Raw genomic sequence first — 141,042 nt, 5'->3', positions numbered from 1 at the left:
AGGAAGGTAATAGCTATGGGTTGAAGGTAGAATTAGAGTTTCTAACTTAGATCTACTCATAGGAAAATAAACGGCTTTGGTTAACTTATTTCTATTTGTTAGGTTTTTTAATTGTTGGCAATTGTGTACAAAATATTCTAAGTGTATTTTTTACATGTATATGAGCTTTACATAAGTCTAGAAAATCTCTGATTTGAAGAATTGCAAAATTATTGAAGCAAAGTTGATGAGATCAAATCATACCAACAAAGTTTGAAAATCTTGGACTTTCGTGAGTACAGATAAGACTCGGATCTGACGCTATCTTGAATATCATATATAAGGATTGTGAAACCCTAACTCTTGGGTGGTTGAAGAACATTATTGAAATAGACTTCTTAAGGCTACATATGTTATTCAACGAACAAGGTTCTTCTCATCTACAAATCTTAATCTTTCGTCTTAAGGGCTATCTAGACGAAAGATCAATCTCAAGGGCTACTGAGATTGGACTTCAATCACGAGAAGCAGTGAATCGTGGGTTCTAGCGATCAAGACTGAGAGGAACAAAGTCGTTTGGATCGACGGGTTGTTTTGTGAGTCAGTTTTGTAACTGCTACTATCATAGTGATTGGTTTTGATCCGGGTTTGGATCCGTGGTTTTTTTTTCCCGTTTGTGTTTTCTTCATTTCTACTTTCGTTTTTAATATTTCCTCCGACTTTTACTTAAGCGAACGAACGATATCATTGCCTAAAAGTTAGATACATACGTGTGTTTAAAGGTTTTTTCACTATTCATAGATTATCTTACTCTTACTCCTAAGATAAACTCAAGACTAAAATAATTTTTTAATGCTTGGATACTTGAATTCTTTGATGCATAAAGCCTAGCTCTTCTATATATAGAAGTGGGATACAATGAGTTTTACTTAGACTTAACCCTAAAGATTTATACGATTGAAACTAAGACTTATCTTAGAAACTTATATGACTTAATTAAATTTGTCTTAATAGCTTACATAACTTAATTAAACTTGTCTTAGTAACTTACATAACTTAATTAGACTTATCTTAAAGGTTTACATAAGCATGAATCAATTAAAAGATAAATAAGCTTAATTTATAGAGCCCAATATCCTCATAATATGATTCAATTTGACCCAATTTGCATAAGTTTAGCTCAGCTTATTTTAATGTTTATCAGGATATTTAACGAGGACTAGAAAAAAAAAATGAAACCTGCCCATTCTAGCACTCTTTTAGAGCATCTGCAAATGATGAAATCATGAAGATTTAAGCATGGTTAGCTTTGATCTCTTCAACCGGAAAGCATATCCAGACCTTCTACCATCAAAAGGAAGTGGGAGCAATGTTCATTTATAAGCAATTAAGTGGTCTCATTACATATCTCATGCTTGATAAAGTGTTACAAATGGCATGATCTCTCTTAGTTAATCAGAATATTGGTCAACGCCTCATAAAAGCTTTCATGATAAGTAGTGATCGAGTGCACAAACTTTGTGAAAAGGTGCTTATAGAATTGCTTTTTTACATTAGATTATGAACAGATTATAACATATACAAAACAAACTTCTTGGAAATGTTCTACAGCCACAAAATTTGTGAGAGAAAACATGCAAGAACTTCAACTGTCAATGGTGAAGTCGCCATCATGGCTTTGCCGCATATCAGTCAGTATCAATCACAAAGTAACGTTTCCTTTGTTGCATTTCCAGTAGTTGGGTTCACCCTGGTAATAAAGCATCATCATTTCAAGTTCAGTGAATTTATCGAATTTCTTTCAGCAATGAACTATATCGAGGAAATATATGCCATACCCATCTGCAACTTTGCATAGATACTCCCGTTGATCATCTCTCAGTGGAACATCAGTAAAATCTGATGAGAACATAAAGATAATAATTAGGCTTCCCTGAGTTCAAATTACAGTACAAATCTTACAAGCCATCAAGAGCGTTCTTTTGTTCATTCAATCTAAAGATAGAAGTATTAGAAGCAAGTAGCTCAGAGAAAAGGTTTCCCTCCATCTACTAAAAAGTGAAATCACACATCAACATAGGACAAGAGTTAGCATCAATAGCAAAGATGAATACCACACAAAAATGAAGGTGAATGGCATTCTTTTAAATATGGACAAGCGGTTTTGGTCTCTCATATCAATTCCCGTAGTTGATAAAATTGTTGTTGCAGATGCAACTAGAAGTTGAATTAATAGCATAGTAAAATAAGTTGGCAGAGATATACATTATTGGTGTACCATGGGATCCACATTATGTATCAAAAGCTGTTAAGCAACCTTAAGATCATAATACGCTAGTTCTCTGGTTAATAGACAATTGGAAACTTAGTGCTTCTCTTGTGAAGAGGAAATTAAGAATTGGTTATAGTGGTTGAGGCCTTAAAGAAAAGACGTAATGGCTATAAGATACTCTGAAGATTTACAGTCAGCAAAACCAACTCAGAATTGGTTTATAAGCAGGTTTCATATGTGAACTAAATAAAATTTAAAAGATCAGATCTGTGGTCCAGGTTAAACTAGTAACATTCATAAATCATAATTCTTTCGGTGGATAACTTATTCTAAACAGAGATAATACACTCCAAGAAATGCCTTCCATGGGCATATTATTGTTTATGATGACACAAACAGTTTTACCAACTAAGATCATGCTGAAAGGATGTTCTTCAGCATCTAGTTAGGATTTAAGACTTAAGGAGATGTTTTGACCTTAATAGACGCAAAGAAGAGACAGGGTGTCCTCTCTTGCACTCCTTAATAGTCAACATAGAAAAACAAGAATCATTTACAAGGCATTTCTAGAGTACTCTAGTTTCAGCTTTACCAAGTTATTCAAGCAAACTGTGCACCTTATGGAAGTAGATGATATCTCTACTATATACGAAGATAAATCACGGCACATGAGAACATCAATATTGCATTAAGATGCCTCAAAATAGCACATTACCAAATACCAATTCTTCAAATTAATGGATGGATTAGTGGAGGACAGTAAGATTCAATAGCATGATAGTTTAGCTAAAGAAATCTAGAATGTTTATGATATTTAGCATTATCTGGATCCTCATCATTAATGTTAAACCGTGTAGTAATGCAAGGACAAGTTCAACCTCAATGAGGCTTCAGACAGGCAAGCCAATTTTCATGAAAAAACTCAGTTATCTAGTTTGTTACATCTTTAGTTAAATTAGCCTTATAATTCGCTTAGATTGGTGGACTAAAATGATTCAATTGGACTCCAGGAAGCAGAAAGTATCTTTTCAATTATTTGCTGATGTGCCAACAGGTCGTATCTTCCATTTTGGTTTCAAGATAAATAAGCACCTACCTAAGCTAAAACAAAGAGAAAAACAATGAGTCGTTGAGTGCTGTTATCTATCACATGAACGACAATCATATTATCCACAGGTTCTCTTCTCCCTCTTTACTCTCTTCATCTTCTACTCACCCTACTTCTTCCTCTTACTCCCTGTAGTTTACTACTTTACTGCACACCTATCATTATTTCTCCTAAGTTTGACATCTCTATATTTTGTTTGGCTTTCTATGTTCAGATGACCTGTCGTTCCCTGATGGCTTTCTGTCACAATTAAACCTTTTGAAATTTCTCCTTTGTGCTTCTGATACTTTTCCAACAAAATACCAACTTCAAAAAGTTTTTTCAGCAGTAAACAATAAATGTCTACTCTTTGAAGACTTTTACCTCAACGATTCAAATCTTTAACTAAATGATCATTTCAAATATATATAGGTTAACCCATTAAATGCTTGATACTGTTTAACAAGACAACTCTTTATGAAATTTAACACTACCAAAATAATATCTAAACAATGTCAAATCTAGAAATGGGTAGCACAAGATTACAAATTCGGTCTGACATTGCAAGCAGTATAAGTAACAGAGCAATTTTGTACATGCGGTCGACATGTGCAGTACAACTCCAATTGCATACTGAAACGGCCAGTAAAAATGCATTTAATATGCTTATTCCATCATGAGAAACTCCAGAAATAGTAAATTACCTGCACCATATATGACTGAACCCCTGAAAGATGTGTTGCCTGTAGCAAGTGCACCTTCCAGGTTTGCATTTTGCAAATTTGCCTGAACAAAAAAAAGAGGCAAGAACAAACAAAAATAAATAAATTGAAGACTTCTCTATTGCCAGAAGTTCCTACCTATAGCAAAATCTACTAAACATTTCTGACATTTGAACATGATTGCTCTCATGTAGAGGAAAGAACTACACAAAGAATTCAGACTTTCATCAGCTCTCTGAGACATCAATGGTATTAAAGGTTAAAAAGAAGAAAATGTGTGACTCAAGGTCTCAGATTCCATTTTCATTTTGGTCAATTTCGGCCAACCCTGGAGAAAATGAAAAGTTCCAGCTGAGAGCTGTCTGAAACCAAAGTAGAAACCACAAATCTTGCTGGTTTTGGCATTGAACAATGAGTTTGGAGTTTTGATTTGGTTTGGAACCTCTCTCAACCAAAATTGAGCCACTTTGGTCGAAATTTGAAATCATTGATAATTGAAAAACAAAAAGAAAAATTATAAGAAGGCAAAAACAAGAAACAACATTTAATATGTATCGAGATTAGAAAAACCATTTAGAAATTACCTTTGTCACGTTTGCCAAAGAAAAGTCTGCAGCTCTAAGATCAGCATCAGAGAGATCCGCACCTGAAAATTTGCTGTCAAAATGAGCTCTGAGCTGCAATAGAGTCCCTAGACAGTTCATCTAGTGGCCATCTCTACACAAATTCTGCTTCACTTTATTCCTTAATACAGTTTCCAGATGATGGTTTATATTGTATTCTCAATTAATTCAGCCTTAATCCTGCATATTCTTCATTAATGTATCAATATACCTAATCAAATAATTGTTAACCTAATTGCATATCTATCAAATACCTGAATGGCATTCCCTAGAGCTTGACTGTTTACTGTACTAAGTTGCTTCTGTTAGCTGAGAAAAAGACGGATTTTTCTTTATCGACTTATTATGCCTTGAACCTTAGACTTTTTTGCTATTTTTATATTGAGCCTTGCATTTTCAGAAAAAAAAAAAGGCATCAAATCATGCATTGTATCGGTTGTAAACCAAGTTAACTGAGGCTCAAGGTTAAAGTCTGTAGCCAGAGTAACGCCTAAGTATTATGTCAATATCTTTAGGCAAATGCAGGGCATGACATAGGAATAGAAAACAGGAAAGGTACGAACCAGAGTAAGTCACTATTGCAAGCTATACTAGAAAGAGATTGATTTTATAATGTGGAAAAAAAAAATGGTTTGCGTGCTGAAATGAAGTCAATAATGCAAGATGTCAAATGATTTTTAAAAAAGAAAAAAGAGAAGCAGAACCTGTTAAGTCTGCATCAAAGAAGCTGGCACCGAGCAATTTTGCACCTTTGAAATTAGCTTGCCTTAGTATACTCTGCAATTAAGAAGGGCAACAAAAACCATCAACCACAGAATTTTGTCAAGTAAATCAAACTACCAATATTAGATAATGAAAAAGAAAAGAAAAAATATAGAACATGATTATATTTTTATCGCTTGCCTACCGTCTTGAAGTCTTGCTTGATGAGTGTCTTGCCACTGAAATCCTTTCCAGAGAGGTCCTGGCCCCGGGTAACTCCGGCTCCATATGGGCCTCCTCCCTATAAGACAACCAATAATCCTAAAATCGTGAGGTGCTAGATAATGGAGTAATCATGCAGTGTCCACCTTTGTATCAAATATTAAAACACAATTCACCTTGAAATTCAACCAATGTAGATGTTGCTCGATTTATGGATTCTAATGCATTGCTATGACCCTTAGTAAATGTATCAATCGTATCTATCAACTTGAACTAATTTCTTTAACTCAGCATTTCATTTCATATAATTGTTTTTTTTTTTCTTGAACCACCTCTATTCCTGGGTCTGCAAAAGCTTAACTTTATAATTCTAGTAAATTAATCAACAATGTATATCAAGGCATGCCCTCAATAGAAATCCAATAGGCCGAGAAGAGAGTAAAGAACCTTAAATGCGATAGCGGGGTCGACGAAGAAAATAGAGGCGGCGATGAAGGCAGCAGCGCCGGCCTTGCCCAAGCCTTCTCCCAGCATCGGAAGTGAAAGAAGCGAAGACAAAGGAGGCTTATCCGTGCCCTGGAAGGCCGAAAATTTCAACCTGTGAGAGGATTAAACGCAAGATAACGAGATAAAGAAATGATGCTTCCTACTTACGGGAGAAAGGAGATTGCAAGTGATGGTGAGAGGTAGAGAGGAGCGCCGCGATCTAGTAGTAGTGGTTGGACGAAGAAGGGAAGGAGGAGGGAAGTTTAAACTACTGAGAACGGCCATTGGAGCTCGATCCCGGATCGATGATGCGATGATGCTACGCTAATCTCTCTCTCTCTCTCTCTCTGATGGAGTCTTTCTCTTCTCTTGCCTTCTCTTGTCGGCCTTATCCGGTCTCAGGCCACGAGCTAATCCGCATCAACAAGGATGCCGATGGTAGCCACGTCAGCATTAGTGAACCATACAGCCACGTAGACCACAGTCAAAATTGGTATTATTATATAAATAGTTAGGAAAATTAACTTTAATTAACTTAAATTTAATAAATAAAAATATGAGTTAATTATTAATTTGCTCGAATTCGAGTGACACAATAAGACTCATGTAACCCTGTTGGTGAAATACGATAGCATGACTTGTGCAATATAACCAACACTATTAATTTTCCACACTAATATTACCTTAGATAAATATCTCAGCTACTTCAATCATATACAAACATATACAGTATGCTAGCAGTAACAAATAAAATAGTCACTTGTCAACCTTTCACTTTATACAACATGGGAATAGTATATTTCAAGTATTTAACCATAGATTCAATTTAATAGAAAAATAATACTTTATACACCAATTCAATCACTACTATTAAGTTTTCAAATCTAATGATAAATACAACATAGTTTTAAATTCACAATCTTATTACGAACTTCAAATAGTTTGAAAAAAGAAAGCAAACATCGAGTCCAAAAATAATGACTACCAAAAGAAAAAGAAAAAAAATTAAAAGGAATATAAATAACTAAGACAGAAATTTATAAAGTTTATCTAGAAGCACCCTGTAAATACACCTTGAATTAAACTTATAATTTACATTTCAGGTACAAATAGATAAATGAAGTATCTATTGTGCATGACAAATCAAGTGGAATAGATAGATAGATAGATAGATAGATAGTTGGATAGGTATATATATATATATATGAATAGAAGATTTATGAAAAACTAGGATATCTCCCTAGTATGGCATATATACATGTGGCTTTCTTTGCATAGAAAATAGCTCGATAAATTTAGAAAATATTTGGATTGTCTGAAACCTAAAAATTCAGGAAACTGGAATATTTCCTTAAAATAGCATCTAAATGTAAGAATAATTCTCCCTAGATATTAATATCTATTCAAGTACCTTATTGAGTGAAACAACCTCAACTCACACTTGCCTCTCATGTGAGGTTGCCCTCACGCGAGGTTCACATAAAAGCTTGGAAGGCTAGTAACATATAATCAATATCAAATACACCAAAATAGAGAAAATGAAAAGATAGGCTCATGGGCCGCAACAAATTCATCCATAATATAACAATACTAGTGGAGTTCCCGAGTATAAGAGCATATTCTGAATGAAGATACAATAAGGCAAAAATATAAACCCTTTAGATAAACTTACTAGACCACCACGAGCCTTGAGTGCCAACCCAACTTAGGTCTTTTTATTGCTTTATTTATTTTATTGCAATTGGTGCCGGTTCAGGTTAGCCGACTTGCTTTATTAATTGGGGTCGCTTTGTATTTGGTGTGTCGCTTTATATTCAACCCAAAGTGGTAGCATAAGAGTCAAGTTGATTTGTCTAGGTAGCCACCTATTTAAAGGTGTGGTGCATAACCGTTTGAATTATTGAGTAATTGGACTAAAACTTGAGCTTTTTCTTCTCCCAAACCCTACTCATCTCCTTCTTGCGTCAACTCTTTCCAGGCTACTAGTCTTGCCGAAACCCCTTTTGTCTGGCCACACCACTCTTGTCTCTAAGGGTCAGCTTCCACTCCCTCGTCTTATCTTCCTTTTCTCTTATGTACCCATTCACATAACTCTCCAAAACCACATCTCTAACCTTTGGCTACTTTTTGGTCAATATCTCAAGATTTATCTAGCCAAACCTTAGAACTTGGTTTCATTGAAAAAATCTCTTCAAGAGTGACAACATATCTAAATTTTAAGAGATTCCAACGAGTATATCTCTAAAAATTTTCCTCACAAGAGCTACCCTCGAATTTGTCCAGAGACCATTGTGGATCGAATCAAGCCGATTCATGTCAATACATCAAAAGAAGATAAAATAAACCTAATGCTCTACTAAGTGAAATTGCTATTAGGCTCCTATCGTGATGGCAGTTAATTGGCAATATATATTAAATATAGATGAGCTTAACACTCAGCAAGGGGCACTATTATTAGCATAATAACATAGATATAATACACCAAATATAAAAAGTGTGTGAATATTTAAATAAGTGGTCACCATCATGATAGAAAATAAGCATGGATATAAATGATTGGTTAGCATGGTCTGTCCTAATATATGCTAACTCACTCTACCCCCACCATCATGGTTTGGCCATCACTACTTGGTTGACATAAATGCTCTCAAGAAAAGTAAATCCTAGTAGTAGAATCTAACTGATTATTTGCTGCCGCAAATTACGAATCTTAATCGTAGGCTCATCACCATAAGTCAACACTGTACCTCGACGCTATCCACCTAAGCCCTCAACTTAATATCATCGCATCACTTGTGCAGAAATTATGAGTCGTCGCTTCAGGACGTTGTCATCCTATGCCATTAGGTCTACGTCATTAAATACTCTAAAGAATTTGACTCTCATTAATCAATAATATAATCGTCGTTGTTTGGCGAACGACATTCATGATTTTGGGATCCATAAAGTGAAATCTCAAGCATGGGCCCTACTATATAATAAAATAATATATTTGTAACATCTCTTTTTCTAGCTGGGAAAATGTCAAGTATTATCGAGACATAGAGATCACTGATTTATAGTAGTGCATATGTGCTAATGATATGATATTATATAACAGAAATAAGTATAATGAATATATCATCATCATGAAATAACATATGCCATTATACAAAACATACCAATAGATGATACGATTCGGACTTCACCGACATCGTCTCAAGTTTGGATTTACCTTAGGATAAGATTGAGTTTTAGGATAAGATTGAGTTTTAGGATAAGATTGAGTTTTAGGATAAGATTGAGTTTTAGGATAAGATTGTGTTTTAGGATAAGATTGAGTTTTAGGATAAGATTGTGTTTTAGGATAAGATTGAGTTGTTGGTTAGCCTATAAAAGTATGTGTAGGGCAACCAAAATTATTATTGAATATTGAGAATTGAGTTTGCCTTGCCTCCTTCATCTTCTTCGCTCCCGTTCCCTCAATCTCCCCGGCAACGCCGCTTCTAATCTCCCTCGACAGGCCAATCACCCTAGTCCCTTAGGAGTGGCCCTCTTCTCCCCCTTCTTCCAATTTATCCATCGCTATCCCTAACCTTTCCATCATCCATAACCCTTCCACCATCACTTTTACACCGGTGCCACCCCATCAACACCGGCCCTCCACAATCCACCATTACCTAGGATTTCGTGCCTTCATCCACGGAATCCAAAACAGAGTATCCTGATGTTCGTCCACTAAACGAACGATATTTCGAGATCCCCATCTCCGATTCGCCTGAAACTAGATCCGTTGGAAAGCTCTTTTCCGGGCCTACAACATATCAAAATTTCACAGCGATCCAACGGCGGGATATTTCGGGATCTGATCTCAAAGTTCCGTGCAAGATCGTATAAATCTTGAATCAAAGCCATAGCACCAAAAGAGGGTTCGTATCAATCTGGTATCAGAGCCTATAGCCGAGGAAGGATCGTAACAATAGATATGCATAAATCATGATAAAAGCAATCCTATCAACTGTCAGGTTAAGTTTAAATGTGTAACTGTAATGTTTAAGCTACTATGTCATATGTAATCATTCTCATGTATAGCCTAACAAATCATATCAAGCAATAATAGTAAAGAAAAATAGTCCACTTTTTTGGACATGCTAAATCTTCCCTAGTAACAAGTTATTATACTCTAATGTTGGTCCATTCCAAAATAGCACTAGTTTTGAGGAGCTTAACGATAAAAATACCAAGTCAAAACCTATATCCCAATATGTAAAATAAAAAAGAATAAAAAATAAAAAAAAGCCTACAAGGGACATGATCATAGGTCTAGCCCGAAGTGGGCTTGGGCCTAGCCAAGCCAGCCTAGTCCAACCTGGCCCGCTCACCTAGCTTAGCTTGATCGGGCTCAACCCAGCCAACCCGATCCATCTAATCCTGACTTGAACCCACCCTAAAGGGGGGTCACTCCTTCTCTCTCTCACACACACCATCGCGAGAGGAAAAAGGGAACTCATCGAGTGCCAAAATGTTGTCAAACCACCATTCGGGAGAAAGGAAGGTTCGAGGTGGTCGCCCAAAATGCATCTAGGCCCTTTGATGAGCACTAGTCGATGAACAACAAAGCAAGAAAGAAAAAGGGTAAGACCGATGTGACCTTGACAATGGAGAAAGGTTAAATGCCACAATTAAATGTCGAATATGTGAGACAAAGGCTAGGAAAGATGCCCAGTGAGTTGCCATGATCCGTAAGACCCATGATAGGATCTCATGTAGTCCAACAATGCAAAACAAGACACCTATTGTCGAGGCCAATCGAGTCTCACCAAAGGTGATGGAGGGGTCCTTACCTTAAGCCACATCATGGGACTCTCATTGACCCCAAGGATCGTTAGTTGGGTCATTATCAACTGAGAAAAAAGCCCTCACAGCTTGTTGGCGATAGGATGACCACCAACCACTCATGATGAGCATATACCACATAATGAGAGGAAAATGGAAGGGGGATCTCACCAAGAGGCGAATCGTGGATTCACTAGTAAGGGAAGGAATGAAATGGCGAAGGCAAAACGGAGGTTTAGGGTAGTAGAGTGGAAAGCTCGGTGAAAGTTTCTTATCAGGGAAGTGGAGAAGAGAAGTTAATAGGGAAAAGGGTGGGTGACGGCCCTCTGCCCAAGGCCAGCCACCCTACACGCACACCGTCGATGGCATGTGTAGGGAGGTCATCAGGCTGCCACCTACAAAGGATAAAATCCTTTATTAGACAAGTGGGGAGGATCTACACGTGCAAACCTCTCTATTTTTTTTTAAATGTTACATCAAGTATGAAGATTTATGTATATGAGCATTCACCAAATTCTACATCCTCACTCACATTCATCATTTAGTCCAAATCTTTGATACCTTTTGCTAGCTACTCTAATGTTGTAACATCCCATAAAAATAAAATAATTAAATTAAATTAAAGGGCATGCGCACATGTCCGATGCGTGTTGAATACTAAGGGTGTGCATGTTTGGCACATGTGCTCTTTTTTTTATAGGAAAGATTCCTTATGAACCCCTGATCCTTAACTTGAACTAAAAGGGTGAGACTCATCGGCCCCCTTTCCTCTTTCTCCCCCCTCCCTCTCTTCTTCTCTCTTTTCTCTTTTTTCTCTCCCCCTCAGTAGTCATCTTCCCGTTTTGGTTTTTGCTGCACTAAAGCACATTAAAGCTCGCCATCACCACGAAAATGTTCGTCAGTGAGTCTTCTTTTAACTAATGAAATTAATTGTGGTATAATAAGCCCTCTAGTATGTTTTCACCTTTCTCTTTTTATTTCAGTCTTGTCGAGCAATCGATCGAGCGACGACCTTATGTCGCCACTGTGCCAATTCAAGAGCTACCCCTCATTATCCTCTCTCGTTGGGTTCCCTTCATATGTACTCTAGGCTCTTAGGAGAGGGTACACCTCGTAGTCTCCCACTGTCGACTGCTTAGTCTTTTTCTGATCATTGTGGTTGATGTGTTCATTCTTTCTTGGGTCAGTCGCCTTCCTATCCTTCCACAGGAGTTTTAGCAATCGGCTAGCGAGGTCTCAAGGCCAATTAAAGATTTTGTCAACTTTCATGGTTATCGACCATGGAGAGGTTTTACTGGTCGCCACCGACCACCCTAGCTGGTTAAGCCTTGGGCTTGTGCACTTCTTTTAACCTCCTCATTCTTTTAGCTTAGTTTTTTGTTTGTCTCCCCAATGGTTCATCAACATGTTCTCCCCTTAATTGTTGGGCCTTTTCTCCATTGAGATGGATGCGTTGCTCCATTTCTAGCCAGCTCTACACCTTGTGTGCCTTCCTCAACTTGCCTTCCTTGACTTGTGGGTGCCGACAGCGTGTCAACCTCGACTATTAGCAAAGGTGTTCACTGGTAACCACTACTTATCTCTCGGCAATCCTTGGTCGAATGAAAGAAAGGGGTTAGTGTTGGTGCTGGTGCTAGGCTGGGTTGAGCCTACCTCAAGAATGATTTGGGCTAGTTGTGGCTCAACCCAAGTGGTGAGCCCAACTCAAGTTTGGCTTAAGCTAAGTGCAGCCCAATCTAAGGTCTAACAAGTTGGGTTGTTGTCAACCAAACCTAAGTTGGTTTGGATTGCCCATGTTAGTTGTGAGTTGGGTTGCAGCTCAACTGTAATAACCCAAGGTTAAAAAAAAAAAAAAAAAAAAAAAAAATTCTGCACTGCATGGCACGAGCTGTCGTGCCATGCAGTGGCAACGGAGATGGGTGCCACGCGCCCCAAGCGCTGGCCCGGCCAACCTGGCCGAGCCAGCTAGCGCGGTGGGCCCCGCCGCCGCCGCCGCAGCCTTCCTCCCCACCGCCTCTCTCTCCCTTTTCTTCCTCTCTCTCTCTCTCTCTCTTTTTCTCTTTCGAGCTCTCTTTGACCCTTCTCTACTTCTCTCTCTCTCAAACACTCTCTCTCTACCCACTGCCGCCGCCACCTCCCCTAGCTCCGGTGAGCCTCCCTTCCTCTCTCTCTCTCTCTCCCTCTCTCTCTCTCCACCTCTCTCTCTCTATTTCTCTTTTCCTCCTTGTCGGCTTCCTCTCGGAACCGCCGGAGGATTGAGCCATCGGCGAGAGGCCGGCCGCTGAGTGGCCACCAGCGGCCGCACCCCTCCCCCATGGCCCAACCCTCTTCTTCCTTTTTCTTTCTTCTTCTTCTTCTTCTTCTTCTTCTTCTTCTTCTTCTTCTTCTTCTCTTTCTTCTTCCTCTCCTCCTCCTCCTTCTTCCCTTCTCTCCTCTGGCTGCACCCTGCAAGTGGTGCTGGGCTCGGCCCAGCGCCCTTGCAGCGCTAGGCGCTGGGCTTGGCCCAGCGCCCTTGCAGCGCCAGGCGCTGGGCTTGGCCCAGCGCCTTGCTGTGCATGGTGCTGGACTGAGCCCAGCACTATATAAATATATATATATATATATATATGTGTGTGTGTGTGTGTGTGCTCAATTAGTTTAGCTTAGTGATTTAATGTATTTAAGTTGTACAAATTAAATACAATCATATCATAGTTAGTATATCATTCTAATTATATCATGTTTAGTAAAATACCTGCAATATAAATTATTATTTTAAACCTAAGTAGGTAATAGTAATTATTAGGGTTATATACGTATATTCTTACGTAATTATTTGCAGTAACTTAATTCTTATTTTCTTAATTATCAAAGAGAATAATAGACAGATAAAATATATTTGAAATACACTATTAAATAATATAATTATGGTTAATAAATAATGAACCAAATATAGAAATGAAGAGTACATACTTACAACAAGATACTGTCTTTTGTCGGGTTAATTTTAATTAATAAAAAGACTGACATATTTGTTACAACTAATTTCAGATCCCGACCCCCCTGTTCAAGACCCTGTGGACTTAGCTATCGAGGCTTGATCGTTATCGTAACAGCGTGAACGAGTGGTGGTTTGGTATTTGCTGTGGGGTGAGTAGTCTTATCCCCTAGATCCCTTTCTCAAATTAGGATATATTGTATATTATGTACATGCATGTTTTGGCCTCCAGCATGATTATATGATTTTATATAGAGATGATTTCAGTCAAGCATATTTTATCATGCATTTAATTAGACTGATCTGGGATATGAGTACATTGGTGATATATAGAGATGATTGGAGATGATTATGCTGTTATGATTTTATGTCGGGATGATTTCTATCATGAGTATGCATGTGGTAGATTAGCATGAGTATGCATGTGTTAGATACATGGTTGGAGTTTGCATTACATCATTTTGCTCTTGATTCCTATTCCACCTAAATTCCGATTATGCATTGACTTGTTATTGTACTGGATATATGCATATGATTTGTCATTTAAAAAGGAAAGCATGAAATGTGATTGATAGGATAGTTGATAGAAAGTGTGAGGATACCCGAGTGGGCGCGAGGGTTAGGACGCGCTTGGTGGATGATTGATCGCTCGACATAGTCGCGATCCTGTTGGCCTTACGTCCGAGGTCGTTAGTCTGTGTGCGCAGCAGACATTCGGACACATGCCGTTCGCCAGGGCATATGTGGCGAGTTATCCTCACGAGATTTCTATCAGCTAGAAGGGTGCCCGGTCTGGATGGATGTTGATACCCTAGCAGATGGCAGGGTATGGTTATATTTGAGATACTCCTTGCGGATGGCAGAGTATACTCTAAGCCTTCGGGTATGATATTGAGACCGGATACCGAGTGTTGACTGTGCACAGTGGTCTAGTATGATGATATTATATCGAGATGTCGGTGATAATTATGATGTTGAGAAATGCATATGATTTCATTATCATTCGGTTACCTGATTATCGAGTAGTCAATATTAATCATATATGATTGTATCTGATATCATAGCATTATCATAGTAGGCATGCATCATGTGTCATATTTGATAAAGAGTTATGATGATCATATGACGTGATGATCTATTTATTCATTGTCGAGGATTATGTATTTTATCAATTATGACATGACATGTTATCTATATTTCATTTATGTAGTATTGAGGACACATTCATTTACTCATTCATAACATGATACTCTTTCTGATTCATATTATCCAGTACTTGATTTACTCTCTGTTTGGTTTCACTGATTCGGGGTAAGGTCTATTCACTGAGCCTTTTGCTCATGACTCTCTTGTTTTCTCCCTTCCAAAAACCCAGGTGAACGAGAAGAGCAGGATACTCCCTTAGAGGTTTTGCCGGTGAGTGAGGAGTAGAGGGTGGTTAGTGTTTTCTGCTAGATGAGTTATCTTATCCAATGTACTAGTGGACATCCTCCAAAGTGTATCTGTATCCTTGTCTTATATTTTAGCAGGTGACATTGTACTTGTATATTTCTGTATAATCTACTGTTGTGGATATATAGTTGTGAAAAGCTCTTGATGATGTGTTGTGACCTGTGTAGGGCCCATGTAGAGTTACTTGTATGCTGTTGACAGTTAGACTTGAGTTATTCTTAATTTAGAGGTTGTGGATAAAATTATGATGTTGCTACAGGTTTATCTTAATTGTTGGTATCTAACCAAATGGTCAGGTGCTATGCACGTGCCGTGTGGGCTCGTGTCATGCACGTGTTTAGAGTTGGGTGTCACATTTTAGAGTGGTATCAGAGCCAGGTTTGTTAAGTATCCGGCATATCATCAAGAGCTTTTGTACATTGTCACCTTGAGTCTAGGAAAATACTGCGGTCTTAGGGTTACGCAAGAGATAAATTTTAGAATTTTACTTGATCACTAATCAGTTGATGAATTTGATCATTTCTACAGAAAGATGCCACCCCGTCGCAGAGGTTCACAGTCTAGGGTGACCTCCACAGCTGAGGCCCCTACTGAGACCCCAGAAGTTCCTCCATCTGTGGAGGAGCGTGATCCTATTTCACGCCTCTTGGACAGCCAAGAAAGACTTATTGAGGAAATCCTTCGGGGTAGAGGAGCTGGCATATCAGCAGAGAGTTCTGAGCCGCCTCCTACAGCGGGCGTCACCTTAAATAAGTTTATGCAGTTGAACCCCCCCGATTTACAGTGGAGGTGTTGATCCACTGGAGGCTAGTGGATGGTTATCGGACATAGAGAAAATGTTGGATACTTTAGGATGTAATGATCAGCAGAAGGTAGCCTTTGCTACTTTTATGCTCAGAGGTGAGGCAGAACAATGGTGGAAAGCTACAGAAAGACTGATAAAATCAAGGATAGGGAACGCTGTCATCACTTGGGAGTTATTTCTAGATGCCTTTGATCAAAAGCATTTTCCAGCCTGGAGGAAAGAAAAGATGGAAGAAGAATTTCTACATTTACGTCAGGGTCCTATGACGGTGGCAGAGTACGAGGTCAAATTTAATGCTTTAGCCCGTTTTGTACCCCATCAAGTTCCAAATGAAGCAGCCAGAACTCGACGCTTCAAGCATGGGCTGAATTATGCTATACGTCAGAATTTGGAGGCAGCAGGCCTCATCCCTTATGCTGATATAGTAGAGAGGGCTATGGCACTGGAGGGGGTGATTCAGGAGAAGAGGGCTATGGAAGCTCGGCGATCTGGGACACAGTCTGGGCGAGGTGGGAGTTCTAGAGTTCCTTCTACTAGCCAGAGCCTACCGCCTTCGCAGTCACAGCGTCGCCTTTCTTACCATCCTTATCGGGGAAGTTCCAGTGCTGGTTCAGCTACTCACAAATCTGATTCACGGGGATCTGGAGGACTTAGCCAAGCAGTATCTCAGGTTAGTGTGACTGGACCACTCTCCGGGGGCAGAGGAAGTGGATTTGTTGGTGGATCACCAGTGAGGAGTCGTAGCTGTTTCGGGTGTGGGAAGTTTGGTCATCATCTTCGAGATTGCCCTAACCCACGTTTATGCTATGAGTGTGGGCAGCCTGGTCATATCCGTCGTGACTGTCCGCGTGCTGCCACCGCCCCCACTTCTGCTGCTGCAGCATCTTCTAGAACTGCATCTATTGGGGTTTCTGCTACAGCTGGCCGAGGCAGAGGAGTTAGTGGGGCAGGTTCCTTTCAGCCTGGGCGAAAGTCTAGAGGTGGCCGGATCTTCGCGATGACGGAGCACGATGCTTTGGCATCCAATGATGTGGCCACAGGTACTCTGAAGTTATTTTCTCATACAGCAAGAGTTTTATTTGATCCGGGTGCCACGCATTCCTTTATTTCAAATTCTTTTGCTTGCCATGCCGATATACTCATGGAACCTTTAGAGGATATTCTGTTGATTGCCACACCAGTAGGGGAGACAGTTGTTATTGATTCTGCTTATAAATCTTGCACAGTTAGTTTTGGTGATAGAGAGTTCAAAGTAGATCTTTTGCCACTAGAACTGACAGATTTTGATGTTATCTTGGGGATGGATTGGCTAGCTGCATATCATGCCAACATAGATTGCTATAGAAAGGAAATTGTAATGAATTTAGCTGATGGAGCAGAATATAGAATTAAGGGCAATAAATCCAGCAATCCTATGAAGATAATCTCTGCATTTGAAGCCTGTAGGTTACTAAAGAAAGGATGTACAGGTGTCTTAGCTAGTCTGTCAAGGGATACTGATAAACAGATTAAATTAGAAGATGTCCGAGTTGTTAGAGATTTTCCTGATGTCTTCCCAGATGATCTCCCTGGATTACCCCCGGACAGGGAAGTAAACTTTTCAATTGATCTAGCTCCTGATACTTCACCTATTTCTAAAGCTCCCTATAGAATGGCACCAATAGAATTGAAGGAACTTAAGGTGCAGTTGGAAGAACTTCTACTGAAAGGCTTCATAAGACCTAGTGTCTCACCTTGGGGAGCGCCTGTTCTTTTTGTTAAGAAGAAGGATGGGACACTCAGGCTGTGTATAGACTATAGACAACTGAATCAAGTGACAATAAAGAATAAATATCCTCTACCTCGCATTGATGATTTGTTTGATCAGTTAAAGGGAGCTAGAGTATTCTCTAAAATAGACTTGAGGACTGGTTACCATCAGTTAAAAGTCCGTGAGGAGGATATTTCTAAAACTGCTTTTCGTACTAGGTATGGACATTATGAGTTTTTAGTCATGCCATTTGGATTGACAAATGCTCCAACTGTTTTCATGGACCTGATGAATAGAGTTTTCCAACCTTATTTGGATCAGTTTGTAATAGTTTTCATTGATGATATACTAATATATTCAACTAGTGAGGAAGAACATGAGTATCACTTGAGGTTAATTCTCCAGATCTTGAGAGAAAAGAAGTTATTTGCCAAATTTTCAAAATGTGAGTTCTGGCTAGATCAGGTGGTCTTCCTAGGACATGTAGTATCACAAGAAGGGATCAGTGTGGATCAGTCCAAAATAGATGCTGTGTTGAAATGGAGTCAACCAACTAATATCACGGAAGTGCGTAGTTTTCTTGGTCTGGCTGGATATTATAGGAGGTTTGTGGAAGGATATGCAAAGATAGCCATGCCTCTTACCAGGTTGACTCGGAAGAATCAAAAGTTTGAGTGGAATGGAGAGTGTGAAAATAGTTTTCAAGAATTAAAAAGAAGATTGACTTGTGCACCAATTCTGATTATTCCTTCCAGTGGAATAGGATTTCAAGTGTATTGTGATGCCTCACATAAAGGATTAGGTTGTGTTTTAATGCAGAATGGTAATGTAGTGGCTTATGCATCTAGGCAGTTAAAAGATTATGAACAGAATTATCCTACTCATGATTTGGAGTTGGCTGCTGTAGTGTTTGCTTTAAAGATTTGGCGACACTATCTATATGGAGAAAAATGTGAAATTTTTACAGATCATAAAAGTCTTAAATATTTGTTTACTCAGAAAGAACTTAATTTGCGGCAAAGGAGATGGTTGGAATTAGTGAAGGATTATGATTGTACCATAAATTATCATCCCGGTAAAGCAAATGTTGTTGCAGATGCTTTAAGTAGGAAGTCAGCTGGGAGTCTAGCATTTTTAATTACTCAACAAACTATGATACTTAAGGATCTGCAAAGGCTAGAAGTTCCAATTGTGGCCATGGGTGGTGGAGTTGGTTTACTTGCACAATTTACTGTCAAACCTACATTGATAGATAGAATTAGTGCATCTCAGAAGACTGATATTAAGGCTATGCAAATTGTGAAACAAGTACAGAATTCCAATAAACCAGATTTCTCTATAGACTCTACTGGGATACTGCGTTTTAGAGGCAGATTATATGTTCCTAATTGTGAAGGACTTAGAACTGAAATTCTAAATGAAGCTCATAGTTCTGCTTATGCTATGCACCCCGGGGGAACAAAAATGTATCATGAGTTGAAGAAGAAATTCTGGTGGGAAGGAATGAAAAGAGATATTGGAGAATTTGTGGCTAAGTGTTTGACTTGTCAGCAAGTCAAGATTGAACATCAAAGGCCCGCAGGCGTATTACAACCTTTGCAGATTCCTGAATGGAAATGGGAACATATTAATATGGATTTTGTGACAGGATTACCAAAGACACAGAAAGGGAAGAATGCAATTTGGGTGATTATTGATAGATTAACCAAATCAGCACATTTTTTACCTGTTAGTACTACGGATTCAATGGAAAAGTTAGCTATCTTGTTTAGAGATGAAATTTTTGCTCACCATGGAATTCCTGTTAGTATCACTTCAGATAGAGATCCTCGTTTTGTGTCTAGATTTTGGAAGCAGTTTCATCAGTCTTTTGGAACAAAACTACAGTTTAGTACAGCTTATCATCCTCAGACAGATGGTCAATCTGAGCGTACTATTCAATCATTAGAGGATATGTTGAGAGCATGTGTAATTGATTTTGGTTTGGGCTGGGACAAATACTTACCCTTGATAGAGTTTGCTTATAATAACAGCTATCATGCAAGTATTGGTATGCCTCCCTATGAAGCATTATATGGCAGGAAATGCAGATCACCAATCGATTGGGAAGAAGTTGGAGAAAAGAAGGTTGAAAACTCAATACTAGTGCAAGCTACAGTTGAGAAGATAAAGATAATTAGAGAACATATGAAGGTGGCACAAAGTAGACAGAAAAGTTACGCTGATAATAGGAGGCGTGATTTGGAGTTTCAGGTTGGAGAAAAAGTGTTCTTAAGAGTTTCACCTTGGAAGGGTGTGTTTCGCTTTGGAAAGAAAGGAAAGTTAAGCCCTAGGTATATAGGACCTTATGAGATTCTTGGACGAGTGGGGCCTGTAGCTTATAGAGTAGCTTTACCCCCTGATTTAGCACAAATTCATAATGTATTCCACGTATCAGTACTAAGGAAATATATATCAGATCCTTCACATGTGATTCATTATGAACCAGTTCAGCTGCAGCAAAATTTATCATATGAAGAGCAGCCTGTGAAGGTCCTTGCTAGAAGAGATAAAGTACTAAGAACAAAAGTTATACCCTTAGTAAAAATCCTGTGGAGGAACCATGCAGTAGAAGAGGCTTCTTGGGAACGTGAAGATGAGATACGATCCAAATATCCAGAATTGTTTAGAGGTATGTAAATTTCGAGGTCGAAATTTTTATAAGGGGGGAAGGAAAATGTAATAACCCAAGGTTAAAAAAAAAAAAAAAAATTCTGCACTGCATGGCACGAGCTGTCGTGCCATGCAGTGGCAACGGAGATGGGTGCCACGCGCCCCAAGCGCTGGCCCGGCCAACCTGGCCGAGCCAGCTAGCGCGGTGGGCCCCGCCGCCGCCGCCGCAGCCTTCCTCCCCACCGCCTCTCTCTCCCTTTTCTTCCTCTCTCTCTCTCTCTCTTTTTCTCTTTCGAGCTCTCTTTGACCCTTCTCTACTTCTCTCTCTCTCAAACACTCTCTCTCTACCCACTGCCGCCGCCACCTCCCCTAGCTCCGGTGAGCCTCCCTTCCTCTCTCTCTCTCTCCCTCTCTCTCTCTCCACCTCTCTCTCTCTATTTCTCTTTTCCTCCTTGTCGGCTTCCTCTCGGAACCGCCGGAGGATTGAGCCATCGGCGAGAGGCCGGCCGCTGAGTGGCCACCAGCGGCCGCACCCCTCCCCCATGGCCCAACCCTCTTCTTCCTTTTTCTTTCTTCTTCTTCTTCTTCTTCTTCTTCTTCTTCTTCTTCTTCTTCTTCTTCTTCTCTTTCTTCTTCCTCTCCTCCTCCTCCTTCTTCCCTTCTCTCCTCTGGCTGCACCCTGCAAGTGGTGCTGGGCTCGGCCCAGCGCCCTTGCAGCGCCAGGCGCTGGGCTTGGCCCAGCGCCTTGCTGTGCATGGTGCTGGACTGAGCCCAGCACTATATAAATATATATATATATATATATATATATATATATATATATATATGTGTGTGTGTGTGTGCTCAATTAGTTTAGCTTAGTGATTTAATGTATTTAAGTTGTACAAATTAAATACAATCATATCATAGTTAGTATATCATTCTAATTATATCATGTTTAGTAAAATACCTGCAATATAAATTATTATTTTAAACCTAAGTAGGTAATAGTAATTATTAGGGTTATATACGTATATTCTTACGTAATTATTTGCAGTAACTTAATTCTTATTTTCTTAATTATCAAAGAGAATAATAGACAGATAAAATATATTTGAAATACACTATTAAATAATATAATTATGGTTAATAAATAATGAACCAAATATAGAAATGAAGAGTACATACTTACAACAAGATACTGTCTTTTGTCGGGTTAATTTTAATTAATAAAAAGACTGACATATTTGTTACAACTAATTTCAGATCCCGACCCCCCTGTTCAAGACCCTGTGGACTTAGCTATCGAGGCTTGATCGTTATCGTAACAGCGTGAACGAGTGGTGGTTTGGTATTTGCCGTGGGGTGAGTAGTCTTATCCCCTAGATCCCTTTCTCAAATTAGGATATATTGTATATTATGTACATGCATGTTTTGGCCTCCAGCATGATTATATGATTTTATATAGAGATGATTTCAGTCAAGCATATTTTATCATGCATTTAATTAGACTGATCTGGGATATGAGTACATTGGTGATATATAGAGATGATTGGAGATGATTATGCTGTTATGATTTTATGTCGGGATGATTTCTATCATGAGTATGCATGTGGTAGATTAGCATGAGTATGCATGTGTTAGATACATAGTTGGAGTTTGCATTACATCATTTTGCTCTTGATTCCTATTCCACCTAAATTCCGATTATGCATTGACTTGTTATTGTACTGGATATATGCATATGATTTGTCATTTAAAAAGGAAAGCATGAAATGTGATTGATAGGATAGTTGATAGAAAGCGTGAGGATACCCGAGTGGGCGCGAGGGTTAGGACGCGCTTGGTGGATGATTGATCGCTCGACATAGTCGCGATCCTGTTGGCCTTACGTTCGAGGTCGTTAGTCTGTGTGCGCAGCAGACATTCGGACACATGCCGTTCGCCAGGGCATATGTGGCGAGTTATCCTCACGAGATTTCTATCAGCTAGAAGGGTGCCCGGTCTGGATGGATGTTGATACCCTAGCGGATGGCAGGGTATGGTTATATTTGAGATACTCCTTGCGGATGGCAGAGTATACTCTGAGCCTTCGGGTATGATATTGAGACCGGATACCGGGTGTTGATTGTGCACAGTGGTCTAGTATGATGATATTATATCGAGATGTCGGTGATAATTATGATGTTGAGAAATGCATATGATTTCATTATCATTCGGTTACCTGATTATCGAGTAGTCAATATTAATCATATATGATTGTATCTGATATCATAGCATTATCATAGTAGGCATGCATCATGTGTCATATTTGATAAAGAGTTATGATGATCATATGACGTGGTGATCTATTTATTCATTGTCGAGGATTATGTATTTTATCAATTATGACATGACATGTTATCTATATTTCATTTATGTAGTATTGAGGACACATTCATTTACTCATTCATAACATGATACTCTTTCTGATTCATATTATCCAGTACTTGATTTACTCTCTGTTTGGTTTCACTGATTCGGGGTAAGGTCTATTCACTGAGCCTTTTGCTCATGACTCTCTTGTTTTCTCCCTTCCAAAAACCCAGGTGAACGAGAGGAGCAGGATACTCCCTTAGAGGTTTTGCCGGTGAGTGAGGAGTAGAGGGTGGTTAGTGTTTTCTGCTAGATGAGTTATCTTATCCAATATACTAGTGGACATCCTCCAAAGTGTATCTGTATCCTTGTCTTATATTTTAGCAGGTGACATTGTACTTGTATATTTCTGTATAATCTACTGTTGTGGATATATAGTTGTGAAAAGCTCTTGATGATGTGTTGTGGCCTGTGTAGGGCCCATGTAGAGTTACTTGTATGCTGTTGACAGTTAGACTTGAGTTATTCTTAATTTAGAGGTTGTGGATAAAATTATGATGTTGCTACAGGTTTATCTTAATTGTTGGTATCTAACCAAATGGTCAGGTGCTATGCACGTGCCGTGTGGGCTCGTGTCATGCACGTGTTTAGAGTTGGGTGTCACATCAACCCTTGTTGATAGTCTTGTTTCGTGGACTTCAGGTCCGTACTTATCTAGTATGGTGGCAGTGAGTTGGTAGTAGCCCATTTGTTTGATGGCTTTGGGTTATGCTTGGTAAGTTGCTTTGGATTTTTGGCTTAGTGATAGCCTAACTTTTTTTCTTTAGGTCTTGAGCTGGCCCAGTTGGTTTTATGGACAGTTATTTGCTCACCAATTATGTAATTTTTTGGTTTAGTTAAACTTATCAAGTGAGCCCCTAATTTATGACCCGTCATTAGAGTTTAGCGTGATTATTTATAATAATAATTGAATCAATTTTAACTAAATATTGCCTATTTATTTTACTTTAAATTGATAATAAATAGTTGAATGATAATTTGGGATAAATTGTTTTAATTACTTCAATAATATGCCAGACCTTGGTACAGCTACGCCAGCTCTACCTGATTAATAAATATAAAAATTCTTAGATGGATCTACCCAATTTATAGTGAATGTCAGTAGGATTATTTATTTAATTAATTAATTAATGTTAGGAATGTTGTGCTTAAATCTTTATTACTTTATTATTGAGGTGGGCTCCATTACCTTATGAGGATGATCCTATAGCGCAGTTGTTGCCAACCATCTCTGTAATCGATGTCAGGTAAGTGAAACTTTCATAATTTAGGAGTAGTGTAGAGAATGAGATGTCTTATTTTATGATATCATCATAATTATATCATATATATATAAATATTTATTTATATTATTAAAGCAAGTGGTACAACTTAGTTTTACTTATTATGACATAATTACACTTATTATGATTACTATGTATATTTATGTGCTGGTTATATATGATGGCATGTAATACATGATAATAATGCGTGTTCTATTATGCTTATTTATGATGTATAATATTATGCTACTATCACACGTATACTACTATGAAAGGAGTGACTTTTGCGTCTCGATAGTACTCGACATCTCTTCAGCCATAGTAAAAAACAGTGAATATATTATTATTCTTATATAGTATGGCTCACGTTTAAGATCTCAGTCAGTTGATCATAAATTAACAAATGGATCAACGAGAGTGAAACCCTTTAGGTATTTAAGTTAAAGAAAAGAATAGAATGAACTCGACAATTCTTACATTTGTGTTCTCGTGACTGGGAAAATAATGCATGGATTGGTTTGACAAGCACTACTGCACTAGAAGACAAAATTACGCACAAATACAATGCAGATTCTGCACCAGCGCAAAGGCTCTTTCAAACGCATTCCACTCATAACAATTTAATCATCTTATTAGTAACACCCAGCCATTGCACTAGTAATAACAAAACTCCTCATTTTATGTGGTGAAAAGATCACCGAGTGCAATTGGTGGTGAAGAATAATCCTGGAATCCAGGCAGGCCCATATCATCAAATTTTCCATCCTCTAGAACACTCTCTAGAACACTCCACATTTTGGACGTTACCCCCATCATGCCACCACGATGCAGCCACGTGTCATTCGCTTCCAATGCCAAGATCTATGGCTGCTATGAACTCGTCAACCAATCCACAATCAACTGGAAGAGAGACTTAAATAAGACTCTCTTGATGGTATAAATAACTCTACCCGTTTCCAAACTATTCGGCCAATAAGCAGCAACGTAGTGGCAGTGTGGTTTCAGTGCCAACTTCCTCATTCCGCCGCCCTCCAGATGGCAACCGCCGTCCCCACCGTTGGATCCGCTACGAGAGTACCGGTAAATGCCACCTCTGGTTTTCCCGCCGTCCTTCTCCTTTGATTTAATCGCCATCCCGCTAGGACTGGCTTTTGTTCACTTCGATATGGGGTTTTTAATGCATCGTCCTGGGATTCGGGGTACCATAATTGTAGTCGCTTTGAATTCTTTTTAAGACCATTACCATTTGTTTGATCCTTTTGGCTCTGAAGCTGGTGCAGTTGAGCTTGCATGGATCCAATCCAGGAGCTCAGGTTACAAGCTCATCTTTCTTTGGGAGTACCCTGAAGAAGGTGAAGTGCTCTGGACTGAGACGTGGGAAGGTCTCCAGGAAGAGTTTTTCGGTTTTCGCCGCCGATCTCGACGAGATGAAGCAGACCGACAAGGACAGGTGGGCCGGGCTGGCCTACGACATATCGGACGATCAGCAGGACATCACCAGAGGGAAGGGGTTGGTAGATTCACTCTTCCAAGCGCCGACCGGCGCCGGGACTCATGTTCCTATCATGACTTCTTATGAGTATATCAGCCAGGGTCTTAGACAGTAAGTGATCAAATGACTTCGGAATATATTTTTGTTTGGATCTTTCTCGTTTCATATTTTTGTAGATAATTTGTGCTTATTGATGAATTTTAGGTACAATTTTGATAACACCATGGATGGGTATTACATAGCTCCAGCTTTCATGGATAAGCTTGTTGTTCACATCACCAAGAACTTCATGACCTTGCCTAACATTAAGGTTATGAAAGTTTCAGTCTTCTTTTCTCTACTTAATTTGTACACTCCTTTTTAGAAGTACCAACTAAATATTCTGGTGGATTTTGCCAGGTTCCTCTTATTTTGGGCATTTGGGGAGGCAAAGGCCAAGGGAAATCTTTCCAATGTGAACTTGTTTTTGCCAAGATGGGCATCAAGTGAGTTCTTCCAGCTTTCTTCCTCCTCTGTTATAATGTGACTATATATTCAGATCCATAATCGTTTTTTTGATTATTTACTGCAAAAGTTTAGCATCTTATTTCGTTTTCATCTAAGATTCTAGAGAAGATCTAAATCCACTAGCCATCCCTGTTCACATTTATATAGAATTGGATCTTGTACAAGTTTCTTGCTTGCATATTTACATTACTTCTTTTACTATGCACATAATTCGCATAACCACATTCTCATGGGGCGGCTTACTTATATATGTTTGGAACTTTCAGTCCTATCATGATGAGCGCAGGAGAGCTGGAGAGCGGGAACGCCGGCGAACCTGCAAAGTTGATCAGGCAACGGTACCGCGAGGCGGCGGACATCATCCAGAAAGGAAAGATGTGCGTCCTCTTCATCAACGATCTCGATGCAGGAGCAGGAAGAATGGGTGGAACCACGCAGTACACCGTCAACAACCAGATGGTGAACGCCACTCTGATGAACATCGCCGATAACCCGACGAACGTGCAGCTCCCTGGGATGTACAACAAGCAGGAGAACCCTCGCGTCCCGATCATCGTCACAGGAAACGACTTCTCCACTCTCTATGCCCCTCTCATTCGCGACGGCCGTATGGAGAAGTTCTACTGGTCTCCGACGAGAGAGGACCGCATCGGCGTCTGCACCGGTATCTTCAGAACTGACAACGTTCCTAAGGATGATATTGTCAAGCTTGTTGATGCCTTCCCCGGCCAGTCAATTGGTATCACTCTAAAAAACTTTCAAATGATTAATTTATTAGTTACGTAGATCAAGTAACGTGATCAAATATAAACTCGTGCAGATTTCTTTGGTGCTCTCAGAGCCAGGGTGTATGATGATGAAGTGAGGAAGTGGATTGCAGAGGTTGGAGTTGAGAAGGTTGGGAAGAAGCTTGTGAACTCAATCGAAGGGCCACCTACATTTGAGCAGCCAGAAATGAAACTGGATAAGCTTATGGAGTATGGCACTATGCTTGTAAAGGAGCAGGAGAATGTGAAGAGGGTGCAGTTGGCTGACAAGTATTTAAGTGAGGCTGCACTTGGAGAAGCCAATGATGATGCCATTAAGACTGGATCTTTCTTCGGTTAGGTATGCAATCTAACTTCTGGCATACGAAGTACTGGGCTAACCTAATTATGCTTGCAGCTCACAAAATTTATACTGAATGCAGGAAAGGCAGCAAGGGAACTCGATTCTTTCTTTCTTTCTTCTTTCAGAAGGCTGCAATGATCCATAAAACAACTGCTAGATACTAAGATGGAAGATAATCTATCTTCATTATAGAGATGTTGTTAGTCTTTGTAGTTTGATGTAAAATTAGTGTTAATCTTTTTGATCTTTGAGAAGAATATGATGTTAACAAGCACTGGGCTTCTTTCAGTCTCACCAATTGATCTCATGGGATAAGGATCTTTAATTTGGATTTCAACCACTTGCCTAAAAAGATCATGTAAAGTAATTGGGGGTGAAATGCTGCAACAAAGAAAGCTATAAAATCGAAACAAAAGTATGTTTTTGATAAGCACTAGTTAAGAACAAAGAGAGCCTCTTGCTTTGCTTAGCTAAGGAGATGGGGAGTCCAACTACACCAACACCAGAATATGTCATATATATTAGAATTTAGAAAAAAAAAATCCACTTTATCGCTCTATGATTTGGCTTAATTTTATAAAACCATAGTATACCTTTTAACTTGAGCATTTAACTTTCATGTGGTCTAGATTAAAATCCATTTTTTCTTGGTAGGAATGATAGGCTTTCTGATATATTTAAAATAATATCAATAAAATTTTAAATACTATATATATATATATATAATATTTATTATATTTTTGTTATGTAAAATTCGATTGTATTATTTTAAATGTGTTAAGAAAATTTATTCAATCATCCACAACTTTATCATTAATAAGTATTATAAAATTAACAGGTATCTTCAAATTAATACGCATCAAATCTCTAACAAGTATTGTCAAATTCAATCTTTAGTATTATCAAGTAAGATGAAAAAAAAGATAATAATTACAATTTAGTCAAGATTATATGATAATTACATGCTTAAGTTAAAAGTACATAAATTATTTTAAAATTAAGTCAAACTACATGGTATAAAATGCAATCCTATAAATATTTTTAACTCAAAAGCTTAAACCGTTAAATTTTTATTATAAAATAGAGGCATCATTCGGATCAAAAGAAAACACTTAGTATTATTTGACCTAGCTTAAAAGTTGAATATATTGAAATGTCATCATAATATCATATGCTATAAAATCGCTCTATGGACCTTGTTCTCAAAATTGAAAAAGAGATGCCATCGTATCTTTTCCCACTCTCATGAACTTAAATCAATCGAACTCCATTGATAATGGCTTCAATCACTCCGAGTGTTCCCCAATTACTTTATGAGCATACTTGTTTGCCCAAGAAAATTTTCCATGCTAGGATTTATCTTTTATTTCATCTCGACATGTTAGTAGACATGTTAGCATTTGAAAACATTCACACAGCCAAATAGGATACCATTACAAAAAACCTATGAACGATCATCTGTTTTAATCTTAAAGAAGTATGGAGGATAACTTTATTTTGAAAATCTCAAAATGAGAAGAAATTCCGCGGTAAATCGGCCATTGTCTATAGAGCTATCAAAATAATCAAGCTGACTTGAGCTCGGCTCGGTAAGACTTAATCAAGTATGGCTTAAGTATGAGTTTGAACCAAGCTTGCTAGTCAAAATAGGTTTGAAAATTATTTCACGCCAAGTTCGATCATGAGATAATGCTCGAAGTGTATTATATATATAATGTGAGTAATTTTTTTCATTCTATATTATAGAGTTTAGTTTTAAATTTTAATCTTATTAATTTATATTTTTAAATTAGACTCTATTTAAAGCTTAATATAAGCTTAAATCAAGCTTAATTTAATTCAAATTTGATTGGGCTCGGAATTTGACTTAAATTAATTAAAATTTGAAATTGTTTAGGAGTGGCTTAGTTAGGATTGAGCTTGATATTAGCTCAAAATTAATTTAAATTAAAATAATTTTAATTCAAATGTAATCACAAATATAAGTTCCAAATTAATTTTAATTCAGTCATGGTCCATTTAGGCTCGACTACACTCTAACTCTGATGTGACAAACTCGATTGAATTTTATTTGATTATAACAGGGGTAATGGATTTAATTTCTTTATAAATATTAAAATTAATATTTAATTATTTTTTTATTTTTTATTAAATAATATATGCATTATAGTTTAGATTTATATAGCCCGCTTGGGCCGCTTATTGGGCGAGAGCCGGAGAGTTATCTTCTTCGTTAGATTATCTCATAATCTTTAAAAAAAGATAATAATAAATAATAAAATGACTCTTTTATTCCGTCTCTCGAGAAAAAGACAATCTTTTTTTGAATATAAAGGACAAGTAATTCGTTGAGGTCGGCGTTGGCTTCTTCCTCTCCTTCTCCGATTCTTCTCTTCGAATTCGTCGCCGGCAATGCCTGTGAGAGTAATCGAGAGCTCCGCGCCCTCACAAACCTCAGGTTGTGGCTTTCTCCTGATCTCTCTCTCTCTTCTTTCTCCGCTCTTAGGGTTTATTTGTCCATTGAATTCTTCGTGTTATAAGATTGATCCATCGAGTGAGATTAGATCAGCGTTTACCCTCTTCTCTAGTTCTGATTTGAGATTCTTTTTTTTATATTAATCAATATTGAATTGGAGCAAGATAATCTCTGAAATGCTTTTGTTTGTGCTCCATATTGATGTGATTAGGGTTTGCATTAATATAAGTGAGCCTTTTTTTGTTTGTTATCTTCCCCTGTATAGGATTTCATATTCCTGTGTTTGTGGAAGTTTGCTGGTAGGAAGAAAATTGAACTTCTGAAAATAATTGTTCTTCGTATAACTGTGTTCTTTGTGGAGAGTTGTTTTCCTTTTAAATCTGAATAGCGAATGTGTGTTACAGTCAGAGTTCTGAATATGTATTTGGGATCAACTAAAAGGGCGTGGTGAGGGTGAAATGGGTTTGGGTTTCTTCTTTGGACTACCAATGGTGGAAGAGAAGAAGATAATAGGATTGTTAAAGGGATCCAGTCCCTGCTGTAGATTGCTATTTGGAGATAAAAGTTTATGATGTATTTGCATTCATTTCTTCTCCATTTTATAGACTCTTTTACAACTAATGACTTACACCCATCTTGCCCACCAAGCGGGCATGGGGAGCATTCCGAGAAAGACTAGGACTCTAACAAGGAAAGTACCTATGACTCATGCATAAAAATGGAATGGATACAACTGGCTACCATGCAAGTGCATGCAGGCATTACATGCACTATTTGCATGTATTACATGCACTGTTTCTTTGAATCTTTTGGCAGTTCAAGCTTATAAGCAATAGTATTGATCCTCTCAATTACCTTGAGTACCCCATAATACTTGGGAGCAAGTTTCATATTTCGCTTGAGAGCAAGGGAAACTTGTTTGTAGGGTTGGAGTTTAAGATAGACCGAATCCCCTACAAACAATTCTTGTTCTCTGTGGGATCTATCATAAATATGTTTCATACAAAACTAGGTCTTCTTCAAGGTTGCATGTAGCTCCTTCGGTGCCATGTCACGATGCAACAACTCATCTTCCACACTTGTACCTTTGCAATGTCGAGAACATAAGATAACAGAGTTGGAGGGGCATGACCATACACCACCTCAAACGGAGTTTTTGATTGTCGAATGCCAACTTGTATTATAGCAATACTCTGCCCATGTCAGCCAAATGCACCCATTCTTTTGGTTTGGTTCCACTGAAGCAATGAAGATACATTTCCATGGTGTGATTAGTTATCTCTGTTTGCCCATCAGTTTGCGGGTGGTAGGAGGGCTCGTCATTAAATTGAGTTTCATGCAGTTGGAACAATTCTTTCCAAAATGCACTAGTGAAAGTTGTGTCTCTGTCACAAAGTATAGATTCAGGCATACCACGAAGCTTAAAATTTTGATCAAAGAACACATGAGCAACCGCTACAACCGTATATGGATGCTTCAATGGAATACAATAAATGAATTTAGAATGACGATCGATTACCACCAGAATCAATGTCTTGCCTTGAGAAGGTGGAAGCCCTTCCACAAAGTTCATGCTGATGCGCGCCCAAATTTGTGTGGGAATGGGAAGAGGTTGGAGAAATCCAATCGACTATTTGTGCTCAGCTTTGTTGCACTGACAAACATCACATTTTTTGATAAATTTCTTGACATGTTTGAGACCAGTCCAATAAAACATTGCCTTCAAGCGTTGGAGTGTCTTGACCAGTCCTTCATGTGTGCTGTTAGGGAATTGAGACAAAATATCCTACAAGAGTGGTGAGTCATCTACAAGATAAATACGATCTTTGAAGAAAAGTACACCTTCATGAAACCTCTAGGGCCCGATTGTATTGTCTGCTAAACAAATCTGGAGTAGTCGTTGGAGCTTGGAGTTACTTGCAACCTCTTCTTTAATAGCCGAGATCTACTGTGGAACAGGGTAAGAGACGACTGCAATTTCACCTTCATAATTACTTTGATATAGTGCGTCAGTAACTACATTTTCACCCCTTGTTTATATTCAATGGTAAAGTCAAACCTCATCAATTTGTAGAGCCATTTTTGTTGTGCAAGGGTGGTGATCTTCTGCTCCCACAGGTATTTAAGGCTTTGCTGATCAAATTATACAATAAGTTTCTTCCTAGCAGGTAAAGCCTCCACCTTTGAACTGTAGAGACCAAAGCCAACATCTCCTTGTCATAGGTCAATATGAGCAGATTTTTTCCGTTGAGAGTTAGATTGAAGAATGCAATTGGCCTCTTTTCTTGTAGAAGAACAGCACCAATACCTGAACTTTATGCGTCACATTCTACCTCCAATTTCTTTAAGAAATTAGGTAATGCGGGTACTGGCGCCTTTGTCTTTGCTTGAGGAGAGCTTCCTCAGCAATTTGAGACCAAGTGAACCCATCTTTCTTCAGCATCTTTGTGAGCGACCCAACTATTTTCTCGTAGTTCTAAATGAACTTACAGTAATAACTAGTGATGCCAAGGAACCCTCTAAGCGCTTTGGTGGTATTTGGCTTGGGCCAATTAGTCATGGCTATGATCTTCTCGAGGTCAACCGTCAATGATGTGTCCCAAGTAGGATACCTGGGTGTCACCAAAATGACACTTTGTCTTCTTCACAAATAACTTGTTACTTCGTAAGATATCAAAGATCACCTTTGAATGTTGTAAATGTTCATCCCATATCTTACTATAAATTAGTATATCATCAGAAAAAAAGGACGAATTTACTATGATGATCGCGAAAGATGTCATTTATAAGGGCTTGAAAAGTGGAGGGTATATTAGTCAGGCCAAATGGCATGACCAAAAATTCATAGTGCCCACTATGTGTTCGAAAGGCTGTTTTTTGAAGGTCTTGGGCATGGACTCGAATGCTTGGATCCCGACTTTAGTAGTCAAGGAGCTATTAATAAAATTACGTGTGCTTCTTGAATCCACCAAAAATTTCACTGATATTGAAAACAGTGTGCCTTTCAATCTCATAGCTTTGGGAGTATGAGCCCCTGAGATTGCATTGAAGGAGATATCAGGCGTGCTCTCATTAGCTCCTTTGGCTTCTTGAGACAATTCTCCTCTATTGTCTTCCTCCTCCTCGGGCCAGCAACCTTCAATGATGAATAGGTGTTTGCTTTAGTGATTGAGGGAGTATTTTTCATTGCAATGGAAGCAAAAGCCCTTATTTCTCCTTTCTTTTATCTTCTTCTGTTGCATGCGCTTGATTGTAGAAGTCTGACAAGTGCGCGTTGGAGCTATAAGCCAGTTGAATTTATTGTTCTCCAACATCAGTGATTCGCAGAGAGTCTGGTTTTGAGCTGCAAACAAGCGAGCAAGGCCAATTGCTGCTTCTAGCTTGGCTAGATTTCTAGCTATCACGTCGACTCGCAAGATGTCACGAAGTCCACTTATGAAGCAATTAACTTGTTGTATTGGAGTTACATGACCCGCTCGTGACATAAGGCATTCAAATTATAGAGGATTAACATAAGTAGATAAGCCTTAAGAAATAAGTCATCTTGAATGAATGTTAATGTTCTATGCAAAACTTGAAATGTATTACTTCTAGGGCTCCTCATTCTTTATAAGGAGAAATTGACTCTCTATATTATATGCAAGTTATATTTTCCCTAGGATGTGGTTAACCTCATGGATTCCAAAATCAGTCAATTTTGAATCAAATCGGCCGATCCAGACTCAAAACTAGTGTAGTCGAATTGGCCAGTTTCGATCGGAACTTGGTTGGAACAAAAAAATTTTAAATTCAATTCAAATTTAAAATTTATATAACCTATAACTGATGTCCTCAACTGTCTTATATTCATATTTTCAATTTTTAAATTCTATCTCTTATACACACTCATCCTACTCATTACTTTACCGAGTTCATCCAATGAGCCTCTTTGGCTTCGTACTCTAAACTTGGATGATTGATTTTTTTTCATTTCTCTCTTCTCACCCATTCTTTTAACTTCTATTTTCTTACTGTTATAGCTCTCTTCACTGTTATTCAACAGTAGTAATTTTACAAGTATAAAAATTTGTCAAATTCAAGTCAGAATTCATCATAATTTCTTAATGAGTTTTTTTCTTTAGATTTTAGGCTTTATATGTGACTAATTTCTATTTTCTTATTTTTCTATTATTTTTTCTAAATTTAAAAAAATTCTTATATTTTAAAATAATTTCTAAAACTTTATATAATTAAAAATAGTCTGATTCGATTCATGCAGCCAATATGACTGATACAGTCAATGCGTATCTTTTTTTCTAACGCCAATCTTGATCCTAATAACGGGTTTCGGAAACTTGGTTAACCTGCTCAAAGTATCAAGTTTGTCATACCTGGCTCTTTAGATTATCTATACTCCAAGAGAGAATACAACATTCACAATAACAGTATTTTTCTCTTTCTATTGAGAGAAAATTTTTGGTCATCCGTTTCTTCATTCCATGATTCTAAACTCTAATTCTTAAGGTAGAACAGTTGACTTAACATCCATAGTATGCATCTTTCTGATTTTGTTTGCTGAATTTCTTGACTTCATTTTATAGAGGATTAACATAGATTCAAACTTATTAAATAAACTGATCACTTCTTTCAGATGCCTTCAAAAATTTCCATAGTAGTGAGGAAAGACTTGAAGTTGGTCAATGATGATGACTGCTACAATAATGATAAGATTATATAGCTAAAATTACAAACTTCATCATGCAATATACATATCCTAAATATTAAATTAATAACCTGCATTCCACTTTCTTGAGATTCCCTAATGACATTTGACAATACATGATTAACTTTTTTATACACAGCGAGCACTTTTCTACAAAATAAGAATAGACTCCTTAAGCAATTTGACTTTAGTAGTTTAGTAGCATTAGTGGATGATAGTTGATGTAACGGTGTGGGACTTGCAACAACAATGAGAGAAACTTGTTCCTTTGACTAGGTAAGGAAAAGAAAAGTCTCATCTTCCGGGTGTTAAAAAGGAATGAGGGCACATGCAATAGGCACATATGTTTGTATATAATCATATTTCCGTGATTCTAGCTATTTGCTATATTTGGTGTTCTCTGTCTTATAATAAGTATTACTTTTTGAAAGAAATCATTGTCATTAAACTTGGTTTGTTCCTGTCTATTTCCTAATCACCTGCATATAAAGTTTTTAACTCTGTCTACTTTCCCAGTAACTAGCTTTTGCTTTTAGTTATGGTTTTCTGTTTTCCAACAATTTTTCTCGCTACATGTAATGCCATATTGAAGAAAAACTTTTGTTCCAGGACAAGATGCTAATCTAGGGCACCCTCCTCCTCCTAGTTGTTCTCTTTTGAGCGTTGGACGGGTGAGTTTGGTCTAAGTTTTTAAAGCTTGACATGGACATGAAGTTTCCTGCAGCTGTTGGATGATTATCAACAAGTTATTGTCCAAATGAAAGCTCATTATGTATTTAACGCTATTATCACCTTCAGCTGTACTTTCATTTCTTAGTCATGAAAAATGGCATTCTTATGACATTAATTTGCATTTCTGAAAGTATGATGGCATGAACACTAATAACTTCATTTGTCCCTTAAAGATGCATTATTTAAACTAAATTGTTGATCAGTTAAACCTTCTTAATCCTACCACTCACCGATTTTTATTTTTCATTCCTTAGTCATGAAAAATGGCATTCTTATGACATTAATTTGCATTTCTGAAAGTATGATGGCATGAACACAAATAACTTCATTTGTCCCTTAAAGATGCATTATTCAAACTAAATTGTTGATCAGTTGAAACCTTCTTAATCCTACCACTCACCGATTTTTATTATGATCTGGATTGGCTAGAGATTTCTGGCTTCTAGGATTGTACAATCCTACAATATTGGTAGTCATTTCAACAACCATGCTAAGGGCCAAGCAGGAATCCATCTAGAGGGTCTCAGAAACTTTGACAAAACCATGGGAAAGAGAAAACAGAAGGGGGAGGAGGAGGGAGGGGGGTACTCAACTTTTGGTGTTTGGCTTCGAGGACTTTCGCCTGGTTTTTGATGGATTTAATCATTTTTCTTGTCTCTTACTTTTTATCCCTTCATTGGCATATTGTTACTGTAAATATTGGAGTTCTTTCCACCATAAGAAGATTATATCCCCCCCACCCTGAGTTACTCTCATAAACTTATTTACCTCTCAAAAAACATTATCTGCCAGATTTTCCTATTATTACATATTTTCATCCATTACAATGACTCTTTTACATTCCAATAATGTGGCAAGTTTCATCATTCAGTGTTTCTATACAAACTATTTTATCTCTGGAAACTATTTTTCTTCTTTTAGTCTTTTGCTGGAACTCAGAATGTTTCAAGTTTACAAAAAGATGAAGCATGGAAGGTTAATGTACGGATACATGGATGTGATCTTGAGCATGGCTATTTGTGTGGTACAATGGAAGCGCTTAATGTCCCCTTAGCAGAAACACCTGTAAATATTTCTGTCTTTCTATTTTTTAACTTTTCTTATACTTGTTTAAACTTGTCATTTCGGTATGGCAGCTTGCAGCTGTGTTTATCTAATAATATGCAGATCCTCACTAACTGCTATCTTCTTTTGTACATATTACAGGTAGTGACATTCTGGGAGGGAGAAATAGTAGATGCAAAGAACTACACATTTTTCACTGGCAAGTGGGAAGCAACGTATGGCCTCAAAAGCTACATTATGCCTGGATAATGTTGCGATAGGATATTCTTGTATTCCTTGACAAACAAAAAAAGTTGCTTGTCTTTACAGGCCAGAAGATGACATAAGGCACTGGTCTAAGTTCCCATCTTTTACTCCACTTCTGGTAAAAGAGTAGCTAAATTTAATGCTTGACATTTTCAGAAAAGAACACTGTTTTATTTATCTTCTTACGGCAGAGTCAGATTGAGCCAGATGGTGGTAAATCTTTGGACTTGAGTAACTATCCTTACATATTCATGGTATTCTATAACTTGGTACTTTTTTGCTACATTCTCTATATATTACCCTCGTCTCATTGGGAAAAATAACGAAACCTTTTCATGCTTTGTTGCAGAGATGGAAGGAGCAGTACTTTGTTAATGTTGGAATTGACTGTGGCTTGACTATTGCTGGCTTCTACTATGTTTGCTTTTCTTGTAGCGATGGCTCCATCAGTGGCTTCTACTATGACCCAAACAGCAGGTGTATAGAACATTATCTAGATATCTATATTTGCTTCTTCATCCTGTTTTGACCACATAGTCATATATAGTTCTTTGTTTTAAGTTTCTTGCATGAACCTGCAGTATTTGTATTAGTATACGTCCTACTAAAGCAGAGAGATGCATTGACATTGGTCTCATTTGTTTTGTCAATATCATGCTTTGCAGTCCATTTCAAAAGCTTGAATTGAAGTGCACAAATGAGAAACAGTCAGGCTTCACATTTTCTTCGTATCAGCTACAGTGACTGCCAAAACATACAGAAGATTGAGAGTTGCGCATCATGATCGCTTTGGAATTTGCTAATAGACCCAATTACTGAACACTGGGCAGATATTATTGTTAAGCTTTTGTATAGTTGGTGTGTTGTGCATGTATCAGGATGATTATTGTAATGAAGGATAATCTCTTAACTTAATAATCCGAAAATCCAGCAACTTCATCTTGTTTAACAGTTAGCCAGATTGATACTATAATTGTTACTTTTAGTTCATGCATGCATAAATACCTGTATGAGGATTTGTAGAGAGTGGAATAAGTGGCCCTTGTGTCTCTTCCTGATCAGGCAAAGAAGATGCTGCTCCCTTCGCCATCTCCGCTGCGCCCATTGCATCAGCTTGCTCTCTGTTGGCCTGGCTTACAGCTTCAGAGATGACCTGGCAGAGTAGCACATCATCTTCTCCAGTCTCCAACTTATCCATCACGTACTATTTCTAAGACTTTTTTTTTGGGTTACAACTACTTTGACCATTAGTTGTTACTCATGATTCTTGATTTTTCCTTGGTCAGATTTTCTTGTCGTTTGGCAATATTTTCTTATATTTCACTTTGCAAGAGAGATCAAATCTAAAAACTTGCTACTTTGGAGGTTTGCATATATTAGAATATAATCGTTATTTTTCTTTTTTAATCGGATATAGTCAAATTCGATATCGATTTTAGAGATCCCTATAATATTAATAGAATTTTAGATAACAAAAATATGATAAATATATTGACGATATTATTTTAAATATACTAGAAAGTTTATCAAATTCTCTAAAACTTTTCTCTAACAAATATTTTTAAATTCAATATATAATTTATTTTAATATGACAGAAAAAATAACAGTTATACTTTAGTTTAGACTACGAGGAGTTACATGCTTAAGTTAAAAAGTAGAATTGGATGAGTCAAAGTGCAATTAACTCAAAAATATATCTAGAGATCGTAACTCAAACCACCTTATTGTTTAGTTCATAATTAAGCCTTTTAAGTGAGACCATGATGAGCTATCTAACCTCATGAGCTCTAAATTGTATATATTCTTATTCCTCCGCCATATTCTTGAGATAATAAACTGCACACTATTTGCATTCCAAACTATTGAGGCATGGTATCCTTTTAATCCGGAAATGAATGAAACTAGAAACGTGATGTCCAAAAGAAACCTCAGCCGCTGGATCACTCTGATCGCTCGCTCTTCCCGCCAAGGTCTTTACAAAGATACCCTCCATTTCTTCCACCAAATGCAAAGAGAAGGCTTTGGGCAACAGCGCTATGTCCTTCCCAGTGTTCTCCGAGCTTGTGCTAACCTCTCCGATCTGAGAACTGGAAAGGTTTTACACAGTTTGATCGCTCGCTGTTGTCTCGATTCGGATCCCTTCATCAGTAGTGCCCTCATCGATATGTACTCCAAATGTGGCCTTCTCGGCGTTGCCCGACTATTGTTCGATAAAATGGCTGATAGGGATTTAGTTGTTTGGAATTCCATGATTTCGGGCTATGCCCATCGGGGATTAGCGGAGACTGCGGTGGTTTTATTCGTCAAGATGAGATCTTTTGGACTAGAAGCGGATATTGTAACTTGGAATGCACTGATTTCTGGGTTCTTTCGTCAGGGTAATGATCAGATGGCGATTGATCTGTTTGTAATGATGCGGATCGAAGGGATTGAGCCTGATGTGTTCACTTGGACTTCAATTATATCTGGGTTTGTGCTGAATTTTCACTATGAGAAGGCTCTTGGGATGTTCCGGGAGATGGTGGTCAGTGCGGGAATTCCTCCAAGCTCTGTGACAATTGCTAGTCTCTTGCCAGCTTGCGCTAATGTCGCTGATGTGAGACATGGGAAGGAGATCCATGGTTATGCTGTCGTACTAGGTGTTGAAGATGACTTGCTTGTGAGTAGCTCTCTTGTTGATATGTATGCCAAGTGCGGGCTTATATCTGAAGCGAAAAAAATCTTTGATAACATGAGAGAAAGGAGTACCGTTTCATGGAATGCCATGATCTTTGGGTTGGCAAATTCTGGATACTGCGACGATGCAATCAAGCTTTTCAATCAGATGGAGAACAACAGCATGAAACCAGACCACCTAACATTTACAGCAATTTTTACAGCATGTAGTCACGCAGGAATGGTTGAAACAGGAAAGAGCTTATTCCAGTCCATGCAAGAAGAACATGGAATTGAACCAAGGTTAGAGCACTATGCTTGCATGGTGGATTTACTCGGCCGAGCAGGGAAGCTTGTTGAGGCTTATGATCTGATCAAGGATATGCCCATAGAGCCAGATTCTTTTGTCTGGGGAGCACTGCTAGGGGCTTGCCGAGATCATGGTCATATTGAGCTTGCGACGATTGCCGCTTCGAGTTTATCTAAGCTTGAGCCAGAGAGTGCAGCGAGCCGTGTGCTGCTATCAAATTTGCTTGTGGGTGCAGGAAGAAGACTAGATGCTGTCAAGATGAAGAAGCTGATCAAGAAAAGGAGACATAAGAAGTTTATGGGGTGCACTTGGATGCAAATTACTTGACGATATGCTTTTGAATGAAGACACACTAATTCAAATACCATCTGGGAACATAGTCAGAAGAACCTTTGTACAGAGATGCACTTCTTTTGAATTTGTTTGGTTATCTGTATACCCATGAAGTTTAGCTGATCCAAAATAGGTGTAGAGGATCTGCATCCCATTTTCATACTCCTGTAATTGTTTCAAAATGGACATTTAGAAGGCATTTGATTCCTTTTGACAAAAAAGTTGTTAAATTGGAAATTTGTTTATATGTTAACTCTTGCCACATTCTTTTCCTTCATGATTCTACCTTTTTTTTTTCTAATTGTTTTATTTTAGGCATATGGGCTCAAATTTCACATTACATTAGAGCTTTCTTTCATATCCTCCTTTAGTTATGGTAATAACAAGATTAGGCTTTTGTACATACCTCCAATATAAATTAGGGACACTTCCTTATAAAAAAATTTATGTAGTATAGAAAATGAGTGTAATTAGTTCGAGCTCAATCTTACTATTATCAAAACTTTGAAGAATTTTTGGTGTAAATAGCCTCTCCTTTTTATGTATGTCTTCAGTATGAAACACAGATCTAGCCATTGATAGACTTAAAGGGTATAAAGGAGATCTCTCTCCTAAACCAGTTAGAGAGAGCGACTAAAGAAACATGGTTTTTATTCGATTTGATTATTTTGACAGCAGAGAGAGAGAGGTTTGAAGTGGTAGCTTATCATTTTGAATCAAATAAGATAAATTTAAATTTAATTTGAATCTAATCTCTTAAATTGTTAGCTTTTATACTCAAATGGTGAAAGAAGTGGAGAATAATAAAGCTTGCCGACCTAACTATTTCTCGATAATTTTCTAATCCTTAGATTTGTAATTAAAGAGAGGAAATCGAGATTATTGTATTAATGTTAGGAATTGGAATAGGGTTATTATAAGTATATGCCTAATTATTATATTGGAGGATTGTGCTTGTGGTTATCAACTCAAAATTTGGAAATTTTGCGGGGCCTTAGTGTAAATTTTGTAAGAGATAAAGAATCTAATCCACCAAGGGGGCCCACCGTTTCTCCGGTTAGCTCTCCTCCCACCCTCTTCCTCGTCCCAAGGAGCTCCAGATGAGAGGATGGCATTGGCAACAGTAGCATCGATGCCTCCGTCCCTATTTCTCATCACTGCTCCTAAATCCATCTCCTTTTCCATCTCCAACCTCGCGAATCCAACTCTCCCAGAGACCTCGTCTGCGCTCTTACGGCGGAGAAGAGTAGTAGGCAAAGTTCAAGGGCAAAGGTCTCAGGTTTGGAGGATTTGCGCTGGCACAGGAGATGCCTTGCCTTCTGAGGCCGCGATAGAGAAAGCCCAACAGTTGATTCCGCCCTCCACCGAGGATGGCGCCGTCTCCTCTATCGTCGGGGCTCTTCTCGCCATTGCGTTCGTTAGTCTCTCCATTCTCACAATTGGGGTAACTTTCTTATTTCCATGACTCTAATGCTATGTGGGTTGGTTGGTGGCCTTTTAGCTTTTCAAGGGCTACTATTTGAATTTAATTTATTTCTTATTCCAGTTGTTTTGATGGTGGACTCTACTGTTATTGTGTTAAAGGAGAGTTTTTGTGGCTTGAGTCGTCGCTAATTTTGCAACTGGGGCAGGTGATCTACTTGGCAGTGCAAGATTTTCTGCAGAAAAGGGAGAGAGATAAGTTTGAGAAAGAAGAGTCTGAAAACAAAAAGAAAGGTGGGAAGAAGAAAAAGGTCAAGGCAAGGGCTGGGCCGAGAGGTTTTGGCCAAAAAATTGAGGAAGAGGATGATTAGCTCCATGCTACCAATGTGAGCGAATATTTGTTTCTCTTTTTCTTTCAGTTTTTTTAGTCCCTTGATTAATTGATTTATGTGTGTTTTACTGCATTTGAGACAGTAAAAAATGGTATTCTTGTCATGATAAGAAATTCAGATGCATGTTGAGTCATTGAATTACATAAAACCAACTATTCCTTTCTGTCTTTGTTGGATCCTAGACAGCTACAAACCAAGAGGTTTTTCACATTATAGAAGAATATGGAAAGAGGAAGAGAAAAACTTAGATGAATGGAAATATCTGTTTAAATTCACCAAGTATACTTAGACACAATCATTTTCTTTTGCTTATCTTGTATGCCTTATCAAACTTATTTTGTAGGTATCTAGAACGAAGAAAAAAGACTTTTAGTAGGATCAATGCCCAACCGAGTATGCGAAAGCCCTAACTGTTCTGGCCAATTTACTTCCTCAGCCTGCATGTACATCAGAATGTCTATCCTTTAAATTCTCCGGGGGATCAACTTTCATATAATGCAAACACTTAAGCTATAATCTTGATCCCTGTTAGCTCTTTTAAGTTTTAACAAGGTTGTAACTGTTTCAGACCTTAATATCTATGATTATTGAAACTTTATAACAATATAATATAGAATAGACCGGATTGTATATATACTTGTGAGCATGATTCCTGTTATGAGGTGGATTTCTGATCAGTTCTTAAAAATTTCATAGTTATAGAGAGAAAGATGATGAGTATGAGAGAAATAGTAAGGCATGATTAGGAAAAGAGTGATGAGAAATCATTATTAAGATGGGTTACCCCAAATTACATAGCGAAGGGAGGATAATTTGTTAAATGTTTTTTTTTTCTGTACCAGAGCAGATTAGCAGGGGCTGTTATTTGAACCAAGAAACTTTATTTGTTGTGGGTTTATAGTACAGTAGTTGCCTCAAGAGGTGATCATAAGCAAATATGCATATGAAACTAGATATCTTATTTCATTATATAAATATGACTTTTTTGCCGAATTTCAAGGATTTTCATACTGGTGGAACAAGGTGTTTGCTCGTTGGTTATCAGTATATGTTGACTAGCATGGAGTGGCAAATTTCCGTGCCAAATAATCTGTGCACATTCGGTATAGAGAAGCATGAGGTTGGCACATGGTTGATATATGACGGAAGAAGGTCGGCAGTTGGCACATGGAGTCACAGGGGCAGTAAAGACATGCTAACCAGTATTAAGCAAAATTCCTTTCAGCACATTATGTATCTAATGGCACACTACATACTGCTCGATATGGGGAACATTGACTTATTCAGTTATTCTTCTAGACCTTTTATAAGTGTTCTTATTCTTCAACAATAATCACAATTAAAATATCAGGGGTGGTCACCTTGTGCAACTTGGTAATCATTGTCAAACATTTTCAAGAAGATAAAAACATGGATCCTTGAGGCCTACAACCTTCTATGCTCTTTCTGCGTCTGCATTATTTCCACAGCACTTCAGTGTTTCTTGAAATAGTATTTACAAGGAACCATAGCACCAGGTAACTTGTAATAAGTAAGAAGAATCATTTTTGTGAGTAAAAAAACTAGGACTCCAAGCATCATTCAATTTTAATCCGGCAACCTAGCATTTGTCACAATAGTGTGTAGTATGCAGAATCAGTAGAAACTTTTTCGGCAGGTTATTATAATGAAACAAGGGAGACTTCCTTTAATTAGTGGCAGCATGTGATTTCATCTTCAGCTAGATAAATTGAAATTGAAACCCCTTCCCTATTTAATTTTTTTTCTGGGGACATTTTATTGTTTCTGTAACTTCCTGATACTATGATGCATTACTCTATTACATAGATTGCTTCACTTTGTTGTCAGAACTCTTCAATCTGCAGTCATTTTTCCCTTACGGACTGATTGCTAACTAAAACAATAAGCATTACCTTCCCCTGCTCCTTATAAAGCCCTAAAAGAATAACTGATGGCACAAGAGAATGAATGGGCTGCTAGCAGATTTGTTGAATTGCTTGTCTTCATATGGTAGCTAACATTTACATCATTTCTTTAGAGTCAGTAAGACTTCTTAACGAGCACTATTACCCTCAGGTAGCTGCAGACTAATATCAACTTATCGGCATGCCGGACAGTACAAGGATGGGGAGCTGCATTTGTATTCGCAGTTCGTATGATGAGAGTTCGAAGTTCTGCCTCATTTCGTTTGGCTGGCAGCATTTCTGTATCACCTGCTTTTCTTGCATGAGAATGATCTGTGATTATTTGAACATGGGTTTTTTCCAGGCCAAGTAATACATAAAGTTTGTTGCAATATCTGGTACTCTTGTGTGATTAAGGTGAGTAATGGAAGCATATATCTTATAGTTCTCACTGTACTCTAATTCTCCATTCTGCATGTGAAAAAGAACAAAAAAAATCACTGGAGCTTCAGCAATACATCAGAAGCAAGAGACAAACTGAAAGCCCAGCTAGTTAAGCAATTATCATTATTTCAACACCAATCTTTGCAAGGAAATGATAAAAGTAACAAGTTTCTAATACATTCTGAGTTACATAATTTGCAAGCTGATCTTTTGTAATTGCCTATATAGAAATGAGCAGTCATGTTGCTCGACAATATGCCAAGGAGAATAAAATTGACAAACATCATATGTATAAAATGAGTTGAATCCACAAGTAAACTAGATAGGGAAGAATCTGAAGTTTAGAAAACCAAAAAACTATCAACTTAGGATAATTAATAAACTGTCAAGAATGGGATTCGAACCCATGCCCTTTCGGACCAGTACCTGAAACTGGCGCCTTAGACCAACTCGGCCATCTTGACTTATGCACAAGTATTCATATCTCTAATATATGGAGAATGGTCTTTACCACAATTGCAACCATCTCTTTTAGGCATATTAGTATATTTCAAAACTTAAATTCAAAATTAAGTATAACGGCTTCCAAATATAAGTTAGCGACTTGTATAAAAATTTAAAAAGCAGTAAAAAAACTATTAAGTTCTAGGGAGCAATTTGTATTTCAAAATTGTTGAATTGGAAATTCTAGTGACTTATATAAAAATTTCTCTAAAAATTAATAACTTTTTTAATATACGTCGTTAACAGGTCAGCAACTATTATTTTAAAAATCGTCGTCTTAGTTAACAGTTTTATAATTTACCTAATCACATAATTAAATTTTAAGATGAATTAAACACATTATAAAAATATTTTAAAAAAATGGCAGACTTAAAATAGTCAGAAACTCCTGCCATGGAGCTTTCTATCATCTAGGTCTTAATAAATATTATTTCTTTAATATTAAAGAAATAATTATGGCAGAGAAGCCCTATGTTTGAGACTTGACTCTCATATAGCTAGCCATGTCTCTTCTATAAAGATTCTTTTTTCTTCTTCTTCTTATTATGTTTTGGCCTGATAACTCTTCTACAAAGTTGAAGAGAAGACATCATAGATTTCATAGTAGTATTTTTCTCAAGAACTCATGTGGTTCCTGGCACTAGCTAAGGTGGAAATAATATATCTTAAATCTAGATACTTTTTTTTTAATGCAATAGACTGGATGATTTATAAAATAATTCAACTCTATGATCATACTAGTAAGCACTGACTAAAACCCAAACAAAGCCACTTTTGTCTCTATGATGCCCACCTTTTATATGTATAAATGCATTATAAGCAGTGCATAACTTCTATGCACATTATTTTTTATAAGAAAATTAAAATTTATATATTTTCTCTTACCAGGTTAGACTTAAAATCACTTCACTATTTTATAATTAGTGTTACTTCACTCCTTGTGGTATAGACTAAAGTACAACTATTACTTTTTTTTTATTATATTTAACTAAATTATGAGTCAAATAAAAGATCTTCATTAGATATAAAGTTATAGATGATTGAATAAATTTTCAATGCATTTAAAATATGATATCAATCTGATTTTAGATGACAAAGATATAATAAAAATATATAAGTTTTTGTCAATTGAAATTCAATCAATATTTTTTAAATACGATAGAAAGTTTATCTAAACTTATACAACTTTGTTTCTAACGAGAATCTTTAAATTCGACATCTAATTTGATCAAATATAACAGAAAAAGTAACGGTTTTAAATAAGATATAAACTGGGATAAAGTGAGACAAATAAAATTATAGAAGGTGAAATAAATTTAGGGCTAAGCAGAATGGCGGTAAAGTATAATTTTCCTTATTATAAAAAATGATCACATTTTACTTATTCATTAATATACCTTTTATGTACATATTTAATATATGATTGCAGCAAAGTAAATCCTATTTGCAAGCAACATAAAATGTGAGCATGGTTATAATTTAAACATCAAATTTCTATTAAAGTTGAGGTCTTATATGTAACTTTCGCATAGGAGTTATCCATCGTCGGTGAGGCACTTCGGCGTCGTCGGCGTCGCGGTAAGAAATTCCCAGCCGATCTGCCGTTCATCTTCACCTCGAGATTCGCGCTAGACATTGCGATATTTGCTCGCACGAATCAAGGGTCGCCCAAACAGTAAGAAAGCCACAAATTTAGCATCCGAATCCCAAATTCGAGTTCAATCCTTGCTCCTCCTCCTCTGATTTCTTGCATGGATGAAGACTTGGAGAAGAAGACTACGTTCAATAGGTTGGAAAATTCTTTCTTTTTATCCCATTTAATCTCCTTCCTTTTATTGCTGCCTCAAAGTCCCTTTGCCAAGCTTTAATTTTTCACATCGGATCTAATTTGGTCCAAAAATTTCAGACACTCTATGTCAGTGCTTAAAGAGTTTGTCAATTTAGTGTCTTATGATCACTATAGTCTTTAATGAATCCACACGCCCTTTTAGTTGTTTCGCACCCAGTTGTAGACTTTGATTTCTTCTTCTTGATCTTCTACGGGGTTGGTTTAGCCTTCACCGTATCTATTAGTATAGCACGATGAGAAGGAATATATCGTCCTTTGAACATTTTACATACTGAATCTTTTGTTTCATCTAGTTCCCTCATTTCATACGAGTAATGAGATGGCTTTGATAAGTTTATTTGCATTTATTGGTGTCAGATTAGTATTCTGAGATATATTGCTTTGCAGTTTTGTGATCTTTAAGAAGTTTGTTGAATACTGCCATTGTTGGTCACTGATTCCTGCTGTCATTTTCATGTTGTATTATTTGAATTCTATGATTTATTTAGGTTCCAGTTCTTGCTTTTAGTCTTTTGAGCTTTTGATGCATTGAGTTTATTTTGACCTCATGGAGGGAAAGATCAGTTGTGAAAAGTTTGATATAATATAATGTATCCATAATCTATAGGCTTTAGCTTTTGCTTCTTTCCTGCCATGATAAGCTGCACTGTTGTGCATCTATGTGAGTTGTTGTTGCTCATTCTTTTCCAGTACACTTAATAATGGAAATTTATCATTGTTAACATGAGAAAGGGATGTCACCTCCCTAAAGAAAAAAGAAAAGGCTGATTAGCATTTAAATACACAACTTACTGTTTGAGACTTTGGTTATTCTGCAAACTTGGCAGCTGCACTCCACTAAGAAAAGAAACCCACATTAAGGTTGTATGGTTTCAGATTCTGAAATTATCAAGTATTACTGTACTTTTCTTGTTTCTATTTCGTTTGGCCGAGTTTAGGATAGTATTGTAGCAATGAGTCAGGGAGTCTTCATTTACTGCATCTTGTTGTCGCACCGAATACGATGTTGTGACCTACTTTTGCAGCTCCGATTCTGTTGAAGAACTTTCACCTATTGGAATCGAACTGAGCAAGAAAAGGAAGTTGAGTCATTTGATCATGCCAGTGCCGAAACACAAATTTCGAGACCGATCAAGTAGCTATCGTGATCAGTTACTGACTCCAGAAAGCTTGGAGTCCGATGAGAATTCCCCTAACGAAGTAAATGACACAGAAACAACAACTGCACCAGAAGAAGAATCAGACATTGATCGCATGGATGAAGAAAGCAACAAGCAAATTTCAGGGGATGATTTGCAATTTGATCCACAATGCAAGGACATGAATGCATTATATCCTGGAATTGAAGCATACGATGATCACACTATCGCAGAATTTGCAAAACTTGGGCTGATGATTTCAGATGCAGTGAGTGAGGATGCCATGCATTGTTCCAATGATATATCATCAAATATGCCTAAAATTTCATCTGCACAGGCTGTTGGACATGGTATAGATTTGAGTACTTGTTGTCATAACTCATTTCATATGCTTCCTTACACTTTGGTGCCTAAATGTTAATGATACTGCCCCATTTACAGATGCTCGATTGGGTGCGTCAAAAACAACTATTGATCAAGAATTCGAGCAATACTTTTCCATGCTCATGCTTTAGCTGCTGTTCTATAAATATGTAAATGTTCAGTATTATGCAGTCATGTAATGTTCATCAAAGAAGGCTTATCTCTGTCACTATATCACTTCTGTACATAAGTTACTGTCTTTTTTGCCATGATGTGAATATATATATGAGTCAAATATGCTAGCTGAAAGCACCAAAACGAATTGCTCTTGGATGTTTTTCTATTTTGCAGCTGCTGTGCTTCAGTGCAATTTGCAGGCAAGCATCATCATACTGCTAATTTCCTCCAAATGAGCAAATGAACTTCCTCTAATCTTTATGGTGGAATGCAACATGCAAGTTTTCTGCATTAACACAATGTTTTTTGAAACATGTCCTGCTTTCTAAATTAGATTCCAGTCTGCAATCCTTTGACCAAATTCTAGAACTTAACTCAGGTTTAAAAACTTGGAAAATATATTTATTCTGATATAAATTTTTGTATACTAGTACAGTAAGTAAGCAACTATTTAGGTCTATATTAGTATAGTAATACCTACTTATCTCCTCTCCTCTTCCAATTTAATATATTTATGTATACTAATTATTAGTTTACTTTTGAAAATAACTTTAATCAACTATCATTTCAATCACTTTTTTTTTCCTTCATATAGACTAGCCCTCGGGGTATATTTGTAGTGATGATGGTGCGCAGTTTAGTGATGGCGGCGCTAGGTCTAAATGACAACAATGGTGTGGATAGCAAAGTAGATGATGTGGATAATAAATGGATATAAGATTAGAGAGGAAGAGGAGGGAAAAGTGTGGTAGATGAAAAGGGAAGAGGATGTTGGCCTTGGTGGTGGGTGACGGCCAGAATAAAGGACGTGAGTGAGAGAGAGGGGAGAAGATAGAGATAAACTTCGATATTCCTTTCATTCATTCTTAAGATACAAACTATAATACCCTATTTATAAAGAATAAAATAAAGAGATGTAAGTAAAACAAATCCAGAATTAATCTTATCCATCCATCTTCATCTCTCCATTAAGTTTGATCTTCGTTTCATCCTAGATAGAATCCAAATGTTGAATAAGAATAGGAAAATTGAAGGTAATAATTTCACCGATCTAATCCATCTAGTTTCATAATATTATTATATCATATGAATATATTATTACTTTTTTGAAACTTTGTAAGTTATAAATTCATGCAATTCGAGGCGAACTAATTTCATAGATAGATTCAATTCAAATTATTTTAATATACAACTAAATACTAAAATAGTTCATATCGATAAAAGCTCTTTTATGCTATTATAGAAAAGGTAAAATAACTATACTAGTATTGGCCTTATTACACAAGCCAACTAAGTAAATTCTTTCGCGTAAAGCTAAACCGTCGTGTGATAGTGGTTTTGAAATTAACAAAAGTATAGTTAAATGCATATAACATAGCTTAGCATACAAAGCAGGGAGTTTTATCGAGTAATGGAGTTGATATCACATTAAATAACTAACTGAATCAAAAGCTTAAGTTGTTAACTAATAGACAACTTCTGCATATCACACTTCTAACACTATAATTAGATATATTAGAGGAATCTACTATTTGGGATCATATCAAAGCAAGATAATTTCCAATTGGAGGGAGACAAAAGTCACTTGAATTGGTTAAAATTTATTGTGTCATTAACGTATTCCAGAGGAATAATAAGCTATTGACTCGGATACTCATTCAACTTCACTATCACCTCTATTCTAACACAAACTAGTTCAATTTAACTCGACTTAATTAGCTATCTAAGCTTATGTTCACTTGTGGAATAAGAGTGAAATAGACATAACTATTCTAATTTTTAATATAAAAAAGGAGAACTAATACTAGTATAAGTTATTCTAATATTTAGTTTAATACTTAAAGAGTAATTATTACATTTAATGTAGCATAAAATTAATATTAAAGTATTCAAGAATAATAAAATTGTTCTTCACAATCACGATGAAGTGTTGATTTTCCCTCGTTCTCCTTATCTCTCAATCTTTCAATTTAGACCACCGCCTTATTGAAAGACGTCAGTCCTCTCTCCCTCATCTTCCCTTCTTATTTTTCCAAATCTACCGATACCACTCTCATCACCGCCCGCCATCCACCACCTAATCCACCTTAGCTAGGAAAATACTAAATTTCAATTCATAAATCATCACGTAAAAATCACGTGCATATCTATATAACATGTTTACCCTAATGTTTTGTAAGGAAGAATGAGAGAAAATAGTCTACAGCCTCCCATGAAATATTTCTAATAGTTCAAGCGGTCTAGAAGCGGTGATAAATGAGGAATTCAAATATAATTATCCCTAATAAATAATGGCAAGAAACAAAAATCTTCTTTTATATATTCTGCCATTTATTTTTCATGGAAAAAAAGAGAAGAGATAGGAGGAAAGTATAAATGGTCAAAATCCACCCACCTCCACGTGATCCCAACGTCTCGCTGTCAACCACCTATCGACGTGTTCCGGGGCCCACGCCCACGTGGCCCTGCATCTGTTGCTCCCATCCAAGATTCCCGCCGTACGAGTCCAACGTGTCCTCTCGACGTGGACCAATGGGTTTGCCTTACAGGACCAGTAATCGACAGCGCCCCGGGCCCAGCTGCCCCAACAACGACTGACCGTTGACCGGATTCGGCCTCCCCCACCCGCCCCTACAGCGCTCCGATAAGCATAAGACGGCCTTAGCGGGTCCCACCCGTTAGTGGCACCGGGTGCGGTCATATCGCAATTATGGATCCGGGTCCCGTTATGGCATTAGTGCGTCGTTTTCACTACATGCTGCACGTGGGAGCAAAGCTGTCAAGTTCGCTAACCCACTATTGCCTATTAGTCAATTTTCTATTATTTTAATAAGTTTGATTAAGGCTCGTAGTTTGAATCTGAGCCAATTCAAACTTGACAAGTCATACTTGGCAGCACTTGATTGGAAGCTGCGGATTCCGTGGGCTCCTTTGGCTGCACAATTAACAAATTCTAATTTTTAATTGATAGTTTGCTGGAATAAAAATATATAGTGGTTAGAATAAGATTTAAACATAATTAAATTAATGGTTTCTAGTTTGCTGTAAATGAATATTTGTTTTTCTTTTCTCCCAAAAAGATAGAAAATAGGGTTTAAAATTGAATATAAATTAACAGCAATTATATTATTATTATTATTATTATTTTATAGTTGTGTTTACAATTCTTGGCCAAAAATAATTTAATTTTATTTATCATAATTTAAACAATATAAATAATATCACAAATAGGCATTCTATATGAAAATACTTTTTATTATAAACATATTCTAAAGTGGTGGATTTATTATTATTTTATTTTTTCTATTCTAAAATCTTATTCCACCATTGACACTAGTGTTTTTAGAATAGAAAGGGTTTATTTTGGATAAGCACACTTATTCTATCTTACTAAATGATCACTGTAAGATATTAATAAAATAGAAATAAGAAAATAAGCTTCACCAGGAATTGAATTTATGACACCTCATTCTATTTTAGGGTTCTGTTCTTTTTAAGTGCAACTCTAATATTAATTATATTTTGACCCCACTAATTATTATTATGTATCACTTTTGCTCTTTTAAGAGAACATAAAGTAGACACAAACAACTCCTGAATTATCTTATTGTGTCACTAAAACTTTTTGTTAAAAATTCTGTTATAAAAATGTTAAAAAATTAGCTAAATAAATTAGATGGATAAAAATGCCCCCACTTTATCTTTCTCTATCTTATTAGAAGTGGATTTTGAAGTAATTAGAAAAGATTAAGTTATAGTAGGATATTTGAATAAATTGTCATACAAGATGTAAAAGAAGAAGATAAAAGGATATAGAAGGAAGACACGAATATTTTTATTCATCTATTAAGTCAATCAAATTTTTAAGATCAATGTTCTCTATGTCGTCCCCTCCTCTCTCAGGCCTTTTTTCAATTCGGACATAGTGTTTTGCACAACTTCGAATTCTCATTTAACTTCTCTCAGTTCTCTTTTGCTCATTGACTTCTCCAAACTGGAATTGACATAAAGTCTTTAGAAGTCGTCTCTATCTACCAAAGGCAAGACATTTTTTTAGATAGTTGTTCTTAATTGAATCGTCAACGAGATAGGACCTTGTGGCCAAGAAAATGTTTTCCAAACCCTTTCCTTGCCCTTTTTGCGAGAGGCTTTAATATTCCTCTGTCACCTATTACGAAGCATCGAGATAATTATGCCCTTTTGGTACTCATTCTTTCCGCGCCTAAACATTTCCTTTCTTCCTCTATGTCTCTTAGCTTACAAGTCTCTCTAGAATCAACACTTTGTTTTAACTTGTCTTCGATAGACTGCTGACCATCTTTTGGGTATGTAGTGGTACGCATTGTGAAAAAAAAGGAATTATAGAATTTTAGGGAGAGATGCTCCCACCGCCTCGGGGCTTCAGCTCTCCCTCTTAGATATCTGGAGACAACAGAGACTTACTTTCCCACCTTCATCTTCGGTGAGCTTTGATAACTCTTAGTGCTAGTTGTCTTATAATTCTATCTCTTTCTCGACCCTCCCACAATCTCTATCTTCTCCATAATTAAACAAATATAACAAGATCCAATCCTACTTTTCTCAACCAAAAAAAAAACAATTAATAAAAATTTTAAAATATTAAATATGTTCGAATTAAATCTAATCAAATCCCATATTCAAGTTTTTGCTGCATATGAATTGAGATCTTTTTTTATCTATCTTGCCATCTTATATTCATATCTATATCCAAATCAATCTATACAGATACTATTATAAATATTATAATATAAAAGGTTCTTCTCTATACTTTTATATAAATCTCTAATCTAATATGTGCATATTTTTACTAGGTGAAAATTGTAGTTTCCCCCAGGTCGTTAATAAAGGAGCCAAACTTGAAAAGGAGAGATTGGATTATTAGCAGCTTAATATTAAGAGAGAAAATAAAAAATGGAGGTGGGAAATAGGCTACAACCGCCTACTAATCGGTGGGACCAATCTCCCCACGTGCGGTCCAATTCAACGCGGCTCCCGAGACAACGAAGCAAGTGTGCCGTGTGCGTCCCCACCGAGGGATCGGTGTGGAGTCCCCATCACGACCGTCCGACTTCGCACCGCAATCACCACCGATGGTCCCCCCCACCCCCACCCTTTCTTCCCGGAGACAACTGTCTTGATGCCATCCGACGGCCGAGATTAGTATGTGGGAATAAGAAAGAGATGAGTTCCAATGGACGATGGATGGGCATCTGGGATAAAAGTAAGGTTATCCGAAATAGAAATCGGAATAATTCGTACGACGGTAACGTGTTTGGCTTGCCTGCATGAATCGCAACGAGGAAGGGCAGGATTGGGTGTCCAAATAATATATAAAAAAGCTTTTTTACGGGATCCAATTCTATTTCTCTCCTCGGACTCTGATGGCTTTGACTGGATTCCTCTTTTCTCTATTCGCTTTTTAGGGCTTTGGGGGACCTTTTTGGTCACTAGTCGTCTTCCACGTGCGCTGGGCTAATGTTGTCTAATTCGCATACCCACTCTCAGTCCAAGTCCCGATCCCACTCCCATTCACACTCCTCCCACTAACTTTTTGAGTCGTATTATCAACCAAATCCCTATTAGAGCTTGTAGATATTTTCCCTGTAACTAAAATAAGTCATAGGTTCAACTCCAACCCTAAATAATATTATAGAGAAATTATTTAGTAATTTGGTAGTGCAACGGTTTGAAAGATATTTAGACAGTTAAAAATTTGGTGAGACCTAAATGCTTCTGTATCTAGAAAGAATTGTCCATTTGTCTAACCCATATCTAGCATTCGAATTCATGAATGATAAAAAAAAAAAACAAAACTTTTGAGCCATATTATTTGGATTCAAAGCATATTTTCTCTAATTTCTTCAAAGTTTATCGGATTCTTTTTAGTTTGTAACGAAACTTTTAATTGTAGAATGTTTAATAATATTATAGGCAAATTGAATGAGTTCTTCACCAATTCACTATCATTGATTAAAAATAATTACCCTTTTGCTATAGTTTTTGTACAATTTATCAAAGTATTATAGTAATTGCCATGTAAGCACTACATTAGTGAGGCAAATCGCTGTCTCATAGTAATATGTCTCTTTTATGGAAGCGTATTATTGTCCTGAAAAAAAAAGTAGTTGTCACAAATTATTTGAAGTCCTTGATTGAGAGAGCATAGTTTAGAAAACGATTTATTTAACATAATTTATATGCCCTCTTATTTGGATAAAAAAAAAAAACCTATAGTAGTTTGACAAATAGTTAAACTTTAATAACTTTGAAAAAGAATAAGAGATTGGTTAGAATCTCCAAATTATTTTCACTTACATTGATGTATTTTAATCTTAAATGCTTAATCCCTAAGTAGTTCGTATCTAATTATAGCCGTTAGATTTTTCATCCAAACTGAAGTTTGACTAAACTATGCTCATATTTTTCGTCATAAGTTAATTACTAAATAACCATACTAGCTACTGTCTTTAAATCATATAGTAATTCAATGGTCCTAATTAAGATTTTTTATATTCTCATTAATGGTTGACCACTTAGAGTTATATACTTAATATTAAAATATATGGGAATAAGTAAAAAATTGAACTAAACCATATTTTATTTTGAGAAAACCCATAGGCGAGATACTTCACTCATGCAATCAGATGTTTATAAGCTAGATGCAAATGAAAAGGTGAGATAAATTGAACAAACCCTCATTTCTCGGTGAAAACCCGAAAAACATACAGAATATAATAAAATAAAACTGCCCAAGTCACTGTAACATCCCAAAGATTAAGATCCGACGATCCTGCTCTAATCACTATGAATTCAAGCTAGCCAATGAGTATATATGCACAAACATAGGAAATAAAGAAAATAGTCATCTGAGTTCGATGAGCTGGATTCCTAAGACTTCGCAATGGTGACAGAAAATAGGCGAATAGTTGTAGCTAAGAGGCGAGCTGAGACAGAAGGGGATATGCAACGAAAAGGGAAATATCGGGTTTGTGGTAAATATTTTTCCTATATTCTTAGGGTAATCTATAATTTACCCTATTTTCTTTATCATCATTTAAAAATTAAGTAAGAACTAAATCTCTAGGGTTTGTGCTTAGGATTGAATAATCTGAACAATATAAAATGAATTCTTCCAAGGACTAAGATACAAGACCAAAAGTTGGCCCCATCATCTATATATATTTATATATTTATTTATTTATTTGTGCCGTACAATGGGCCCACTATGAGCATCCATAATCTATGTAAATGTTTTCACTATATTCTTTATATCAAAGTATGAGACTCTAAAGATCTCACAACAAAATGGAATATGTCTCTTTCATAGCTACATAATTTAAATTCAGACCTCATATATATATATATATATATATATATATATATATATATATAATTTTATTTCTCCTTCTCAAAGTTGTGGTTGTCGCCTACCATGCAAACCCTATTTTGGCGTACGTGCAGGTGGCTTCAAATGCGCTTGTCATGGTCCCAGTTTAGACCGTGGCATTTTAATGTGCATGCTTCTAAGATTACCAAACATGCACTTCTCTCACCTTATATGCTGGATAGCTAGCAGTAGAAATAATTAAACATTTAGTTCCACTTCACTTTAGAATTCTTTTAATAAAAAAATTCTGAAATATATTTTTTATTTTTAGAACTATTTAACTAAATATTATAGTAATGCTATTCATTAAAATTAGACTAATCTAATTACTAATTTACTATTAATATATGTTCTGTGAATCTATTTTATATAAATTAAAAAAATAAAAAATTTAATTTTTTTTTGTTTATTTATTTCACATCAAACATAATTATTACACCGTTATTTTTATAATAAATATATTAAGTAGATGAGGCCTTGTTAGTATAGTTAAAATTGATAATTAGTTCTGCTCCATTTATGACGAACTAAGGTTTTTTTCTTTTAAGCCCAAAGGCTAGATATGGATCGGACAAAGTGTCAACCCTCCCTAGATACAAAGACACTTAGGTCCCACTGAGTTTTTAAGCTGCTTAGTATAGGTTTCAAGCCATATGCGTCGTCGAATAATTGCTCCAAATCAAATGCCACTGAGACTTGCTCCAAGTCGTTGCGTTGTCGAGCTATTTCTCCAAGCTGGTATTATTGAGCCATCAACTGTATCGAATCAAATCACTAAATAATTTTTTCATAAAATTGTTTAGGATTAGACATGAACCATAACTTCCTTAGTCATGGGGAAGTAACCACCAACTGTATTAAAATCAGTTGGTAATGAACTAAGGTTTAATTTCTTCACATATAAATAAATAAATAAAACTGCATGTACTTTTTTTTTAATATCCATTCGTCTTCTTCTTGAACAGCCTAATTAAAATTTACTATTGAAAACAGAGAAAAGGAAAAGTAGGATATTTTTATCCATCTAATTAAGTAGTTAATTTTTAAATACTTTTTCTAACTATATTTTAGTGATACATTTTGATAATTCAGGAGTACAGGTCCCTAAAATAATACGAGGTAATAGTTGAGTGGGTTAAAAATATAGTTAACCAAAAATTTAATTGGTCCTAAAAATTTACAAGTTGATTTAAAAATAATGTAATTATCATTTGCATTATTAATCTGTAAGTTGATTTGAACCAAAGAGAATTAAGTACTTAAGTATTCTGACGGTAACCTGTAATCTGTACTAAAATATCATCCGGATTCAGACGTTTTCTAGTAATTACTCTGCTCAAATAATTTTTTTTCAGCACAAATTATTTATTTCCATTGAAGAAGGTCATCAAATTTGGGAAGAATAGTCAATCAAGTAAAAGGAAGCAGCCAATTAAGGCTGCAGCCTCCTTTTCTCCTGTCTCCTTTTCACAAGATTTAGCATAAATTTCTTGGCATTATGTTTAACATCACACTCAGTGCTTAAAAAATCACACTGCAAATGCCTGCAGCTGCATCAGTTTGCCACCCCAGTCTTTTGGCAGCGTGCAGCAGGCATTAACAGTGATTCCATACCCATCACCCATCACCCATCAGGCCATCACCCATCACTTCCTTTCAATTCAATTAATTCACAAAACTCTCTCTCTCTCTCTCTCTCTCTCTCTCCATTGTTCTTCCAAGCCATCAGTCAGAATGGATAACCAGAAACAGGAGCTGAAGAGGTGGCAGCAAACTTTGTGCCAAAAGACCCCAAAAATGAAGAAAGAGAGAAGAAAGTAGAAGAATGAATCTTTTCGCAAGATGGGTATTGAGAATAGTAATATAGGCTCTCTTACAAGGTACAAGTATTAGCTAGCTCTCATCAAGCCGCAGTGAGTGACATATACTAACAAAACTAAAGAAGAGATTCCCTCAGATCTAACAAGACCAAAAACTATATACAAAAAAGTATGGAGATGGAGCAAATCTAATCCTAGATCTCTTCTCCTCTCTATCGACGTACGTCACGGGTAATCTCGCCAGCAAATGAGCATGGTGACGCAGCGTCGCATGATGTAGAACCGAGCCCTTTGCTCCTTCACTAGACTCGCACACCTACTCGAGAAAGACGTACTCCTACTTCTCCTCATCTCCCTCGCACTGCTCGATGAACTCCTCAAGCTCCCCTTCTTTGATAGCTTCCACTTCTCGTCCATGTACATCTCCATATCCCCGGATGCGTTTGGGTTTATTAGAGAGGCGAGAAGAAAGATGAGATGGGGGGCTGGCTGAGTGCTCGGGGAGGAGTGGGTATTTATGAAGGGAAAAGGGGGAGGAGGGAGGAGAGCAGTGGAATTGCCAGTGGCGTGGGGTATAGATGACACTTGGTGACTTGGGTCCTCGTGCCTCCAGTCCAAACTCCTTTCTCTCTCTAGATTTGATCCTCTTTTCTTTTTTTACTTCTATATATATATATATGTGTGTGTGTGAAAGTAGTACTAATAAGAGATTGGCTTCCCGAGGCTCATGATGTAAGAGAGAGAGAGAGAGAGTGGATTATCTATTTGGAGATACGTAAAAGAAAAGAAAGACTGGTGGATCGCTGCTTTGGGATTGGATTTTTAGATTAGAATGGACGAAATGGTGAAAAGGACCTGAACAGGCAACAGCTATAGTTTTCAGTCCTTGGTTAATTAGTTACTCGCTTAAGTGATGCGTGTTGCTCTATCGACCAAAAAAAATAAAAGAAAAAAAGAGAGAGAGATGCGTGATGGGGATTCACATCTTCTGATTTGGGGAAGGAGATTGCTTTTAAGGTTAAACTAATCTAAATCAAGGTTCCAACTGGCATAATTAGACTTCCTAACACTTGGTTACGTGCAATTAATGTAACTTTATAGTACTGCTATAGCCATTTCATTTACTTTTTGAAGCTACGCAATGTAAAAGCCTGGCTGCCAGACGAACGAGTGGCCAAACTACCATTGCCACAGAGAGAGCACCCGACGACTATGCGGTCATCCTTGCAAGCCCCCCTCCTTATCGCAATCTAGACAGCCAAATTTGTCGACCCACGCCACGCCATTGGGGGCCCGAGATAGTCTGGCCCAAGAAAATCGGTCTCTTGCCAGCTGCCATTGGTTGTTGGGAGCCGGCGCTGAGTAGTTTCCGTTTCTCACGGTTACTACCACGCGAGCGAACAGCCGTAACGTGCTCGAGTTTTGCTTCCATCTCCACACGCGTTGCTTTTGCTTTTATTCCCTCTTTTTAATCTTTTCCACGTGTGGAAAAAGGATTAGTTTGAGTTCAACAACTGCTGTGTCTTTCTTTAAGGACTAATGTAAGAGGAACATGAGAAAAGGGAGTTTTTCTTCTCTTTTCTTTTTTATTTTTTGACCAAAGAAGGCATCCTTGGAAAATTAAATACCTAAATAGTGTAAGGTCTACCTTTCATTTTAGATGTGAAATGATACCACAGTTAGGGTTTTTCTTATGTTAGATATATTATGATAACATTGTTAGTATTTCAATCTAAATATGAATAGGCTTCTCCACTCTTTTTTTTCCTAAGAAAAGTCTGTAGACCACCGATCATATTATTAATTCAATTCAACCATTACAATTTGATACAAGAGAATATGAGAGAGATAGGATAAAGACCTTAGAACAAGCCCCTTACTTGATTGGATTACGAGTCTTACAACAATAAAATTAGAGTTTCAAGCACGGACAAACACTCAAACACAATAAGAAAATAGGAGATAGAGCAATACTCTTAAAATAAGCCTCTCGTTTGGCCAACCGTGACTGCACTGTAGATTTAATAGCATGAGTCTTGAAGGCGAAGCTCTCAACAAAAGACAACCCCTAGATGGAGAATCCATGTGATTTATCAAAATCCACATGAGGACTTCATTTGAGCTACTTGTGAAACCAAGAAAAAGAAAACAACAAAAAAAGAGATAGCAAGAAGGAGGATGAGCATGCTAGATTTGCCGGTTACTAAAGACGAAAATCTAAAGGACTAGGATGAAGACGACAGAACGAGAGTGAGGTGGGGGTGGATGCGATTCAGACTCAAGTGATTGCAGCTTATTTCGATGGGCTGTGACCAAGGCTGACAAGATCCACAACAATCAGCAGCCAACGCAGATGCAGCGATGCAAAAATATGACAAGCAAGATCCTATCCTCTAGCATAGACGACTGTAGGAGGATATGGCGGCAATATGGACAACGACGACACCAATTATAGTGGAGAGGTGACAGTGGACGGTGATAAGGGGAAAGAGGGACGGAAGAGAGGGAGGAAACGAGAGGAGAGATGCTAATACAAACTACTGAAGGCGACGGGAAAACCTTTATAGGAAGGGGAAGAATTCCAAACCATAGCAGAGCACTGTTAGGGCTGGCAAGAAAGTCTCTTTCCTCCGCCTAGCTGAAGGGATAGAGGAGGGGGAAGGACAAACAAATATCGATAACGACCAGCAAAGGAAAAACTTCCCCCCTCTACCTAATCTTAAAGCTAAGGGGAGGGGAGGGAGAAAATGCTAGTGACTACCGAAGGAGAAGGAGTTTGACTAAAGAGATGAAATACAGAAGAAAATTGCCAAACCTTAGCAGAGAGCTGCTAGGGCCCCTATATTTGACACTTAATATATAATAATTAGATAAATTAATAAACTAGAGAGATATTGTGTTGCAATAGAATAACTTAGAAATAGATATTTGATTGGAGTCAAATAAATTAAGGAGACGTTAATAAATTAGTTCAATAATTCTTTATGATTGGTATTGACCCTTTTAGTATTAAGTTTGGTAAGCGAATCAGATCGATAAATATTTAAGGAGGCCTAGTTTGGTCAAAAACTCCCAAACTAGTATTATCTACACAAATTTGCAACATCCAAAATACTCGACAAATCTTGATTAGCTTCTAAATCTCAAATAGATCTAAACTCCTTAGCTTGTCTTTTTCTCAAGGAAAGCTCATAGGCAATATATAGTAACTAAGTATAACTGAAGTGATGTGTAATAACTGTTATCTAACATAGGAGTAAAATAGTAATTATGAATTATTATTAAATTATTTTTTAAAGGTTGTATGGATTAAGATGAGAGGAAATGATGAATTACTATACCAAAATAATATAAATTATTATTTAGTTACTATATCAGAATAATAAAACTCATTCTAGAATTAGACTATTCCTATTCTAAATAAGTGAAGGGGCTAAGAGATGAGTAAAATGCCTAATAAGGCAGGACAATGACTTTCATAATGACCTCCACATACATAGGCCTCTTTGGGTGAGTTTTTGGCCAAACTAGCCAGTTCTAATTTATTTTTATCAAAATAGACTACTCCTCAAACTTATTATCAAATATGGCATAATTTACTGTAGTCCTAATAAAACCACTGAACTAATCAGCATTTTATCTTGAAGCAAAAACATTGATCAGTTTTGTATTTTTGTTTCATCCTAAAATACTGAACTGATCAATATTTTGTATGTATAAATTCTTTTAAGTTAATATTTCAGCGGTTACAAAAAAAAATTACCTAGCGATAAAAATGCTGAATTAAAAATGCTAATCAGTTTAACATTTTTGTTAGAGCTACGGTGAATTAGATCCTATTTGATAACAAGCTTGAGAGAGAGTCTATTTCGATAAAAATAAATAAAAAAAAGGTCTAATTTAAGTAAAAACTCTCTTTGGGTTGTGTTGCTGGTTTAGAAAAAGGCTTAATCCGGCCCGAGTTTGGGTTGCATTGCGTCCGGATCCGGAATCGAATTAGCTCTCGAGTCTCTTCCTCAACCCAAGCAAGCGGGAGAAGAGGAGAATAGCTGAATAGGGGAATAGACTCCTCGAGAGAGGTAAAGAAGAGGGAGGTGGTGGAAGAAAACCCGTTTGTTATCCCTCCCGGCGAGAGCAGTGGAGATGCCCTCGATGCAACGACGCCCGACTAGGCAATCGGATTACAACCGCTTCCCTCCGTCCACCCCAATCGTCATCGACAATGGCGGCTCTACCTTCCGTATCGGGTAAGCCTCGAAACCCTAACCCTAGTTCTTAAACCCTATTACTTCCAACATTGCTCATCTCGATGGTCTTCTTGCTTCCCTTTCTCGCCTCTCGCAGGTGGGCGGGTGAGTCCGAACCCCGCGTCACCTTCCGCAACGTTGTGCAAAGGCCTCGTCATAGAGCTACGGGTACTGCTTTTTCCTTATTTTCTATCTTTTTCCGCGAATTCAGATCTTTTGTGTTGTTTAGAAGTAGATTGTTTTCGTTCATGTGTCAGGCTTGCGGTATTCGCCGTGATTAATGAAGCGAGCTTTGATGGAGCTCGAAATTATACTTGTTTTTTGGTGTATATTAGCAAGAGACATATAGAATTGGATAAATTTTAAATTTTAGGATAAGAATGATATGAGAGTGTAGACAAGTTCAAGGCGACTCTTCTTAACTGATTGTTGTACCTCAACCAATTTAAGTGTGTAATGCTGGTTTATGCAACTGACTAGTACAATCTGAGTCACACATTGAGGCAGGTATATATCAAGTTACTGTAGTCCTTAGCTTTGTTTGATTCTGCCTAATCAAAGTTTGCATCTTTCCACCTCGGTTAAATTGCATATCAGCCAGGAAGACAAGTACCTATCCAAAAGTTTGTTAATTTTCATCTTCATTTAGATTATGGTCATGTCTATATGATTTTTTGATGATTACTACTAGGTTTCTTGGTTTCAAACTGCCAAAACAAGGTGGATAAGTCTGCCCATTAACTAGCTTTATAGCTTTGCTGATAAGTCTCTCTCTTGTCTGGATATTTATTTGGTTAGGAACTCTTCGCAAAACTTTTGGAGGGTTGAATTAAGTCGACATTCAGTTAAAGCATATTTGTTAATTCCTTGGTGCCTTCTTATATTTGGGTTTGGCTTCAATAGACTCCATGTTGTTTGGAGAAGTCTTGGATGATGATAATTGCATGCTTCAGTAGTTTTGTATTGGCATGTACATATGCATATGCTATTTGATATGGAGCAAGAAATAATAATGACACTACTGATTTGCTCTCATTATCTTGTTTTTTTTTTTTTTGTATGAAGTGATGTTCATGTTCTTTATAATAAAAATTAATGATTTAGTGTACTATTTCTTTTTAAGGTGAAACATTGATAATAACTACTTATTAAAGATGGTCATAGTTTTTTTATTTGATAGACATGATTTTACTTTCTTGGATGACAGGGGAAGTTGTTACTATTGTTGGGGATCATGATCCTGCTTTGATGAAATATTTTGATTGCACACGCTCATCTCCCCGTTCAGCATTTGATAATGATGTTGTCTATCAGTTTGAAATCATGGAATACGTATGTTTACTTACCTTACCAGCTAACTTGCTTGCAGCAATTGCTGAAATTTATATTTTGAGTATTTTGGTTGCACACATTCATCTTCCCCTTCAGTCCATGATAACAAATCCGTCTATATTTTGAGATCATGTTATATCTAAGCTTGCTTACCTTATAGCTATATTTCTTGCATCAACAAGCGTTTCTATTAGATATTTTGCTTTGAGATTAATGAAAAGATGAATGCTATTGCTAGACTTTTCTAAATTTAGGTCCATGCGATTCACTATAATCTACACCACAAAACTATATAAAATGTGAAACTTCTTTATCTGAGATCCTCAGCTTGTCACAAGAACTTAAACTAATTGAAATTTATCTGAGAGGTGGCCCTCACTTGAGTTAGAAAAGAACGCTATTTTTCTTCCCGCTCGTCTTCTTCCTTTAGTCGAGAACAATATTTTTTTCTATGGAGCCCTCCTCTTTTCTTCCCATCAAGCTCTTATATTTCCTCCTGCAAGCTCCTCCTACCTTTCTCCTCCATATTCCTCAACCCCAAGCCACCTTAAAAGATAAACTACCAAGGTCCTCTAGCCCAACCTTAAGGGGATGATGACGGCACGAAAAAGGTCAATAGTGGTGAGGAGAGAGTGGGGATAGGGGGTAGTGCTCCCTCACTCCCACTCTAATTCCGTAGTCCTCTTGTGAAACCAAAATGTAAGTGAATAGTAGTTCATGCAATACTTCAAGATTGACTTCCATTCTTTTAGTGAAAGGTAATAAGACTTCCATAAAATAAATGAAAAATAAGTATTCTTCCTTGAGCAAGGATGAATCTTCTTTAGTCTACTTAAAAAGGTAAATGAGAGATGCAAAGGGAGTGAGAGAGAAAAAGTTTAGTGAGTCTTCATGAAAGTAACCAAAGCCTGTCAATATAACTGATGGCAGACTAACGGAAAGGGGCCAATTAAATTGAATCGAAAGTTTATGGGGTACACTATAACGAAAAAAGGTTTAGTGAGTCTTCATGAAAGTAGGGTATAGTTCGAAGGATATAAATATAATTAACAATATTTTAAAAGATTGTCGTGGGTGGCGGGCGGTCACCCTGCTGCCTAGCACCAAGACTGAAGGCGAGCGATAGGGCAACAAGGCGGTCTAGCATTTTTTAAAAATTCAAAAAATTATATAATATATATTTTATTTTTTAAATACTAATATAGTATATATAAATTTTTTAATGATGCATTAATTAGTAAAAAGTAAAATCAACAATCAGTTAATCAGTAATCAGTAATCAGTGATTAACTATTTAACTAATTGGTGGAAAGTAGGGAAAAAATGCAAGATAGTGGAAAAAAATTTGGTAATCTTAATTCACAATCTAACTAGCATTAAGCAATTAATTAATTCCTTTAGCTACCTAAATGAGACTAAGAGAGAGTGAGAAGTGGGGCCGTCAATGGAATGAAGTAGGACTGTGGGAGAGACAAAGACAGTGAAAGAGAGTGGGAGATAGAGAGAAGAAAACTAGTGGCCATATCGTTGCTTGCCACTGTCGATCGTCATTGGTCGTCCACAATAACCGGCCGCTGCTGTCCACAATAACTGGCCGCCGCTAACCATCGCCTTAGCCTGCTAGTTGTTGGTTGCCGCTCGCTACCACCGGAGAGGACGATCGAAATTCAAAAGAGTTGTTTGGGTTCATGGTTTTGCTGGTTTGATTGAGTGGTGATGCGTTTAGGTAAGGGTTTTAATGTTTTTTGTTTAGTTATTGGTTAGTCGGTCAATTTGATCCATTAAATTGAATCTGACCCATTTCTAACCTGATAACATATATTAAGCAGGCCGAACCGCCAACTCACATTGGTGGCCCACTCGGCCTGCTAGACTGCATTTTAGTGCCCAGCTAGTATTTTAGCGCTTAGGCGGCCCTCCAATGCGGTATGCTGCCTTCTCACAGCGCCAAACATGATGGCGGGGCGGGCGGTGTGCAGCCAGGAACGCCTTTAAAAGTATTGGTAACTAACCCTTTATAATTTTCTATTTTTTTAATTTTTAAGAATTTTCCTTTTTTTTTCATTTTTCCAAGCGGCTAATCCTAATTTTGGTATTTGGAATCTTGGTTAAGTTTCTACATATTTGAAAGACCTTCAAACTAAGTAAGTTTTGTTTAACAGAACTTTAAAGGGTGTTGCTACATTGTAATACTTGATGTTGTTTATGCGAACTTCAATTTGAGACATTTTTAAAATTATAACAATTGCTCTTTTCATTGTTTTAAAATGTTCATTAAGATGTCAAAGATTTAACACAAAACGTGTAGTTCATCTCTTTTAAAATGTCTACTAGAAGGGACTTTAGAATTTGTCATGTTCAAAGACAACTGGGTGGTAATTCTTTTAAGGTGGACTTTTATGTGATTTGCCTAGGGAAAAGTGCTAGTATTTACAGACAATAATTGCATAGTTGTTTTTACTTTATAGGAACAAAACAGAGCTCAATTTGAACATATTCTCCTTCCTAAGATAAGGAGAGTATGCTTATTGGTTGTGTTTTACTTACATAGCATGCAGTTCAGATCATGGAAATGGAAAAAGCTGCATTACCTTTATTAGACCTATCATTTTTGTTTTTTGAAATTAAAACTTATTTAAATGTCTTAATTCTTAAAAGGTTGTAGGTGCTAGATAGGCCAACATGGGGCTACCTTAATGTCTAGGTGCTGGACGGGTGACTAGGTAGACCACTAGAAATCAAGGAGGTTAAAAGATGAACAAATAAAAGTAATAGATAAAGCAAAAGGTTTAGTGAATAATATCAATAGAGCATTTCTCCTAAGAACCAAGTAAGCCATCATAATCCATGAATCAAGAATAGCTGTAATGTATTTGAATTTCAAAGACAACTTATATAGTCTATACTATAATATGATAATAGAGCTTGCGACGGTACCTAGGTAGGACCTAAGAGAGCCAAGGCATACTCAATCTAATGAGGGACCTTGGGAGCTTGTCCTATAAGGTAGTCATTTTTTGAAAGTATGACTTGTGTAAAAAGAGGATGATACTGACAACAAGGAATCTTTTGATATGGATCTATATTATTTTTATCATTCTTAAAAGTATGATATGCATTGTTAGGTCGCTACATAACAACTTAATCTTTGGTTCAATTGGTTTCTTGCATATTATGTGAGCATGGAGGTTTTAAGTTGAACCTTTATCTAACCCAATTTAATATTTATTTTCTACGATTTATTTTTGTGCGGTGTGGAAGGCCACACACTTTACTATTTTTCATCTATTTTTATGCTAGTAAATCAGGGCAACATGTGAGAGTCGTCATAAAAGTATGATATACATTGTTGAACATTACCTAACATCTTAAGCCTTTTGGTCAACTAGTCATTTAACAATTAATTTTACTATTATCATTAGTTAACTCACTAATTATTCTAAAAGTTTAAGTTGTTAGAGAACGATGGTTTTTATATTTTATATTCTAACACTCCCCCTCACTTTTGTGTTCATATTTTGATGAGCATAAAAAGTGAATTAATGGGTGAAATTTATATTTTTGAGCAAAGATGGGTATGACCGGATTTAAACCCACGACCTTTGACTTTGATATCAAGTCAACTCATCAACTATTTTAAATGCATAAGCTATTAGAGAATGATGGTTTTATATTTTGTATTCTAACATCATTATAACCTTTCCTTAAGAGCTAGAGCTTAATAGAATGGTAAGGTTTGAGAAAAATTAACATATTATAATATTATATTGACTTGTGACTTTGATCCTATAGGAACCTTCCCTATAGTAAATGATTTTGGATTTCCGATTAAGGGACTTAGTCATAAAAGCTACAAAACTAGTTTACGTGTTTGAGAAATTTTTTATGTACCTTCTCCATTGCCGCTTTGACTGGTAGAATTAAAAGTCACTCCTCCAAAAGGTCCTAGATGTGGGTGTAGTCTAAATGAGCGAGAGACATAATAGAGAGAATGAAACTTAATCCTGCTTGGAATTATAATATTTCTCACCAAAAATAATTAATTTACTGTTTGTCATGAATAGTTTGATTCCAATCATCACATAATTTTGTATACACTAGCTAACCGTTGCTCCACATTACGAAGATTTAGATCTAAGAGTGTTCTGTTAGAATCACTCAACCTTGTGGTGGTTTTTTGATGAATAAAGACCCAGCACAATTTTATGTTAATTAATACTCATTCTTAATGTGATTCACTACATTAGTGGCAAACTGGCAACTATTCTTATCATTTCTCTTCTGAATTTTGTTATTGTATTTTCTTGTCCAACTTTCCTCTGTTATTATTCTACTTCTGAGCTCTGAACTGTATCCAGCTTATCTTTTAGGTTCTTGACTATGCTTTTGATCTTCTGGGTGCTGGTTCTTCAAAGGTAATTTGTTGTTTCTATTACATCCGTTAATTCTGTTAAAACTGGTTTCACTTTTGATTTCTATTATTCAGATTTACGTGTTCAATAGCTGTATGTACTTGTATATTTTGTTTGCTGTATTTGTGGTTATAATTGGACAAATTACTGTTTTGGGTTCATAAACTTATATGATACCTTATGTAGTGTATGCTGTTACTGAAATAAGGAATATCTTGTTTCAGGTCACTTCTGAAATCCATAACATTTCCTATGTGGTTTTGTTTCTGCCACAGATGAGTACTATATTTGCTCAATCACATATGGAATCTTAGATTTCTATAGGAACAATATGAAACTAAAGAATTTTGCATTCCTACTTGACATGCTACCATGTTGACCTTTTCCACCTCTAATTTATATTGTGAAAACCTGATTTTCCTGCAAAATCCATGTTTTGGATCCTTTTACTTCTCCATCAGTTGAGAAATAAAGGTTGGATCCTTTTACTTCACCAGCGGTTGAGAATCTGGGATGCTTCTACTTTAAATCATCAGATCTTGATGTCAAAATCATTGCATGCCTACTTTTCGTCTTCCATGTTCGGGATTTAGTTTCAACTAAAAATGAAATTAGATTGTTGATTGTAAAAATGAGGTGTTTATTCAGTTCTGATATTACATATCTGTATATATGAACCAATATTATTATTCGGGGATAGACTACAAACTCTTTTTTAAACTTTTGTAACACATTTGTAGCCATTGAGTCACATTGGAATTTGAAAGACCCAATCCCGAGGGGGGAAAAAGCTTAAGAGTAAAGAGTGCTTTCCCTCCACCATGGAATTAGCATTTCTACAACCCAAGGCACGACTAATGGCTCAAAATAGGTTAAAACTTTTTTCCAAAGTTTTAATGTAAAGTTTGTAGTCCAAATTTTTTTGTATGTATATATATAGAATATCCATAGGTTCTACCCAAGAAAAATAATCTGTAGGCTGAAAGTCCAAATATTTAATGTTGGCATGTTGGATTCTCCTCAAATCTTGACAATTCAGATCTATTATACATGTCTATGTAAGTCAAACATTTCATTTTTCTTTTCTTATGATGTGCTAGACTGTTGGAGATTATAAATTACTTGTATATCAATATACATCTCTTTTTGCTAGACTTGATGTCACCAAGATTTTTGATGTTTCTTCAAGATTCAAAAATGTAGTTCACCTTAATTTATTATTGATTCCACTGCAATAACTCATCATTTTTTGCTCTGAAATCTATTAGTTATAAATATCCTTAGACGACATTCCCTAATCTAACAAACTTGTGGTTGTACTTTTTTTTAAAGTCGAGCAATACTATTCATGTATTAAGGAGCCTTCCGCATATCGGTTGTGCTAAAAGATCAATGCAGTTTTATGACTACATAGAAATGTAAATGTTTTAAATCCTAAATACTATGAAAGTCCACTAGGTAATATAATTTTATTAAATATATTTTGTCATCATGTATTTATGCCCAAAATTACTTTATCTCATTGTATTTTAAAAAGTCTCAAACCGGTCTCTATACTTAAGACTAAAGTGAAATATTTAGTTTTTCTATCAAATTTACTTGAGTGCCATGGTTATTTTGATCATTTAACAGTATTATCTCAAAAACCTGCATGTCTTGTCTAACAAACACGATAAGATATTTTAGTCATCTTAGTGCTATTTAATTAAATTTAACAAAAAAATTAACGATTTCACTTTAATTATAAGTAAATGGACTGGTTTGAAACTTTTTAAAGTACATAAAGATAAAATAATTTTGAGCATAAGTTAGAGTGGTAAAATATATGTAACCCTATAATTTTTCATTCCCACATTCAAGTTGGTGTTTTAGGTATTATATTATCGACATGTCTAAAGTCATATATTTTATATTTTATACCTAAATATATTTTATAAAATATACCTAACTATATTTTATATATATTTAGGTATCATATGTTTTAGGTAACTGTGAAAATCATTCATATGCTGAATTTGATTTTTTGATAAAAGCCCATAGGGTTGAACATATCATATATTTCTTTTTTCCTCATTTAATGGCTTTGTTTATTTGGGTGAAATTATATCTTTTTGTATGTGAATATTGAGGCAGAACAGGTGGATCATCCTATTCTTATGACAGAGAGCATATGCAACCCAGTTTCCTCTCGTGCTAAAATGGCAGAACTTCTTTTCGAGACCTATGGTGTACCCTCTATAGGTAAATCAAGTTATTGTAATCTTTTTTGTGTTTTTATACTGTGTCATCTATGTCTATCCTTGGTAATAGCTTGCCACTTTCCCTTTTCTATGCATGATATATTGGATGTTATTCTAATCTTGTTACTCTGAACCTGGATTCAGCTTTTGGTGTTGATGCTGCATTTAGCTACAAGTATAATCAACAACTTGGAATTTGCGGAGAAGATGGCCTAACTGTATGTGCGGGACTGACAACATGCCATGTTATACCAGTAAGTTACTTACCCAGAGATATTCTTCTTCCAGCCTTGAACAAGCACAAAACTTGTCTGTTGTATGCCACCCTCCTTGCATTCATCTTGGTTCAATATTCCTACCTATAAGGCTGACTATTAGTGCGGTTACTTTAAGAAGATCTAGAGCACTTGTACTGGAAGAAATAAACAGGAACACTATATTGGTTGCTCATTAATAAAATGATAAAATTATGTAAGGCCTCAAATGAATGTGCTTCATTATTATTTAGAACTCGTATAAGTCAGATATACTTTGGTTATTTACATGCAACTGTTTCAAGATATTTTGATAAATGAAATGCGAGTTCTTCCAAGAATAAGGATCAGGTTACCTGGGAAGCCACTTGAAAATTAATTATCGTTTTTGTTTTTGCTCTTTAAATGCTTAGATAATCAGTTTTTAGTATCCAACTTGTATCTATATGGTTGTGCACTAAAATAGTTGTGGGTTGCAAATTCTCTAGTTGAAGAATTTTTTATGAAGTACAAAAATTAACTAGCAACATCAATTCACCACAAGAGGAACATGGAATCAACTGTTCTAAAAACTTAATTTATTAGATAACGATGATTTTTATATTTTGTAATCTAGCACTTTCCCTTATTTCCGGGTTGAGGCGTTGATGGGCCCAATAAGTGTATTTGATTTAAATAAGTGGATGTTTTTATATTTTAAATAATATATGGGTTTGACAAGATTTAAACTCAAGACCTCTGCTTTGATATTATGTTAACTCATCAACTGCTCTAAAAGCGTAAACTAATAGAGAATGGTGGATTTTATATTTTATAGTCTAACATCAAGAAAAACAACAAAAACATCCTTGCTGATCAAACACAGGATAATAAGTAAAATGTGTTTAATGGAGTAATATTACTGACAAATTCGTAAGTTTTTGGTTGAAGTAAATCATATGAAGATTCAATCTTTGACTCAATATCTCAAGGACAAGATATGAGCAACGGAAGCATATGACGGAATGGTCTAGGTAGGTCTCAAGTATTTGGTTCATTAGTTTTCTTTTGTTGAATTATTCTCTTGATGCAGAATCTTAACAGGCAAGTTAGGATCTTTAGGCAAAAAATCAAAAAATGGTTGCTAGGCTAAGATGTGCATTTATAGATTTTGGATGATTAGTTTTCAGATGGTGCTAGTTTATGTTCTCTTCTCCTCTCTCTAATCTATCTTTCTATGTCGAATATTCTTCTCTCCTCTCTCTACTCTTCACTACCTGATAACCACCATCATGTAGTAAGGTTCTTATCTTCCCTACATCAACAAGTTGTATGTAAATAACTAGAGATTTGGAAATTTATGGGACTTTTGGAAACTGTTCTGGGCCTCCTGTCACAAGTCAAATCTTTTGGTGTGTTTGTGCAAATCTTAAAGTTGTGTTAGCATAAAAGAGGAAGATACAAAACAATAATTCCACTTTGCCCTTTGCGCTCTCTCTCTCTCTCTCTCTCTCTCTCTCTCTCTCTCTCCCTCCCTCCCTCCCTCCCTCTCTCTCTCTCTCTCTCTCTCTCAGAGTTTCTCATTTAGGGTCTTTTCTTTATGCTCCTAGCGCTATCAGTTTCTCATTTAGGGTCTTTTCTTTATGCTCCTAGCATACTCTGCTATCCAGGGCGACATGAAGGACTTCCATTGCTAAGACTGGATCAGTTCATTCCTCTTTACAAACAAAATATTAAGCAAAACAGAAATATCCGTGTTAAAGTTTTGCATTAAATGCATGAAGTTTCTGATTGCAATATACTTCCTTGGATAGAATAGAGAAATGACAAGATGGCTGACATGAGTTCCGAATTTAGATTTCCCAGAAACTATTTGATCTTTTAACATAAGTTGGTCTTCCCAAGTCAACAAACAAAGAAATATGGCATCCATAATGCAGCAAACAAACTGAAGATCTATTGCAAAAGATGATCTCATCTCTAGATAGCATAATTACTCACTGAGTGGTACTCAAAAAGATTGAAAGGAGGGGTGGTCTAGTTGTTTTTTTTTTCTTTTTTCTTTTTTGACTAGATATTTTGATGCCCTTGTGCAAAGATGATGGGTGCAGATCAGAATGGAGCCGATGTCCACAAGAGAGGTGTGGTGAAGAACGTTTGATTTGCTAGTGGTAGGCTTCCTTTGCTTGATGATGTCCTGGGTCTCTGGGTCAGCCGACAATGGGCTGTTACAAAGACTATCTTTCCTAAAGGTTGAAGATTTTTGGACACAGAAGAAGCGCAGTTTAAGTTTTACAGAAAAATAAACCTCAAATAATGGGATTTTCCATTACTCTATTCCATATGGATAAATGGCATTAAGTTTATCTTAATCTGGGATATACCTTGATAATTTTAGAGAAAGGTGCATTTGCAAGTAGCGATAAGTGATAACACAGGGTTCACACTGTGAAGTAGCTAAAATGTAGGCTGTTATTTTCCAACTACACCGAATGGTTTGTTGTGTCTTTCATGCTTGAAACAACCACCTGCCTTCATGCATGATGGTATGCCTGCAAATGTGCATGATCTTTGTATCCGCTCTTCGAATTTTATTCTTTCCGTTTTATAATGAAGTGTATGACTCTTAATTAGGATCTAACTATTTTATCTTTTAGTTTGTAAAAGGAGAGCCTGTATATGATGCATGCTGCAGAACTAATGTTGGCGGATATCATATTACTGACTTTCTGAAGCAGCTTCTATCCCTTAAGTACCCATATCACATGTATGTAGCGCTACTTTTTGTTGATTACATTTTATCTTCTTTCTTGATCATCTTGCAAGTTTAAATCTAAATTTAATTTTTCATAGGTCAAGCATTACATGGGAGAAGGCTGAAGAGCTGAAGATGGAACACTGTTATATAGCTCTGGATTACATGTCAGAATTGCAAATATTTCAAGTGCGCAGCTTTATTCTCTTTGCCCATCTTTGTTGCTGCATAAATTTTAAAGGAATAATGCCAATATTTTCTACATAAAAATCAATGCACTTTATAGGATGATTTGTTGCCAACATGTTTACTGTGTGCATATACTGAGATTGGAAAAAGTATATTCTTAATTTCATGTTACTATAACTTGTTTGTTTATAAGGGCATTTCTCGATGTAAATTTGTGTTTTGAAAATAAAGAAGGCCAACTACCGAGTTTCCTGTTTTATTTACAAGCATCTGTGTCACGAGTGTATGGAAGGATTGCTGTAGAATAACATATTATTATGCCAGATTGGTGTTGACATGGGTAAGCATGGATTCACCTGCTTGCCCCTGTAGGATAGAAAGCTAGTAGATTAAAATAGGCATGTCAAAGGAGCGTGGAGCAGCACATTTCTTAGTTTGAGAGAGTTCACAGAAGAGTTTTATGACAAGCGTTAAAGTAAATGGTGTTTCAGAAGCAAGTTCAGTCACGGAGTCTACTTATGATCTATTTCATAGGTTCATTCAGGTATCTTGTCCATGAGATTTTGTAGTGCAAATGTGCGAGGTCACAGTCTTTAGTAAATGACGCAACAGTCAGGAACAAGAGCTGGCTAACTAGATTGAAAAAGTAATAAATTGATAATCCACTTTTAGTGAGAGATTACCAAATAAGGCTTATTAGTCTTCAATTATGGTATAACCTTCTAAACCAAAAGCACAGAAAACAGTCAGGAATTCTGCAACTGCATTTTTTGACATTCATTTGTAAAATGTTTTTTGAAAAGGATATTAGCATTCTTTCCTACTGACTTTTATAGAACCTCTTAAATTGCGGTTTCAAGTATAACTGTTAAGGTGAGTTAGTTCTTTTGTCTTTGATTCGTTTTTAATCATAATTGGTCTTTTTCACTGTTTGTTCACTCTTTCCCTGTTTTCATCATTGAAATCTTGCCTTTCATTGTCTTATCTCTTTATTTCGAGCAGAAATATAATTGCCCAAATTTTTTCTTCCGTTTCAGATTCCACAGGGGGCTTTTTCTTCTTTCCAATGTGATTTTCATCAAAATTTAATTGAAAACAGGCGTGAGTTAATGTTCAAAATTTATACTGTTCCCATAAATAATGAGGTCTAATCAAGCTGTCCTTCAAAGTTATCATCTGTAGCTGATATCAGTTACTGACTGAAATCTCCTCATTTTGCCTACCTGTTTCATGTGCTTATAAAATATTGTGTTGGCCCAAAAGTTATTGGTGTTACATGAGCTTCAATGAGCAACTCTATTCCAGATTTCCAGTTAAGTTCTGGATATAACTTTATGCAGAAATCTTTCATGGCATATGACCTCTGGAACAATTATATTTCTCCTTGTGCTGTTTTTAAAAATTATTTGTTGGGTTTCCTCTTATCCAAGTTCATTGTTATCTTTTTCACTTTGCCTATTTGTCCCAGTAAAAAACTCATCAATGCTGTTTTTCCTCTTTTTTTTTTGGGCATGCACTGACATGTTTGAGGTGGCAGTAGAAAAACTGCTTCCATTTGCATTTAATGGCTTACACAAGAGAATACCCAAGTTAGTGGATCATATGGTGGAGATGTTTTCTTTTTATTTAAGATCCGTTTGATTTCATGTTTGGAATTCAGGGTCTTGGGATGAAAACTAGACTTTGATGCATATTGGACTTTACCATTCTCATCACTTATTTGACAATGTCAAATATCTTTGCAGAAAGATAAGGAAGACGCGAAAGAAAAGACTAGGTGTTGGCAGCTACCATGGGTTGCTCCTCCTCAAGAAGAGGCACCATCTCAAGAAGAACTTGCAAGAAAGGCAGCTTTGAAGGAAAAACAGGGTCAACGACTGAGAGAGATGGCTGCATCCAAGAGATCTCTTAGAATTTCGGAGCTCGAAAATGAGCTACGTGGTTTGGAAGATCTACTACAGCAGCTAGAAGAAGTGGAAGAACCTGACTTCTCAGCTCTCCTGGCCAAAACTGGGTATCTCTCCTTGCAAGAACTTGAATCTGCTCTTTTAAGAGTAACTCAATCCTTGCGTAAAGCAAAAGGTGAGCCAAATGGTACTGAGGAGAAGTTAGATGCTTCATTGGCAGAGAAATATCCACTTGCCTCTGTTCCTGATGACATGTTGACACCAGAGCAGGTGTACTAGTTTTTCTCTCTATTTTCCAATCGCATATAGTTCTTTGGCTGTTAACTTCTTTCTGAACATACTGGTTAAATGTGGGAGCCAGTTCCATATCGATGAAATCAGAGATAATTGGTTCCTGTCTATCTTTTCTGTTGACATGGCAAGCTTTTCATTCATCAGGTAAAAGAAAAGAGGAAGCAGATTTTTCTTAAGACCACAACTGAGGGCCGGTTGCGCGCAAAAAAAAAACGCTTTGAAGAAGAAACTATGAGGGAGATGCAAAATCAACAAGATGAAGAAAAACGCTTGTATGCTGTCCTATGTCTCAAGTGAAAATGCAGATGTGATGCTTGTTACATTTTCTTGCCAATTTACAAATGCATTGAAATTTTCAATGGTTGGATAAAATTTCCGCACACTCTACGAAAATAGCATTTATATTTGTGCCATAGGTTTTGACCTCTCATTAAGTATCCTAATTTTCAGAAGTATTCAAATTTGCTTCCATTTGTTAGACTCACAATTAATCCATCTCTTGTATGGATGCATAAAACTGGCATGTATACCACAGTTTCTGATTGTCCAGAGATTTTTTCTTTTAACCTTTTCCACTGCAATCTGATACTTTGTGCAAGCGGTTTTTTATTTTTTCAGTCTTTCAATCTGAAAAGGGTGTTCTTAGTTATGATAGCTTATAGTATCACATAAATTACAGTAGACCAAGCTATTCTTACTCTTTTGGTTTAGTCAAGAAACAGGCTCTGTTAAATTATTGTATCTTTTATTAGGAAAAGAAAAGGCCTAGCATGTCATTTGCCATGCACTTTATGTCTGCTAGTATATTTTGACACCTAAAATCTAATTATAAATTTTAAGTGATTAAACTTGGTCTTAAATATCTTGTAGTACTTGGAAAACTGGGACTAGGTGCCAATGCTCTATTATTGTGGTAGGTAAAGAAATGAAGGTTATTGTTCTCTATTATATTGTGTCCATGACCAAAATTTTTAGATTTCATAAGTCTAGGAACATCAATTCTGGTTCTGGCACTTATGTAATTCTTTGGCTTCTCACTTCTGCAGGATTGGTTTTTCAGCTTTGCACAATAATTGCTCAAAATGTTGGCATGTTATTAGCATTAGATCCATATTAGTTTATATTCATAACCATATTGAGTGCTGCTTCTCTGATTATGCTCTATCTAAATGCAGGGAAAACCCAGAGCTGTACCTTGAAGAGCTCCGCGCTAAATATAAAGAACTCTCTGAGAAAGTTGAGCAGAAGCAGCGGCTGAAAACAAATGGCACCCGTACGAATGGTAATCACAATTCGTCAGGTGGTGTGGGGCGTGGTGAACGTCTAAATGCAGCTCAGAGGGAAAGAATGCGCCTTCTGACAACTGCAGCATTTGATCGAGGAAAAGGTGAGGATACATTTGGGGCACGAGATGAAGATTGGCAACTCTATAAACTGATGAGCAAAGACAATGATGATGATGACAACGGGCAAGATGATGATGAAGCTGAACTAGCTCGTGTTTCATCAAAGCTCCAGGTCAGTTTCCTGCTACTGCTTGTTTATGCATGTTAAGTGTTAACTAGAAAAAAATAGAGCTTGTATTACCTAAAATCATGCACCAGTCAAAAACTTGTTTTAATTACTGTAAAATTATGTCCCTGCATCTTGACAATTTTAGTTATTTGGATGCTAATCTTACTGCTAGCAAGTTATTCATCTTGAGATTCTAAGCATGCCTATCGCGACCTTGATCTGATAACTTGAATCTCATGGATCTTTTTAATTCTTGAGACATTTTCTTTCCCCTGCATGTAATGTAAATACATGAACTATAGATTTAGTTTGTTTGAGCATCCTGATGTGCTGATAACTTGCATCTCATGGATCTTTTTGTTTCTTGAGATATTTTCTTTCCCCTGCATGGTAATGTAAATATTTGAACTATATATTTAGTTAGTTTGAGCATCCTGATGTGATGTAAGCTGCATTATGCTGCAATCATGCAATACCCGCTTCCAACAGTGAAGCTGCAATACTGTAGCGGGACTTGCTCTGTTTAATAGTCACCCTTTGCTGCAACAATGTAGCAGGACTTACTCTGTTCAACAGTCAAACTCTTTAACCTTGCTGCTCGTGCTTTTATACAAGATCTTTTGATGTTTTGTGCAGGACATAGATCCTACTTTTGTGGCTAAACCTGATACCATCCAGCTACAAGGAACTCCAGAGCTTCTTCGTTTCCGCCCTTCAACTGCAGAAGACTATCAGATCATTATTGGGGTGGAACGCTTTCGTTGTCCCGAAATACTATTTCAGCCTGGCATGGTTGGAGTTGATCAAGCTGGCCTGGATGAGATGGCTGGAGTCTCGCTTAGGAGGTTATCGAGTGTTGATGATTCAATCAGGGACCGCATCAGTAATTCCGTTCTTGTGACTGGGGGGAGCTCTCTCTTCCCTGGTTTGGTGCCTCGCTTGGAAGCTGGAATCCGGCAAGTCCGTCCATATCTTTCCCCTTTAAAAGTCGTGAGAGCATCAGATCCAATCTTAGATGCATGGAGAGGTGCCGCTGCTTATGCTACTTCTTTACAATTCCCTACTCAAACTTTCAGCATGCAAGATTATTACGAGAAAGGTGAAAACTGGCTTAGTAGATACAATATAGTGTACACGTTATGATGGTAACCAGCATGGTAAATATTTTTACCGTGGTATGATGCAAGATTATAAAGTTTGCATGACATATGATGCAAGATTTTTACAATATTTTTACCGTGATATTTTTACCATGGTAAATATTTATGATGCAAGATTTAAAGTTTGCATGCATATGGCCACGCTTGTATTATTAGCATGTTGCGGTCTTTAGTCTTTATATCTGCATTCAATTATTCAGGTGGAAAATTTTCTCCTTGTCGATCAACGTTCAGTTAGTAGAGTTTTATGTGGGGGTAAAAAATAGGGGTGTGAAATTATAGTCGTTGTCTTTGATCTATTTAGATTCCTTTCAGCTTTGATTTGGATCCATGTTTATATTCATATACTTCTAATAGGAAATGAATATCTGCATACCGTGATGCATGCATTATTGCAAATAAAACTAGAGCAATAGTATAGATTATAGAGGTTATCTGCATATATTATGAGTGCCGTCACAATTTATGTATGATTCTAAATTAAATTTGGCCCAAGCTGATTAAAGTAAGAGAATTCTTTTATAGGCGTTAGTTTTAGCACAACAACAAACCAAAAAATTAATCGACTAATATCAAATCCATTACGTTACATTCTGAAGTAGATGATCTCGGTCTAATATATCGACACTGAATCAATCACTCTTTAGAAGGTGAATTATAGCTAACAATGGAGGTAGGTTTGTCCGGCTGACCAGTCCAATAATCTTATGGGGATCCTGCATGAATGGCGAGGGTTTCATCCAAACATGAGAACTATTTGACCCAGTTAAACGGTTGCCGTTAGAATTTAAACTTGAGAACACTCATAGTATGAGCTCCTAAAACCATGTGAGCACAATCACATCAGCCTATTTGGTACTTTGGTTCGAGGCTTTAAATTTCTTATTACTTAGATTTTATGATGGGATATCTCGTTTTATGTTTCTTTAGTTTTATGCTTATATTGTCAAGCCAATTAGAAAATGTTTAAGTTATTAAGATTTGCAAAGACAAAATTTACATGTTACAGATTGGATATTGAGTCGACTCCATGACTCAAAAATGAATTGTTTGGATGTAGTGTAACTTCTATATCTGGTTTGCTGTGCTTATTTCTTAAGTTTGAATTTGGTAGATTAAAACAGGTTTAATAAATATGACATTTAGTTATAAACGAAGAAGAAGAAGAAGAAGAAGAAGAAGAAGAAGAAGAAGAAGTATGAGGGCCTAAAATAGCAAATGACAGTAAAATCTATCTATACAAAAGGTCTACCAAAATATGCTGTTGTACATAATACTGGGTTTTCTGTAATTCAAGTCATTCCATTTCATGATTCATAGTTCTATCCTGTACGAGAGTGAATTCTAGCGATAATATGCTTCAACTAATATATGGAACTTGATATACACATTTGACAAATTTCAAAGACATTAAAGTTAAACCAAATTGAAGGTGTGAATTAAGGTTTCTAACACAATCCGGCTGACCTATATAAATTATAGAATCAATTGCACTATGAACTAAGCTAACACATTTCAATTAAAAAAACTAAATATAAGGAAAATCTGCAATGCATGTTACAAACTTACCCTCTCTCCATCTCTTAGTCGAAGACTAGATCATGCTTGCTCCTACAGAATCTGGTTTATTCATGACCAACCTGTTTTCTGGTCATTGTTTATCTATTTATCCAAAAAGAAACTTATATGGACATCAATAGAGAGAGGAGGATACATCAATGGAAGGTACTTAAATGGTGGCGTGTTCCAGAGCCGATTTTCAGAATGACAGGATGAGTAATCCAACCATGAAATGTCTAGAAAGTCAAAATTTGTTATTTATTTCAGTAGAACAAGAGAAGCCCTCGATGGAAGAACAAAATGACTCTAAGCTCAATGATTGATTCGAACATAGATCTTAGTTCATAAAAACTAAAAACTACCAGCAAAGGTTGGTCAGTTAAACAAGCAACTCCATCAAGCGGCTAAACAGTTTACACTCCTCACCGAAACCCAACTGCAACACTAACTTGTTTAGTTGAACATATAAGGTGGTATATTAGTACAAGATCCATAACTGGAGCATGCTGTTACCTATTATAGTCACTGTCACAGATATTGTTCTGGATATCCAATATCTGAATTTTTTGGCTCTAAAAAGGCAGGTGATACTCACAAGCTTGTAAAACAGAAGGATAACTTGTACAAGTATTGGAAATTTACAAGGAGATACATAGAAAAACAGGTTGGGTCATAGATGTTAGTACTGGTCAGAGCCTACCGATATTTGATATTACAAAGATGAGCACATAAATCAGGATGTGATATCATACATCTTAGCAAGAGCTGGAGGTTGAAGTTATGAGTTATGACAATTCAATAGCATGTTTCCATGTGCACCTAGCTTGGGGGGACTTTGATTAATAAAGTTAGTTAAGATGTGCAAGACTAGTTGGTCCTTAGAGAATTAATGATGGGCAAGTTTTTTTTGTTAATGCAGTTAATGACTAAAATTTGGAGCAGTTTTAGACTTTAACTGTCCCAATCAGTATTTTGTCATGTAGATTAATGTATCTCTTTGTCCAAAGGTGCCTATATTTCATATATACTTATGGATATAATAAATCTCATTCATCCATTCATCATATAAATAGAGAGAGAAAACATGAAATTGGAGTTCTTCAAAAGCTTTCATATGATGACAAATTGACAATACTCAAAAAGAAAAGATTTTAATTGCTTCAATATCTAGTCATAACATCAGCAAGACCCATAGTAATACGTGTGTTCAACTTAAAGCTGCCCAAGAAAGAACGGTCTACTTACATTTCTTTCTTGGAACATCTAATTCATTTGGGCACAGAGAACAGGTATATGGATGTGAAATGGGAAATCAGAAAGTTCTATAGGGGAATTTAAGGATATAACTAGACCTTAAGGCATTGTCTTTAGACTCTTTACCTTTCTTCAGCAATGGTCTGTTTCGAACATCACTGACAAGTGACAACATCTCCATTTACATTCTAATGTATTTTGTAAATTGGTACTTCGTACTAGAAACATTCCATCTATATATATTCTTGGTTCTGTAAGTCTTTAGAGGCTAAAATCTGCAATAATTAGATTATCATGTCTTCAGGAAAGAAAAACTTTGCTGAGACAAGAATGTAATATCAAAAAGGGGTATAAATACCCATAAGTTGCAAATCACTGTATAAATATATATATCATGAGTTGCGTTAGTAGGTAATCAATGACTGGCCAAGTGTTTGACTAATAAACATGCACCATGACATACAAGGCCTCTTAAGGAAAAGCAGCTGGAATATCTAATAAAGGAGCAGCAAAAGAATTTGGAACTTGATCAGGACTTGCCTAATCCTTTTGTTGTCAAGGAGAAAGCAACTAAACAGAAATATTTTACTCCAATTAACTTAAAACTCTTGCGAAAATTGATTGAAATAATCATCTTGATTAAGTTTAATTCCCTTCTTCCTCCATACTTGGTTATTTTTTAAAATTTGCATGGAAAAGGTAGCATAAAGAAAACAAGAAAACACAACCTCTGTGATTATTAAGAAGTGCAACAAGAAGATAAAAAGCCAAGAGAAGATTAATTTAACATAAAGGTACATTCTTTGCACTCACATTCCGACATCTCATTATCTCAAAATTCAACCTAAAGAGACTAAGAACCAGACCAACATCAGAAACCAAAAGCATTAGGAATGCTAAATCAATCAGAATACAAGAGGAATTAGCTTATATCTGACCTTATTCATGTACTCCGTATACCTCTCCCCGAAGGTCTCCACCATCAGAGCCTCCTCCAACTCTGCCTTCCTCCCATAATAGACCAAGCACGTCGCAACAAGGAACAACAAGCTTAGCGGCGCCCTCAATGTGACACAATTTATCGCAAATAGCAGCATTGTCGATGCATAGATAGGATGCCGCACCCACCTGTATGGCCCAAATTGCACTACCGCCGTCGGCACCACCACCTTCTCCGAATAGTTAGCCAGGTATAGAACCGAATGATACCTCATAAAAAGCACCATGGCAATCAAGACCCATGTCCCCAAATTGGCCCATCCCCCCGAAATGAGATGCAATTCCGGCCCTTCATGTGCCGCAAGCCAATGCCCGATCAACACTAAGATTGCGAAACTAATCTGGAATGCACGGGGGAGGGCAACGTCCCACTTGGGATCATGGGCACGGGGGTAGAGATCACCGTAGAGGCGCTTGCGCACCGAGGCCTCGAAGAAGAAGAAGTAATGGTAGACAAAGAAGAGAGCGAAGGGCCAGCCTTCCAAGAACCCATTGAAGTGAGCAGGAGGGACCAATGTGAGCCAGGTGATGGCGGAGGTCACGACGGCGAGCTGCTCGAAGACGGTAGCGGAGCCAAGCGAGCACTTGCGGAAGCAGTATAACCCATAGATTGCGAGAAGGAAAGCGAAAAGCCACGGCCAGAACACCCAGGTGAAGCTAAAGTAGGTCCAGAAGAAAGGGTTGAGGAGGAGGGAGGTAGTCCTTTTAACGGCGAAGATGGCGAGGGAGAGGAAGGCAGAGTACTTGCAGATGGTGAGAGGAGTGACGCGGGAGAGGTCGACGGAGGAGAAAGAGAATGGTTTTAACGCGGGAGAAGAGGAGGAAGATGCTTGGACTTGGGTGCGCGAGAGGTGTTTGCGGTTTTGTCTCAGAGAGATTTTAGCAGGGCTAGAGAAGGGGAGACGGGTGGATTTGGAAGGCACCGCGAGAGAGGAGGAAGCGGAGAGAAGGAAGTGGGGTTTGGGTTTGGGTTTGGGTTTGGGACTGGGAGGAGGTGGTGGGAGACGGGGAGAGTGGAGGAAGCGAGTGGTAGTAGTTAACATTCTGATAAGGAGAGCTTCGCCCAAGGAGGGGTTTTAGGCTTTTTAGCTACGATTTGGATATTGGATAATGGACTATGATGCTACTTACTATAAGCATTTGATTTGAATATTAGGATACATCGAAATTTTACCATAAAGTCCATGACTCACTTATCACACATATAATTATTTCTTCAATTGGAATAATTGCAGCTGCATATTTGATTACAATAGCATCTAGAATATGTGTAGCACCTTAAAAAATATATTTTTTTAAAATTAATTGTAACTAATGATATTGCTGCTTATTATTGTTATCATCTTTAATAACAATTATTCTTTTCCCAAGGCTATATTTGAGTTAGACAAATGTCAACCCTCCTTAGATACGGAGGCACTTTAGTGTTTTTAGTTACCTAATCTATGCTTCAAGTCATATGTGTCATCGAACAATTACTACGCCGCCAAGGCTTACTCCAAATTGTTGTTTTTTTTTTTTATCATTTATGAGCCCAAAGGCTAGCTTGTGCCAGACAAAGGATCAACCTTCCCTAGATAGGCTTCACCAAGCTTTTAGTTGCTTAGTCTAGGCTTCAAGCCATATGTGTCGCCAAATAATTGCTACGCCGCCGAGACTTACTCCAAGCTATTGCGTTGTCAAAATGTTCCTCCAAGCTAACCGCACTATCGAGCCATCAACTGAATCGAGTCAAGCCACTAAACTACCAACCATCAAATAATTTTTTCACAATATTTGTCTGGGGTTGGAGTTGAACTCATGATGATCATGAGCAAGGTATCTACCAACTCTATTAGAATTCTATTAGAGTTAGTCTATATAAATAACAATGGTTTGAAAGGTGTTTGATTACGGTCTAACATTTTTAATATATAAACTTTAAAATAATTATGTAAATATATAGTAATATGTTATATATAAATCACCATACTAAGATTCTTTTGAAAATAAAAGGAGCATTTCATCTCGTCGTTCTAGTTCCTTCACAAGAATACATGAAAACAAATCAAACCATTCTTTGAAGCATTCGAGTGGCAAAATAGGTATTGAAATCAATGTATGTTTAGTGATTAGCGAGGCTAGCAAGATGCAAGTGTGCCTTCAAAGAGTTCTTTTTTCTGTACAATGACCATATAATAAATTACTTGAGGAGGACTTACAAAAGATGACTATGGTTGCCATTCGAAGATCAAAAACTGGTCTAGCTAATATGCCATTAGAAGAACAAACTACTAACTAATACAACTTTTAATCAATCGAGTAATGAGTGTTTTCTTCCGGTGAATGGCTTGAAACTGCGGTCTTCCTTCTTCTTCAACAGCGTATCCTCAGAGGCCTAACAAGTAGAAGAGTTCTCAGACAATAAAAGGATTAGATCTCTTGTTAGGATACAAGTGGATGCAAATGTTTATCTAAAATAGAAGAAGGAATGTTTGCTTTCCAACTCAAAACACAACATGATTGTCTTTACAGATCATAATGGCATTGAATTGCAAGAATTGATCGTATACCTTGCTTGTGTTAGAAGAAGAATCAAACAGTAGTTTGCTAGAAGACTGTGGTGATGAAGTGGAGCTTGTCTCCATAAAGCTCTCTTGTTTGGACACTTTGGATGTTGATGAAGAAGGTGCGGATGATGGTTGTGTTGTCTTGCCATCCAAACGTCTTCCATTCCTCCCAAACCTCTTCAGCAGAGATTCCATCTTCACATTATCCTGTTGCTCTGAAGTTACATTCACATGTTAAGTTATGATCCATAATAAATTAATACAGTTTCAGCATTAGATAGAAATAATTTTCGAGCAAATATTACACTACATATCAAGCAGAAAATCTATTATGATGGTTGACTTCTATTTTATTTGTTACTTTAGGCGAAGGACACCGCTACTGTCTGAATGTCTGCAAAATTCTTAAAAATTAACTTTATTTCTATCGGTGTAAATTTGAAGCTGAATTTATGTTTAATTAGACTAATTAAATTAATATCATATTCTGTATTTTGAAGTAAAACAAGTTTGATCATATCTTATAGATAGGCAAGTGTTTCAAGTTTTTGTATCGACAAGGTTTCGGCCTAATGGGTTTACAATGACAGTTTAGACATTAGTATCTAGGATGTCAAAAGGTAAACTGTAAACCAAACGGAATTGGGAATTGAGCGATTCGATCCTACCAACATGGTAGAAGAAACAAATTTATATTGATCATGCAGCTAGAATGAGTGTAACAAAAAAGATAAAAATATAATTAAACTAAGAGAAATTATAACCTTGCTCTGATACCATGCTAGATGCATTTGATGGTGCTGTTGTCTCAGGTTGCTTATATTCAAGAGGTGGTACACAGTCCACCTCACAATCTGTCTCAATTATAGATATGGCATTACTAGGCTTTATTTCCAAGATATTAATGTAGTATTTCTGGTTGTTGTGAGCTACCATGATAGCATCACCAATTGTTAAACATGATAAATTACTCAGGTTTCCTTCTAACCTGCATTAGAAAACAAGTGTTTCAGATAAAGATATATAAATTTAGAATCAAGTGCTCAATAAGTATAATTAGAACTAAGATACATACACAGCCTTTGGGTCTGAGATATCTAAGAAGGTCATTATCTAAGGCTACAATTTCATATATGTGCTCTTTGGGAGAGTGGCAATTTTTATTTTTGCAGTATCTCCCTCTCTCAAGATCATGTTTTGCATCATCTGTAAGCCGAGAACAACACACAGTTAGCAGCTTATCATAAATAAGCTAAATTTTTTCGTATTAGATTGAGCTCTGAGATGCGTACCCAATTCGGCAAAAAGATCAGTCCTTCCTCAGCAGTAAACTCTAATACACTACAATGTGAAGTTCGCTTCGAAATAGGGTCGTAGAGTTCAAAAAGCATCAGATAATCAATGTGCAGAGATGCTGGAAATTCACAGTGAGAGCTTTTTAGTGTTGAAATCATCAAATTTCTAGTGTGAAAGATCAGAATTAAGTATGGTGATACAAGTAGTAATACCAATAACGAGACACAAAACGTTTGATTCACACTAACCAAGCCGATCGAGAGTAGATTGTGGCATTATAACTGCAAAAGAACAATTGATCAAAACCAGGTATTGTTAAGAAGAATACATACAAGCAAGAAATAAAAAGATCTACAGGATTGTAAAAGGCTTACTTTTATCTCTATTCTCCAGATGTGGCTACAAGTAAGGAAAATAAGAGTATGAGAAAACTGATGAGCTAGAAGTAGAAGAGAGACTAATGTTCTAAATCACTATAGTAAATGCAAATATTTGTAGATTTTATTCAGTTGGAATTGTGTTATGAAATAAAAGTCTCCTTATTAAGCAAAGAAATAATGGAGAAACAAGGAGTTCCTTCTAAAGAATCAACTAGAAATTTTGTCTTCAAAAGTGGTAATATGGAACATTTTATTACTCAAGATCACATTGAAAATTAGTGGTTATATAGATAAAACAATGACCAGTTCTTGATATCAGTACAATTTAAATCATATGAACTGAGAAAGAGCATGAGTTAGTACAGAAATGTTCCTAAAATGAAGGATGTTGATATTTAAATATCGTTAAATCAAATAGTCCAGATCGGAAACTATTAGAATCAAAGAATAATATTATCAACAAGCTTGCTTGTCTTCTTAGTTCTGCTATAAACCAATTACTGGGAGGACATAGAACTTTGCAGAATAGGCAAAATCAAATTTCAGGATCTGCTGCAAATAATTTTCTAACACAAGTTGATGCTAATAAGTTGCCCGTTACATTAGATTAACATGCCAAGAAATTAATTTATAGATCATTTAGGAGTGAACTAAGAGAGAAAGATGCAGAAAATAAGCTATAACCATTAATCAAACCTTATTGAAGTATGAAACAGGGTAGCATCTATATGCCTGCTGGAATGACCGCCATCGGCAACGAAGATATATATGTTAGAATATAAAACATACAAATTATTATTTTCTAATAATTTAAGTTTTTAGAGTATATTTGTAAGTAATAAAAACTTACTTACAAAAATCATATTAACGATATTTAAAAATATAGTGTCAAATTTCTTTTTTAATATAAAATTTGATTAACAATTTCATAAGATATTCTTAATCTAAAATCCAGTGAGGTACCTTTCAGAATTAATATATATTCATTAATACATGATTAAGTACTTTAAGCGCTATTGCTGTGAATATTATATGCTGTTTTAATTTCTGACATATCTAAGATTAGATTTATTGCATTACAATTTTTGATCATTAAACTTTAATCACAGTGAAAACATCCAGCTTGACTGCAGAAAACCCTAGTTTTTTTTTTTTTTTTAATTCCTTCCTTTCTTTCCCTCTCGTCTCTCGCGGGACAATCGAGCGGTTATTTTGAAGATTCTTTACTCTTTTGCCTGCTCTTCTTCCATTTCTTCTCTCCTTCTCGTGGCGCCGCCGAAGCGGAACCCTAGGATAGCAACCGCGAGATCACAATGGCGAAACGCGAGCTCTCGAGCAATATCAGGAACATGAAGGCGAGACTTCCAACTCCTCCGCTGTTCCCAATTGAAATATGTATTTCTCTCTCTGTCTGTTATCGACCCTAATAGTGAGATTTTGTTTTGGATTTCCAGTTTATGCAGAGGGCTGCATTAGTTCATAAGGCAGAGAAACCGAAGGAAGAAGAGGAGAACGAAAAGATTAAACCTGATGCGGAATTCCATGCTCCGGCTCTTCCAGTTAGAAAGTGGTGAGATCTCTTTACTTTTTCTGCCTGAAGTCTTAAGCTTATTTTGATTAATTTCGTTATTTTGTCGCTAGATCTCCTGAATTAAGTATGCGAACTGGAATAGGGCTTTTAGCTTTTTTCTTCTTAAAAAGAAAAAGAAAATCCTTGATGTGATTTTCTGCAGTGGAAATTCTCAAAGAGACCATATTTACACAATTAAGAACGGTAATCATGCTAAGATTCGGTACCGTTAATGTCTTTGGTGATGAAAATCCTTGATGGTTTAGAGAAACTTGGAAAGGCTGCATTTCTGTGGCTTTGTGTTTGTCTTAAACCCTAGAAGATTTCTTTTGGATTTGGTAGTTGGTACTTCACTTTCTTTTCACTCTTCTGAGAAAGTAGTCTATTCTTACTTGTTAGGAGCTATTAGACCTTACAGATTCTTCTGTTTCCACCTGAATCTATTCTTCTCACTTTGTCTGAGGACCAGAGATCAGTCACCTTTGTAAAGATTAAGAACAGTATTTTGGATTCAGTGAATGGAGATGTAATTTTTTTTTTTTATATTAACAATCCAATGTCGAGATTGTTATAGGTAGGAACTATCACTATCTTAGTATCTTTCCTCATTTTTCTGAGAGGAGCTGAGGTTTGTCTTAATAACGAGTTATTTTATCAGCTGCCAAATATCAGTTGCCACAGGCCACCCTTCTTCAAGTTGAGACTTAGCACAATTTACTTGTTATTATTCTGTAGCATTGTCATAATGGAGGGAAATCCTCAACCAGAAGCATTAAAAGGTCGGATGTCATTTCAGAGTTTTAATCCTTCCATCGATGTGAGTTTGAGAATTCTTCTATTAAACTCTGCTCCCACTCCCCTCAGATGTTGTGCTCCTTACTTGAGCTTAGTCTTGTAGAATCTTACTTGAGCTTAGTCTTGTAGAAAATAAATGATGAGGCAGCAAGCATTAATCAGATGCGAACATCTCCTTCAAGTACTCGTGATCAAAATAGTCTAAGCTGCAACAGGTTTGTCGTTTGTCTTAAAAAAAAAGTGTATCATTATGATTGTGCAGCTCTTTTTGAGAATCTATTAACCTCATAAATTTCTTCTCAGTTGGCATATAGTATTTTCAAGTTTCAACAACATTCTTGCATCTGAGAACTATGGGCATGTAATATTTTTAATGGCCTCTTGTACCTGTGAACCATGGCATTTCCTGTAATCTATTTTTTTTGTTCTATTCTTATTTCATCGGTGAAAATCGTACTGCTACTGGAAATTGGTACATCATAGCTGACTTTTGTATTGCTGGAACTAGAAAGAAGCATTTCTTATGCTATCTGCAAAACATTGCTTGATCTTAGACTGTCTTTGTATTCCCCAACTCACTCAACGTTCAACAAGACAAGAACTAATTCCATCATTAAACAACTTATTTGAAGCCTTGAAGGTGACGGAGCAGAAATATTGATTGGAAAAGGAAAACAAGGGGAATATAGGAATAGAAAGAGAGAAAAAGGTTGTTAGAGGAAGGTTAGCCTACTTGAATATAACTTTTTATTAGATTGATTCCACTATAAAATGTTGGATATTTCCCTTGTGCAGCTGTTGCATATGTAGGTTGAAAACCTAGGCCCCAAGAAATCCCTATTAGTTCATTTAGGACTTTCTGAAATGGTCCTTAAAATTCTGGTGAGTAGTATATTAAATCAATCTGCCCTTCTTGTGTCTTTGGCTTGTGAATTTCTTTCTTCTATTTGTTTATATCACTTTGTTCTCATTGTGCAATGACAGATTGCTAGATTTTCCTTGTTTACATCATTCCACTCTTTACTTTTATTTTTCTCCCTTTTATTCTTTCTATCCTTAATTTTGGGCCCAATGTCATATCTGACATATATAATATGTAGGCCGGTGGATTTCTAATCCTAATTATTATGCTCTCACTTTAATCAAAATTTTCCATTCAGAAGAGAATTTTAAGGGAACTAAGTTAAATGTTAGGACATAGTTTCTAAGAGTGTAAGGTATATGGGGAAAGATTTGAATGGAAGCAGTGGATAGAACTATGATCAGACTACCAGCAACCAGCCAATGGTGGTTCACAAAGTCAAGTAGGCTGGTATCAAAAGTAGTGGGCATAAATACCCTGTGCAGTGAAAAGCATGGAACTAACTAATGCACTGGGCTTGCACTATTTGTCTTAGTTTTTCCTACAATATATTTTGTTGATCACAGATTAGTGCTGTTCTTGAGTTCTATTATTCACTTCTTCCTCCATACTTGCCTGATAAAACTTAAAGGGACTAGGATTGATATATGTATCGGAGTACAATTCTAGCTAAAGCCTTGAGACTATTTGTTGTGGACCAATCAGGGGTACTGGTATTTAACTATGAATTGGTGAAAAGAAATGGCAAATTAAAATGTAACATGTGAATTAGGGGTGCTAGTGGTGGTTAATACTTAATAATGAACTAGTGGAAAGATATGGAAAACAAAAACATAATATGTGACTTGGTAGTGGTGGTCAACTATGAATTAGTGGAATCTATGAAGAAGAAAAACATAATATGCATAGTGTTAGTGGTGGTTAACTATGAAACAGTGGAAACAACGGAAAGGGAAAACATATTATATAATGTAGTGCAGTTTTAGTTCCTAATGACCAGAAAAAAGTAGTTCATGGCTCTGATCTTTGTCAGAAGCCGTATATGTTTCAATTCTTGGCTCAACATTTCAGATTTGCTATCAAAGAATCTGGTTTGTGTTTGCAACTTCTATTTTCCACTATGGTATGTTTCCGTTGCTCAATATCTCCTTCTGATGTTCTCATTTGATCTCTGTGCTGATTCTATAGTCAAGCAGATGAGTCTCTACAATTCAGTTATTGCTTAATGTAAACTATATGCAAGAAATAAAATTGTACTTTGTTTTATGGTTATTGTATCAGCTAATATTTTATCCAATGACAATGCAGAGTAGATAGTTCAGGGGACTCGAAAGATGCTAACTCAGAAAATGATTCTCCATTAGACCTAAAAAGAAAGCAGCCTGAAAGGGAAGCAGATAAAGCATCTCCGAAAAAACTGCTGAAGAGTACAGGTGGGGACTATGATGGACAGTCATCCTTTCAAAATAATAGGAGAGGACATCATAAGTCAGAAAAACGCGAAAAGCTGGACTGGAATGCCCTCAGACGACCAAAAACTACAAACAAGAGCTAGATTTGCATTACAACCACACTTGTACTTCACAATTATGTTTGTAACCAATCAGTTAGCTTCTTTTTGGGAAGTTTCATCTAAGATTACTGGTATGTTACTTCCTGTTATCCGCTTTTGTCAACTCATTAGATAACATGTTTTCTCCTTTATAACAAGCATTCTTGTCACCGCTTACTGGTTTAAGGCTTTAACTAGACGCCTCGTTATTTTGCACTGTGTGTTATAGGTTTACAGTCCCATGGTGGTGTATTCCTTTTTTCTTTTTTTTCCTTTCCGTTTTTCATGGTCATTGGACTGCATTTTATTTCAAAGCTTCTTGATGTTCATAGTTTAGAATTTCTGATAGGAATCTAGCCAGGGTGATGTCGTTCTTCCATGAATAATTGTTCTTATAAAGGAAGTGTTTTGACTGAATGAGTAATATTAGAAAAAGTAAACTGATCAGCATAGTTAAGAGAACTTCACAAAATTATTCTGGTTATCAACTTGATGGATATGTGCATTGCAGGCCTCAAATTCGTTGAATCATATATCAGCTTAACAATTTGTCTATTTAAAAACTGGACTGAAAATTTAATCACTTGCATTTCTTTTTCACCTTTTTCAAAGAAAACCGGTTTAATTTTGATTAATTAATTGCCATTTGACCAACATCAAACATATCAATCCAAGGTTCATCTAGGAATGAGGTAGATGCCTCAGACCGAATCATTTTAAAGAAGCCAAGCCATGAGGTGGCCGACGACCTCACATATTAGCTTCTAGAACTAGTCGAACCCAAAGAACAGACTCATAATTGAGCAGGTAGAGGATGCAAGCAATCAAATTAGACAAAGATTTCCTCCAAAAAGCTTCAGCATAGTGATCTTAGGCCACCCAACCAGGTGTGCTCCCTTCTTAATGTGGCCTTTGTCCTAAAGAAAGGCTCTATCAGAATCTAGCTCTACCGGAATCCACTCCAAAACCGCTAATAGAGTTCATGTCAACAATTGCAAATGAATTGAGATTGGGTTAATTGAATAAACTATAGATAAATTAGAGAGAAGTTATGATATGATATGATATGATAAACTAGATATAATATTAAATATAAATTTTGATAAGATAAATCCAAATCCAATCCTCTCTTTCTTCTTTTTCTCATATGTTTCCAAATTTGCATATACTTTTTATATAAAGCATTGAGTTTATTTATTTATTTATTTATATCTCCATATAATATTTAAGAGTATAGCATTTTTTTCCTTAGCCTTCGTCTCCAAAAATAGATATCTTTATATAATAATTTTCTTAGGTGGATTATTCGAATAAATAATTTTGTGCAGGCACCTAGTTTGATAAAAAAAAAAGACGCGAGATTCCCAACTATTCTGACTTCTGCCAATTGTAGTGTAAAGCGGATAGCATTAGCTGTATAATTCCTTCTCAATTTGATCTAATCTAGCCGAATTAATCGGACGATCCAGATTCGTCTCAATTCAAGAAGCTTCTCTCGCTCATTCCGTCGATCCTTCTTCTCCATCACGTATCCATTAACACCATCCCCCGACCACCAGAGCTTCCAAGTCCCGTGTCTCTCTCTCTCTTATTCCCTACTCCTTGGATCTATTTCGGAATTATACTTAGATATCCACGACTGGATTAAACCTAATCGGGGGTTCGCTTTCGGGGGATTGATTTGTAGATCTGTGCGATTTGGAGATCGGTTTCGGTTCGGATTAGTGTTCGGGAGATGGGATCAAAAGATGAGAAGCCGTCGAGCAGTGGATTCTTCTCCTCGATCACATCGAGTGTGAGGAACTGGAGCACCGCAGTGCATAAATCTGTCAATGGGTACGGATAAGTCGTCAGATCTGTCCCCTTTCTTTTACCCCCTGTGAATCATCTAATGGTATTTAATTGGGACTATGGTGGACCTATGGTTCTTACTAGGCTTCAAGTTTTCTATTTTGAAATTTAAAGTCTATATCTCTTTTATTATGCTAATCGTGAAAAGATTTTATCTTATCTATGTTCGAAATCCTGATCATGGTGAATTATTGCTGTTTGATGTACGTCTAATTTTATAAATCGGGAGTACTTCATAGTTCATCTGAGGATTTTTTGTTTTGTTCTTTAGTCGTTCACGTATCATTGAATTGGCCAAGCAAGTGATTTTAAGCTAATCTAGCTCTTTTGCTTCTTCATGTTTATCTTAAATTACATCTTAAACCGATTCATTTTACAGGGATTTTTTTTTCTCTAAATTTCTAGCTCTTACATTTGTGTCCTCGAGATGTTTTTCAACTTTTCCTTTTTCCTTTTCAGCAAAGGTACCTAGGGCAGGAAATATGAGGTTACACATGCCAATACTTGAAGGAAATCTTTACAGAAGATTATCTATTTTATGGTTTAATTCCTCCTATACATGCAATATTCTGTTTTTTGCTTGCATGTTTCACTTTTCAATTTTATAATAATATTTAATAGTTTTGGATAGGTTTCATTGTGAAAAACAGTATCTCTATTGTTGGCTTTTGCCTTTATAAGTTTGCACGGTGGAATTACAAAATATCTGATTTACTGGTTTCTGTTTCCTATTAGGATGTTGGGTTATGAAGGACTTGAAGTAATAAATCCTGAAGGAGGTACAGAGGATGCAGAGGCAGAAGCTCAAAGAGGAAGATGGAAGCAAGAGGTGTTTCTTCATTTGAATAATTATACTACTTTTCAAGATTGATATATGTTATTACTATTTTTTCCTCTATTGAAGTTAGTGACTGCGCAAGAATTTCTTTCTTTGCAAGATAAAATAACAATGACAACAAGCATGCTCTTAGTTCCAACTATTTGGGTTTTGGCAATATGAGCCCTTTCTATCCTTTTGGATCCATTTTGCTGGATTTCTTTGCAAAAGTTTTACAATTTTTAAACACAACCCTCCTTCATTCGAGCTTGGGACTGGCTTTTGAAAGATAGCACATTAAGTGTGCAAGAGCGGAGTTATACATTAGCTAAATTTAAATTGAACTGATTTAGGTCTTTTTGAAAAATGTTTAACTGCATTCGGAGAAAAATCAAAGAATCAATACAGTCGCAGACACAAAAAGAAGCCAGATTAAGTATTGTCTATTACACATTGAGTTTTATGTGATGTTTGTTGATGCAAGTTCTTTTCCCTTTTTTTTTCTCTGTTTGGCACTTTAACAATACAATCGCTTTGCAGGATCAAGATGGCTATTGGAAAATGATGCACAAATATATAGGAGCAGACGTGACATCATTGGTGACGCTACCAGTCATCATTTTCGAGCCAATGACTATGCTTCAGAAAATGGCAGAGGTTTGCACAATCTATATTTGCAATGCTGGACAATTCCTTACTTTTTCAAACTAATGAATATTGACTTGATCTTTGAGAAACAATTCTGCAGTCTTTGCAACCTTCTTTTATGATAGAAATCTATTTGTCCCAACTCACACATCTACATCATTTGATTCTTTGGGTTTTGCGGAACTAGGTTGAGATTTGATTTTACTCTATCATTCACTGAGCTTGACTGCAGTACTTATTATGATGCTGATGAAACAGTTGCATTCAAATGTAACATCTATGGTATATAATGATTGATACCTTAGTTTCCTTTGCTAGTAGGTTACACAGATTTATTTTATAAGGAGATATACGTTCTTACCTATGCTCTATTTTTTCTATTTTTGCTTATAGTAATAACTTTATTCTGTAACGATTGATATGTAGAATTATAGATGATTGCTGTAGTTAAGTGATTTTATGGTCAAAGCAAATGTAATATCACTCATCATGGAGGACTTATTGGGTACAATTTTTAGACCCATTTACTTTTAACATGATAACATGTTAACCCATTTCCTACATATTTAATCCGATAACACAACCGAATAACACGATTACCCATTTATAAATTATGACATTTTACGAAGGTAACATTTCTAATCTACCAAAAAAATAAGCATGATTATACAACAAAATTTAATAACCACATTAACCAGTAGTTTACATCATTATCTCTGTATCATGCCAATTTTCAACTAGAAAACTCTAAAACAAGTTAACAATAGTAACAAGTATCATTACAATAGTGTGATACCGTGATATACAAAATTACAAATGTCACCATAGTGTGATAAATAAATGTCACAATACTAATAAGTTGCAAGTTTACATATCATTAGTCTCACAATAGACAAGGCTATGAGTTGGCAATTTGAATGCAAGACAAAACAACACAATTTAACTCCCATTTGCTAACTTGCCAACACATTGAAGTCTTCTTCTACAAGCTCCATCCTGCTGATGAAATTTTGTAATGTCAATTTCAAATACATGAAACATTTGTAGAACATACAGAAGGAGAGATATGCAACATACCTCTATGTCAAAAAGGAACAGTTTCTTTCCAAAGTTTGCAGTCACCCTAATCCATTAAGATTTGAATTATTTTCAAAGATCATAATTAGAGGACAGGGAGAAAAGTCAGAAAGTGTTGTGTTCATATATGTACTCTTTCGTTCTACCTGGGCTGAAGATTAAAAGAACAAATTCTTGGTGCTATAAGACAACAGGTCCGTCAATAAGATTATCATTTGGTTTTTCAATACCGAGAATAACATGTCGAGTTCTATAAAACACTACATTTGATAACATGTCATGGTTTACATGGAGAGCTTGGCAATTGGCAATCTAGATCAATGACTTGAAGTTTCCTTCTCATGGAAACAAAGTGGATTGAAGGGCAAAAGATAGATAAATGAATGGCAATACCATGGTTCGAAGGTTAGGCTGATCCTCTTGCACTATTTTTCTCTTTCTCTCATTCGCTATTTCTCTTTCTTTCACTATTTTTCTCTCGCTTTCTCTCCCTACCATAGCTATTGCTTCTCCGTAATAGAAATCCAGCTCAGGCAAACTCTACCGACGCAAATCCAACTCTGACGACCTTGGCTATGTGATTTTTTTTTTAATTTCTCTCGTTCTCATCTCTTTTCTTATTAATAGTTTTTCTTCTTCTCTCTCTTTCACTGTGATATAGTTTTTTTTTTCTTCCACTCTCTCTCTTTCTCTACTTGTAGTAGTTTTTAGTAAGTTAGTATTTTTTTAGTTTTTATTTATATGTGAGTAATTATTATTTTCTCATTTTTTTAAATTTTAGATTTTTTTTGTATTTTTAAATAATATTTAGAATTTTATGTAATTAAAAATAGCCCGATCCGATCCTAGCGGCCGATACAGCCAATATGTATCATTTTTTTCAGGGTCCTGATCCCGATTTTTTTAACTTTGGGCAATACAAACAATGTTAGCAACATAAACAGCACGTATTGCACAAAATTTGAAAAAATTTTGCAGCATCAAAGTGTATTCTCACTGATTGCATTACTTATTCACTAATAATACTCAGTGCCCCAACCCCATACATTCCAAGAGACAAATTATTAATAATGCATGTAGAATCTACTTTACACTTTTCTCCTGAATAGGAAAGAAATCCCCAACTTTCACATGGAGATCTTGGCACTTGGCAATCTAAATTGAAGACTTGAAATTGCCTTCATGGAAACAAAGTGGATCGAAGGCAAAAGTATATGTAAACAAGTGACAATGCAAAATATATTAGCAACATAAACAACATATATTGCACAAAATTGTAAAAAGTTGCAGAACAATAAATGTATTTTCACTGATTCACTGCCACTTGTTCTATTAATAAACTCAGCAACCTGTGCATTTTCCAAGGGACATTATTAATAATGCATGTGAAATCTATTCTACACTTTGTTTCCAAAATAGAAAAGAAATCCTCAACTTTTTATGGAGATTTTGGTAATTGGCAGTTGAGATCGAAGACTTGAAGTTGATTTCTCACGGAAACAAAGTGGATCAAAGAGAAACTCGAAAGTCTAGATCAAAAATCCGATAAAAAGATCAAGAAGAAAAAGACAAACATATACACTAAGTATAGATACGAGTCTAGATCTTACCAAGAAGATGAAGATCTCGGCGTCTAGCACCACCGTTTGAGAAAGAGAATGAGGTCAATAGGAAGGTTTCGCGTCTCACTGTAAAGGGAACTTGGAAGTTAAAAGGTCACAACATCTCGCCTCAGAGGAACTTGAATGAAAAATTTTGCCATCTCGCCGTAGCGAAACTTAGAAGCACCGTCTCGCCCTAGCACCACAGAGAAACTGAGAAAGAGGACTTGGATTTGGGAATTGGAATAAGCTAGGGTATGGTGGGGTAAGCTATTAGTTGTATGTAGCATAGGTTAGCAGGTTATCCAGACACGACTAATCTAATTATTAAATGGGTCATATCGGATCAGTAGAATCAGTGATAAATCTGAACATGACCTGGTTAATAATCGGATTAGCCAGTTTGATGGATAAAGTGGATATCAAGATATCATGACTACTATTCTATGATAATAATGTGTGTTCCATTTAAAGGTTAGGTTATCGGGTCATGTTGAAATTTTGCCACCACCAACTCCTTTGCAATATCTTGATATCCACTTTAATTAAATGGATTTCAAAACACATTCTCTCTAACCTTTGACGGAAAGGAAAGAGCGGAGATATAAGACTCTTGCTTAGTGGTTTCTCATTTAACATTATAGATGCAACATCTTGAAATGCATAAAATTAAATAACCTTCAGCTGTTTCACTTAATACTCTCTATGATGTTGGGACTTGGGACAAGCAAGAAGCAAAATCTAGCTTGGAATGAGAATTGTCCATGAAGTCTAACCTTGATACTTTTGATTGGGCCTACTAAACAGAATTTATGTTGATATTCTGCATTTGTCTGCAAATGCTTTTGGCACTACATTTGTTCATTATTATAATCCAGTAAGCACAATGGTTGACACAGTTAATGGAGTATTGCCACCTGTTAGATCAAGCAGATGAATGCCAGGATCCTTACATGCGGCTGGTATATGCTTGTAAGTATACCTTCTATTTCCCTTTGTTGTTCATCTGCATTGGCCTACTTATGATGGAAGTTTCGACCATTTCTTCCAGCTTCATGGGCTATATCAGTTTATTATGCCTATCAACGAACTTGGAAGCCTTTCAATCCCATTCTTGGAGAGACATATGAAATGGTTAATCATGATGGTATCACGTTTCTTGCGGAGCAGGTTCCTAATTTTTTCCCCTTTACTTTTTGTGACAATTGTGCTGATATCTTTTTGATCATGCATTTTACTTGTGCTGCTTATGCTGGTTGGTTTCTTACATGTTTTCCAATGATGATTTAATTTTCTTATATTCATTTAGGTCAGTCATCATCCTCCAATGAGTGCAGGGCATGCCGAAAATGAGCATTTTACTTATGATGTAAGTTCCAAATTGAAGACCAAGTTTTTGGGGAACTCAGTGGAGGTCTATCCAGTTGGCAGGCGAGTTTCTATTTCATAAAGTTTTGTGCGAGAGATATCTGTACTGTGGAATTTCTTGTGTCATCTCTGTCCCTCTGGTATTAGCAATTAAGAAGCACATCTTCAATTATAATCTTGTATATATTAGCATTAAAATAAATATCTCTTTGATTATAATCTTTTATGTGTTAGCCTTTTAGGTACATAGTTGATGTAATTTAGACTGCTTAACATACTATTACGTTGGAACTATTAAATGATTTTGTTTTCTATGATGCAGGACTAGGGTAACTCTAAAGAGAGATGGTGTTATCTTGGATTTGGTGCCCCCGCCAACAAAGGTTAATAACCTGATATTTGGACGCACTTGGGTTGACTCACCTGGTGAAATGATCATGACAAACTTGACAACTGGGGACAAAGTTGTGCTTTATTTTCAACCATGTGGCTGGTTTGGGTATGAGTGCAGATCTTCATTTGATAGTTTTAATATTTTATCGATCTTTCTTGTAGTGTTTTCCAATTCATAGGTGATTTCATAGAGTAAAGGTTATCCCATTTGCTAATAAAGCATGAGATAATAGAAAAGACAAAGGGGCAACGGTCATTTCGTTTGTTACATATCTAATTTTAATACCTCTGCTATAAATTTTGGCTTTATTAGTCTTTCACTCTATTGGTTTCTCTCTGTTTACTGTATCACATCTTTTCTCTTATTAGAAGATGTTATTCCTGGTAGGGCTGGCCGATATGAAGTGGATGGTTATGTATATAATGCTGCGGAAGAACCAAAAATACTGATGACAGGGAAATGGAATGAATCAATGAGTTGCCAACCTTGTGACAAAGAAGGAGAGCCCCTGCCGGGCGCTGAAGTGAAAGAGGTCTTCTACTCTGCTGCACATGCTACGTTTTTCTGTAATTCTAATTTTCGACTTTTATCAAGCATTTAATAAACATACATGACCCTCTTAAGTTTGTACAATTTGCATAAACCACCCTTTGATAACTTATATTATGTCTTTGTTATTACATTTAGATTATAAAATTAACCTCCAAATTTGAAGTATCTATTACTAAGGTTTCGAAACTCGGTATCAGGATCGTAATTGGCTACTAAAGAAAACGATTCATATTAGCCGTATTGGCTGTAATGATTGTATAAGTTGTCGAATCATATTATTCTTTAATTATGTATAATTCTAAATATTATTTAATAATGCAATATTTTTTTAAAATTCTTAAAAAATAAGATAAAAAGAAGAAAATAAAAATTTATCACTTATGAAGCCTAAAAATGAAAGAAAAAGCTTACTCAAAACTATAATGAATTCTGAGTTAGAATTTGATAAATTTTTGTTCGTAAATTATTGTTGCAAAAGTAAAATGAAGAAAGAGATCTTTTCCTTCACTGTTGTTTTTCGATAATGAGAGTTAAAAGAGTTGCAAAGATAGAGAAAGAAATAAGGAAAAAAAAACACTCAATTGAATTCAGTAGAGTACAAAATAGGCGGAGAGGTTCATTGGATTGGCTACCGAATAAGCTTGGTGAAGTGTTAGAGATGAAAGGAGAGTGCATGTGAGAGATGGAGTAGGAAATAAAATTTTTTAAAACAAAGATAGTTCAGAACATCAATTATTAATATCTCTTAAGTCAGATCCATTTAAGATTTGACCTGAATATTAAGGAAATTTAGTTTCGGCCAAAATTAGCTGACCCCATACTGAAACCAATCACTAGATTGATTTCTGGTCGAGATCGGGATCAAGCTTAACTGATTTTGGGAACCATGTCCATTATAGTATTATACTACTATATTATCTGCTTGTTTTTTCTACATCATATTCAATATATATATCTGTTATTTGAAAAGAATAAATGATGAATCATTTGTAAGCATGAACCATGGAGGGAATCAATCAATGATCAGGAGCTACTTTCAGTTGATAAGTTAGGATGAAGTTAAGAATTACTTTCTGCTATTTTCTGAATATATATATATATATTATTTGAAATGAATAAATGATGAATCATTTGTAAGCATGAACCGTGGAGACAATCAATCAATGATCAGGAACTACTTTCAGTTGATAAGTTAGGATGAAATTAAGAATTACTTTCTGCTACTTTCTGAAATGATATTCTTATTCCTGAACATCAGGTTGCTGCATAACCTCTTTCTTTGGGGCCTCACTTAGATACTTAGATCACATGAAATATCAGCAAATTGAACAACTGAAGACAAAATTTTGTTTCTGACCAGCTTGGACTACACAAGCAAAATATATGAGATAACCAAATTGGAGAAAATTTGATCTTAGCTAATCTATCTTATGATTTGAAACCTCTGACTTATATATCGTGCATTTCGTTTTTCTCTTATTTTTAGCTTCAAATGTTTTCATTTTTCCAAATATCTTCTTTGTAACAACTAGTAACATGGTTTTAAAACATCAATAGCCTTGTTTTGATAGTGACGTAAATAGTTCTCTTTATTTAGTTAATAATAACAGTTCAATCAGGTGTTGAATTTGATGTTAGGTTTGCACTTAAAAATGTGTCATAAATGTGTAATTAAGATCCTATAGAAGTGGTACACATTATTGGGCTTGAAAGATTGCAGTGGCCATGTATCTACAGTATGGTTTTGATCTTTTGATATAAACTAATGCAGATCCAAGCATATATAATATTCGATAACAGTAATAACTCAATCATGAGTTCATGACTCATTGAGGTTGCTTCTGAAATATTCGGCACTGGAGTGCTAATGGATATTTTTTGTGGATATAATGTCTAGTATGCTGATATACAACAGGATGGTATAAGCTTATTACGGTCATATGGTGCAACATGTCATGTAATTACTATCAAATATCTGTTGCTAGCTTAACTGTGATATTACTAGAAAACTTCTCTATTGTATATAATATTTCTAATAATGCAGATGATATGCAGATTTCCTATTCTCCTCCTTTTCATTCTCTTTTATAATCCGATAAATTGGTTCCATTGCTTTGTAGGCAATCAATTGCAGTCAATGATGAAATTCTCTCTTTAATACTTGTTCTAGGTCTGGAGAGTAGCTGCCACCCCAGAGAATGATAAATATCAGTACACATATTTTGCACACAAAATAAACAGCTTTGACACTGCACCCAGAAAGTTGTTGTCATCAGATTCTCGTTTACGGCCTGATAGATACGCTCTTGAGAAAGGTGACATGTCCAAAGCTGGTTCAGAAAAGAGCAGGTGAGTGCTTACTATTGTGTACAAATATCAGAATGCTGATATCTTTTGCATCAGAATATTGAATAGATATATTCTACAGAAAGCTAATCTTTTCTGAACCCAGTTATATAATGACAGTTAACATTATGTAAAGGGAATTTTCTTCTTTAAAGTTTGAAAGCCTCTGATGGTTTCTAAAAGAGAAGGGGGTGTTTTGTGTATCACAACCTACATTATTGTCCTTTTTGCAGACGTGACCTTGTATTGATGTACTTCTCTAAGTAAAGAACCACCTATTTTCATTTTCCACTGTTAGTTGAAATAGAATCCTCGATTATGCATGCTATAGTTCAAATTGTTCTTCTCTAAGTAAAGGGTATTTCATTAAAATGAGGAGAATGCACCAAGAATATTCTTTGTTTACTGAGAACTGAAAATGGAGTTGATTTGCAAATACGTGAGAATGAGGTTTTTGTATAACTAGGTGATAATAGTGTTGATAAGCAAAAGAATCTTCTAGAGCGCATTGTTTCCTTCTAATTTAATACCTCACTTTGAAATATGTGGGTTTTCAGCCTGGAGGAGCAGCAAAGAGCAGAGAAGAGAATCCGGGAGGCCAAGGGGCACCAATTTGCTCCAAGATGGTTCAACCTGACTGAGGAGATCACCCCAACTCCTTGGGGTGACCTGGAGGTATACGAGTTCAACGGCAAATACACTGAACACAGGGCTAGAATTGATAACCCCGATTCCATTGAGGAGGTCAACAACTCCGTTAATTTCAACCCCTGGCAATACAGCGATCTGTCTGCAGAATGAGTAATTCTAATCACGAGCTACATAGGATGCAAAGCTTATGCATGTTACATGGTGACGATTATTCATGTACTCATATTATGGTAGCAGACAAGGGGGCTGTGTTGGGAGCATTAGTCTCATGTATTTATTTCTAGCCTAGATAACAGCAATGCAACATGTCATCCTTTGTTAGTTTCTTGTGCTTGCATTTCTATTTGTTATTTCAGCGTTAACTATCAGGTGTACATCACAGATGCTACATCATTTGATATATCTGAGCATAAATCAGGCAAAATCAAGAATGATTTACTGGTTTTATGAATGTAGAATGAGGTTTACTTTATTCAAGTACTTACTTCCTACAATGTTTTTCCACAAGCTACTGATACTATAGCAATTCATCCATTTCAGGAAGTCAATAGTTCAAAGGATATGCTTTTATACGGCATATTTGCGTGCAAATAAAGCACCAAATATAAGCAGGAACTCAGTAAGAGCTACCGTGGATATGATCTGCACTCGTTCATTGATTGCATTTTTATGATAGCTTTGATCGTTCGTGAAATTATGGCTGATCTTATCAGGCCTGCATCAGATATGTACCACCGTTGTCCGATCGGGGAACGCCGGAAACGAACGATCCACCCGTAAAGATATCCCCTAAAGCAGAGCCATCATGCTACATAACATCGTGCTTCTGTCTTGATCCATATATATATATATATATATTAAACTCTAAAGACTAAATCTAGGATAATCTAATGGATGTTGTGGTATGATCATATAGTAATCTTATATTTCTTGTCTCATTTGGATAGCTGGTGGGGCCACCAGTCTTTAGCCATCAGATCCCACCTCAGAAGGACAATGTCATACTAAATAAATTGGGAAATAGAATAAAGGATTTATACATAAATAATTGCCATTACATTCTTTAAAATATTATAATTGTCACCAAAATTATTCTGCTAGTTCAGAAGTATTATTCCATTAGTTATATCTAGTTAATCATAATTAAAATACTATTTAAATTTTTAAAAACTATTTTGCTATTGCACAACGAAAAGTATTCTTTCAATGTGAGATAAAAATTACTGATAAATATTTTATATTCTAAACTTAAGGGAGAATATTCTAGTCATTAGAATGTGTTTGTTAATTTAAAAATAATTTGTTAGGAATATTCTGTCAAAAAGTAATCATAAGTAGACAATAATAAAAAAAAATCAAAAAACTTTAGTGGCAATTATAATACAATGACAAAAATAATATTTTAGAAGTTTTAAGTGGCAATTATATAATAAAAGTGGTACCCGCGATTCAGGTAACTTGTAGCCAATCCTATCTTTTGCCAAATGAACAACCATTTTTTGGCACATTTCAAATTAGCCCCAATTTTTATGGCCAAAATCAAATTATCTTTCTAAACTTTCATTTTATATTACTTTGCCCATTTGATTTGGACTAAAATATGAATCTGATCCAAATTCAATAGAGAAAGTATAAAATGCTATAACATGATATTAATAACCCTATTATTTTGAATAAATATAAATCTTCAACCTTTGTTTTTAAGATAATTAAAAAAGTTATATTCTATAATAATATAACGCCCTCGCCCGGTGGCACCTACACACTCACGCGTCCATATGGTATGCGTGGTGCACACGGTAGGATGGATGGACCCGTCATGCAAATATACACCTGTATTTATATATCCATCTCAAAATAAATCATACTATCATTCCAATAAACATGTAACATATCAATATCTAAATTCATAATAATTATACTATATTACTATATAACTTATCGGTTTTACACAAGCCACGACAAACCATCAAGATATAGTTAAAATAATTGACATACAAGTAGAGTATAATTCAACTTATATTATACAAAATATCATATAATACAATGGGGTACAAATATATCTCATAACAATACAACTTAATTTCTATATACAGTAACTTCTATGATATCCCACGTCCAGCTTACTTCATCTTCACTCCGGAATGTCTCTTCAGCATATTTCAAATCTTTATTAAATACTTTATATATGGGAGAGGGTTTTAGAAAATAAATAAATAGAGTTATAAGCTAAAGACTCGATAAATAGATCTTACCCTAAATTAGTGATGCCAAATAAATAGTAAATTATGTACTATATAATATAAATTAGAAAGAAACATCATGTTATGAATGAGTAAATAAATGTATCATCAATAATATATAGATGTATGGTAAATATTATGTCATAACAGATCAAGTATATGATTCTCGATAATATATAAATAAATTTTCAATCATACCATCATCATAACTCTCTGAAATATAACAGATATGATGATATTAAATACAACCACAATGATGCATAATGATCATTCGATAATCATATATATTAGATGATAATGGAATCATATGTATTTATCAATATCTCAATTATCAATGTCATTTGTAAATAATATAATCGTACTAGACTATGGTGCATAGTCAACACTTGGTACTCAGTCGCATCATTATGCCTAAAAACTCAAAGCATACTATGCCATCCGCTAAAAGGATCTAAGTCATAATCATATCTTACCATCCGCTAAGAATATTAACATCCATCTTAATAGGGCACCTATCTAGCTGATAGACTCACATAAAGATAACTCACCGAATATGCCCTTGCAAACGACATATCTTTGAATGCTTACTGCACACACAGACTATCGACTTCAGACGTAAGGCTAAAGGATCATTTCTCTCGCGATCAAACTACTCCGGTATTCTCACGCTTTCTATCAACTATAATATTAATAAGATTTCATATTATCTTTTTATATGATATATCATATGTATTTATTTACTACTATAATTATAGGTAAATTGCGATACTTAAATAATAACTAAAATTTGAGGCTTATATTTGACGGATCTACTGTACCTTTTATACAACGTAATACTGTACATGAATCTCACATCTATTACGTGCCTTTGTAAATGCATAACTAAACCTAATAGCTGATTGCCCTGCTAATATTATCCGACAAGAGGGAAATTAGTTTTGGAAAAAATGGCCCTGATGATATATCCCAACCACTTTGGAATTTTGTAAGGTTTGATCAAATCTAGTGCAGTTATAGCCTAGATTCTGTAAAGCAGCTTGCTGCTCCTTTCTTCTTCTTTCTTTTGTATCAAGTTCTACTTCATTATAATAATTGATATTATAGTAGAATAATAGTCATGATGTTGTGGTGCAACTGGTAGAGAGCTTAGTCTCTCATAGTTAGGCTGGGGTATGTAAGGTTAGCGTGTAATTAGTCTCATATCATAGTGTTGAATTAAGCACCCTTTTCCGGAGTTAATGACAACCAGATAACTATCACGCCCCTCCCGGAAAAGACACGTAGCTTTCTGCCACGTCACATAACCTTCCTTCTTTTATACGACGTTGACCCTCAAGAATGACCCAACTGCCGGTGAAAACGAATCGGATAGTGATCGGATAATGTTCAACTCATATCCGGATCCATATTTTTAGTTCGGATACGGATATTAGACGGATAGCAAAATTTAAAACCATATCCTAATTAAACGGATATGGATAATTTTCGGATAAATGATCGAATCTTAAACGGATATTAATTAAATTTAAAATAATTATAATATTTTATTTAGATATAATTAACACAAAATTATTAAGAGTTTTACAACAAATAATTTTTTTGTATGTTAAATATATAAAATTAGAGAAATTAATCTGTATAAATAATATATAACGTATTATTAGTAACAATATTAATATTTACTATTTAAATAAGCAAACTAAAAACTGTAAATTATTTAAAAATATAAACGGATAAACGGATATCCGATATCCGTATCCGAATCCGAAAAATATATCCGACCCGTATCCGAATCCGTATCCGAATCGGATAGAAGTTTTTTATCCGAATCCGATTTGAGTCGGGTCAGATAGCAGGTCAGGTCGGAGTTAATCCGACCCGTTTTCACCCCTACTGGCCACTGTTGTAGGTTACTTTTGGTAATAAATAAAAATTGGTAAATTTGATTTTTAAAAAAGCACTCTCCTGCCTCGTCGACCCCTAAATTAATTCAGTAATTAAATATTTTTTTATCTTTTTTATATTAAATTAAATTTATTTTTAAAAATATTAAGATTAAAAAATAAGACTAACTAATTAAGTTCTTAATCTCAAACCAAATAAGAAAATTTAGATTTTTTGCAATCAAATTATTTTATCCTATATTATAGGCTTTTGAAATCTAACTACATTTAATTTTTCGATTTATAATAACAGACTCTTGTTAATAAGATTATAGTCACAATTAATTTTTTATTCAACATTCAATAAGGTTAAAGTTGAAAGAAAGCACAATCTATTATTGGTCCATAACTTGAGATCAAACATCCAATCAAAACTAAGTCATGATAAAGTCCTGAGTTTAAGCATTGGGCAACACCTCTCTTAATCTTGATTTAGTCTATCTACTTCAATACAATAATCCATTATTAAACTATTAAAATTTTCAATAAAATATCTTTCCAACACCTCTAATATCTATGTACATAATTCACTAATTTTTATTAATTATTTTTAAAGAAATGAGAACTTAATACTTTATCCAGAAATACTTATATAATATGAGCTTCTTTAACTATCCGAGTATTATTCAATTAATATACAATTTACTGTTTCCCAAACTATATTTAAGTTACTTTACTTTCTTAAACGTTATTTATAATATATTATTAACAAAAATGATAAAATAACTTAAATAATTTTTGTTCAAACTATTATACGAGATACAAACCACAAAAAATAATATACATACAATTAATATTAGCGTAACTAGGTAATATGGTAGCTCCCACTCTAGATTTATCGATCTTGCTACTAGATTATGTTATCACAAAAGAGGCATAATTAATGAGCAATGAAAAGGAAAGAAGAATTGGAACTTAAAATCTTTGACAGAAAGTACTCCTTGTTAAATATCTAGAAAAATTGGAAATAAAAAGAACGAGAAGTATAAATATTAGTCGTTATAAAATGGTTACTAAAGTTTTGAACAGCTAATAGATATTTATCAGAGTTCTATTCATTCCAAGGGGAAAGAAAGCTTTTGGTTTGATTGTTTTGCCGTCGCTTGGGAGTTATTATAGTATCATTTTATAGATGTTGTGATCTAACTAAATTAAATAAGTAAATAAGATAATCAGACTCAATTTATTGAGCTCAATCTCTCCTTGATGTGATCCGATCTAACTCGATTCGCATCATAGTTTGAATGTAATAAGATCGAAAATAAGACAAAATTTAGAATTAATGTTGGCTATTACATCTCTCCAATCATTGTAGAGAATCCGATTTCAAATTTGAAAAAAAGAAAAACAAAGATTCTTATTATGAAAAGATATGGGCAAGAAATGGCCGTACGATCTCGTAGGTGCATGGAGACGAAGGTGATTTGGTTCTTAGTAGTAGTGCATATTACCGGCATCAGCCGGTAGGTGCTTGGTGTTACCGGACCATCCGGTGGCAGGGGTTTAAGTGAAAGGTTTCGGGGGGGGGGGGTTTTGGCTATCGGAAGCGAGAGGTAGGAGACAATATGAGAGAGATTAAATAGAAAAAGCTATCGAGGAGGAAAAAAAAAATGGATTTTTCTTTGGGGGAAAAAGCGTGAATGAGGAAAAATTCGAATGTCGAATCCAGGTTGAGATTGCTGATTCGTGTGCCTTGGATCGTTCGAGTCGTTATCCGACTGGATATGTTTGGAGTTTTCGGGAATTCGAACATGTTGTTGATGTTTCGGTAGGAATTCTGAGGGTTTTGTTCCCGTTTTACTTTATAGATCTGCTCTTGAAGGTAATATGATCCAATTCCGCTCCATTTTGAGGCCCGAATCTTCTCCGAGCTCCACTTTTTTTTGCTTATCTTTGTGTTGATGGAAGTCTAACTTCATACTGAGTTGGATCGCTATTTTCCAGATGGTGATTTCGGATGGGTTTTGGAAATCTGAATTTGGTTCAATTTTTCCGCAGATTCTAGTACTTGTTTTATCTCAGTGGTCGACAAAGGTTGTTGTATAGGGAACTGGGATTAATTCTTGTGGACTTTAGTTTTGTTTTCTCTTCAATTTGTTGAATGGAAAGAAGATCCGATATACTATGAAAGAATTGAGCTAGGCTTCATAGATTTCCGGTTTCGGGTCTGCATGTGACATGATCCTTCCATAAATGCTTTCGTGCTGATTTAAAGCTTGTCTGAGTTAAAGATGGGGGAAAAAAAATGTAATTTTTCTCTCTGAGTGCATGAATGACTAGAAATTTGGGTAGATTCCTCAATCTACTGTAAATTTTTCTGGTATTAGTTAAAGGTGAGATCTTTTACCTGTTCCTTTCCACCTTCTGTTTTGTAATCGTGTGTATAGATCTTCCAGTCTCTCTTTTCTTTCCTCGTGTATGTGTACGATGCGTTGGGTTTAAGGTTCTTTTTTCTTTTCTTTTTTCTTATGATACATTACACCTGGTCTTCTCCTTTCTTATAATTCCTTTGTTAAATATTCAATCGCCTTTTCTCTATTGCCCTAGGATTGCTGGATTTGTTGAATTAACGTAAGCACCCTTTTCTAGCTCATTGGTACTTTCTGTGATCTAAGTATCTTAGCTTCCTTTATTCTTTTGAATTTGAAAATAAACTTTTCTTGAGATTCATGGCCATAGTTGTGATCCAAAAGTTTATCACTTCATGAGTAACATCGAGTGATGTTTCTGTTCTGCTTCTGCCAAGAGAAACTTGTTTTATCACTGAAGGCGCTACTCTGGCTGTCTTCTGTAGGTTGCAACACTATGCATAATTCTTTGACAAACCTATCTAGTAGAAGAGCTACGAGATTTCCATGATGCAGATTTCATTTTCAAGTTTGATACAGATGCAATGATCCTGTTCCTCAGTACTTGCTGAGCGTCATTTTGTTAGCTAGTATTCAAGATATGATGCTGCGGAAGAGAACAGATTATGGATTCTATGGCTACCAGGCCCCTTCAATACTACATCTCCCACAGTCAGCTAAGGTTGTAAATACACGCTAATTTGAAATTTTAGTTAATTTTTATTATGCTATCTTATTTTCTTTGGTCATAAAATTGGTATGACCTGTATTGTTCATCTTCAGGGTAAACGGTCAGTTAGAAGGAAGTCTGAGGACAATGATATGAGGGCATTTGATTTGCTTGCTGCAGTTGCAGGAAAGTTGTTAACCGAGGGAAGGAATTCTTCGAGTTTGGTTAATAGTACTGAAGCGCCTAATCTTACTAATCCAAAGACTGTAGAGAATTTTAATGAATTGAGGTCATCCGAGATTGAAGCTTTAGATCAGGATAGCTGTAATGCGAATGCATTCAGTTCTAGAGGTATACGTCATGGACAGTTTAACAATCCTTCAAGAGAAGAAATGTGCACTCCAAAAGAAGCAGCCTCGGTACCTAATTCTTTATTTATGAAGTCAGATTCATTGGATAAGGAATTAATTACCAGTGTGATGAGGAATAAATTTGGATATTCACCTCAGACAGTTTTGGAGAAGGGTTCAATAGGGACCTGCTGTTCTGTTCCTGTAGAATCAGCCAAGACTAAAGAAGAGGAAAGGAAGACACCACCCCAAGCTGGACTAAAAGTAACCAAAACAAAAACTGTAAAGAATTTTTCATATGTATGTAGATTGATGGATCCCATAGTATTGGACACAAAAACTTCTGCTTCTGTTAACTCAGATAACAATGCTGGAGTGCCTTTGTACAAGGATAGTGCTCCTTGTTCTAGTTCCTTTCCCAAGCATAGGGATAGAACAGAACTTGTTGTAGCTAGCGATGATGACGAAAACACTTGCTTCAAAAATAGTAACACCATTTCTACTAAAGCCTTTAGGCCACATTGCACAGGTGTTCGTAAGGTAAGGAAGATATCAGCATCAAAGTTTCAGAAAGTGGCTCCAACTATGATGCGAAGAGGAGGGCCTTCCATCACTGGTATGAATACCATGATTTGAATTTTTTAACTTGACAGGTCACTGAGGAAAAGCCATTAGAAATATTTATCTAAATTATTTTCATTGTGGCTCTTTAATAAGTATCAATGACTTGTAACAAAACCTCAGCAATTGAATTGGTTTATGTCATTGGATGTAGAAACAAAGCCTTCTTTCTGCAGAAATAGAATGCATTGCACACGCCAAAGGACTCACAGGACTATGTTCAAGAGGAGGAAGTTTTTCCAAAGTTTTCCATCACCCTTTGAAGGAGGGATGTCCAGTGAAACTGTATCAAATTTACCTGCAAAAAGAAGCGTCAAGGTGGAAGCAGGTTATTCATATGCAACTTCATACAAGCTTGATTTCATCCAAGCCATTTATATCTTCAGTGAGCTTCGTTTACTCTTCTTATACTATAGTTTTGAAACAGAGCCATTTGATTATGCAGTAAATCAGTTGTCATCCTCCTTGACCGGTCAAAGACCATCATATGGATTGAAAGACTATCAGGGTATATTTGCTAACTAATGATGACTTCATAATATATGGCAGTTCATTTTGTCTTATCCTTAACATGGTGAGCTTCTAAAAGCTATCAATTTCTCCCCTTACAGTAAAGCTAAGAATCAAGTCTTTCAAGGTGCCAGAACTGTTTATTAAGATTCCTGAAACAGCTACTATTGGTTCATTGAAGGTATATAATTTTAAATTTTCTAACATATTTGGTTCCATCTTCTCTGTTATCTTAGTTAAATCTTTGAAAATAGCAAGATGTATTTTCTTTCAATTATATCCATGCGTTTTTTTATTAGCAAAGAAGCCTCCTTGTCTAGATGAAGGCAATACTTTTATGTGAGTTCTTGGTAAGCAAGTTTGATCATATATTTGGAGCAATAGCCATACCACCAACTAGGAAACTACAAAATAACATATCATCTCATGGAAGATTAAACTTTTCTACATGTACGATATAGATATATTGATATGTTCCTGTTATAAAATTAATAATAGTTGGTTTAACTACTACCTTTGGATAATTAACGTCTTTGCATCTTTTATCAGTAGAGAATCTTGCCTAGATATTTTCAATACTGCTATGGTTTCTCTTGCAAGTCATTTCACTTTAGGAATAACTATTTTTTTATTCTAGAATACAACTTATTATAGCATAACAATTAAACATAATAATAATTCTATGATAGAATACAAATGTTATTCGTTAAAATTATATCTCATACTATACACTAATCCAATTACTAATTTATCCTTAGTATCTACGATCTATCCCATCAACGTACTTTATTTTTATGATAATTTTATAAAAAAATAAAACACATCTTTTTCACCTTTTTCTTTACTTTATATTACATCAGAAGTAATTATTACACTCTTATTTCATAATACAAGTGAACATAAGAATAATTAGTCCCAGAGGAATATTTCTTCTAGAATTGATTTTATTCCTAAAGTAAATAAGGCTTAATATTATTAGTTAAGAATACTAGAATAAAAAATTCTATCATAACTCATTCAAAATCACGATCGATGGTGTATCTCAACAAAATTTAACATACACGAAGTCTTATTGTGTAATTCCTAAAATCCAAAATATAATGTGGTGTTTGGTTCAAGTTCAAGCAAGTTTTGGGAATTTGGTTAGGGATAACCATATTTAGTAACCAAACCAACAAACAAGGCCTTGTAAGCCCGCAATAGCTTATTAAGCTTTTCTTTTATTTATTTTTCGAATAAAGTTCGCAATTGCTTATATGGTTGTTGTAAACCATAGCTTTATTGAGGACTTCTTAAGAAAGTACAAAAAATTATAAAAAAGGCAAAGCTTAGTATGTTGTTGCAGGCTTATAAACCCACAAGCATGCAACCATCTTACCAAGCTATATTGAGGACTTCTTAAAAATAAATAAATAAAGCCTAGTAAGCTATTATGGGGTTAGAGGCCTGCAATCATTTTGCCGAACCATATTGGGGACTTTTTTGGGGGAAGAGAAACAAAGCTTACTAAGCTTTGTAGGCTTAAAAACATACAAGCCCCACAACTTGCAGGCTTACAAGCTCGCACCCATAAAGACCGCACTAACTTCTTTTTTCATATAAAAAAGATATTTTAAAGAAATTTTTATACTTTATTTGGATTATATATAATAATAATATTTTGGGACTAACATACTATAAAGTCAAATGGCATTTTGGTCTATTTATATAACATATCTTGAATTTTCCTTCAAAACTACTTTTTTCACATCACATCAAAGGTAATAATGACATTTATAGCCTAGTTCACAAGTAGACACTCAATTTTCTTAGACTAGTTTAAGCTACTAAAATAAGGCTAAGAAATGAGTTTAGCTAGTCGCCTTCAATTGCTATACTAAATTTTTCCATGTCACATCCAAACGGAGGAGCGTAAAAGAACTAAAAATATATCAATAAATTTAGGTCAATTAATAATAAAAGCTCCTAAGGTAAGAAAGAAATTAAGTAGTAGGCAACCAATGCTTCCAAAATAACTTTAAAACAATTAATGTGACTAAAGAAAAAAAAAACCAAAGTCCTAAGCAAGGTTCTAGAAATTGGTATCGAGATTAAAATCACTAGGAACTACGTCGTGTGCTGCGGACTTGAAAGGAGAGAAGCAAAGAATGAGAGGGGGGAAAAAGAGAGAGACGAGGAGAACTTAATTGCTACTAGTCGGATATGGGTTAGATCCGACCTGTATCAATAGAAAATATCTAAATTGAGTAGGATTGATTGATACGGTTGATCCCGACTCAATACAAATCAAATATTGGCTGATCCAACTTGGGAACGGCTATGGTTGATCCGTGGTCCTAAGTGGAGGTAAGGAGTCCTGGTTGGCCATATTTATTCGCCATGCCAATTATCATTTGAAAATGTTAAAAGAGTTTTATCAGCTAACAATTTTAGCTCAGTGAGTAAATATACTATGTATAGACATAATAATAAGTGAAAATTATAATTTGTAAAGCATGATTTAAAACTCAAAGTTCAACAATTTATAATATATGGATAATATCTGATATAAAACCAAACATGCTCATAACATGAATAATTAAGCATGAGTAATAATAATGTGAGTAACAAACTGATAACATGCTTAAACTTTATTATGCAAAACCTGTCAGTCTCTACAAAATCCTATATTTCTCTTCTTGAGTTGTGCTTATGAATCTACATTAATGAGAGGTCACCCCTTGAGATGGCACTTAATTTTGTTCATCTTATCCTTTTTCTCCAATCAGTGAGGGAAATTAGAGTCACCACAAGGTGTTTAATCTAGTTTAAGACTGTTTTCTAACCTCGTTAGAATTACCAAAATAGGAGACTTGTAGTGATCCAGAATAGGACTACGTTTTTTAGATTTGAAGGTAGACTTAAGTCACTATAGGAGTCTTTCAATCTAACATAAGATTGTTCTCAAAGTCATACTTAATTCGTAACTAAGGTTGCGCTAGATAAAAATGATCAATATACTTGAAGTTTGCTCTACATGAAGAATACTAATGCATGAAGAATCATGATAGCTTATAACATAATAGAATACAAGTCACAAGATCACGGATCTTTATGGAGAATCTTGTGAGATCTATATAGATTACAAGAGTTCCAAATACATCTTCACTTAGAAGGAGCTTAATTTGAGGCAATATTAGTGGCTAGAGCTGATCAAAGACTATTATGTTAGTATTAATTACCAGCCAGAAAAAGCAAATGTGGTGGCAAATGCTCTGAGCGAAAATCATTAAAAAGGATGCCTAGCAGCACTCATTTGTCAGCAATGCATCATAAAGGACTTCAGATGCTTAGAGATCAAGGTGACACCACATCAGGGAGGAGATTTATGCAGTCAGTTGGTAGTCAAACATATACTTCTTGGTCGTATCCGGACTTCTCAATAGAAGGCCAGTCATCTCAAGAAAGTTATGGAAGAATTGGAGAAAGGAGAAACCCTTGGTTACTCGAGAAGATATAAGTATATAACAAGTTGCTCAAGTATCCAACGAGTGATGTGGTGCACCTCTTTACCTCAACTTAAAGCATCTTCAAGAGTTTTGGAGCTTGATTAAAGATGCTTTTAGGGCTTAGGTTTTTCCCTTTAATCAGATTAGTTGTTTTAGCGTCATTTTAGAAGGCATTGTTTTTCTTCTACTTAACTTCTTTCTTACGTCGAGGGTTTTTATTGTTAATTGACTTGGAGTTATTGATATTTATTTAGTTCTTTTATATTTTGGATTTTGAGAATTAAATATTAAGATTTCATGTATCTTAAATTCCATTAAGATACATCATACATGGCCAATTATGATTCCGAATTTTGGTTGTGACAAATTCGACAACTTAGCTTTTGTTTTTAGGGAATATTGTTACGAACCGGTTTTGATTCGATTCGTAGCGATTGAGATTTAAGTTTGCACCGGATTTGAGATTCGTGGGTGGAGGCACGGATTCCTAGGTGTAGGATGGAGGTGATGATGGAGTGGAGGTCGAGTATTGATAGAGGTGGCTCAGCAATAGATGATGGTGGTGATGATTTGCGGATGCAGATGCGATAGATGATTGAAAACTATGATTGGCCTACAACTGTGGTAAAAACCGTACAGGAGGTAAAGACGGTTAAGATAAAGAGACTAAGGGGGAGAAGTAGGCCTACCTTATGGGACTAAGGGGATCTGCTGCAGAGGGAGATTAAAAGCTAGACGAGACCATGCCAACGGAGGAGGTGACGGTGGTTGGTGAAGAGGGAGGAGGGAGATGTAGAGGCCGACGACCTAGTTGAGAAAGATGCCAGGGTAAAAGCCAATTAATCTTTCATTTTCAAATATGCCTAACATACAAACCATAAGGCCTTATTTATAGAGATTAAATCAAAAAGTCTAAAACAAATTTAATTAAACTAATCTTCCTTATCTTCTCATATTAACCCTTCGTTTTGCCACAGATAGATTCTGAATCTTGAGAAGTCATGAATAGCAAAGTTGTAGATCTAAATATTAGCGATTTTATCCAACTAGTTTGATATTATTCTGGTATCTGTAGAATATTCTGTGAATATTTTTCTAAAACTACGCAGAGCTGGATTTAGTTAATTAAATAAAATCCTAACATACTAAGACTTTGACTAAATTACATAAGAATAATAAATAAGATAACTAGACTTTATCTATCAAGCCCAATGTCTTTTGAGGTGATCCGATCTAGTCTGAATCACATCAAATATATGCTCAATCTAGTTTGAATTCTCGGCACGAATGTTTAAACATATACTTGGAATGTTAGCCATAGTATCATAGTAGCATATAAGCCCCTCACTTATAAAAGGTTATCCATGTTTTCCATCTAATAGCTTAACTTTGATAATGTCCCTATAATTGTTTTGCAGAGGACAGTCATGGAAGCTGTGACTTCTATACTTGGACGGGGTTTGAATGTTGGTGTAATTCTCCAAGGAAAGAAAGTTAAAGATGATAACAAAACTCTCCAGCAAGCTGGGATTTCTTTTGGTGATAAACTGGACAACTTGGGCTTTATATTGGAGCCAGATTCTACCCAAGTCCCACCGCAGCTCACAGTACCAGAAAATAGCCATGTCCTTGATTCTGCTGATGTCACTGTACAATCACTAAGGTAATGAAAAGTCAGCCCTCCTTGAAATCAATGGTAGAATTCTGCCAATAATGTGAACTTCCTTTAAAGTTTATTTGAATTTCAGATATTCTTGTGTATGATTAATATGTGCTAATAAAATCAGCAAGCTTTGTTCAACAAGTTCAACTAATAAAATTCTCCTGTAATACCTTTAGAAAATTCTTATCTAACTCTGTGAATGCCTCATGTAAGTTTTTATTTTTCAGAGCCCAACCTGCAGAATTCTCTCTGGATCATGGGGCTGCTAATGCAACCCAGTGTCTTACGCTAACATCTCTAGCGAACTCCCTTGAAAGCAATCATGCTTCCATTCACACCCCTGTTGATGGATTATCACTGGATAAATCGTCAGCAAACTCTCAAGCTCTTGTTGCCATTCCACCAACATATGTTGACCCATTGGCTGTACTTCCACTGCGTAAATCAAGTAAGCCTCAAATTGTGCAGCGCCGGATCAGGCGCCCCTTCTCTGTTCCTGAAGTGGAAGCACTGGTCCAGGCAGTGGAAAAGCTCGGAACTGGAAGGTCTTTGTTGATTGCTTCTCTTTCAATTGACCCATGATCACTGCACATCATCCGTTTTCTAATCATGTTCTTGGGTTTATTTCTTCAGGTGGCGAGATGTCAAACATCAGTCATTTGATGATGCCAAGCACCGCACTTACGTTGATCTTAAGGTAATATTTTATTATAGGTTTCATTTACTTTGCGTCTAGTTGGTATCCGGCCAGAATCAAATCATAGTACTTAACATATCCTTAATAGAATGAGTCATCGTTATCACTTCTATCTTCTTACCTACTTGAGGCAGCTATCTTGCTGTTTCCTACTATTTTGCCTGGTCGTCCAACAAAATTGAACTCTAGGCTTTTATGTGCTTTTATGTATTTTGCTCCCTTTTAACTTAGAGAGCTATCTCGTAAACCACACTTATGTAAGTAAGGTGCAGAATATCCATCTTTTTCCCTGTTCCGGTAAGCCTCATCATCTTGACAATTTGGTGCCTCCATATGCATATGATTTGCTATTTCTCATACAGAGCAAGAGGTCTACGAGTCTATGAATAACAGCACCTATACAGGTAGGACTACATTTATAGGATGGTCAAGTTCAACATTTTCGAACCATTAGGTTGGCAATCTTCTCTAATTCTCGTAGCATCTTTTTAAGTGAGACTAACCTTCTTGTCTCTTTAATTGAGAGTGCAGGACAAATGGAAGACATTAGTGCACACTGCCAGGATTTCCCCTCAACAGAGGAGGGGAGAACCAGTTCCCCAGGAGCTGCTTGACCGGGTGCTCTCGGCCGACAACTTCTGGTTCCAGCAACAATCGGAGCTTCAGGAAGAAAAACCTGCGACGGGACTTGCCTGCTTATATAATCATGCAATCTCCTGTTCTGCAACTGAGGAGGAGATAGACCCATAATACAATTGATCCTTGTGAAAGGTTAAAAAAGAATTGACCAGCTTGTGTACATATCTGTACATATGTATACTCTTCTCGTCATTCACCCTTACTAATAATTTGGGTCAGGGTTCTTCGTTGCGAATTACATAATAAGAGGATACCTTTGGCACCTGTATATGATTGTGATGTCTTATAAGGTTATTCTCAGGTTGTATATAATCCTTTGCAGTGGTCACACTTTTTTAGTGTTGTAACTTTATTGATGTTGTATTTTATGTAACCTCTGATTGATGAACATATATCAGATTAGTTACAGCTACATGTTGAAAATTATGGACTGAAAGCTTTAATGTAAAAGAAGAATCTGTGGCACATTTATTAGATGCCCGTTCTCTCGGAAAATCTTTGTCAGCTTGCTCAAACAACTGGTCTTAACTGCTTATTTTTTATTTGAAGCAGATGACCAAGGAGGAAGAAAAAAATTGGTGGTAGATGTTTATGGCAACCATGGTGTGGTGTGTTTGGTTGAAATGGAATATGAGCATATTTCAAAACAATAGTAAGGACCGGAAAGTAGTGACTTTTGGTATTAAAGCCTTATTTCTTTACTGGACAAGGTATTCAGGAAGAGGATAAGAGAGGAAAGAAGGTGGTGTATGAACCAAAAGGATGTTTGCTTGACTTGTAGTTTGTAACGGAAGTTTATTTTGGTTTGTATTTTGCCTGTTGAAATATTTGTATTGGTTGCTGCTGAAAATGTTTAGGTGTGTGGATGTGATATGTTAGTTTTGTTGTTTTTAATAGTATAGGTGTTCTGCAGGATGTAACTATGGTTTGCAAGCTATATGCTGTCTGGAATATTTTGGTTGTAGGAGGCTTTTGAGAGGGAGGTTTATAGGGTGTTTTGTTTTAATGTAGCTGTGAAAATATAGATCTCAGACTTGCAAGTTGGGGTAATTAAGGGGTAATTAAGTTTAAAACAAGTCTTTTTGTAGAAAAAGAAAATCTATCTTATGCTTGGTAAAAGATTTGGTGGATCTAAATAAGATTTTGAGATGGGATGGGATTTGTTGACCTTTATACAGTCCCCCTCGTTGATCTTTCTCACATCCGAATTTTTTTTTTCTTTAAGTTGGTTAAAATTCAGAAAGCTAGATATGACTAAACAAAGAGTTAATCCTTCTTAGATACAAAGATATTAAGATCCATATCAAACTGTAGTCAATATATTAAGTTTAGGCTTCAAATTGACTGTACCGTCGAGCCAGCAACCGGGCCAGACTCACATCAACCACGAAACAATTTTATCAACTCTCCAATAACTATTGTTTAGGATTGGAATCGATCTCATAACCTCTCTCTTTGGTACGGAAACAAGAGAAAAGATCCACCTTAGCGGGTTACCGGATCCAGATCCGTCACAGCAAACCATTTTAGGACAAATGAAACGGACAACGTCGACAATACCAGATTCCAGCACGTCCTTGACTCCTTGTCCCTGACAACATGACACACGTTCTAAATTCCCTCTTCGGCTCTGCTTAAATTCCCTCCGCTTCTAAATTTAGTCCCTCCCCCTCTCCCCTCTCCCCTCCCCACTCCTCCTCCCTCCCTCCCTCCCCTCCCTTCCCCTCCCCCTCCTCTCCCGGTTACTAATTTCCAAACCTTTCTGGGGCTATTCCACAAATTATCACTACTTTTTATTTCTTTTTTCTTTTCTTTTCGGGGGAGAGGGGAAGGGGGAAGAAGGAGATCAAGCAAATGGGAGGGGATAACACCACCATTTACCCCCTCGACGTCCACTACCGTGAGGGTTCCGACCGGGTTCTGCCCTCGCCGGATGCGGCGTCGTACCGCCCGTTCCGGCAGTGGTTCCCGTGGCTCGTTCCGGCCTTCGTCGTCGCCAATGTTGCCGTCTTCATCGCCACCATGTACGTCAACAACTGCCCCGGGAACGGCGGTTCTGGCGCGTCGAAATGCGTTCTCCGATCGGTTCTCGGGAGGTTCTCGTTCGAGCCCTTCAAGGAGAATCCCCTGCTTGGGCCGTCTTCCGCCACGTACCGATCCTAACGTTTCACTCGAAACTCAAATTTCTTGCTTTTTAATGAGAATGGTGTGATTCGTGGTTTCGAAGTTTAAATTCCGTGTGATTGATGTGCAAAATGAGATTTTGATGTGTTTGTGATTAGTTTCCATCTAGCATGAAATAGATTATTATATTCCCAATGCTATTCTATGTAATTCTGTAAAAAAAAAAAGGAAATTTGAGTTACCTGCTTAGTTATGATTGGTTCTATGCCAGAAATTTTGATCACATATTGCAAAATGCCACTTGTTCTTGTTTGGATCCTCTGTGGGTGTGGGTTGTGGATTGTCACAAATACAACTTAATCATTTTGGACAGCATAGCTTATTAAAAAGATTCTGATTTATTCATCATTAGATTATCCAAATTTTTGCCATCTGTGGCGTATGGATAATTTCTTTAGTTCCATAATTCCCCTTGCAAATATGTATCAGATCATATTCACTACTTAATTTATTTTACCCATCCTCCAACTTCTTAACATCCAAAAAGCACTTTGTGAGGTTGTCTGGAAATGTTACAGATTGTTTATGTATTCCTCTTAATTGCATGAAATTAGACCAAATTTAACCATGAATTCCTCTAGTTGCATGAAATTAGTCCAAATCATTCTGTTAAATATTTCTTTTTCCCTTCTACTCGTTAGATATATTAGAGTGTGCTTCTTGTATATTCTGTTTTTACCCTTAGAAACTATTAATTGGTGCACACAACTAGTCAAAAATACCATAACTACTTAGAATAGTTTTTATCATATTTAGCAGAAGTCTTGTTCATTTTCCATGGTCCGACAACCTGATATTGACATCTAGGTTTGAAAAATGTATCGAATGTAATATTTCTTATGAGGTCCTATCTGTTTCTGATGATCTTGGTGATGGTTGTCTGCCCTCTCTGAAAACCTACAAGGAGTGCATTTTTTCTCCACCATGTTCTACAAGATTTTTTAACTGGCGTAAGATATTATTTGACTCGAGTTGCTTTTATTCAAAAGATATTATTGCTACTGTTTTCCAATCCATATCACATGACTAAGTATCAAATGGTCATATTAGTTGACTTTATCTATTCTCTGTGATGTATTGTTCGCTTGTACACAATTATTTGAATCTGAAAAATCTAAGTATTGGCGCTTCTATACATTGTTTTCTCCTCTGACACCAGACGTTTCTTAATATGGTTCTTGTGCATTTTGTAAGTGGAGAAATTTCAAACAATCCTGTTTTTTGATAATTAGTACAGATGATAAGAGGATACAACTAATACTCTTGTCTTGATCTATCAGGCTATTGAAGATGGGAGCTCTAGAAGCGATGAGAGTTGTTCATGAGCAGCAAAGCTGGCGCCTCATCACATGCATTTGGTTACATGCAGGTGTCATCCATATATTTGCCAATATGTTAAGCCTCCTGTTAATTGGAATTCGACTTGAACAGGAGTTTGGATTTGGTAAGCAACAAATCATGTTTTGCTGGTAGCCCTTCATTACATTGAAGTCCTCTTTATGTTATTGCATGATTCCTCTCTTTGAATCAACTGGATAGCTTGATACAGAAACAGGCAATCCAAATGTTTACTTTTGGTGTATAATATCTGTAGTTTTATAAAAAAAAATATATACTTCTGTAGGGAGTCCCTTGTTTGAACTGCTTTCACAGTACAGATGAGGTTTGGTTGCTGAGAAGAAAGCTTGATGCAAATTCTGAGTGCCCCTTTAAATTACTTGACCAGTTTTCACTGTACTATAACATTAATGATGCTTACTGTAAGCAGCTGGGAAACAAATTGAGTTATCAACACAGAGGTGATGGGTTTATGGAGGAGGCAGGACATTGACCAATTATGTTGTACCTGGCTTTATTTTTTTTCAATAGTTCAAAAAATAACACCTCCTAAATTATAGTGCATTATCACTTATTGCCCCTAAACATTCTTTGGTTACAGCTAAATTCCTTGAAATTTAATTCATCATTGGTTTATTTGGCTGAAAAGGTCATGTGATTGGCACATGATCTGAGTGTTTGCTCTTGTTAACTAAATTGCCCTTACTAGAAAGTCTACCCTCCCCCGCTTGGCATGTAACAGATCTCCTATCTTATCACTATGAATTTTGCTTTGTTCCGTACGTCCTGTATTTCGTTTCTAGCTTTAACTAATATGGTCTTCTGCTAGTTTTAGTATGAAGTTCCCTATGTTCTTAACTAGTCCCTATTTCTTTCGTCGGTATGTATACATGGTCAAATACTCAAACATGCTGATCGCTGTTCTATCCTCAAGCTTTTCAGAGATATCTCTAGTTTGATCACCTGGAGAATGGACCGTCACACTTGCTAGGAGCCAGTTTCCATCAATTTCCCTCCAAGTTGCAGTTTTATGATGGAATAATTCTCTGAAGAATAATTTATACTAGATCTCCTCTCTTGCCTTGCTTTTTATGAGTTTTAAGTCTACCCCGTATACATCATTCCAAGCTTCCATAGTTTCAATGCATTCATCCCATAGTCCATGGAACTTATCCTCCCTTGTACTCCACCGGACCACCACACAGGCAATTGTCTAGCCAAGGTGCTGACTGTAGGGAAGTTCATCAACACCCTATATGCAACAATCTTCCTGCTATTTTTTAAATTTCAAGTTCTACCAGTTCCTTGGATCTCTGTTTTCTGTAGCTCCATAGTCGATAAATAGTGGTCTTCTATCAAACTTGACTGTAAATTGCAATGATTAATTTTGATTTCAAATCCTTCCCCTGATTTCAGTTATCAAGATATTTTGTTGCCATTAGAAGTTTCTACAGTATTATCCTTACTCTGGGAATTCTCTCATTTCTGTTTGTAGTGGCTGCAAGGAGAGAAATGAGCTCAACATTTCTACATAACAAAAGAATTAGAGAAAATATTTTTGCAAGCATTTACATTGTTTATGACTTTTTTGCAAGATTTCTGCACGACTCTCAAGAAAAATATCAGACTTCCTCTCTTGCTTTTCACTTTAATCTTCTCACATGCTAAAATGAAATTATGTTCGATGAGCTTCTGTCATCTGAGAACTTTTCAACATTATTATTTTATCATTTCTAGCAGAAGAAAAGATTTTTCTTTAATTTGGTCATTGCAATTACATCTATAATAGTTTCCTGATTTCTTAAACTTATGTTGATGGTTTCCTAGGGGACATGATTACTTTTATAATTGCTCATGATTTCTTAAAGTGTATGAAGGTGGGCTCTTGACTCCCTAAGATAAATTAAGGGTCACAAATGGTCATGGTTTTATTCATTTAGTTCCATTTGAACATAGTTACGTACCTTGATGCTTCCGAGTTAATTTCAAATTTAGTTGTATTGTTTATGTTCTGGTTCACCATGTCCTAAGTGCTAAATTATATCTATATATATTGAGAACTAAAAAGTTTTGTTTTTCCTTTTCGCAGTGAGAATAGGCATACTATATATCATTTCTGGACTTGGCGGGACCTTGTTATCAGCTCTATCTATGCAATCGAGTATCTCTGTTGGTGCTTCAGGTGCTCTTTTTGGATTACTGGGATCCATGCTTTCAGAGCTAATAACAAATTGGACGATCTATGAGAACAAGGTATCCTAAGCCTTTTGGCATTTGCATAAAGCTGTTCATGAACATCCTGTTTACAACTCTGCATTTATCATACCCACATCTAATGCTTTCTTTTGAATGTCAGTTTGCAGCCTTGTTGACCCTTGTCGTCATCATTGCGATTAACTTAGCAGTTGGGATACTTCCACATGTAGATAATTTTGCTCATGTTGGAGGATTCATCACAGGTTTTCTTCTTGGATTCATGATTCTGATCCGCCCTCAGTTTGGATGGATCAGCCAAAGGAATGCTCCTCTTGGATATTTTACTGGTTCAACTAAACAGAAGTACAAGATTTACCAATATATACTGTGGGTGCTTGCTGCCATCTCGTTAGCTCTTTGGTAAGTTAGAATTCTGCCAATAGCCTTAATATCTTGTTGTCATCCTTGCATTTATATGATTTTATTTGTTCTAATTAAATCTCAAATCTGCCAGGTTCACACTGGGCTTTTATTTACTCTTTAAAGGGGTCAATGCAATTAAGCATTGTCCATGGTGCCATTATTTGAGATGTATTCCTACTTCAAAATGGAGCTGCAAAACGCAAACAAGGCCTTGCATAGTAAGCTTCTTTTCCTTAAGAGGATAACTACTAGGGTTCTTATCATTTGGTCAATTTTTTTTTTAAATTTTCCTTCTTGTCCTAAGTTTCAATATCATCCTACTTATTGATTGGCTTCCATTGATCAGGACCTCACTAAGATTTCGATTCTCTCAAACATCCTATTATCATTTACTAATTAAGATGTTTTATTGAGATCGTATCAAAATTATTGACCTCTGGTTTAATCTCCAATCCTCAGTACATATCGAAACCGATAAATCTATATATTCATGCATGTACATATTTGTTGATATACTTATAGTCATATACTTATCCTTGCAGACTTCGCAAAATGGGGACCAATTAAAATTGACATGCCAAGACAGTGGAAGATTCCAAATGTTATGGCTATCTAATACTACTGAAACTGTTTATGAACTATGCCTCAAGTTATGCAGTTCATAGCAGGACACTCCATATTTCTACTAAAATAGCCTATTTAATATGTGAATGCGAGAGGATCATGTAAGCTTACTTGGCATTTACATGTATGCCTTTTATGTGCAATTTGTTGCTTTTTTTTTTGAAAAAAAAATTTGAAATTTGTCATCATGTGGCAGATGAACTTAAATTCTCAACCCTATATGATTAGATCCTCCAAGATGGCACCTTTACATTATGAATTTGCTCTGTTTTGATCAAACCATTGCACATATGTTAATTAATGTTCTCTTTTTCTTTCAATCACTTGAAGAGCTCTTCCAGTCAAAATAGTATCTGCAATAACATCCAAGATCGAAAAATGCAATTTAATCAATGAATCTATGATTCTTTTTTTGGTTGGATTGATGTTTTTGGGTGTTCGCGACTTGCGTGAAGGTGCTCTGCTTGAAGGAGTGTATGTGTGATCCAGGTCTTATGAACATTAGTTTGGCAATTTAGTTTTTTAAGTTAATCTCATGCCGGTTGGCAATTTATTAATAGGTTATGCACATCTTGTTGCTTATGAATGCTACTGATGTTTCACGTAAATTGATTCTATGTTTACATACAGTTCCAAATTTTTTAGGAATTTAATGGAGTGGAAACATCAAAGGCACAGTAAGTTTCTCTCTACATCTCACTGCACCATCAAATTGTTGGTGTCATTAGAGTTAGTATAATAGTATTGACACCCCCACCTATTTAATGGTATCACATAGCCAATGGTTTGTGCTCAAATAGTTTTTTTTTAAAAAAGGCTTATGTTATTTTAGTATTTCCTAGTTCATGAGATAACATTAAGTTTCCACCTCTCTCTCTCTCTCTCTCTGAAAAAAAGAGCAGTTAGAATTATCTCTCAAATAAACTGATTGATGGCATCATATACTTAACCTAATCTTGTTTTCATTACAAAATACCAATTCAATTATGAACAACAAAATCCTTCCGGTTAGTTTGTCTCGAGTATTTTTATTTTCTTTAAAATAATTTTGCTGAATGCATACCCATAACCTTAAAGGATTTCTATGTATCAAACTCGTTCGATGGAGAGAACTTTACCCCTCTGTATTCAATCTTAGTTTGTAGTACACATATTTAATATGTCCTATGGGCAAAAGGCAATAATTATGAAGATATGTCCTACATAGAGGCAATTAAGCAACTCTTATATCTATAAAAATATTTTTCAAATTCAAAAGTGTAGCCGCCCTACACTAAATTTGAACTGCTTGGAATACTAGCTTGCTTTGTGCTAGGACTCCTTCATGTTAGCCTCTATGTGCTCATCTTAAAGCCACTGCTCAGTGCAACTTCATAATATCAGAAAGTAAACTTCATGTGCTTCCAGATAGCCCAAGTACCTTCTGAATGTGAGATTAGTTTCAGATAGATAGCTACTGCTAGCAATTGCAATGGTTTACAATGCAGTAATAAGATTACTGATGCGACCAAAAGATCGGGATATGATGTATCAACTAGAAAAGCTAATGCTTTGGCAATAAAGATGCATAACATTACTCGCTGGCCATGTCATCAGCAAAGCATGCCATCAGATGGCCATGTGATTGCCCTTATCAAGGATAAGTCAAACATATACTGCTCTAGGTATACAACATTCAAACATTAGCAGGTCACCTTTTGCGCTTATTGGTCTTCCACTGCTTGATGACATACTGGAGTACCTCCTTCACCGTTGCTTTTCGCCCTTCTTTAAAGTTCCAGAGTTCTGATACAACATATCTCCCACTCGGATTGTACTCGTTTAACTCAAGCAAAGCAGTTTTCACAGCATTGCAGACGTCGTCCCCTAACTCAATCCACAAACTTCTCAACTTTGGATCATCTTCATCAACGATTTCCTGCACATTCCAATGTCCCTTCAAAGCTAATAGCCATTGTATACAAAAAGTAATAGAAGTAATAGAAAATTCCAGTGCAAGGACACCTGACAGGAGACAGTTGATTTGATAAAGAAACAAAGAATACATGCTTTAAACCTCAAGCCTCTAGAAGACAATTAACAACTACATGTGTAAAGAAACCTGGAGAACGAGTCTAAACACCTTGACGGAACAAATGAAGTTTCGTATTCTATTTTAACTTCCATGTGCTTACAAAAACAACAGTCACGTGCACAGAGAAAACATGTGTTTATAACCATATCTGGAAAGACCCTAGTTAGAAATTAAGTTCGATACCTTTGTCTCCCCACCATAATTAAGGATCTTGTAAGGATGCCATGATGGTTTTTTTAGTTCCTCTTGCCAACTTGAGCATAATTCTGCAGCTTTGGTTTCAGCCTCTTCAGCACTATATCTTTTCTTGCATGCATTTTGAAAAGGCTTTTCATCAAGTTCCCCCATCCTCTTGATTCCAATTAAAGTACGGCCACTTAGCATGCCATCTAAACCCTGCCCCATGAAAATCATCTTTTACACTTTACAGAAAGTAAAGCAAATATTAATGAAAAATGGAAATATATAAGCAATTTGATTCTAAGTGATTTGCTTGAAAAGAAAAGGCAAAGCACTTTGTTCAAAGAAATAAACTTTTTTTTACCATAATCAACTCTTTCCGGACTTCCTGGAGCTCATCATTGCTTTTGCGCTCCTTGCTTACAAGATCTCCATACAACTCTTCCAACCTCTCCTTTTCTTGTTCCAGTTTCTCACTCAAATTTTCCATCTTATCATGGATATCTTCATCATCTTCCCCTTCCAAATGCTTCATCACTCGTAGTGTCCCATTCAATTGCTCTATTTCCAATTCCATTTGTTGCTTTTGGTCTAGTTGCCTTTCCAATTGAAGTATTTTCTCAAAAGCGGCTTCTTTTTCCCTCTAAATAACATCAATAGGATGGACATCAAAAGGTAAGCATGGTTAATGAAATAACGAGCAAAGAAATATTAATATATTTGGCACATTAAGAATAAACCTTCTGAGCTTCAACCAACTTTAAAACATCTTCGTCAGCCTTCTTCTGTACCATAGCTGCCAACTCAAGCGAACTGTTCTCTAGAGCAGTCTGAGAAGATTGCAATAACATTAGTATACTGTCAAACAAACTAAGAACAATTTCTCGGGGGCTAATAAAGCTCCTAAAGGCCTGAGAAGTAAGTGTGTCAAAATATAACAGCATGACTGCTCAGTAGAGTTTCCTTTATATTGATCAAATCCTAAGAAAATAATTTCATTTGATTCTACATGAATGCTACTCCAAGTATGAAATATGTACTTCATATGATCCTGGACGGACTGTCACATGTGAACAAATATGTAAAAAGGATCTCTTCAATAACTATAGGTGGAGAAACTGTTGGATTCTAACACATTATAAAAAGAGTAAATCCTTGGAAAATAACAAACTTCCAGGAAAGAACATGTCATACTGATTTGCCCTTTCTAATCTTTCATCTCATTGTCCTTCTGAAGGATATTGGAAGCAACTTCTTTGTCATCTAAATCTCCAACCAACAATCCCATGATACGGTTTTAGCAAGATTATTTCATGTTTTCGACTGAGAAAGGTACATGAATAAAGTCTCAGATATTAGTGCCTTTTCATTTGGTATTAAGTCTTTTCAGCAATTACGTCAGGACATGTTTAGTTCACCGAACTAACCTACCTTGACTGATTGGTTGGTCCCCCGAATTATGTGGTAATTTACTCTTTTGTTGTTTCTCTTTGCAAGTTTGGTAAATTATAACTAACATAGCTTGGCTTATTTGGACAAAAGCCATCCGGGAATGGGGTTAACACTATGTACATCTTGCTCTCCCTAGACCAAGCAATGGCAGAGCCTCATTTTACATGTGTATGTCTATAAAGTTTATGTATACAAGAAAGGTAACTTTGTTATTTAGATCTGTACAGCTGGGAATTTGAAACCTGACCCACATTATGAGTAGATTCCAATGACTAGCCAACGACAAATTAGATATTCTTTTCAATGGTGGAGCTTCTAATTTTCTTTCATAAATCTGGGTATAGAGAGGTATTCTAATACTTAACCAATGATTAAATAGGAATAAATTTTTATTTGAACAACTCGACGAATTTTGTTGAAATGTGTTTTCATTATCATCGATTCTATGTGACTGGTCATTCAATAATTGACACAAAATCTAAAATTTGAAACTAATTCTCATGTATATTTCTCAACTCAAATACATAATCGTACATGGATTAACAATCACAAAATTAAAATAACATGATGAAAAATTATTACTAATCATATGTAAATAATATCCGTAATATGTGTAAAGAGATATTGAATATCAATTTATAATATCTATAGTACGTATAAAGAGATATTGAACATCAACTGATTAAATGTATTGTTCATTGTTGCTACTGGTGTCTATGGATTGATAAATTTATCAAGACTTTATCTGGTCCTCTTAGAGTGAAACTTTTTAATTAAGTTGATGGGAGAAGAATTGGATAGTCTTTTAATCTATTAAGGTATTTTATTATAACGGAGAAATTATTCAATATCTCACCGATCACTTCACTAATCTAACTTAAAACGAACCCACTTAAAAGGCTCACTTGCAAGCAAACGTAGTTAAATTGTTGTGAGGAAGGAAAAAAATAGCTACGTGGGTAGGCCATATAAGGTAGAAAATTTGAGAAATCGACCAGGGGCAATTGCAAATTGAGTTCTTTTTTAAAGCTGCCACTTCATAATCATAATCACATGTTGATTTCATCCCCAGCCTATCTCACCTGTTAATTCTCTATCATTTGGGATTTGGCAGACAGCAATTTTGGTAGCACATAACTGAACAAATTTCAGCAAAACAGTCACACCTAGTGCACAATAAAGATAATCCTCCTGCATGTCCTTATGCCTTAAGTTGACAATTGTATAAAAAGTAAACCTACGGCAACAACAAAGCCTATTGTCCCAAGTTCTCAATACATAGGCATCAACTATGAAAAATGGTTAAGTAAACCTACAATATATATTTATTTATAAATATCTTACATAATTAAAATAGCAGGTGATACTAATTGTATGTTGTAGATTTTAACATGACAATTTGTCAATACAGGCAATAAAGAAATGGGTCATTGTATAAGCTTAACTTAGGCATGCCCTTAAAAAGAAAGACTCTTAGTTATGTAGACTGAGTGTGCTTTATGTAAAATGGCCTACCTTTTGCTTTTCATCATCAAGTTTCTTTTTCTCGCCATCATTTTCGGCCTCCAACTTTTCAAGTTGCTTGCTTCGTAAATCAAGCTCTTTCCTCTTTGCATCTAATTCTAGTCTCAGCTTTTCATTATCTTCGAAAATCCTACGCGCATTCTCACGTGCCATACGCTGCAGATTACGCATCTCTGTAGAACAAAAATAGAAGCCATAGAAAACAAGGAAATGAGTTGGCAAACAGCAACAAGCCTTCCATTCTACTCTTTCACTATGGTGGAGGATAGTGATGAGGCAGCAAGCATCCCTATACTGCATTAGTACATGTTCAGTACATGGAGAGATCACTTATTCGGTATGGATTTTTATCTATGGATAGATGTGGAAACTAAACCAGTGCAGTGGGTATCTGTCATTTCTTGGCCACTTTATTAACGGAAAGTGTAGTGCTGTGGGTTCTTTTAATTGTTTTTTAAATGTTGCAATAAATAGGATGGCTTACGTGATTAGGATAAAAACATAATATATGAGAAGATAGTGGGTACAAATAAACCTGTAATACATGGAAAGATGAAGATTATTAATTAAGGCATTTAGTCAGTTACAAATTTGTTGAGTAGCATTCAAAGATGCTACAGAGGGAAAAACAATACAAGCCTGAATAATAACCGAACAACTATTTAAATTTCACTTTCTCCATCCCAATGAAGCCAAGCAAACAAAGGGAACCTCTTATTTTGCAGCAGTGTAACAATCACCCAATACCAGTGTCAACTTTAAAGAGTGAAATAAGATGAGTAGACCAATTATACATGGCTAACTCTATAAACTTTAAAGCAGCTTGCTACTTGGAAATAAAGTTGACACTTTTAAAATTCTTTTGGAAAATGAAACTTTTTGAGACTCGGATATCAGAGGAACAAATGAAATAATGAGCATGGTAACAAGTGATACTTTTCAGCAATATGGCACTAACATTAAGGAAACAAAATTACTACAATCAAACATGGAAGAACATTTTGATCACCTTATCTTAACTAAGTGTTATTACAATTTTCTAAACAACTAAAAGTCTAATGGCAAACAAATCCAAACAACAAAATGTTAGTAAACTTTCTCAATAACAACTTCCCACTATGCTTCACATCCCTAGTTTCCGATTAGCATCTGAAAAGGCATTTGAACAAGATGAAAAATAGCTTGTGGGAAACGTGGCAAAATTACCTTCATTATAAGCATCATGAAGCTTCCTCTTATCCTCCTCCAACCGTGACTTTGATAGAGCCGTCAAATTGTACCTCATCTCCAAGTCCTGCAAGTACTTATTCTTGACCTCAATCTGATTAGTAAGAATTGCCACAATCTTCCCAGTCTCCTTGGACTCATCCTTTGCAACATCTGATACTGTCCGAAGATCACCATTCTTCCTCAGATACTTCCCAAGCATATCCTCCCCACTGTAGTCATCTTCCCGAGCAATCCACCCATAGACCCCCAGTCGCTCCCCCTCCCCAGCCCTCTCATTCCACTCCTTCTTTCCAAGCCGATTTGCCTTGTAATGATTCTCGAAAGCCATGGCATCTTTAAAACCGCGCCAATCCTTATTAAACTTCAAAACAGCTGCACCGTTTTCTCCTAGAGGAACAACATCAACAGGGTTAAAGCATTTAAACTGTTCAACAAGATCGGCATTGCCATCGCCATCTGCTTCTGGTGAATTCATAATAATTCCCATCCATGGCCAGACAAAGAGCTCCTGGTGACTCGTTCTAGCTTGCGGCTCTGAAGGCACAGGCGGCGGAGGCTGCGAGGGGCCAGCAGCTTCGGCAAGGTCAGTTTTGAGGAATCTAGCAAAGGCGCGGTGGAAAGCCTTCTCCTTTCCTTTTCTGGTGTTGGATGCGCCAACACCAGTGGCATGCTGGAGGAGGTCTTTATACTTGTAGTCTTGCTTCTTCTTGCCAGTGCAATAAGGGCACCGGAAGCTGCCATCAGGGTTCTTTATCCGGTGGTTGCCCGTTTTTAGCAAGAAGTAGGATTTCTCCTCGTAGTCATCGAGCTCCGAGTCGCTGACCTCTGAGTCTTCTTCCTCTTCCTCTTCTTCCCCCTCCTCCTCCGGTGAGTAGCAATCGTAGTCGTCCATCTCTAAGAAATTATGAAGAGAGTGACAAAAAAAACACTACCTTTTAACGATTTGGAATTGGGAATCGTAAACTTTTTACTATATATATATATATAGAGAGAGAGAGAGAGAGAGAGAGAGAGAGAGAGAGAGAGAGAGAGAGAGAGAGAGAGAGAGAGAGAGAGAGAGAGATGCGGTGCCTATTAATGTATCTGGAGAAGAAATTAACAAATAAGATTAAAAAAATACCATCTTGATCAATTTGGGCTTGAGATTCTTAGATTTTTCAGTACAGAGAGGGAAATGGGATTACTGCTACTGTACCTAGAGAACAAATTTACAGAAAAATGCGAACAAAAACTCCTTTTTACTCGTCATCGAAGAAGAGAGAGAGATATGCAGCAACGACAACCGTAATCGGAGAAGAAATTAACCAGAAACCAATACCAAGAACAGCTTTTCTCTCGATTTGAACGGAGAAACTGAAATGCGGTACCTTTGGGTTGATTTTAGGGTCTGATCGAGCTAATTCTTCGCTAGAGAATGGAGAGGTAGAGCGGAACTCCGAGTCTGAGACAGAGAGAAAAGGGCTCAGGCGTTTTTGAGTGCGGGGGGTGGTGGGAGACTGCGAGGAGTCGAACGCCTCTTTCCGTTTCTTTCACCAAAAATTATATCAGTTTCCGTTTTTTTATAGTTTGTACTCGGTTTAGCATACCTCTTGTCGTTGTTAGAAGCTGTACCTTAGTTTACAATACCAAGAATACCCTTCTTAATTCTAGAAGCTTTATTGGATAGTATTTAGGATTAATTACACTTATCCCCCTAACATATTTCTTTTTACCACATAGACAAAAAAATTTACCATATAAACCCTGAATTAAGGAGTTTACGTGACTATATTTTTCAGTTCAGAGTCTACATGGATATATGTAAAAAATTTGCTTTATTTTTTAGTTTCATCTATTTATATTCTTCTTCTCTTGTATTCAGATTGAATTATAAAACCATCTCTTTTCATTAATTGTCAAGTATTATTTTTCATAATTAAGTACTTTTTTATAGATTAGATTTTTTTTTCAATATACTTTGCACCTAAATAAAATTTAGTAAGAACTAAGTAATTAGGGAGAATATTTATCAAAATAATAATAATAAAATATAAGTAAGATTAAAGATATACCTAATTTATATTTATGGGTTTTGGAGGGGTATAGACGTAAGAGGTGTAGAGTAAGATGGAGGTCGGAAAATTGATTATAATTGGCGTGGTGGCAATAATACGAGACTTGACTATTTTTGGCGTTGAACTGTTCAGGTGGAAAGTCGGTGTCAGTGATAAGACAGCAGATGGGTTTTTTTTAATCAATTAAATATATGTTGGATGAATAATCAAATTCTTTTTAGATACCGAGTTTTTAGCTACAGAGTCTAGGTTTAGTTTAGTTTAATTTTATAAAATCCTCGTATATTTTTAACTTCACTATTTAGTCCTCTTTATGGTTTTTAACTAAAGTGTAGCTGTTATTTTTTTATCATATTTGATCACATTAGAGATCGAAGATCCTCGTTACGAACAAAGTTATAAAAGGTTGAATAAGCTTTTCATCACATCTATAATAATACTGATATAATTTGAGATTATAAAGATATAATAAAATATAAATATATTCAATATATATGTTATATTTTCATAATTAAAATTTGATCATATTATTTTAGATGCTTGAAAAGTTTATTCAGCTCTTTATAATTTTATCTCTAATGATAGTTTTTAAATTCGCCCTCTAATTTAATTAAATATAATGAGACTAGCAAGCCCTCATCGACCGGGCAGGCTTTAGGTTTAGAGATGGTGTATTCATCTTTTAGGGGGATGGTAAATTCCACGCAACGAACTCCAAGAAACTTCTTACCCCAAGATAGGAGGGATAAACTTCATGTCTCAAATTGTTAGATAATAGATCAACAATATATATTATATATTTAACAAAATTAAGATTTTGAAATATAAATATATTCAAATGGACGGTGGTGTTAATTAAGTTTCAGGAAGCCAAATAGCCTGAATTGATTCACTAAAAGTGGTATGTTGTTAAATGCTAAGCAGAATTATTAAGCTTTTCTTTACTTTTGTGACAGAAATGGGCTTCGCATGAGTCCTGACATGGTGCTGGCTAATTAGACAGGAACTCTTGACACTTGACAGCATACAACGTAGAGATTTCTCCCATTTCTCTTCGGATCCATTTGCAGTAAGCAAACTAACTCATCGATGCATACAAAGACAAACAGAGAAAGAGGAAGATCAAAAAGAGGAAGCTACTGAAGGTAGACTTTAAGTTGGCTCAAAGTGCTTCAGACGAAAACTCTCAGGTATTATTCATATTATCACCCTGTTGTTTGCTTCACTTCACAGTAAAGGCAAGATACAACACAAAGATAATAACAAGTAGTTTCAAAACAAAATTAACAGAGTTTACGCATGGTACACGCTCTATTTTGACGCTTTCAAGCATATTCACCTCGGGTGGAAAAAGCCTTGGAGCAGTTTAGGCTGATGACTTCGTGGTAGCTGATTTGATGATATCGACAAATTCCGGCTGGAAGAAAAGCAAAATTAAAATCAGATAACAGTATGCAAGCATTAAACAGATAAGTACGGCTAACTTGTAGTTCCGATTTTCAAAGTATTAGTATGTGAGAAATGAAACTATATGCAACACTAAATCTAACTTGATGTGGTGCTATGTAACAAGCTTGGGTTTTTTAATTCAGAAAGGATTCTTGGCAAGAACTTTTCAATAGTAGGATCATCTAACTTGGTAATTACTAGCTGAAACACAAGAACTACAAGTAAGCATTTTGCCGTTAGCTCCAAAAGCAATTGCAAGGTGAACTTCATGGAAGCATCTTTGGATACTATGATGGGTATATTGTGTGTGTTGGGGGATATTGTGGATTTCTTATCCTCACAAATCAGGTGAGTATCCATTCCTTCTTGGAATATTAATACCAAAGAACTTCAATATACATATCATGCCGCAATCTGGACAACGAGAAGGTAGTAAAGCATGATACAATTACTAAGCAGTGATCAGGAGCTTGTTACCAGAGATATTGTGGTTTATTTTCATCTAATTATTTGAGGTGTCTTAAGGGAATTGAAAGAAATAGTAAACCTTCAGAGAAGCACCACCAACGAGAAATCCATCAACATCAGGTTTTGCGGCCAACTCTTTGCAGTTTGCTCCATTAACAGAACCTGCAGACGTGACAAAGGTTGATATCTCCAGGTTACAACATATTATAAACATGCAAATGAACGAAAGTTTCATACACTCTGGAACCCACATATTATTTGCTGCTTGAGTGAAATTACAATGCAAAAATCTCTATGAGAATTTAAACATTAACAATTAGAAACTCCTCTGCTCAAGGAAAGTATACCTCCATATATGATCCTTGTTGATTCTGCAACTTGAGCACTCACATTTTCATGGAGCCACTTCCTTAAGACAGAGTGCACCTGGAGGGAGAAGGGAACACCACTAGATTAGATGAAAACTATATATAATCAAATTCTGGAGGAAATGTGGAACAATACTGGCATTCGCTTGCATGAGCCACAAATGGTAAACTATCAAAAGGTAAGAACTGTAGACTTCAGAGTTCAGAATACTGGAGTACACAGTATTCCTAGAAAATGAATAAACCAAAAGGCAAGCTGCTATTTTCATCTAGAAATAAGCCAGTCGGAGCACTTAAATGAAAAGGTTGACGTATTTGCTACTTGGACAAGTTGAAAGTGACTTAAACAAAGCTTTCTACCAAGTCTGTTGAGCTTTATTTATTGGTGGATTGCTACAAGCTCAAGCTGCTCATGAACAGGACATATGACACCAACCAGAACAATAATATCAAACCACCTTCTTCTAACAAAAGCATAAGCAGCATATGTAGACTAATCAGAGATGACCACTTTGTTGGGACCTACTAGGAGTGAACTAGCCAATAGGTAATGTGTTGGATAAAGACAAGGCCAGGTATTTATGAAAACTACAGCCTTGATCCGGCAAGGAAAAAATTGGAGCACAAAAGATGAACACATTTTAAGAAAGAAGAATCATTCTTCTCATTATTAATTGAAACCATAGCTTGATGCTAACAACTACTGACATTGAACTTACTTCTTGAGCCTGAGCTGGTGTTGCAACTTTACCAGTTCCAATAGCCCAAACTGGCTCATAGGCAACAACTACATTGGTCCAATCTGATATTCTATCTGTAAGAGAAGAAAAGTCAGAACATTTACAGAGAGCAGTATATGCAATGGAAACAAAGAATGCCAGATACTGTAGCTTTAAAAGAAAGAATTCTTTAAAGGACATTTTTTCCCTCAATAAAAAATGTTAGTCACCTCATCTATGTTTTTATTAATATATATATGTATATATCCATGTTTTCCTATAATACATTTCTTGTTCAGCTTGACCATGCCTTGTTCTTGGTTATTTTGCTCTTAGTAAGATTCGAAACTTCGAGTTCCATTACAAAAAATATTATTTTGTTTATAATCCTATTCCAGATATATTATTTTCTTACTTCCTCAAAGTTTTATTTAACACAATCTTTCTTGGATTAGCTAACAAGCCAAACCATTAGTCCTCCCTATAATCTAGAATAATTCTATGAATCAAAGTATTTTCCTGAATGTTTATCTGATATTTATCCCGAGAAAATAGATTACGTGAATGAAATATTGTGTCCATGTTCGTATTTGAAAAACTGGAGACTTCAATGAGATAAGGTAGGTAGATCAACTCCATCTCATCTATTTCTTTGTTGTTCTGAGACTGCAATAAAATGTTTATACACAGTTCAAAGAATAGCAATTATAACACATGGTGGTTTCCAAATGCTAATCTCACCCTAAGCTGGAGACTTCAAGGAGATAAGGTAGGTAGATCAGTTCCATCTCATATAGTTCTTTGTTGTTCTGAGACTGCAATAAAATGTTTATACGCAGTCCAAAGAATAGCAATTATAGCATATGGTGGTTTCCAAATGCTAAATCTCACTCTAAGCTGGTACGTTTTGGCTAATGAAATCCAAAAACTTGGTGGTTGGAAATGGGGAGTAATAGACTGATTTTAGCCAAGAATGAAAATTTTCATTTACAGTATGTCAGTACCTGCAATTGCTTTTGTTTGTGCAGCAACTACATCCATAGTAGCCCCTGCCTCTCGTTGTTCAAGAGTTTCACCAACACAAGCAATTACCTTCAGACCTTTAGAGAGTGCATATGCAACTTTATCTCCAACAAACTGCCATTAGACAAAACAAAAGATCATTACAGATGAAAAATCTGAAATTCTGAAAGTTTAATCAACAAATACATAAAAGTTAAGCAACATTCAGCATGGGCATTTACCATCCAAAAGGAAAATACCACTTCGTTAAATTGGTAGACAACTAGAGTGCCTCAAAACCCTGAATTTTCAGGGATTCACATGCAAAAGAGTATCTTACTTCCAAATACAATCACTCGCTATTTTGCAACAAGTAGTGAAATCAAGAATGATAGGAAAATTGAGAGAAAGGCCATATCCTCATAGGAATAAACATCAATATATATTTTTGGAAGCTTTGGCTACTTCCACTGTGAGATAATAGACAGGTAGCTAATTACTAAACAACCATGAATATTGAACTCATTACTATTAGATAGATAATTTGCTGCTGAATGTTCTGCATATAATAGAGTTCTGCAACTACATAGTATGCAATCATCTTTTATCAGGCATGGTGTTTGCCAGATGTAACAGAACCTTCAGGAGAAATGAGATGTGTAAAAGGAATAAATAACTGAATACGTTGTAAAGGATGAGATAATGTACAATATGACAAAAGGCATGGGACATCACATGCATCTGCTGCACAAATATCCTCAGTATGTAAAGATAAATTTTCAAAGATTCGTTCAACGAAGCTTACTTCATTTGCTTCACCCAACAAAAGCCTTCTTTCAGAGTGTCCAAGAATGACCCAAGGAATGTCAAGATTAATAAGCATTTCCGCACTGCATGAACAGAAATTGACAAATTAAAACATAAACCACAGAAATAGCAAGCAGATTAGCATTATTTTCTGATCAAAACCACGACGAACACAATGGCTCTGTTCATTGTAGAATCTGAACATATAAAGAGCATGTAATTTCCAATTTTCCTCAGTATTCTTAACATGATGGCAGAAATAATGAATTGTGGAGTATCCATGCCAAATCTGTCGCAATAGCCAAGTATAATTGATTGATTCAAGGTTCTTAGACTATCTTCATATTCATCTAAGAAACTAGAATCAGCTCTACATATATAATATACTTCATCAAAGCATGCTAGAATGCAGAATAAAAGTAAGCACCCATCCCAAAGGACATTAATTCTAGAAATCAGAATGCACCACAGATACAAAATAAAATAAAATGCAGAATGAAAAAGGAGTATCCATGCCAAAGGGAGATTAATTATGACACTCCGACCAAAGAAACTAGCAAAAGTGTCCGAATCCACAATCTGTTAGGAATGAAATCTTCTATAATTGGAATGAGCATCGATTCAGGAAATCAAATTCTCCATAGTTAGAATGTCTATCAACTATATTGGGAATATGCTAATCAATCTGGATTAATTTCACCACGTATAGCATAATCAATAGCTGTATTATAGATAGTATTTCCTTATAGAAGAAATTCCTGCGTGTATAAATAATGGCAATGTCAATGTGTAATACAAGCCTCTTGGGATATTCTTCTCCATTCTCCTTTCTTGCTTTTCACAATCCACACATAACAATTTAATGGGATAATTAGAAAAAGATACATGAATCTACCTTTACTTAAGACACCACAATAGATCATAGATGTAAAAGAAGGTAATGATCTAATCTTAGTCAGATCTTACCTGATCTCACCAGTAAAAGCCCCTCCTTTCTTTACCCAGCAATTCTGAGCTGCTACTTGGAAGTCGGGACGCAGCAGGCTCTTGACCAGAGGAAGAAAAACATATGGAGGGCTGACGACAACCTCTACAAAGATGAACCATTTGCAAAGTATTACTAACGCGAGTAAAACCTAGCATTCTATCCATATAACCAATCATAGGAACGACTTCCAGCAATTAAGTCTTAAATAAAACTACAAAACAAAAAGATTAAAGAAGATCAAGTTTCAAAAAGAATCAAATACTATCAAATGACTCGATTTCGTACCAACAATATCAGTAGAGGGGACTTCTGCATCATTCAAGCTGGTGACAATCTTCTTGACTTCCTCGCTAGTCCCATTCTGCACAAGCATCAAAATCATGATCTTGGACAATTCAAATCGGATGAAGATGAAAAGATTCCATTTTGACCAGATGTCATATACTAATCTTTGATCAGTAACTAAAAACACTAAAACGATCCAAGAAAAAACAAAATCAGCTTTACAGGATTCTAAAATAATCTTTTGTGGCAAATCTTGAGATGCAAACATCAACCGAACACCAAGTCTTGTCTCTATAAAGATTTAAGCATAAAGTGGAGAAATTACGCATTTCCAGTTGCCGCCGACGAAGAACTTTCTAGCCATTTCAGCAGCTGAAGAGAGGATGAGACGATATTTCGTTTGGCCGTGGATTAAAGAGGAGAAGGATATAAAGGAATCCTGATAACCTTCTGACAAGCGTAAGTACAGAATTACCCCCCGAGTTGCCAGGTGGTCCGGCTCGAAGGCGGGATTTTTTTTACATTTTTTATTAAATAAACTTTAAACTGGAATTTACTACAAGTGTGAATACCCCATTGGTTGAGAGCCAACAACGCCATTTGGCGCTGCAGTTGTGTAGCGGAACTCCAGTGGGATCGTGGCGGATCGAGAAGAGTGCGAATCTTGCGTGGACGGTGGATCCCTTCGAGAAGGTGCGAATCTTGCGTGGACGATCCCTTCCGAAAACCAAATACCATCGTCTCATGGTTTTATTACAATTGTGCCACTCCACGTGATCAACCGTCCACGTTAATTTCTCAGTGTAGCCATTTTTAGATTTAGGGAGTCTAGAGATATTTCTCTCTTCTTTTGTTTTTTGGCTCGTAGGCTATTGATTAAAAAAATAGCTACTCCCCTCTCATATATAAGTTGCATATTTAATTTAATGCTTACTATTAAATAAGCTAAACAAATCTAAATTATATAGATATAACACTCTAATAAATATTAATCACAATATATTAGGAGAGATTCTAATTGCAGTGGGTAATCAATTTTATGGAATTCTTATTAGTTATTAGTATATATATGATACGACTCTATCCATATTGACTTCAATTACGATATTAGGTTTATTAGGATGAGCCTATTTATCTAATTGATTTTGTTTTGAATAAATAAAATAATGTTTGCTAGTGGGCATTCGAACGTAGGAACCGCGTTCGAACGAGTTATGTAAACAACACTTGCACGCGTTCACAAAAACAAAGAATGCAAATTATGCGTTCGAACGAAATCAAATGCAATCGTCCAAACGCTTGCACACATTCGCAACGACAAAAGAACTATAATTCCGCATTCGAACGTGATCAGGTGCGTTTGAACGCACCGCAGCAAAAAATATTGGTTTGTTAGGGTTTTCTAACTTAGTTGATGGATTTCTAAGGTTAGCCTCTACAAATATGTAGAGAAAACCCTAATTGGAGTTTATCTGATAATTAAAAACGGTATTATGCATTTATCTTTTTCTCTACTTGTTCTAGCCATTGGTGCCCTCGCCTACCTCCTTTCACCCACCGCCTAAGTCTTTTGTCGGCTTTTTCTAACTTTTAATCCCCCATTCTATAGTAATTTCTCCCCTTACATACTGAAAAATTAACTTAGCATCTATCTAGCTATTGAAGGGCTATCAAGCTAAGGTTTATCTGACCTTTGGCCACTATTTTACTAATATCTTAAGATTAAGTCATCCAAACTCTGCGATCTTAGATTCGTTAGAAAGCTTTTTTTAAGAGTAAGAATATATCCAAAATGCATCCAACGGTTAGATTATCCGTAACTTTCTTGGAAAGTCACGTCCCTAATCTAGTTCAGAATTTTTTCGAATCGGATCAAATCAGTTTGTAACAGAATTGAGATGTTAAAAACTTTAAATGATTTGATCTTATTTAATGTGAGCAATAACCTTTTAATTTTGTTTAATTTGAGATTACTATTGTAACTTAGTGATTAGTTCTACTAGTTTATAGTCATGAGTACGATCCCAAGTGGATATTAGAGTTAATATTTTATAAAAAAAATTCTCTCAAAATGTTATACACACATGATTTAGGCTGAATTTGTCCCTGATTTTTTTAAAGAAGAAGTGGAAATTATATACAATTAAATATTCTTAAGAAAATTTAAAATTATTTACACAAGTAGCTTAAAAGAAAAAAAAGTAAAATCCAATTTAGAAGAGTAGGCAATACAATTAAATATAGTCATGAAAAAGTGACTAGGATAATAATTTTTAGGTTAAATATATTTTACTATTTTATATTTATACTTAAAATTACTTTACCACTGTGTGCTTTAAAAAATTTTAAAGACTAAAGTGAAACCGTTAGTTTTTCTAGTGTCATGACTAATTTAGTTGTTTTGAAGGCTCAATTAAGTTTGACAAAAAAATTAATAGTCTCGCTTTAATTATAAATATATAAACTGATTTAAAACTTTTTAAAATATAAAGGAGTAAATTAATTTTAAGTATAATACAAGATGATAAAAAATTTAAGAATTGTAGACTCAAATTGAAGGGGGAGAGGAGGGCCAGGGTAGCACTTTCCCTGACTTATAATTTTTCCCACGGCTTATGATCTATTAAAAGAATTGTGTTTAAATGATAGAATGATAGACTGGCTCACGTTAAATTAATCAAATTAAAATTGTATTTAGTTTCTTTTCTGGAATGAAGGCTTATAAAGTAGCTTGGTAGAAAGAAGAAGACAACATTGGTAGTCAGTATACTAGAAGAAAGGATTGTCTTTTGCAAGGATGCAACTACAATAACTCTTCTATTTTCGTATTGTCCTATCTTTGATTAAG

At 35.9% G+C, this 141,042-nt stretch overlaps 15 protein-coding genes and 1 non-coding gene across 26 annotated transcripts; 10 read left to right on the top strand and 6 right to left on the bottom strand.

Annotated features, from left to right (window-relative positions):
* Positions 1–1,340: 1,340 nt before the first annotated feature.
* On the bottom strand, positions 1,341–6,477 carry LOC140777163 (thylakoid lumenal 15 kDa protein 1, chloroplastic). The gene is made up of 8 exons (XM_073121092.1): positions 6,262–6,477; positions 6,055–6,183; positions 5,591–5,686; positions 5,388–5,460; positions 4,645–4,706; positions 4,043–4,124; positions 1,818–1,878; positions 1,341–1,729 (listed from the first exon to the last, which is right to left on the bottom strand). Exons 1-8 carry the CDS (start codon positions 6,376–6,378, stop codon positions 1,678–1,680), a joined length of 672 nt encoding a protein of 223 aa, XP_072977193.1. The 5' UTR covers positions 6,379–6,477; the 3' UTR covers positions 1,341–1,677.
* Positions 6,478–25,173: 18,696 nt separating this feature from the next.
* Positions 25,174–27,603, top strand: LOC140779008 (ribulose bisphosphate carboxylase/oxygenase activase, chloroplastic-like). 2 transcript variants are annotated; one of them, XM_073123944.1, is made up of 7 exons: positions 25,174–25,280; positions 25,481–25,803; positions 25,897–26,002; positions 26,092–26,177; positions 26,466–26,938; positions 27,020–27,306; positions 27,389–27,603. In XM_073123944.1, the coding sequence occupies exons 1-6, from the start codon at positions 25,236–25,238 to the stop codon at positions 27,304–27,306; spliced, it is 1,320 nt and encodes a 439-aa protein (XP_072980045.1). In that variant the 5' UTR covers positions 25,174–25,235; the 3' UTR covers positions 27,389–27,603. The 2 variants fall into 2 exon arrangements, with proteins under 2 accessions (XP_072980045.1, XP_072980044.1); XM_073123943.1 differs by having other exon boundaries at positions 25,176–25,280; positions 25,472–25,803.
* A 2,008-nt stretch (positions 27,604–29,611) lies between these two features.
* On the top strand, positions 29,612–37,485 carry LOC140779804 (uncharacterized). Its single transcript, XM_073125079.1, has 8 exons — positions 29,612–29,767; positions 35,097–35,158; positions 36,141–36,284; positions 36,426–36,499; positions 36,594–36,648; positions 36,722–36,784; positions 36,880–37,007; positions 37,196–37,485. Exons 1-8 carry the CDS (start codon positions 29,722–29,724, stop codon positions 37,272–37,274), a joined length of 651 nt encoding a protein of 216 aa, XP_072981180.1. The 5' UTR covers positions 29,612–29,721; the 3' UTR covers positions 37,275–37,485.
* Positions 37,486–38,283: 798 nt separating this feature from the next.
* On the top strand, positions 38,284–40,076 carry LOC140778971 (pentatricopeptide repeat-containing protein At5g59600). The gene has a single exon (XM_073123890.1). It carries the CDS (start codon positions 38,312–38,314, stop codon positions 39,821–39,823), a length of 1,512 nt encoding a protein of 503 aa, XP_072979991.1. The 5' UTR covers positions 38,284–38,311; the 3' UTR covers positions 39,824–40,076.
* Positions 40,077–40,866: 790 nt separating this feature from the next.
* On the top strand, positions 40,867–43,941 carry LOC140776908 (uncharacterized). 3 transcript variants are annotated; one of them, XM_073120740.1, is made up of 3 exons: positions 40,867–41,273; positions 41,461–41,637; positions 43,720–43,941. In XM_073120740.1, exons 1-2 carry the CDS (start codon positions 40,938–40,940, stop codon positions 41,620–41,622), a joined length of 498 nt encoding a protein of 165 aa, XP_072976841.1. In that variant the 5' UTR covers positions 40,867–40,937; the 3' UTR covers positions 41,623–41,637; positions 43,720–43,941. The 3 variants fall into 3 exon arrangements, with proteins under 3 accessions (XP_072976841.1, XP_072976842.1, XP_072976843.1); XM_073120741.1 differs by lacking the exon at positions 43,720–43,941 and adding an exon at positions 42,644–43,706; XM_073120742.1 differs by lacking the exon at positions 43,720–43,941 and adding an exon at positions 41,987–42,618.
* A 433-nt stretch (positions 43,942–44,374) lies between these two features.
* Positions 44,375–44,455, bottom strand: TRNAL-CAG (transfer RNA leucine (anticodon CAG)). The gene has a single exon. It is a non-coding gene; the product is annotated as a tRNA-Leu (tRNA).
* A 1,562-nt stretch (positions 44,456–46,017) lies between these two features.
* LOC140778548 (uncharacterized) lies at positions 46,018–48,158 on the top strand. The gene is made up of 3 exons (XM_073123333.1): positions 46,018–46,284; positions 47,370–47,833; positions 47,925–48,158. Exons 1-3 carry the CDS (start codon positions 46,247–46,249, stop codon positions 47,996–47,998), a joined length of 576 nt encoding a protein of 191 aa, XP_072979434.1. The 5' UTR covers positions 46,018–46,246; the 3' UTR covers positions 47,999–48,158.
* A 13,076-nt stretch (positions 48,159–61,234) lies between these two features.
* LOC140777551 (actin-related protein 5) lies at positions 61,235–77,745 on the top strand. 2 transcript variants are annotated; one of them, XM_073121735.1, is made up of 12 exons: positions 61,235–61,498; positions 61,596–61,666; positions 62,706–62,830; positions 67,201–67,245; positions 69,372–69,483; positions 69,627–69,736; positions 72,373–72,482; positions 72,569–72,659; positions 74,405–74,836; positions 75,005–75,132; positions 76,036–76,378; positions 77,012–77,745. In XM_073121735.1, exons 1-12 carry the CDS (start codon positions 61,395–61,397, stop codon positions 77,516–77,518), a joined length of 2,178 nt encoding a protein of 725 aa, XP_072977836.1. In that variant the 5' UTR covers positions 61,235–61,394; the 3' UTR covers positions 77,519–77,745. The 2 variants fall into 2 exon arrangements, with proteins under 2 accessions (XP_072977836.1, XP_072977837.1); XM_073121736.1 differs by having other exon boundaries at positions 61,236–61,498; positions 69,381–69,483; positions 77,012–77,744.
* Positions 77,746–81,054: 3,309 nt separating this feature from the next.
* Positions 81,055–82,449, bottom strand: LOC140778270 (uncharacterized). Its single transcript, XM_073122908.1, has one exon. It carries the CDS (start codon positions 82,389–82,391, stop codon positions 81,255–81,257), a length of 1,137 nt encoding a protein of 378 aa, XP_072979009.1. The 5' UTR covers positions 82,392–82,449; the 3' UTR covers positions 81,055–81,254.
* Positions 82,450–83,641: 1,192 nt separating this feature from the next.
* LOC140779362 (uncharacterized) lies at positions 83,642–86,311 on the bottom strand. Its single transcript, XM_073124386.1, is given in 8 exon segments — positions 83,642–83,725; positions 83,901–84,112; positions 84,662–84,885; positions 84,973–85,103; positions 85,190–85,311; positions 85,442–85,474; positions 85,568–85,592; positions 86,270–86,311. Coding segments are annotated over 6 exon segments (801 nt in total). The 5' UTR covers positions 85,470–85,474; positions 85,568–85,592; positions 86,270–86,311.
* Positions 86,312–86,736: 425 nt separating this feature from the next.
* LOC140779919 (uncharacterized) lies at positions 86,737–90,568 on the top strand. Its single transcript, XM_073125259.1, has 5 exons — positions 86,737–86,928; positions 87,028–87,143; positions 87,879–87,960; positions 88,068–88,153; positions 90,109–90,568. Exons 1-5 carry the CDS (start codon positions 86,887–86,889, stop codon positions 90,353–90,355), a joined length of 573 nt encoding a protein of 190 aa, XP_072981360.1. The 5' UTR covers positions 86,737–86,886; the 3' UTR covers positions 90,356–90,568.
* A 1,230-nt stretch (positions 90,569–91,798) lies between these two features.
* LOC140777812 (oxysterol-binding protein-related protein 3A-like) lies at positions 91,799–102,091 on the top strand. 2 transcript variants are annotated; one of them, XM_073122185.1, is made up of 11 exons: positions 91,799–91,925; positions 92,040–92,188; positions 92,939–93,032; positions 93,561–93,677; positions 97,246–97,318; positions 97,398–97,516; positions 97,656–97,777; positions 98,037–98,213; positions 98,496–98,640; positions 100,831–101,009; positions 101,564–102,091. In XM_073122185.1, exons 2-11 carry the CDS (start codon positions 92,088–92,090, stop codon positions 101,805–101,807), a joined length of 1,371 nt encoding a protein of 456 aa, XP_072978286.1. In that variant the 5' UTR covers positions 91,799–91,925; positions 92,040–92,087; the 3' UTR covers positions 101,808–102,091. The 2 variants fall into 2 exon arrangements, with proteins under 2 accessions (XP_072978286.1, XP_072978285.1); XM_073122184.1 differs by having other exon boundaries at positions 91,824–92,188.
* A 5,293-nt stretch (positions 102,092–107,384) lies between these two features.
* On the top strand, positions 107,385–117,221 carry LOC140777670 (telomere-binding protein 1-like). Of its 6 annotated transcripts, none has more exons than XM_073121943.1 (10): positions 107,385–107,611; positions 108,638–108,873; positions 108,975–109,827; positions 109,987–110,160; positions 110,260–110,340; positions 110,444–110,523; positions 115,249–115,493; positions 115,721–116,038; positions 116,127–116,190; positions 116,722–117,221. In XM_073121943.1, the coding sequence occupies exons 2-10, from the start codon at positions 108,793–108,795 to the stop codon at positions 116,938–116,940; spliced, it is 2,115 nt and encodes a 704-aa protein (XP_072978044.1). In that variant the 5' UTR covers positions 107,385–107,611; positions 108,638–108,792; the 3' UTR covers positions 116,941–117,221. The 6 variants fall into 6 exon arrangements, with proteins under 6 accessions (XP_072978044.1, XP_072978043.1, XP_072978042.1 ...); XM_073121942.1 differs by having other exon boundaries at positions 107,385–107,665; XM_073121941.1 differs by having other exon boundaries at positions 107,385–108,176.
* A 1,296-nt stretch (positions 117,222–118,517) lies between these two features.
* LOC140778444 (RHOMBOID-like protein 2) lies at positions 118,518–123,866 on the top strand. Its single transcript, XM_073123159.1, has 6 exons — positions 118,518–118,979; positions 120,294–120,457; positions 122,441–122,604; positions 122,708–122,967; positions 123,062–123,188; positions 123,513–123,866. The coding sequence occupies exons 1-6, from the start codon at positions 118,684–118,686 to the stop codon at positions 123,633–123,635; spliced, it is 1,134 nt and encodes a 377-aa protein (XP_072979260.1). The 5' UTR covers positions 118,518–118,683; the 3' UTR covers positions 123,636–123,866.
* Positions 123,867–124,995: 1,129 nt separating this feature from the next.
* LOC140778392 (factor of DNA methylation 1-like) lies at positions 124,996–131,570 on the bottom strand. The gene is made up of 7 exons (XM_073123077.1): positions 131,422–131,570; positions 130,031–130,948; positions 128,816–128,997; positions 126,589–126,678; positions 126,213–126,491; positions 125,852–126,064; positions 124,996–125,512 (listed from the first exon to the last, which is right to left on the bottom strand). The coding sequence occupies exons 2-7, from the start codon at positions 130,944–130,946 to the stop codon at positions 125,285–125,287; spliced, it is 1,908 nt and encodes a 635-aa protein (XP_072979178.1). The 5' UTR covers positions 130,947–130,948; positions 131,422–131,570; the 3' UTR covers positions 124,996–125,284.
* A 1,709-nt stretch (positions 131,571–133,279) lies between these two features.
* LOC140776949 (triosephosphate isomerase, cytosolic) lies at positions 133,280–138,663 on the bottom strand. Its single transcript, XM_073120813.1, has 9 exons — positions 138,520–138,663; positions 138,195–138,270; positions 137,888–138,011; positions 136,920–137,004; positions 136,117–136,249; positions 135,113–135,207; positions 134,373–134,451; positions 134,105–134,187; positions 133,280–133,525 (listed from the first exon to the last, which is right to left on the bottom strand). Exons 1-9 carry the CDS (start codon positions 138,556–138,558, stop codon positions 133,475–133,477), a joined length of 765 nt encoding a protein of 254 aa, XP_072976914.1. The 5' UTR covers positions 138,559–138,663; the 3' UTR covers positions 133,280–133,474.
* Positions 138,664–141,042: the final 2,379 nt, after the last annotated feature.

This window comes from Typha angustifolia, chromosome 15 (genome assembly GCF_048772165.1).
Source record: "Typha angustifolia cultivar Huaian chromosome 15, ASM4877216v1, whole genome shotgun sequence".
Lineage (NCBI taxonomy): Eukaryota > Viridiplantae > Streptophyta > Magnoliopsida > Poales > Typhaceae > Typha > Typha angustifolia.
Note: the sequence above shows the minus strand (reverse complement) of the source record. Positions and strands in the feature narration are given on the sequence as shown.

Coding starts and splice junctions, on each gene's coding strand:
- LOC140778392 (XM_073123077.1), bottom strand. CDS start 130,946: ATGGACGACTACGATTGCTACTCACCGGAGGAGGAGGGGGAAGAAGAG. Junction 128,998..130,030: donor TCATGATGCTTATAATGAAG/GTAATTTTGCCA, acceptor TTTGTTCTACAG/AGATGCGTAATCTGCAGCGT. Junction 126,492..126,588: donor AGTTGGTTGAAGCTCAGAAG/GTTTATTCTTAA, acceptor GATGTTATTTAG/AGGGAAAAAGAAGCCGCTTT.
- LOC140777670 (XM_073121943.1), top strand. CDS start 108,793: ATGATGCTGCGGAAGAGAACAGATTATGGATTCTATGGCTACCAGGCC. Junction 108,874..108,974: donor ATCTCCCACAGTCAGCTAAG/GTTGTAAATACA, acceptor GTTCATCTTCAG/GGTAAACGGTCAGTTAGAAG. Junction 115,494..115,720: donor GTCACTGTACAATCACTAAG/GTAATGAAAAGT, acceptor TTTATTTTTCAG/AGCCCAACCTGCAGAATTCT.
- LOC140776949 (XM_073120813.1), bottom strand. CDS start 138,558: ATGGCTAGAAAGTTCTTCGTCGGCGGCAACTGGAAATGC. Junction 138,271..138,519: donor TCGGCGGCAACTGGAAATGC/GTAATTTCTCCA, acceptor ATGCTTGTGCAG/AATGGGACTAGCGAGGAAGT. Junction 134,452..135,112: donor CACCAGCTCAGGCTCAAGAA/GTAAGTTCAATG, acceptor TTCTCCCTCCAG/GTGCACTCTGTCTTAAGGAA.
- LOC140779919 (XM_073125259.1), top strand. CDS start 86,887: ATGGCGAAACGCGAGCTCTCGAGCAATATCAGGAACATGAAG. Junction 86,929..87,027: donor GCAATATCAGGAACATGAAG/GCGAGACTTCCA, acceptor TTGGATTTCCAG/TTTATGCAGAGGGCTGCATT. Junction 87,961..88,067: donor GTTTTAATCCTTCCATCGAT/GTGAGTTTGAGA, acceptor TTAGTCTTGTAG/AAAATAAATGATGAGGCAGC.
- LOC140778444 (XM_073123159.1), top strand. CDS start 118,684: ATGGGAGGGGATAACACCACCATTTACCCCCTCGACGTCCACTACCGT. Junction 120,458..122,440: donor TGAACAGGAGTTTGGATTTG/GTAAGCAACAAA, acceptor TCCTTTTCGCAG/TGAGAATAGGCATACTATAT. Junction 122,605..122,707: donor GGACGATCTATGAGAACAAG/GTATCCTAAGCC, acceptor TTTGAATGTCAG/TTTGCAGCCTTGTTGACCCT.
- LOC140778971 (XM_073123890.1), top strand. CDS start 38,312: ATGAGCTCTAAATTGTATATATTCTTATTCCTCCGCCATATTCTTGAG.
- LOC140777812 (XM_073122185.1), top strand. CDS start 92,088: ATGGGATCAAAAGATGAGAAGCCGTCGAGCAGTGGATTCTTCTCCTCG. Junction 97,319..97,397: donor CATGCGGCTGGTATATGCTT/GTAAGTATACCT, acceptor CATTTCTTCCAG/CTTCATGGGCTATATCAGTT. Junction 101,010..101,563: donor GCTGGTTCAGAAAAGAGCAG/GTGAGTGCTTAC, acceptor GTGGGTTTTCAG/CCTGGAGGAGCAGCAAAGAG.
- LOC140777551 (XM_073121735.1), top strand. CDS start 61,395: ATGCCCTCGATGCAACGACGCCCGACTAGGCAATCGGATTACAACCGC. Junction 69,484..69,626: donor CTATGGTGTACCCTCTATAG/GTAAATCAAGTT, acceptor ACCTGGATTCAG/CTTTTGGTGTTGATGCTGCA. Junction 76,379..77,011: donor GTGTTTCATCAAAGCTCCAG/GTCAGTTTCCTG, acceptor TGTTTTGTGCAG/GACATAGATCCTACTTTTGT.
- LOC140778270 (XM_073122908.1), bottom strand. CDS start 82,391: ATGTTAACTACTACCACTCGCTTCCTCCACTCTCCCCGTCTCCCACCA.
- LOC140777163 (XM_073121092.1), bottom strand. CDS start 6,378: ATGGCCGTTCTCAGTAGTTTAAACTTCCCTCCTCCTTCCCTTCTTCGT. Junction 5,461..5,590: donor TCAAGCAAGACTTCAAGACG/GTAGGCAAGCGA, acceptor TCTTAATTGCAG/AGTATACTAAGGCAAGCTAA. Junction 4,707..5,387: donor CTTTGATGCAGACTTAACAG/GTTCTGCTTCTC, acceptor GCAAATTTTCAG/GTGCGGATCTCTCTGATGCT.
- LOC140779008 (XM_073123943.1), top strand. CDS start 25,236: ATGGCAACCGCCGTCCCCACCGTTGGATCCGCTACGAGAGTACCG. Junction 25,281..25,471: donor GATCCGCTACGAGAGTACCG/GTAAATGCCACC, acceptor TTGGCTCTGAAG/CTGGTGCAGTTGAGCTTGCA. Junction 26,178..26,465: donor TTTGCCAAGATGGGCATCAA/GTGAGTTCTTCC, acceptor TGGAACTTTCAG/TCCTATCATGATGAGCGCAG.
- LOC140778548 (XM_073123333.1), top strand. CDS start 46,247: ATGGATGAAGACTTGGAGAAGAAGACTACGTTCAATAG. Junction 46,285..47,369: donor AAGAAGACTACGTTCAATAG/GTTGGAAAATTC, acceptor CTACTTTTGCAG/CTCCGATTCTGTTGAAGAAC. Junction 47,834..47,924: donor TGCACAGGCTGTTGGACATG/GTATAGATTTGA, acceptor CCCCATTTACAG/ATGCTCGATTGGGTGCGTCA.
- LOC140776908 (XM_073120740.1), top strand. CDS start 40,938: ATGGCATTGGCAACAGTAGCATCGATGCCTCCGTCCCTATTTCTCATC. Junction 41,274..41,460: donor TCTCCATTCTCACAATTGGG/GTAACTTTCTTA, acceptor CAACTGGGGCAG/GTGATCTACTTGGCAGTGCA.
- LOC140779804 (XM_073125079.1), top strand. CDS start 29,722: ATGCCTGTGAGAGTAATCGAGAGCTCCGCGCCCTCACAAACCTCAG. Junction 36,500..36,593: donor ACTGGCAAGTGGGAAGCAAC/GTATGGCCTCAA, acceptor TTGTCTTTACAG/GCCAGAAGATGACATAAGGC. Junction 37,008..37,195: donor TACTATGACCCAAACAGCAG/GTGTATAGAACA, acceptor CATGCTTTGCAG/TCCATTTCAAAAGCTTGAAT.